This window comes from Orcinus orca, chromosome 13 (assembly GCF_937001465.1).
Source record: "Orcinus orca chromosome 13, mOrcOrc1.1, whole genome shotgun sequence".
Lineage (NCBI taxonomy): Eukaryota > Metazoa > Chordata > Mammalia > Artiodactyla > Delphinidae > Orcinus > Orcinus orca.
In genome coordinates, this window is record NC_064571.1 from 81,674,007 (window position 1) to 81,818,185 (window position 144,179).

Sequence of the window (144,179 nt, forward strand, 5' to 3'; positions counted from 1 at the left end):
AAAAAAATGCTAGAAAATATCTTAAAATTTTCCATTAAAATAAAGGTTAATGCTCTCAATGCCAGAAGGGTGTAAACAAGGTTGAAGCTGCTAAATTATAGAGACAAGGATAAAACACACACAGATTAAGGAGAACTATGTGGAAAGAACTTGCAAGATGGGATAGGACTTGTGTCCAAACTGAGCCATGACAAAAAAAAAAAAAATGAGGTGAATAAACATCATGTATAATAATCCATTCCTCTATGGTTTGTGTTCAGCTGCCTTTGTGTATGTTGCATTTAGCTGCTCTAAATTGGAGCATAATAATATTAATGGAAAAAATTGTGAATAAATCAGCTTGACTTCTAGATTTTATTGGCATCAATATTCTATATACTAATTGGATATGAGCCAATTTGCATTACGGACACATGCACTGGAGCAGAAACAGACTTCAAGCCCGTTAATAAATGCTTTCCTATTGCAAGTATCCAACTTTTTACAGTTTCAGATATTAGCCCATGTGTGTGCGCATGCATATACACACACGCACATGAAATGTTTTAATAAGTTGAAATCTACAAGATACAACTAGGTGTAAGAGTAGTCGAGGCTTATGGGATAGCACATGTGATCACACGAGACCTGGGGCATAGTTGACTCTACCGAGAGTGTAAATTACAATGAGGGATGTAACAGAATGTAAAATGGAAAGAATTAAGTCCAGAAGAAGTTGGTATAGGTGCATTCTATGGACAAAATCTTGGGAAATTTCTGCAAAATGAAGTATTGCGACGGTCCCAGTGATCTTGAAAGCCAATTCTGGTGGCAGAGTAGGTAAAAGAACAGTCAGGTGGCTACTGCCATTGTTCAGAGATGAAGTTATGGTGAGTGTGAACCAGACGAGTCTCAGTAGAGACTGAAACTTAATAACAGTCAGAAGAGATATTGTAGAAACTAGAAATTACATTTAGGTTGTAGTCCTTTGGGTTTTCCTGCTCTATTCATGATGACATACAAATTCTATGTTTACAAGCAGAAGCTGGCTGGAGAAAGGAAGGAAAAACAGGTCCACTGTGCTGATATGTTTAAACAGGAACAACAAACTCCTAGGAAATGCTCTACATTCAGAGCTCAGGTGCAGTTTCCTCCATTATTAACACCATAAACCTAGAATGTAAACTATTGATATGCAGAAAGTTCTTAAGTTTCTCCGGAATGTTCTGTGAAGTTAGCAGCCATTGATGATCATTGCCTAGATCCATTGTGGCCCACTGCAGGGTTGAAAACTGGTGATATGCTATCATCTATTCTTCACTATCAGCTATAATACTTCCATAAATAAGAAATTTTCTGTAATCAATTATTCAGTTACCCTGCTGGCAAAGGCATTACTTATGTTTTATACTTTTTAAAATAACAAGTTACTTGTCTAGCATGCTTCTAGCATGCTTATAAGGTGACCAACTTTTTTTTCTTTTTTACACTAAATATGGAATGATCTATATTAAAACACCATGTTTTCTATTTCATTTTGTTTGTTCCTCACTGCTTTCTTTTTTGGTTGGGGGTTGACAGGAAGTTTCTTTGAATTGGTCCTAAGTCCTTTTGAAATGACCTTCCTACTCTGATAGCTTCTGGGATGATGGGACGTTGTAGGTTTATCCTGTCACAAACAGGGGTCCTGGTCCCATTAAGAGGGAAATGATATTTTAGAGTCTGAAATCTAAGCAATAGTAGAACAACTCTATTTAAAATATAAGTAATTGAAAACTTCATTCAAGTTGATATTCTAGCTCTGTTGCTGAGTTTCCTGACTAAGACAAATTTATTTTAAGGATCTTTTTTTAAAAAATTTATTTATTTTATTTATTTATTTTTGGCTGCACTGGGTCTTCGTTGCTGCGCACAGGGTTTCTCTAGTTGTGCTGAGCGGCGGTTGCTCTTCGCCGTGGTGTGCAGGCTTCTCATTGCAGTGGCTTCTCTTGTTGCGGAGCATGGGTTCTAGGCACACGGGCCCAGTAGTTGTGGCATGAGGACTCAGTAGTTGTGGCTTGGGGGTTCTAGAGCACAGGCTCAGTAGTTGTGGTGCACGTGCCCAGGTGCTCTGTGGCATGTGGGATCCTACCAGACCAGGGCTCCAACCCGTGTCTCCAACCCCTGCCTGCATTGGCAGGCAGATTCCCAACCACTGCGCCACCAGGGAAGTCCCTATTTTCAGGATCTTTTATTTGATCAAGATGCAAGAGTAATTTATAAGACATTACTTCTTGGATGGAAAAGTGAATTGTGTTTTGGAAATATGCCTGAAACAGAGAAAGACAAATCCTGTATGTTATCACTTATATGTGGAATCTTAAAAACAAACAAACAAAAAACAAAGATAACAGAACAGAAACAGAGTTACAGACACAAATAACAAACAGTTGGCTGCCAGAGGGAAAGAGAGTAGGCGGAGGCAAGAAATAGGTGATGGAGATTAAGAGGTACAAACTCCCAGCTGCAAAATAAGTTTGGTGAGTTATAAGTGTGAAATGTACAGTGTGAGGCACATAATCAATAACTATGTAATATCTTTGTATGATGACATATTGTAACTAGATTTATTGTGGTGTTCTTTTTTAAACGTATAGAAACATCAAATCACTATGTTGTGTACCAGGAACTAACATAATATTGTAGGTCAACTACACTTCAAAAACAAACAAACAAACAAACAAACAAACATAGAAAAAGAGATCAGCAGCTCAGTGCTTTGTGACCACCTAGAGGGGTGGGATAGGGAGGGTGGGAGGGAGGTACAAGAGGGAGGGGATATGGGGGTATATGTATACGTATAGCTGATTCACTTTGTTATACAGCAGAAACTAACAAAACAATGTAAAGCAATTATACTTCAGTAAAGATATTAAAAAAAAAAGAAAAGAAAAGAAAAAGAGGTCAGATTTGTGGTAACCAGAGGTGGAGGGTTGGGGAACTGAATGAAAGCAGTCAAAAGGTACAAACTCCCAGGTATAAGATAAGTAAGTACAAAGGATGTAATGTACAACATTATAAATATAATTAAAACTGCTGTATGTTATATTTGAAAGTTGTTAAGAAAGTAAATCCTAAGATTTCTCATCATAAGGAAAAATTTTTTTCTTTAATTTTGTATCTATATGAGATGAGTGTTCACTGTACTTAGTGTGATAATAATTTCATAATGTATGTAAGTCAAGTTATTATGCTATACATCTTAAACTTATACAGTACTGTATGTCAATTTTATCTCAATAAAACTGGAAGAAAAATTCAATTTGGGTTTGGGGACTAATGTTGAATTTGGATTCTGGAAGATTTAGGTAATACTAAAATTGTCAGATTCTGCGAATAAAATACCTTAGATACAAAGAAAAAAAGTATTATTTAAAAGCTAAAAAACTTGTTGGTAGCACATTCAACTTGTAACTGGTAAATTATCTGGGTAAAAGAGTCTCTGGGGAAAAAGCATACACGTGCTGGGTCAAAATGTTGTAGAATGGGCTGTATGGAGTCATTCTTTTTGAATTTGCTGTTAATGGTAAAGCAGATGATAATAAAATACTGATATGCCTATAGTTCAAAATTCACTGAAGTAAGAAATCGTCAAGTTTCTTTTAAATTGTACAAATGCAATGCAGATAGATTTTTGTGAAATTACATGTGTGTTCTATTATGAAACCAAATTATAAATATGGACATGTGAATACATAATTATGCTCTCTTGTTATGGAGAAGAGTACTTTAACATGGAACTGGTTATTCCTCCAGGTATTTTCAGAGTAATTTCCAGGTGATGAAACAGTGTAATAATAAACAAAAGTGAAAATTAACCTCAAACAACGCCCTCCAGAAGAAGCAATTCAAGGTCTTTCCTAACTAAGGTGCACGGCCAGAGGTTATCATACACAAATAATGGACAGTAACTAATTAGATTTTTCCAAAGTAAGTATTTTTCTGAGCTGGCCTGGTAGATAGGCATGTTTTATGCTTGAGGCATGCATAGAATAGGCTTAAAATCAAGCTGATGGATTGTTACATTGAGACACTGCAGATGGCCGCAGGATATGAATGTGAAACTTTAAGATAAGGAAGAAAAATTGGGGAATGTTTAAAATTCAATTATCATGAACTCAGAATCTCACTGTTTACCCCTTTTCTAAAATGGCATAATACGACTTTTTAACATCACCAAATTTGCATGTAACTCAGCACTAAAAGGGAAAACCCACACAAGAGTGTCAGACCATCAATAATTCAAAGTGTGCTTTCTATTGGGTAGAAATTTTCATTTTATTGCAATCCCTAAACACATATTGAGAGAAGTGACTGTATTCTAGTTTTGCTCCCTGGAGCCTGACAGTGTTCTCAAAAAGAATTCAAGATTAAAATTGTCTAGTTACACTGGTCAAAAGACAAAAATTCTTTCCCCAACCTAACTCACTCTAACATTCCTTTAAAATAAAATTCATATGAATACGTTTCCCTTTCTCTTCCATTACCAGTTGTAAGGACTGTGCCATCAGAACAAAAGGCATTTTAGATGAGTGGGCAGAGAAGAGCTCAGATTCTGCTTTAACAGTGCACTGCCTTAACAGTCCTAGTGACTCACATCTTATTATGAGTAAACGGGCAGGAAGCAGGCATCCCTATGTAGAGTAATAGGTGCACAATGTGAAATCAGAACTGTAACATTTGATTTCCATCTTTGCTTCTTACTGGACAATACTTCCGAGAAACTTTCTTAACTTCTTTGGGCCGGTTTCCACATCTGTAAAAAATGTACATCAAGGGACTTCCCTGGTGGCGCAGTGGTTGGGAGTCTGCCTGCCAATGCAGGGGGCACAGGTTCGAGCCCTGGTCCGGGAGGATCCCACATGCCGCGGAGCGGCTGAGCCCGTGCGCCACGGCTGCTGAGCCTGCGCTCTAGAGCCCGCGAGCCACAAGTAGAAAAAGCCTGCACACAGCGACAAAGACCCAACACAGCCAAATATAAATAAAATAAATTTATAAAAAAAAATGTGCATCAAAATCACCACCACGTAGAATTTTGATGGGTTTTGATATTGAGCTGAACCTAATGGCTAGCAATGTAGTGTATAAAATTATTCCCTTAGCTCTTCTTTCTTCATCCTTCTAAGGATTCATAAGAAGCATTCATCTCCTTTAAAAAAATTTCCCTGACCATTAATAACAATACTAATAGTAGTTATTATTCTTTGAGCACTTATTCTGTGACTGTTCTGAGGGTTTTGCATGGATCACCTCACTCTATGTGGAAGGTTCTGTTATTACCTTCACTTTTTTTTAATAAATTTATTATTTTATTTATTTAATTTTGGCTGCGTTGGGTCTTCGTTGCTGTGCGCGGGCTTTCTCTAGTTGCGGTGAGCGGGGGCTGCTGTTCATTGCAGTGCGCGGGCTTCTCATTGCGGTGGCCTCTCTTGTTGCAGAGCACAGGCTCTAGGCATGTGGACTCAGTAGTTGTGGCTCGCAGGCTCTAGAGCTCGCGAGCCAGAGAAGTCTTTGGAAAGGATGTAGCAGTTGAGTTTGATCTTAAAGGATAGTTAAAGTTTGGACTGTAAAGAAAAAGTATCTTGGACACTGGAAGAAGACAGAGAACCATGAAATTAGATTAAGCATTTTGAGAATGGCAAGTTCTATGGATGATGAACCGAGGAATTTGAACTATTTTCTAATCTCCAGGGTACCACCGAGGTGATTTAAGCAAGTGACTGCTGTAGACTAATTATGGAAAGAATGTGCTGATAGCCAATTAGAAGATACATTTAAAGGGAGAACCACTGGAAGTGACTCCGTTGGTATAAAGCAGAGATCATGCATAGTCTAAGAAATACAGATATTGAAATATACTCAAGGTAAAGATAAGCATGGCAGGAGAACACCCACCAAACTTGAAAATTTTCTTGAGTTCTAGGTCCTTGATAAGCATTCGAATCAGAATCTATTTAAATGATGTATATTTCCCTGTAATTCTATATTATGTGATGCTCCCTGGTCCACCAATCAAAGAATGATTATTAAGTTCCTTTTCTTTGTCAGATGTTTGAAAATATGGCATACCCCAAGGGTTTGTTATCTAGATGGAAAGAAGGTGCATGAACAAAACATAATCAAAGCTAAGAAGCAATATTTGGATAAGGACTAAATCCTATTTTCTAGTGTTTTTTCAGAGACCCAAGAAAGCACTGTGAACTAGAGCTGTTGTGGTGGGCATCCTGAAGGAGATGAGATCAAACAGAACCTTGAAAACTAGGTAGAATCCAGCAGAACAGAATTTGTAATCTAGTGTTATACTCTATGAGATTTTGTTTCTCTTTTTATAAAGAAGATAATATTTACCATTCTTACGATACCTACCACATAGCATTCCTCCACAGCTAAAAATTAAATCTGCTAATTTATATACAAAGTGTTTTAAAAACATCTGCTTAAACAGGTGCTATTTCTTGGACATCTCTGATATGACAAGCAGATTTGAAAGGGGGCATTTGGGGGAACACAATAGATGGTGACTTAAGACAATTAAGCTGAAGTATCTCCTTCCTAAATGTCTTTCTTCCTCTTCCCCTTTTCTCCATTTTTTTCCTCCTATGCTCTCTCATCACTCTCCCTGTACATTCTTTCTTCTGTCCACATTCACTGTGTACTATTTCATGCCAGGCCCAGAATTAAATTGGTCCCCGCCTTTCAGGAGACCACAGAATATGCGCTAGAGAAGAAAACCAGGTGAACACATGCAAGCACTAGAGGAGAGTAGGTTGGAGGAGGATTTACTTTCCTAGGGAAACATGTTTGATATTTTCCATCTTCATCTTCAGTAACTCTACCCACGGCCAAGCCACTTCTGCAGGTAAGTTTTTTTTTAATTTTTTTAAAATTAATTAATTAATTTATGGCTGTGTTGGGTCTTCATTTCTGTGCGAGGGCTTTCTCTAGTTGTGGCAAGCGGGGTCCACTCTTCATCACCGTGCGCAGGCCTCTCACTATCGCTGCCTCTCTTGTTCTCTGTGGAGCACAGGCTCCAGACGCGCAGGCTCAGTAATTGTGGCTCACGGGCCCAGTTGCTCCGCGACATGTGGGATCTTCCCAGACCAGGGCTCGAACCCATGTCCCCTGCATTGGCAGGCAGATTCTCAACCACTGCGCCACTAGGGAAGCCCTGTTTTTTTTTTTTTTAAAGGATGAAAACACAGATTACACTTTATTTTTAAAATTGAAATCAATTTTAATACAGAAAATAAAGACAGCATTTTGCAAATTTATCGTTCAGAGGGGTATCTCTATTTAAGGAAATCAGCCAGTTACACTTCGAGAGATGAAATATTACAGCTTGTACACCAAAATCAAAAAATGAAATTAAACTAAAAAATGAAATGGTTACCAAGGTAATGCATGTCAGGGGATCAAAGGTGAAGGGTCACACATTATGAAAAAGAAATCCAAAGGGACTGCTACATCATAATCTCTCATTAGTGTTCCAACGGTGCCTCTCTTTGGGTAAACTTGAACATTTCGGCAGACACTCAAGCAGCTTTTTCGGTGAAAAGATTTTTACATGACTATTGCTATTCCCATGATCATCTATAGGTGGCACGGTGTTGAGAACGCAGCAGGTGCTAATTCCGCACAATACACTTTGAGAAACGCTCTTCCGGCTTGTTTTCGGCAGCCATTTCCCCTCCGCGCATCACAACCTCCTCCTTCTCGTGACAGGGACCTGGGCGAGCGCTTCGTCCCGCCGCCGCCGCACTGTAATTCTGTGGCTCTCTCAGTCAGCTTGGCATTTTGAAGATGGGCGAACAGGCAGAGGAGGGAGACAGTCCTGTTAGTGGAGGATGCCCTGATACTGATATGGATTTAGCACAGAGTTATAAGGCTGTGGATGCCATTTAGACTTTAAAATTGCATTATCCCCTCTTCCTACCTATTGTTCCTGAGGTCCAAATTCCCCAGGTATAACAACCCAGTTACAGTGCAAGGGCTTCATCCTCTGATCTGACCATAGAAGACATAGAAAAAATGGTAAATTTACTGTGATCTGGCCCACTTATGATAAGAGTCATGGGGTCACAGGTGATAAAAATCACATCTGTCACCCACTCCTCTCCTGGTCTACATCCCTTTTAGCCAAGCTGTCTAGTTAGCAAATGGCCTTACACAACCCTCTTCCTCATTTATACATTCATTTTCATACAAGCTTGCAATAAAGATTTTAAAATATATTTTCTGTTTATATCTCGTGTATAAACTGGGAACTCTGGATGTTAATTAAGTCTTACAGAGCATATTTTTAGTACAAATTATTTTTAAATGTGTTATTGGTACAAACTCATCACACTTCTATCAGTACCATCTGATTGAAACACTGGCAATCACTGCATCTTGAATGCAGGCAGGTTTTGTGTGGTAACACCTCTAAAATTAGCAGGAAGGAAAAAACAAGCAATATTCAGGAGGAATTTTCTCTTCACATGACACTGTACATTTTTAGAGGTACACGTTTCCTCCTTAACACAAACACGAGATTATGTTTCTTTATGATTCACACCACATTATGAATGATTTAACTTGTTCTTAAAAGATAAAAGAACGTTCATATTTTTTTTGGAGAAGAACACATTCATATTACCCTATTTTGGGTGCAGGAGAGGACAGGTCTAAGGATCCATTTCTAATGACAACAGTAAACCCACACACAGCTTTAACCTCTCAATGAGCAATTCACTCTCTCAATTTCTGACCTCCAGAGGCTTTTTTTTTTTTTTTTTTTTTTTTTTTTTGCGGTACGTGGGCCTCTCACTGTTGTGGTCTCTCCCGTTGCGGAGCAGAGGCTCCGGACGCGCAGGCTCAGCGGCCATGGTTCACGGACCCAGCCGCTCTGAGGCATGTGGGATCTTCCTGGACCGGGGCACGAACCCATGGCCCCTGCATCAGCAGGCAGACTCTCAACCACTGCGCCACCAGGGAAGCCCTCCAGAGGCTTTTTTAATTTCTAGTTTTTGAATATAAGAATAATAAAATTTCAATGATAGCCTTTGAGAAAGGGAAGTAATCTTTTGGAGTAGCATATTGAACCTCAGAAAACAAATAACAGCTTAAGGTCATACCATTGGTGCTTGAAATGAACATCACTCAATGCACAGACGTTCCTGTCCGATACCAGAAACAATTTTACAGTGTCTATCAAAAAAGCTTTAAATAGTAACTTGGAAATATCAAGCCCCTAAATGTTTCATCATCCACAAACCAGGATATTCCTGTAGAGGTGTAGAGGTCACTAGGTCCAGGCCTTCACAGGTCACTGAGGCTCAAAGAATGAGTGTGCAGTGACCTGCCTTATTTAAGTTCCTTATGCTGAATAATGATGCTTGAGGAGGGTCAGCATCAGCTGCCTGGAAGAGCAGCATTGGTGCTGTCTGTACCTTTTCATTCATTTGCTCTTTTTACAGGACTAGACCTAGGTTTGTCTTAAGCCAAATTTGATTCAGGCAGATCACCATCCCTGGTTTGTATGTTATTTTTCAACAGCAGATTTAAGACGTCTAAATGATGGGGCAGTTCTTTGGAGTAAAGATTACAGCCTCCAGTAGTAAATAAATAATGAGTTTGGGACCTGAAGCTTGCAAGGATTTTTCTCACCAAATCAAATTGTTTTCCATTCTGTGATTTTTATACTTTGCTGTACAGAAAACCCTAGATAACAATCCTCCAAGAAAAAGTAGTTAATGATAGAGCACAAATTTACCCAGGTTCAAGTTCAGTTGGGAACATATTACTTTAAATAAATGAGAAAAACATTCAAAACCTTACCTAAATGCTTCCCCATTTGTATTTGTAGCTGCAGTGTCAAGCTCACAGATTCATACTGCATAAGCATTCAATGAAGTTTTATAACATTTTCTGCTCTTGTTACTCATTTTTACATGTATCCATTCATTTATTTACCATATATTGAGTGTTTAGTGTGTATCAGAGCCCTTGCTAATCTGAGGAACTGAGGAACAAAGAAACCCTTGCCTTTCTAGCACTCAGATATTGTGGAAAGAAATACATACTTACAGAGACACATCCCAGTATAATTTGTCAAATACCATTACTAGATTATCCACAGAATATTTTTAAAGTACAAGCCTAGAAGATGCTATATCTTGGAGTCAAGGAAAACTTGAAAGAGGAGGTCATCTATATGAAGATCTTGAAGAATGAGAGAGTTTATTTTATTAGAGTGTGGAGAATTGATTGAGGATAGCTATTCAGGCCAAATGCTATTCAAAGAGTGATGATAAAATAAGTACAAGAGGATAAAAGGCAAAATAAGAAGCTGAAAAGTAGGGTAGGTATATACTCATGAGAGGATATCTATGCTAAGCTAAGGAGTATGATTTTGTGTGTGCATGCACACACGTGTGTTTTAAATTTGCAGCAGTGCGTGAAAAATCAAATTTTTGATTAGAAAGGCAAATATGGTTGGTTTTTTTTTTTTTTCGGTACGTGGGCCTCTCACTGTTGTGGCCTTTCCTGTGCGGAGCACAGGCTCCGGACGCGCAGGCTCAGCAGCCATGGCTCACGGGCCCAGCCTCTCCGTGGCATGTGGGATCTTCCCGGACCGGGGCATGAACCTGCATCCCTTGTATTGGCAGGCGGACTCTCAACCACTGCACCACCAGGGAAGCCCCAAATATGGTATTATTTTGGAGCATATCTAGGAAGTGACAATACTGGTGGCAGGGAAGCCATTTTGAAACTATCTTAAGATTCTAGGTGATATTGTGATAAGAGTGTGGGCCAGGCACCAGTGAATTTCAGTCTAACTAGTTCTTCTCATGTTTTTCCCTGTGTTCATGATCTTACGCTGTGAAGATGATGGGTGAGAGGACCAGAAGGAGCTAGAGAAAAGGATGTAGTGAAAAGCTGTGACCTTAAATAAGCAGTTTTAATTAAAAGATTAACAAAACTCATAAGATTACAGAAAACAGTCAATTAGATAATAGTGATGATATACAGCATTTTCTGTACACTTACTATGTGCCAGGTAACACAGATTCTCTCCTCAGTCAAACTCTAGCCAAGTTCCTCTGAGCCCTCTATTTGAGTAGACCTCAAACTTGGCCTATAAAAACTCCAGATGCTCAGCAAAAAAATGCTTTCACCTAGTCTCCCTTTTTTTACTCACACTAAAAGGCTTAAATGCTAACACGGCTTCTAACAGCTCAAGGCTGCATATCTAGGATGATAGCACTTCCCCTTAAAGTGCCTGCCCGAGGAAGCTCAAGGTTGCCACAAGAATTTACTGCTTGTTCTAGCCAACCCTTGACCAGAGGCTACTAACCTTACTTTCTTAAAACATTTGCTGAAAAGGGCTTAAAATTGTGACTCTGTCCTCTGTCTCTTTGAGAGGTATATGTACCTCCTATAACTCAAGAGTGACCTAAGAAGGCTTTCCTTTGAAATGTGATCATCAGGAAAGATAGGGCCTCTGTCTCACAGTGTCCATGGGAGAAAAGAATCCTAACTTCCATAATCTCCAGTGAACTGACACGTTTGTTCGAATAGCATTTACACTAACTCTCTGTAACTCTATTCCTTCATTCGTCTTTAAAAATGCCCAGTCACCTCATTGCACATCCCAATTCGATTCAATGCAATTCAATTCAATTCATACTGGACTCTTTTCCCTATTGCAACATTGTATTACTGATTAAAATCTGTCCTTAACACGTAACTAGCTTTGTTCATCTTCGACACAGGCGTGGTGACAGGCTGGTACAATCGTTTTCACCTTAGCGCCTCATAGCCACACCCTACAAAATAGTTGTTGGCTTCATTTTCTACTACTATTACCTGCTGTATGTGAGCCCAGTTCTCTAGGCAATTAAAGTACATGGAAAACATTTTAAGCAGCAAAGAGCTAAAATATTTCAAGTCTCAACCCAATTTATTCTAGCAACTGGAAGAATATGTTTCTGTGAATTCCTTGTTCAAGACAGCAGTTCCCAAGTGTGGAAAAAGCAAAACAATGTAGACACATGACTTCATTACTTATAATCACCCAGCTTCAGTGAGAGGAAGAGCTCCAGCTGTGTGCAGAGAAGCTCTTGGGAGCACAGCCTCAATTTAACTCTTTGGCACATGATTCAAATTATTTTATTTATAACCTGATCTTTTGTCTGTAACACAAATTGCTCCCAAATACCTTCTCAGATCTCACACCAGGAAAGAGATAATAAAAGTGCAATTCTTCCCCCAATTACTACTTATTAGCTCTTCTGATGTTTTCTTTCTCATTATAATATTACTAGAATAGGGTTGGCGATTTTTGCCAAGCAACTAGGAGTGAGTGAGTGAAGTTCAGGTTCTGGTGGACCCTCTGCTCCACTTGGTTAGATCTCAACTCTACTCTTGGCTCAACTCACCTTTTTGATCATGAACCCCAAATCTTAGTTTCACTCCATTATTTTATCTATTGCTCCATAATTTTTATGATCTATACAGTCTTCTCTAAATTTACTATTTGACTCAATTTAATTTCTACTTAACTTTGTTCTTTAACTTTCCTTCTCTAACATATGAGTTTTCCATACTAATAAATACATCCTTGTTATCCCTAAGCACTAGTATTAATTTATAGGTCAGAAAACCAAGGCTTGAAAATAAAAGAAGACAAGAGAAGGGAAAACAAAAGAAATGAGAGGGCTTCCCTGGTGGCACAGTGGTTGAGAGTCCGCCTACCGATGCAGGGGACATGGGTTCGTGCCCTGGTCCGGGAAGATCCCACATGCCACGGAGTGGCTGGGCCTGTGAGCCATGGCCGCTGAGCCTGCGCTTCCGGAGCCTGTGCTCCAAAACGGGAGAGGCCACAACAGTGAGAGGCCCGCGTACCGCAAAAAAAAAAAAAAAGAAAAAAGAAATGAGAAAAAAAATGAAGGAAAGAAAAGAGAAGAAAAAAAGAAAGAAAAAGAAAAAGAGAGAACATAGGCTTAGGTAGAGAGGCAACTTGTACTGAGGAACAAGCTGGTAAATACTGGAGTTGAATCCATGAATTTGACTCTAAATCCAGTCTTCTTTTTTTTTGCGGTACGCGGGCCTCTCACTGTTGTGGCCTCTCCCGTTGCGGAGCACAGGCTCCGGACGCGCAGGCTCAGCGGTCATGGCTCACGGTCCCAGCCGCTCCGCGGCATGTGGGATCTTCCCAGACCGGGGCACGAACCCGTGTCCCCTGCATCGGCAGGCGGACTCTCAACCACTGCACCACCAGGGAAGCCCTAAATCCTGTCTTCTTAATAACTCTACATTATATGCACTGTATTATATATATGTACAGGACAATAAAATATTATTTTAATGAATGGTACCACATTTACTATTATGAGGAAATTATCTTTGATTGCAAAAATACTACTTGTGAAAGAAGAGATCTGAGGGACGTTTGATTAGCAATATCATCCACTATTTTACATAAGCAAAATAATAATAATAATAGTAATAATAATAAAATCTTAATCAGAAAGGATAAGTCATTTGTAAAAGATTGCATAATTTGTAAGGGCAGGAACTGGTAGGCAAACTAATACCTCACAGGCTCCCACTTCACTTGAGTTTTACTCCATGCATTCTGTCCTAACTATAATGCGCATACACATTCTTACCCAAGCGGTCTTCATGTCCATGATTTCTCAAGAGTTCTAAACTGAAGGTGCTTCATCCTCCTGATGTCACAAGTCTTCTTTGTGCAATTTAAAATAACTGCATAACTAAGTTTTCACTGTTGTACATCTCAGCTGTTTGCCAGGGCACTTTTTTCTGAATAAGTGCATTTCTTTCCAGTATGATCGTAATTTTTGCTAAGCCTGCAGTCTTCTCTTCTTCCTAATCACATCTGTAGTTCACCTGAGATAATGACTTGGCTTTTCAGAAATTAAAAACCTTCAGGGGCTAGGAATTGGCCTGATTAGATACCCTGCCATGCCAACTCCTGCTACCAGGGCTGCCTAAGGCATACACTAAGTCAATGTCAGGTCCATTTTGTCCTTAGAAAGCCCTCTCAAGGTCAGCCATTCTCATTTGTTAACTGTGTCTTACCCCTTTCCTCTCAGTATTCTAGGAGAGGATCCAGGTGCTCCCATCAGGCATTAGGAGGAATCTGACAGAGACAACGGCCCTGAAGTCTGTGGGTGTGAGGAGAGGTCTCCTGATGGACCACCTGCAGCTGGGGCTGCCCTGCAGCAGCCTGGCTATGCGAGCTCAGCCGAGCAACATGCCCTTTTATGCCCTCTATTTCCACATCCATTAATGGTCATGATAAATCTGTGAAAGACCCAACTTAGCATTGCTTTCACTCAGTTTTTATCATCAATAAAATAAAAACAGTGTTTTCAGTGTTGTTGTGAAGTTCGGAGGTCCTACAATAAAAGTTTAAGCACAGCACATGGCATAGGATAGCCATCTTAATTAAAGGCTGATGAAGTTCAACACAAGTTGTCCCCAAATATGCCACTTTGACATATCGATGACTTTGAATTACAGTTACTTAAGAAACAGCCAGTGCAAAAGAACACTCTGACCCCCTTTTTCCCCCCTGAAACCAGGAAATAAATCTCCAATGTAAAAGATACCCTTTCTGTACCAGCAGGTAGAGAGACGCCCTTCATATCACAGACAGGGAATTGTATCTCCCTCCTCCAAATCCTTTGCCTTTGTGACTTCTCATCACTCCTCTCAGTTACACCATGCCCTCTTCCCCAGTTCTGGATATTTTTTCTGCCCTTAAATTCAGGACACTGAATATAAATTAAAGATACCAAAAAGAAAACCTTAAACTAGGTTATCAATTAAAATCTCTAGGGAGATTCTTTCAAAGAGGAATTTATCTAATGCCATGTGCTTATGCTCTCATGATTATGACTCTGACTTCCCAAGTGTCTCATCTTGGCACTGGTCCTCCTCCTGAAGTTATATTTTTGTCTTAATCTTAGGAACTGAAATGTGGATCCCCAAACGCTTTCACCTTTTCTCCCAGTAGAGTTATAGGCCAAGAGGAGATCTGATGGCCTGCCAGATCGTCCTCAACTCTCAGCGTGAAAATGTATATTAGTGTTCCCATGACATCGCTGTAACTTCCACTTGTGTAATCTCATTATCTTTTAATTTCCTGCCCTCTGCCCAGTACCTGGTGTCCCAGAATAGCCATCCTTCAGTAATACATGCCAACTTCCCAAACTTCTAACTATGTTTTTATAAGAACACATTTCCATATTGTACATTCAGAAAAAAAAATTAATTTGTATTAGTCCGTCAGAAAAACGAAGCATTGAATTTTTTCTGTTCATGCTCTACTAGAAAGGGTGCCCTGAGAATGACAACTGACTGTTCCAGACCACTTAACAATGTCTTGCATTACAAAAACCTTTGGTCTGGGTGAATTCAAGTGGGAGCATGTTTAAAAATCATTTTAAGAGAATAAATTTCTTATTTTGATACAGCACTCATGTTTTAAAATGTTGGTGGTTTCATCCATGAACAGTTTTAAAAAATTCTCCAACTTTCATGAGAGAGACTAGAAGAGGAAGTTGATGATGTTTAATTTTCTTAACATTATTGATTTTGCTTTCATGGGCATGATTTATGAGAGATTCCTCAAAATTGCAAGTAAAAGGATCTAGGAAACACAGATATATAGAATACAATATAAAATTCGAGAAAATTGTATGCATTCCAAACATATAGTATTGCAGGAAAAATAAAATGTTACTTCAAGGACACATTTATTTATTTTCAGAAAATAAGAAGAGTATGAGAACTTCAGTCATATTATGTTAAACTTATGAAGACTATTATGTAGGTGTAGGTGGCATTCTGCTGGGTTAGATCTTACTTAATTCATATTCTTTGTAATCTCATCACACAGTATTGTAGACAATAAATTCTGAAATATGAAATTTATAAGAGATTCATCAAAATCGAATTGTATAGTATGATTATACATTTGAGGAAGGTATTTTGGTTACTAAGTACCCTGTTGATTTTTATCTAAATGTACAATTAAATATTATAAATTAGAAAATATTCTTAAAACGAAGAAACTAAGTCTAGGACGTAGATGTACACTAGGGAGAAATATGATGACATTACTGCATCCAGAATACTTATAAAAGGATTGAAATTTGCAGTAAAAATGGCTTACATTTCAATATATTTAATATGAATGAAGCATACATATGCTATTTAACAGAAAATAAAGAAAACTATCCTTTTTTTAAAATAAGGCAGATATAGTAACCATGCAATGTCCCCTACTTGTATATATAAACAAGAGCCATGAATTAGATTACTTGAAATACAGAAAATACACATCCTCAAGGGCACTGGAGTAATTCAATACTGTATGGGGTTAGCTTTTTAAGAATGTATTGCAAAGGCCCTAAGGGTCTCACACCTCACTAAATTCAAACTTTTAATGCTCTCATTTCAATTTTGTCAGACATAATAATAGACCCTAAGGTGGGAATATGCTATTTGGAGCAAAATAGAAAAGCGTATCAATGGGCTGTAAATTATAGATGCATTGTATGGGCAGAAAATATTTTAACCTTTAATATAGAATATAATTTAAAAGCAGTAATCCAAAGAGGAAGAATAAGAAGTTACTTTATGGAAAGGAACAGAGTTGTTTCCTAAACAAAAGTCAAATATGACTTTATTCTTCTTTGGCTAGAAAATCAATATACATGTTACCCCTTTGCCTTTGAAAAGCAGTTCTATGTTTAGGTCAGTTTTAGGCATTTTCTTCTCATTTCCTCTTCTTAGTTGGCAGACTTTTCAAGAAAGAAATCAAAGCTTTGGATTGGATGTCCAACATTTTTTTTTAACCAACAAATCCCTTTACCATTATTTCCTTTCACTCTGCTTCCCCCAATATATACCACATTTGGTAAGGTTTGCTACCTAGTAACCATCTATGAAAAAATAATAATATGCTATTATGGAAGTAGTTTGGCTCTTGGAGTGTATTAGAACTGAATTTTTAAAAATCTATTGTTTTTTATTGAAGTAGAGTTGATTTACAATGTCATGTTAGTTTCAGGTATACAGCATGGTGATTCAGATATACATATGTGTGTGTGTATATATATCTGTATATATACGTTTTCAGATTCTTTTTTCCTTATAGGTTCTTACAAAATATTGAGTATAGTTCCCATACTATAGAGTAGGTCCTTGTTGGTTATATATTTTATACACATTAGTGTGTATATGTTAATCCTATACCCCTAATTTACCCTTCCCGCCCCCCGAACTTGAATTCTAACTTGGCCCTTTGATGCCTTAGTAACTTTTGGCAAGTTAATTAACCTGATGGATCTTCAGCTCCATCCACTGATGGAGGTTTACAACTGTGGCTGTGAGAAATAAATATAGTATGGATAACGGTGGTCCCAGAATTAGATACAAGTTTGTTATTGTTATTGTTACTGAACACCAAGAAGTTCAGAAAGTAGAAGTATAAATAAAACTCATCCCAAAACTGAGAGTGTATGTTAAATACTGCTTTCAGTTCCAAAAGAGACATTCACACTGCTTTAAAACATGCTTATTTCAGCCACAGGTATTGATGCAAAAGTTATAGCTGCAAAAATTATTAAAACTTATTGAATTCTGTATAAAATCCTACTAAATTATATTGTTATAATAATCAAAAATACAACACTGCCCACTGTAACTTAATATTCTTCCCTACATAATACCAAGGTATTCATAAGATTCTATACTACTACAGAGTATAACATCTAGGTAAATGCATGAGCTATTCCTTAGTTTAAATTATTAAATATCATATTTGAATTAGAAGCCAACATTTATTTCATGCATTCAAAAACACATACTTAAGTAAAAACTTAATGCTATATGTATATATATATATATATATATATATATATATATGTATATATATATATAAAATCCGTGTTCTGAAAACTACAAAACACTAATGGAAGAAATCAAAGAAGACTGAAGTAAATGAAGAGACATATGGTGCTCGTGGATTGGAAGGTTCAACATAGTAAAAGTGTAATTTCTCCCCAAATTGATCTATAGATATAATGCAAAAACAATCAATCAAGATATTTTTGTAGATATAGGTGAACTGATTATAAAATGCATAAGTGTCGTAGGCTGAAAAATGGTATCCCTAAAATATCCACATTCTAATTTCTGGAACCTAAGAATGATACCTTATATGGTGGGGAGAGATCCTTGCAAATGTGATTAAGAATCTTGAGATGGAGAGATTATCCTGGATTATCCAGGTGGTCGCAAATGTAATCACAAGTGTCCTTATAAGTGGAACAGATGGAGATTTGACACAGACACATAGAGGACAAGGCAATGTGAAGACAGATCAGAGATATTTGGCGATGCTGGCCTTGAAGATGGAAATGATGCAGCCACAAGCAAAAGGAGCCAGTAGAAGCAGGAAGAGGCAAGGAATGGATTCTCTAGAGCCTCTGCAGGGAGTACAGCTCTGTGAACACCTTGATTTTGGCCAGTGATACTGATTTCAGACTTCTGGCCTCCAGAACTGTACGGGAATAAATTTCTGTTGTTTTAAGCCACCACATTCATGGTATATTGTTATGGCAGCTCCAGGAAACTAATAGAATAAGGAAATGAAAGAGAACTAGAATAGACAACACAATTTGAAAAAGAAGAAACAAGTTGCATATAACTTCTCTTCTTCAAAAAACAGTGTTAAAAATAAGAAAAGCTATAGGAGCTCGAGGCTTTTCAGGGCATGAGCTACCTTTCTTCTTGCATGGCCTTGCAATAAACCTTTTTCTGCTCCAAACTCCGACGTTTCAGTTTGTTTGGCCTCACTGTGCATCGGGCACATGAACTTGCATTAACAAAACGAAGACTCCTAAGATTTCAAGTCCAGGGCCAGGTTGAAAATAACACCTGTGCTGTGATAACAAAGAAGGGTGGTTTTTTTCTGAAAAGTGTCTCATTTAGAGTTACTGGATTTGTCAAGATGTGATTTCTTCATCCACATACGATGACCTCTGAATTGATCACTGGGAAGCTTCCAGGAGAATGGTGTGTATGGATTATAACTTAGATCTCTGCATGATGAGAAAGGCTCTGAGCCCCAGGTTGAGGTGTGTCATTTATATACTCAGGACTTAACAACCACTGTATATGGTTCCAACTATCTGCTCCCAGGTCTGCCCTGGTTTTCGCCTCAGTCCAATCCAATACTGAGAATGGGCAGAATATCACTTCAGGAAATTCTTTAATAAAGAATATTTACAGAATGAAAAAAAAGAGAAAAGCTATAGACTGAAAAATACTTACAAAATATGTTGTATTTGACAAAGCAGTTGTATACAAAAATACATGAATAACTGTCAAAACTAAATAATAATAAGATAACCCCCTAAAAATGGAAATATAGACAGGCAGATGACCAAATAAAGATACAGATTTTATATAAGCACAGAAAAAGGTGTTTAAGAGCGTTAGTCGGGAAAAGGTAAAATTAATCATGGGTGATAGAAGACCACAGCTATAGAGTAGGTAGAATACTGACAATACTGTGGGCTGACAGGATGCAGAGCATCTGGAACTCTCATACATCAGTGCTCAGAATGCCAAGTAATACAACCATTTTGGAAACATGTTTGGATTTTCTTATAAAGTTAAATATATACCATGAAACGCAGTACTCCCACTCACTGATTTTTACCCAAGAGAAATAAAATTATATGTTCATACAAAGATGTGTACTCAAATACTCAGAGCAGCTTTAGTCATAAACACACATACACACATGGACACACACATGGACAACCCCTATATCTATCATAGTTTGAATGGATTAACACATTGTGTCCATACTACTCAGTGTGGACTACTGAGTAGTATGGGATGCTACTCAGTCATGAAAAGGGATTAAATACTGACCTATGCACAACATTGATTCTAAGAACCTATATGCTAAGTGAAATAATCCAGAAACAAAGGCAGATGAGCTACATGATTGAATGTTATGAAATTCTGGAAAAAGGCATAACTATTGGGACAAATCTGTTTAGTTATGTTCACAGGTGGGGGACTGATGGGACAGCTGACAAAAGTGACATAAGGAAAGTTTTGGGGGTAGTGGTGGAAATATTCTATTTCTTGTTTGTGGTGGTAGTTTCATAACAACATACATTTGTCCCCGTTTAGAGGACTACATACAAAGGAATGGCTTTTTATTTACAAAATCTTACAAACCTGACAAAAATAACTACTTGAAATTCAAACAAATATTTACAGAACAAGTGGCAAGTATTAGGTTTTAAAGGATGTGTATATGTGCTTGTGTATGCGCGTGTCTATTTGACTGACAGTAATTAATTTTATTTGCAAACACAAACAAGGTGGAGAAAAAGTGCCTTTTTTAGGCAATATGCTAAGTTGGTATTTATTTGGTAGGAGTAGTACATAAAGTTGGCTTGCTTTTCCTGTGCATTTCAGAGCATCAATATTCAGTACATTGGCTGTTTCTGAGAGCTACTTCATGCCTAAATTATTTCATCACACATCTGACAGTACCTTTGTGTGAATAATTCACCCTATAAGAATCCCAGCTTATCTATGGATTCCAAATCACTAGGATTCACTGAGGTTTTTCAGAGAGCTTCGATTGTTGCTACAAGGAACCAAACTAAATTCTCTGCCGTCGAGGCTGAAGCTTTTATCATCATGTCAGGACTTCCCCTCACCTGTATTTTATGGTTTGCTGATGGATTTCTAGAATAGATTGTCAGATTTAGGATGACTGACACTGAAAATTCTCAGGGTTGTGACACACGTAGTTTTAATTTATGTAAGTGCTGATTCCAATTTATGAGAATTTTCTCATTGGTTTGTTTTGTACTGTATAGTAATGCTTGTTCAATAAAGAATAATTGGAAGTTATAATTAAGCTCAAAGGAAGAAACCACCCATTTCCCACTATAAAAGATCATTTATTAATATCTTGGAATATATTATTTCATTCTCTTTCAAATGTATATGTGTATAATTTTTATTAAATGGAATCTTATTAAAATGTAGTTTTTTGTTTTTTGTTTTTGCGGTACACGGGCCTCTCACTGTTGTGGCCTCTCCCGTTGCAGAGCACAGGCTCTGGATGCGCAGGCTCAGCGGCCATGGCTCACGGGCCCAGCCACTCCGCGGCACGTGGGATCTTCCCAGACCGGGGCACGAACCCGCGTCCCCTGCATCGGCAGGTGGACTCTCAACCACTGAGCCACCAGGGAAGCCCCTAAAATGTAGTTTTAATTGAACATTTACCATGACCTACTTTCCATATCAATAAATGTAAGTCTTTGATGGTGGATACTAGCCAGCTATAGCGGTAGAATATTATTGAATGAATGTGAATAAGGAAATATATAATCCAAAAAACATTTTCAGTTGGTAGATAGTTTTTCCCCTGAGATCGGGAATAAGGCAATGAAAAATTGGTTTTTGAAATAATTTTTAAAATATCATTTATAGTAGAACCAAAAATAAAGAAATACTATGTATAGACTCTAGCTGTGAAAAAAATACTACAAAAACTGTCAAGGTTATCGAAAACAAGGAAATCTGGGCAACTGTTACCAACAAGAAGAGCCTAAGGAGGTGATGACTAAATATAATGTGGTATTTTGGATGGAATCCTATAAGAGAAGAAAAAAGGACATTAGGCAAAGACTAAGGAAATCAGAATAAAGTATGGATTTTAGTTAATAATAATGTGTCAACATTGGCTTCTTAATCGAGACAAATATACTAATGCAAAATGTTTGATAATAGGGGAAAATGCATGTGAGGGATACTGGAACTTTGTAAAATCTTCACAGTTTTTCTGTAAATCTAATACTATCCTAAAGTAAAAATAATTAATACAAAACAAGACAGGGCTCAAAGAGTACAGGAACGAAGTACACATGGTATAAACAAAACAAATATCAAGATGGTAGACTTAAAAACAAGTCAATCATGAATTGCATTAAATTTAAATTACATCTGACTTTATCCATACCACTCTCCTAAAATTGTTTCTGTCAAGATCAACTAAAACTCCATACTAAAACAGTCCAATAGGAAAGTCTCTGTCTTCATACTACTGAATTTGATACAACAAAATTTAAATAAGTTGACCATGTCTGTCTTCAAAAATATGTCTATTGGTTTTTGTGATACTGATTTTTAACTTAGTGACCGTTTTATTTCTTGTTACTCTTCCACCCACCTTGCAGTTATTGAATAGCCACAGAGCTCAGCATGAGCCTTCTCTTCTGAGATAACATCGATTCCTATAATTTTCAGTGCCATGTTATATGCACTTGAATTTATGCCACAAATCTGATTTTTACCCTGAGCTCCAGGACAGAGCTAAGTGCTTATCTGATGTCTCCACTCGAATATCTTAAAGCTATTTTAAACTTCACGTAAATAAAATTGACATGTTTATCTACTCCACTAACACTTAATCTTGTTTTCCCCCAGAATCTGCCATCTTGGTAAATGGGCCAGTATCTATTTAGCTATGTCAATCAGAAATCTAGGAGTTATACTTGATTCCTCTTTTCATTTACTTTTTCCATCCTATCTGTAGGCAAGACTCCTGAACTTTGCAACAAAAATCTCATATTCATTCACTTTTTCCTTGCTGCACTATTACCATGCTAAATCAAGTCACTATCATCTCTCATGCACCACTGCAGCAACCTTTTAACTGTTCTCCTTTTCTCCATTTTTGGCCACATTACCTTAATTACCTAAAAAGAATCCAAAGTTATCTCTTTAAACATAAATCAGATTATGTGAATATCCTGCTTAAATCCCTTCATTGACTTCCTATTCATTAAAATAATATCCAAATTTTGCAAGGCTAATTTTGTATTACCACATGTCCGCCTTTTTTTTTTTTCCCTCATGTATTCATTGATTTCTGCTCCCTCCTTCCCCCACAAATATTTTGCCAGGACTACTATAAGGTTCTTAGAATTCATTTGTAAACCAAACAGATGACAATCCCTTTCTTTATGGAGCTTACATTAGAGAAGGAGAGGGACAGCAGCAAGAAAAAAACAAGTACATAGACAATCTTTGCTGTTCATGGTAGTGTCAAAGCAAAAAATCAAAACAAAAACAAAAGGAAACATGCAAACTAAGACCTTCATAATCAAAGGAAAAATATGATTGTTCCATGACCTTTAAATATTTTGTCAAAACAATACAAACTGTCTTACTCTCAGTTTTAAATATATAAGGAAATTTTTAAAAATTAAAAAAACATTTATCTAGTGTATTATAATTTAAAATATTAGAAACATTGAGAGCTAAAGTGGGGTTTTTTTGACTTGTAAAAACCTTATCAAAGGTAGTCTGAACTATATTCTTGACTTCAAGTTGCATCATTTATGAAACAGAGTAAGCATGTTTTCTCTGACTTGGCACATTTTCCAAGTTTGTATCAGCTTCCAACACTTTATTCTTTGTGTTTTCTGTATCATGAAGTACAGATCTTCCTTGACTTACGATGGGGTTACGTCCAAATAAGGCCGTTGTAAGTTGAGAACATCATATGTCGAAAATGCATTTAATACACCTAACCCACCAAATATCCTAGCTTAGCCTAGCCTACCTAAAATGAGCTCTGAACACTTACATTAGCCCACAGTTGGGCAAAATCAATGAACACAAAGCCTATTTTATAAAAACAATTCTTGAATATCTCATGTAATTTATTGACTTCTGTACTGAATGTGAAAAACAGGTTGGTTGTATGGGTACAGAATGGTTTAAGTGCATCGATTGTTGACCCTTGTGATCTGTGGCTGATTGGGAGCTGCATCTCGCAGCCACTGCCCAGCATCACAAAAATCTACCACATATTGCATTATTTACATAACAATTCATGCACTGAAGAGACAGCAGTGAGGTCAGTACTTTATATAATTATTTCCAGTGACTATACTTTAGTAATTGTAATGTGAATGATGTAGTTGGGGGGGGTCTGGTGTTATCTAACTAAATGACAGTAATTAGAATTCATGCATATCAGAACCATGCAAAGCAAAGACTGTTAATGCTATGAGTCTGTGAGTACTAGGAAGAAAATAAAAGAGCAAAGTAGGGAGAAAGAGAGTGTCTTAGCTCAGGCAGCTATAACAAGCTACCATAGACTGGGGTGCTTAAACAACAAATATTTATTTCTTACAGTTCTGGAAGATGGAGGTCTTAGATTAGGATGCCAGCATTGTTGAGTTCTCACAGGAGCTCTCTTTCTGGTTTGTAGTATGACCATCTTCCTGCTATATCCTCACATGTCAAAGAGAGAAAGCTCTGGTCTCTTCATCCTTTTATAAGGACACTAATCCCATCATGGGGGCTCCACCCTTATGACCTCATCTAAACCTAATTACCTCCCAAAGGCCCCACCTCTAAATACTATCACATTGGAGATTAGGGCTTCAGCCTATGGATTCAGGGTGGGGGGACACAATTCAGTCCGTAGCAGGGAGTCCATAGCAGGGAGTGACAGAAGAGGTGCTAATCTGATAGAGGAGCAGGAAATTTCTTTTTTAGGAGGTGATATTTGTGTGAAGTGTAGCTATCCTGGAAAAGAACATTCAGTCAGATCTCACCTTCCTGTCTTCCATTTACTCCCTTGTCCTTTCCATCCTATTTCTGCTGATGAGGCTTTGAGCTTTTGTGTTTATTTTCTTTCACTGCAATTCGCTTTCTTTGGCTGACTCAGTCTCACCTGCAATTCTCAGCTGAAATATTACTTCTGCAGAAAGACTATTCTTGACTTGTATCTGATGTTGCCCCAGAGAATTACTATATAGTCTATCACCCTGTTTTTTCCTTCATGGGTTCTATCACAATTTGTAATTATGTTGTTTGTTTGTTTAGTTTTTTATGTCTATCTTTCTCATTAGAATGTAATTTGTATGAGGACAAAGTATTTGTCTGCCTTACTTGAGAAGGTATCTCCAGCTGCTTTTAAAGGGTGTGTTGTATAAGGTAGGGGATACTCAATAAATGTCTTTTGAGTAAAGGAAGAAAATTATTTCTTATGCTATTGTACTACAAGGAGGAAGTTATGCATATTTTTATCTCTAGTCCATAATAAAGAGCCATCCTGTGTTAGATATTCAGTGTTGGTTGACTGATTAATAATATCTATCTTCTCTAGATTCCCCTTCTTTTTAAATGAATGTCCACATTTAATTATTTAAAATGTTTATCAAATACTTGCAATTTGTTTGGCATTTAAAAAATAAAATATTCTTGGGACTTCCCTGGTAATCCAGTGGTTAAGACTCTGCACTTCCACTGCCAGGGGGCATGGGTTCGATCCCTGGTCAGGGAACTAAGACCGCACATGCTGCGTGGCATGGCCAAAAGTTAAAATAAAATAAAATATTCTATTTGTAATACTTTCTATACTGCCTAATATTACTCTCAATTCAAATAATTTGAGTTGTCCTGAAATTAGTGATATTTATATTTATTCTTTTAACATGACTTTTCAGTTATGTTACAACATACCCCCTTATAAACATCTTCTCTAAAAGAAACTTTTTCTTTACCCTCAAAATTCGAAAAACATCCTTTCTGGGGCTTCCGTGGTGGCACAGTGGTTGAGAGTCCGCCTGCCGATGCAGGGCACACGGGTTCGTGTCCTGGTCCGGGAAGATCCCACACGCCGCGGAGCGGCTGGGCCCGTGAGCCATGGCCGCTGAGCCTGCGCGTCCGGAGCCTGTGCTCTGCAACGGGAGAGGCCACAACAGTGAGAGGCCCGCGTACCGCAAAAAAAAAAAAAAAAAAAAAAAAAAAAAAAATCCTTTCCTTTGTCTTGAAAGAAACAATTCAAATGATTTTCTAAAGACATCATTTATCAGCAGACTTCCTTGTACTGGAATACAAAGTTCCATCCACACATATACTGCTTTTAAGAAATAAAGGGAAATCTTTATAAGTTGTGATGAGAAAATGAAATATCTATGTATGTGTGTTTGTGTATGTATGCGTGTGTTTACAAAATAATACATGTATATATGTATATCTATGGCTGCCTATATCTACCCTATGATATAAATAATAGTATTGGAGATAGAGTGTTGTATTTTATCTATTTGCTTATCTGTAGATTCTTTTTTTGCGGTACACGGGCCTCTCACTGTTGCGGCCTCTCCCATTGCAGAGCACAGGCTCCGGATGCGCAGGCTCAGCGGCCATGGCTCACGGGCCCAGCCGCTCTGCGGCATGTGGGATCTTCCCGGACCGGGGCACGAACCCATGTCCCCTGCATCGGCAGGCAGACTCTCAACCACTGCGCCACCAGGGAGGCCCTCTTTATGTTTCTTAATTACATTTTGTAGTTTTCAGTGTACATGTCTCGCATATCTTTTGTTAGATATATTATAAGGGTTTCTTGTTGTGCAATTTATGGTTATTGTAATTATGATCCCCAAATTCTTTGACATGCCTTTCATTGATGGGTGGGGTTTATGTTCTTCCCTTTAAATCTGCGTGGACTTGTGACTCACTCATAATCAACTGAGTGAGGTGGAAAAGACAGAGTGACTTTCTAGACTATGTCAGTAAGAGTTTCAGCTTCCACCTGTTTACTGGGAAATTTATTTTTAAAGTCTAGAGCTACACTGAGAACAACACAGAGGGAGGAAGCCTAGGCCACATGAAAATGTCATAGTAGGTAGCCCAGTCTCAAATCCCACCTGAGGTTCCAGTCACCAGCCAGTATCACTGCCAGTCCTGTAAGTCCAATGCCACATATTATTCCAGTATACAATCCTAAAGTAGCTGTGCCTAGTCCAAATTCTTTACCCACTGAACCCATGAGCATACTAAAATAGTTGTTTTAAGTTTGTAAATTTAGTGATAATTTGTTACACAGCATTAGTAACTGGAACACTGTTATAAAACACCACTTTAAAAATTATGTATTTTTTTTATCATTTTAGAGAAATGGAACAGATTTTTGTATATTAACCTTGTATCCAGACATCTGGCTAAATTAACTTCTTAATATCTCTTATAGTCTGTTTGGGCTGCTATAACAAAATACCGCAAACTGAGAAGCATATGAAAACAGAAAGCTGTTGTTCACAGTTCTGGAGGCTGAGAAGTCCAAAATCAAGGTGCCAACATGGTGACATTTTGGTGACAGCCCTTGTCCTGGTTCGTAGCCTTGGCTTCTTGCTCTGTCCTCACATGGTGGGAGAGGCTAGAGAGTAATGTGGGGTCTCTATTATAAGGCACTAATCCCATTCATGAAGATGCCACCTCATGACCTAATCACCTCCCCAAAAGCCCACCAACGAACACCATCACCCTTGGAGTTAGGATTTCAACATTTGAATTTGGGGGAGGGATACAAACATTCAGGTCATAGCACTATTCTTCATTTATTTATAAAATTTGGGAATTTTTCTACACACATATTTATGTTGTCTGTGAATAATGAGCATTTTATTTCCTCTTATCCAAACAGAGATGTTTTATTTATTTAATTTTTGCCTGCTTGATGATAGCCATCTAAGAGGTGTGATGGGATATCTAATGGTAGCTTTGATTTGCATCTCCCTGAGTATTAGTGATGCTGATCATCTACTCATGTACCTGTTAGTCATTTATATATTTTCTTTGGAAAGATGCCTGTTCAAATCCTCTGCCCATTTTTTAATTGAATTGTGTGTTTTTATATTGATTTGTATGAGTTCTTTATATATTTTGGATATTAATTCCTTTTCAGATATACAACTCACAAATATTTTCTCCCATTCTCTGGTTACCTTTTTACTTTGTTGATTGTTTCTTTTGCTGTGCAGAAGCATTTCAGTTTGATGTAGTACCACTTACTAATTTTTGCTTTTGTTCCTTGTGCTTTTGGTGCCGTATCCAGAAAAAATCATTATCAAGACCAATGTTAAGGAGCTTTTCCTCTGTGTTTTCTTCTAGGAATTTTAGGAACTTGGGTCTTATGTTTAAGCCTTTAATCAATTTAATTTTTGTAAGTGGTGTAAGATAGGGGTCTAATTCCATTCTTCTGCATATAGTTATCCCTTTTTCCCAAACCACTTATTGGCAAAATTATGGTTTCCTCATTGATTATTCTTGACTCCCTTGTCATATTTTGGTTGGCTGTGTATGTGAAGGTTTCTTTCTAGGCTCTCGATTCTGTTCCATTGGTCAGTGTGTCTATTTTTATGCCATAATTATACTATTTGATTATTAAATCTTTGCAGTATAGTTTGAAATCAGGAAGTGTGATGCCTGCAGCTTTGCTCTTCTGTCTCAGGATTGCTTTGACTATTCAGGGTCTTCTGTGGTTTCATACAAATTTTAAGATTTATTTTTAAAAATTCTGTGAGAAATGTCATTGGAATTCTGATAGGGATGACATTAAACCTATAGGTGGCTTTAGGTAGTATGGACATTTTAACGATATTAATTCCTCTGATCTCTGAACACTACAATTATTCAATGTATTCGTGTCTTCTTCAATTTCTTTCAACAAAGTCATAGTTTTCAGCCTCCAAATCTTTCACCTCCATGTTTAAATTTATGCCTAAGTACTTTTTATGTTTTTGAAGGTATTTGTGAATGGGATTGTTTTCTTTATTTTCTCTTAGATATTTTGTTGTTAGTGTATAAAAATGCAATGATATCTGTATGTTGATTTTGTATTCTGCAACTTTACAGAATTCATTGATTAGTTTTCAGTTTGTTTGGTGAAGTCTTTAGGATTTTCTCTATATATTATCATACCATCTGTAAACAAAGACTTTTTTTACTTCTTTTTTTCCAATTTGGATGCCTTTCATTTCTTTTTTTATGCTTGCTTAGGACTTCCAGTACAATGTTGAATAACAGTGATGAAAGTGGGCACCCTTTTCTTGTTCCTGATCTCAGGGGAAAAGCTTTCAATCTTCCACCATTGAGTACAATGTTAGCATGAGGCTTGTCATATATGGCCCTATTATGTTGAGGTATGTTTCTTTTATACTCAATTTCTTTAAAGTTTTTATCATGAAAAGATGTTGCAGTTTGTCAAATGCTTTTTCTGCACCTATTGAAATGATCATATGAATTTTATCTTTCATTCTATTCATGTGGTGTATCACGTTCATTGATTTAGGTATGTCAGATGTTCTTTGCATCCCAGGAATGAATTCCACTTGATCATAGTGTATGATTGTTAATATGCTGTTGAGTCAAGTTCACTAGTATTTTTTGAGAATTTTTGCATCTATATTCATCAGAGATATTGGTCTGCAGTTTTCTTTTCTTGTAGTGCCCTTATCTGGCTTTGTTATCAGCATAATGCTGGTTTCATAAGACAAGTTTGGGAGGGTTCCCTTCTCTTCAATTGTTTGAAAGAGTTTGAAAGGGATTAACATGGATTCTGCTTTAAATATTTAGTAGAATTAACCAGTAAAATCATGTACTCCTGGCCTTTTCTTTGTTGTGAGAAATCTACTTACTGATTCAATCTCCTTACTCACTGGTCTGTTCAGATTTTCTATATCTTCATAATTCAGTTGGTAAGTTTTATGTTTTCAGAAATTTATCCATTTCTTCTACATTATCCAATTTGTTAGTGTATAACTGTTCATAGACGAGAGATAACAAGTGCTAATGAGAATGTGGAGAAAAGGGAATCCTTTGTGCGCTGTTGATGGGAATGTAAGTTGGTACAGTCACTATAGAAAACAGTATAGAAATAGTACAATAAAAGTTCTGATTTGGATAACAAGTGTATTCCTCCAACTTTTTTCTGAGGAAGATATCTTTCAAATATTAACAGAGGGATATTTAAGCATGTAATAATTCAGGTAATAAAATCTTCTTGAAAAGAAAGTTGAAAACAAAATGTCATGGAAATAAGTAATAAAATAAAGTTCAGAGAGATAATTTAAAAAATAAAATTGGTTATGAGTATTAAATATAAAACCAATTAAATGTTTCCTTCAGTGAGAATCAGTAGTCTCCATTCTACCTTAAGATGGGTTTATTGGAGGATGGGTATCTTATCCCCTAGGGTTATTACCCATTTTCACTAAATTAACACTGGTAAACTCTTGTAGGGATAATGTACTCTAAAATTAGACATGTAACTCCAGAATATGTAAATGGAGCCTAGGAGTTTACTAAGTTGTCTCAAGATACTTTGCATATGTTCAGAGGTAAAGGAAAATCCAAGGAAATCTATCTACCATTTTTAGTTCATGTAAATATAACTCTTGGATCTAGGTGCTTTGTGTCTATCTATCAAGTTTGTGAGACAGGCTATATGGCGGTTACATTTCTAATCATTATGTTTATTTTTGACCATCAAAAAGTCACTAGGGTTGAGATTTCATATTAAATGATTAGCATTGCTGTGCATTTAATTAAATTTCCTGCATTATCATGCAAGTTGCTTAAACAAAAAAGGGTGTCTCTGCTGATCCTCAAGTCCCACTTCCTTACATAATATATGTTTCCTCTTTGGACCTCAAAACATTGAATACAAAACAAATCCATGATACATTTAAAGTGTAGGTGAAATAGAGACAGGTGGGGGAGAAATGAAGGGATTAGGAGAAATATGAATTGTACAAGTGACTATTATTTGTAGGTGCTTTGCATAAATCATAAAATTTCTCCAAGTTAGATATGATCGCTCTCATTTCCAAAGATACACATCAATGTACAGAAAAGGTATGCAATGTATTCAAGATCACATATCTATTAAGTGAATGAACTAGCATTTTAATACATATCTGTTCAATGTAAATCCTACCTTCTTGTCAGGTATAGTTTCTTAATGTCTTTGACAAGATACATAAAAATAAATACTTATTTGGGGTTAAGCATAAATATAAGAATGATCAGAATAGATATGGAAGATAGAACTGATGTAAAAAGGAGATTGATTTTTGTTATTGCTTTTTTTTTATTTTTCAACACTGCAATCTTGTTTAGGTTATACATGGTTATCCCTACATTATTTTTTTTTCAAGTGAAAATCAATTTTCCTTTTTCTAAAGTGTGTCTTCTCTGGTGGAGAAAGCACTGGTCTATTTCACAGAAATCCAATATTCTAATATTGTATAAATTTAAGTTGGATATTTTATCTCCTTCATGAGCAATTACCTTTTCTTTTTTTTAATGGGGTAGATACTGTTTGGTCTACCTCACTGGTTTGTTATGGGGGACTCATGAGCTAATGCATATGAAAGCACTGTAAAAAATCTAAAGTGTCGAATGCATGCAAGAGATATTTAATACTATTTAATGAATCATTAGACCACAGTCCCTTCAAAGGAAAGGATATAGTATTTTAGTTTATTTATTTATTTTGAGGATTCTTCAGCAGACAAAAATTGACTAGTACAGTGAAGTTATTTCAGAGGAATTTACTGAGTGAAACCTGAGGTAACCTTTATACATACTGTATCAATTTAGGAAGAATGTTAGATACAGAATCTTATTAATCTATAATGCCCACAACCACCTTGTAAGGTGGTTAATATTCACTCATTAAAATATAAATGGAGAGAGTGGATGAAAGCATCCGGCAACATTATCATTATTTAAACATCAACCCAAAATACAAGAATATAGCAATTTGCTCCCCAAAGGGAAGAACCAACACTTCTGTATACAATAAAACATCACAGAAAAGAATATCGATTCTCTATCTAACTAGCATGAGACCCACCAGGATGTCTTCTTGCATCTGGTTCTCCGGCTGCAGCAGGAGAACTCAGGTGTGGAGCAATCCCTGGCAAAATCAGAGATTAAATTCTGGGAGTTGCAAGAGCCGATATGATATGACAGGATTCTAAGCCAAGTTTAGGAAATGTCACTTTAGATGGTATCTAAATGATATTAAAACTTAGGGAGAAGTCACTTAAACCATTGAAGTGAAGGGATTTAGAGGGAAGTTTCCTCGGGTGATTTTCATTTCAAATACTTTTGCTTAGCATTTAATATAGTATGGTATATTTACTGAATCCTTTATAGTGTTGTACCGCAGTGGAAATAAAGATGAGTGAGGCATACTCGGAATCATTTATCTGTTTACATTCTAATTGGTTTATAGCACAACTCAAAAATAGTACAGTGTGCTTAGGCAAATCTGGAGCTCCGGAGAGACACCTACACTAAAGTTGAAATTTGGAGGTCAACAGCCAATTGCTATTATTTACAGGTATAAAACCGGGTGAGATTATACAGATAGAGGGTGTATCATTCAACTCAAGGACATTTTCTCATTTGGGGATGAATAGTCAAATCATTTTAGTTTGTAACTTGTAGTTTTGAGGAGGTTGTAATGCAAAATAAACGCCATTGATTCAGAGAAATAAATGTCATGATAAAGATTACGATTTTAAACCACTAACACTTTCAATATCCTGTAAGTGTATGCTTTAATCATTGTTTAGGAAGTTCCCTAAATACCTGGTAATTGTGATCTCAAAGTTAAATAGATATGTCTTCAGAAGGAAAAGTAAAATGTTGGAAAAAATCACAGAAATCAAGGAAAGACATTCTCTGCTCCAAATTCCTCCTTTAAAAATAACTGCTCACACTTATCAGTGGCTTTTCTTCAGCAATACTTGAGCAAGTATGCAAATATTTATGCTCAAAGCTATTATTCATTGTGATTATAATTGGAAGAGCCTAACTTACTGTATTTTCCTAATAAATATTGTTAAATCATAGGTGTGATGACATGTGTGATTGGTAAACCACATTAACAATAATAACATATAGTTAGTCTTACATGATAAACACTTTGCATTCATTTCCACTAATATTCAAAACAGCTTTGTTGACAGCTGCAAAAAATGGCCACAATCTCTTTGAAGCTGTCCCTGTGAAAAAGGGGAGTTTATTTCTCATCATATTTGGATTTGGCCATGTGTCTTAATTGGCCAACAGGATATTAGCACCCCTGACTAAAGCATATTGTTAAAAATACTTGCACATTAGGGCTGACCTTGTCTTGCTTCTGGGGACTTTTCCTTCATACATATATAAACCTAAGTTAACCTCCTGGAAGGTGAAAGGACATAGAAAAGAGGCTCCACCTTCACCGACAGCCCAGTTGAGGGCAGACGTGTGAGATCATTCTAGATCACTCAAGCCCAGAAGAGCCAACTCACACCAGAGGAACCACCCAATTAAGAGCTAATTAAGGACTTCCCTGGTGGCACAGTGGTTAAGAATCTGCCTGCCAATGCAGGGGACACAGGTTCGAGCCCTGGTCCAGGAATATCCCACGTGCCGCAGAGCAACTAAGCCCTGTGAGCCACAACTACTGGGCCTGTGCTCTAGAGCCCGTGAGCCACAACTACTGAGTCCACGTGCCACAACTACTGAAGCCCACACACCTAGAGCCCGTGCTTCGCAACAGTAGAATCCACCGCAACGAGAAGCCTGTGCACCGCAACAAAGAGTAGCCCCCGCTCGCCGCAACTAGAGAAAGCCCGCGTGCAGCAACGAAGACCCAACGGAGCCAAAAAAAAAGAGCTCATTAAATAATGTTTTAAGCCATTAGCTTATGGGGTGATGTGCTTTGCAGCAATATTCATTGATAAAAGCCCTATATTTAAATTAAGAACTATCCTAAGTTATCAGATGAAATAGCTGAGTTGCATGCTGCCGAAGTGACATGCTCAGTGTGGAAACAGGAGGTTTAAAACCATATCTGTTTTAACCCATACATTTTGATTTGTCCTTTACACATCATTGACTGCAATCTGGCCCATAGAGTGGTCCGAACCCCAAAGAGAATTCAGCCTTTGTGACATTTTCCCTCAGTCACATCTGGAGCTCTCCCATTCTACTTGAAGGCCCATAGAACAATGAAAAGAGCAGTGTTGAGAGGGAAAATTACTGCAATTAATGATGCACAATAATACAAGTACTATGACTGAAATCATACACAATATGCTATTGCTAAAATCTAGTGAATTTCAACAAGTACTTCTAAAGCTCACTAGAATTTGTATTTAGTCTAAAATGCTTTTCTAAAACACTCAAAATTGGTCCTGGAATGATGCATTGTGCAAAATGGAAACTAAAATTGACTTCTAGAGATTTTTAAAAGCAGAATAAAAATAAAGTGCTTTATCATTCTTAAATATTGATGTAAACAGTCAGTGGCTAAATTTCCCTTCTGTCCTGCTGGGCAGTTAAGTGAAGCTCAAACTTAGAACTGACAGACATTTGTTATCCTTATTGACTGTAGTCTAATGCTACATTTATTAATTCACAAGTTCATATCACAGCAGAGATCCAAACTTTGAGTCATTCTGCTAACAACATATGGCTATGGGTAAGCATACTGCCAGCCTTCTGAACAGTTTCATCACTAACTCATACTGTTTGTGTGCTTTTGGACTGTCATTTAGCTTTTCTGAATCTCAGATTTATTATTTGTGTTTAATACACATATCATGGGTCTTTAAAAACTGTAAGTACTAAGACATTTGTACTTTGTTTTATTAAAAATATAAGCCTTATGTCAAGTCTACCAGTAACATAATAACCCAGAATTAGTTGCCTCCAAATGTTCCTTAAATGTGTCAGATTTTTCAAGCTAATGGATTACGTAGCCACTTTGTTTTGCACCTCCTCCAACACCAGTGTCCTTTTGTGTCCACAGTTCTATCCTACAGATGCTTTTTATTAGATGGCTACTGCTAACACGTCCACATCAAACTCAGAGATGGGAAACTGCTTTCTCTAGTAGTCAGCAGCATGTCTGAAAATATGATATAGACATGCAAATCAAAGAATTGATTCCTAGAAACAATCACTCTTGGGAGCTAAGCTGGATTTCAGGATCACAAAATTTCTTGCTCTTTCTTTATCTTTTGAGCCAAGTTAATGTGAACAATTTGAAAAGCCACACATCCATAAATAGTCCTAGCATCTCCACATTGCTAAGAAGGAGTCTAAGCCCTATAGATATACAGGTTGCAGGAAGAGAAGTCCTACTTCGGTATTGACCTCTTTATAGACTGATTGACAGTTGAAATCCTGTTGCTCAGAAAAATCTCATCATGTTTCAAGGGCACATGCCAGAATCCCAGATGGAAAGGCAGTTTCAACATGTGACAGTACATCTCTCCCAGCTGAGTCTTCTTCACTACTACATGTGCAACAGCAAACCCCAGTACATATAATGCTGTGCCAGCCACAGTGCATTTCCTTTTGACAGTCTATCCTCTGGTACATGCAAAGAAAGTCCCTCCCACCAAATCTAATCTCCTGAGAACAACTGTTTGGCCAAGAACACACACACACACACAAACAGCTCCCATAGAAATGTGACACACGCACAGTCTCCCAATGTAAGCAATCATCTTTAGTGTTAGGAACATCTTCATCATTTTTAGTTAAAAACAGTGCATCTGCCTCTCTATGGTATTACTCTTTTTATATGTCCTTTTTATATAAAGGTAGTAAGAAAAATTAAGGCCACACTGCCTGGGCCTTGACTCTAAACTTGACTCTATATAATATTAGTTGTATGAACTTGAATGTGCACTTAAATTTTCTATGCCCTCAGCATGTAACCCACAGGTTTGTTGTGGGGACTAAATGAAAAATAATGCACACAAAACACTAAGTATAAATGCCTTGCATACAGCAATCATTAAATTTTGTATAAATTAAGTAAAATAATGACTAATTCACATTTTAAAAATTAATTATAATCCATATGAAAACAGTATTAATTAATTAGTAATTCATTTATGGATATTTCTTCAACACTTAACTATATAAACAGAATTGCTTTTATTATTTTTGATGAAAATTACGATTTGACTGTGAAAATGCCCAATGGTTTCCTCTCATTTTTGTATTTCCTCAAGATGAATTATAGAAACAAAACAAAAGTACTATTTTAAAATTTTACTGCTCTGTAAAATAACTGAGCAGTTTTCCTCCTGGTTTGTCTTGCACTTTAATCCTATCTGATTACTTTCCTTACAAATGTGTTCTTACTATTGCTGGCTGCAGATTCTAGGACAGATGTGGCCAAGTTCCTTGTCAACACAGTTTTAAGGTAGGTTTATATTTCAAATGTTTAATTGCTTATGAAGTTAGAAGGTGCCAAGAGAATACTATTATTTCCAGATTGCAGATTGGAGGTGGTAAATTTGGTGTCTGAAAAAAAAATTGACTCTAAATTATGTAAATGTCATAGGGAAACTGTACGATACAATATGGTTTTTAAAAATACCATTATACTCTTCACGGTATTTTCAGAACAAATTTAAAATAAAGCTTTATAAATGAGTTGTGGTAACATGGCCAGATCTCTATTAAATTCAAGGCTTGAGTGCTCACTGTGTGGCCTACATTCTTATGTAATAAATCAATTTGACAATCACACAACAGATATTAGACAGAGTGTTATGGCAATAGGAGTCTCAATGACTCCAGGGGTCATTGCTCCTGAATAATCACTTAAGCTGACTATTTTTACAAGTGTGAATTTTAAAAATAATTTAATCATCAATTACATCTAAAATATTTCATGTGCAATTCGTAATTCATAGTGTGATAAGATAAATCTATTAGGTCTTAGAGAAAAAGGACTTCCTGAAATATATAAACACTTTCTTAGTTTGCATATTATATAATACAATTCATAACTTGTAATTACTTGCTGGCCCCTTAATATAAATGTACAGAATGAAATCTTTGAGAAAAAATAAACCAGCATTTAATGAACAACTTATTCTTTATGCATCACCTTGTTTAATCTTTACAACTCTATATGGTTTATATTATTATCTTCATATCATAGATTGAGAAACTGTGGCTCAAAATGTAAATTTTCCAAGATTTCACACGTGCACATGTGTGCGCACACACAGACAATTTCTTTTTCTGGCAAAGTGATTGACAAAATAACTTGAAAACTCTCCTGCTAAAAATACCTAAGGATGCTAGATAAAATATAACAAACAACTTTTTACAAACATAATCTTTCAACAGGCTATGGGGACACGTCAGGAGTCAATAGAGAAAGAACAAGAATTTTGTAATCCTCTGAAGAGATGCTACAACTTTTCTAAGAGGTGGGATTGACCACAGAGCGTCTCTTAGTCTCAGTAATCTAGGATGTAGAAAAACCATGTGACCTTTGGTTTAACAGTTAGTTCCCAGATATACCACCAAAAGGATGATCCATGAAAGAAAAAATTGATAAATTGGATTTATCAGAATGAAAAACTAATGCTCTAGGAAAGTCACTCTTGAGAGTATGAAAATACAGGCCACAGACTGGGGGAAAATATTAGCAAATCACATTATCTGATAGAGACCTCACATCCAGAATATATTTAAAAGTCTTAAAATTCAACAATAAAAAAACACCTCAATAAAAACATGGCAAAAGTTCTGAACAGATATTTCAAAAAATATAATATACAGATGAAAAATAGCACATGGAAAGATGTCATCATTTGTCTTCAGGAAAATGCAAATTACAATAATTGGTTACCATTACACACCTATTATAATGGCATTTTAAAAAAATAACAGTACCAAACACTGAGAAGAATACAGTGTAACAAAAACTCTCATTCATTGCTGGTGAAAATACAAAAAAATACAGCTAGTTGAAGACGTTTGGAAGTTTCTGATACAGTTAAACATAGACTTATCATACGACCTGAAGTTTACACTTCTATGTATTCCATCCCCCCAAGTAAACTTAAAATCTATGTTTATACAAAAACATATATGTAAATTTTTATAGCAGCTTTATACATAGTAACCAAAAATTGGAACAATCTAGATTTCCTTCAACAGGTAAGTAAGCAAATTATGGTGCATCCATGAAATTTAGCAATAAAAGGAAATGATCTATTGATTTACACACATGGATGCCTGGAATATATTTTCCTAAGTGTAAGAAGATACAATGTAGCTAGACCCTATGTAGACACAAGACTACATATTGAATAATTCAATTTATTGTAATTCTGAAAAAGGTAAAATTATAGGGATGGGCAACTAATCAGGAGTCATAGGTGGAATGATTAACTATAAAGAGAACCCACAAAGGAATTTTTAGCATGATGGAACTTCTGTACAGTAGTGCTGTGGGAAACATGTCTCTATGAGTTTGGAAAATCCATAGAGTTCTATATCACAAGGAGTTAATACTAATATATGCAAATACGAAAACATCAACCAATGTTTTGGGAGATTCTGGGATGAAATGCAGACTTCGACAAATCAATCTAATTGTATTACGAATGTATGAAGGGAACTGACCTAAGTAACTTTGGAAACTAGCGCCCTGAGTAGAAGCTATAAAGTGAAAGACAGAAAGAACTGAAGTAAACACTGTACTCTAGTTGATAAGCTTGTTTCTCACCATGTGTCAAAAACTCTGAAAATGGTTTACCGCTATGCTTGGACTGAACACAAGTAAATAGATGATAATAGATGATGGGGTCCAAATTTCTCACTGACAGAGAAAAAAGTTACAAATAAGCAAGTAGGGGAAGACTAAAGTGAATCCTGTGGTACTAGATTTGAGTCAGAGATATCAGCATAAATTTATGATGTATAATACTGATAGACACGAAAATAATTACAGTTATAGTGTGCAAATGTAGGTTACTACATTTTCTAGCTTTCTGTGAAGACAGTCTATAAAGAGTGACACCCCAATAACAATAAGCAGCCCAGCATTGTCATTTTGGTTTCTAAATATACTTGTCCAATAAGAGGCAATTTTTCAGTTTTCTAGGGATCGTTGGAAAAATGATTGATTCTATGGCTTAGGCAGGGAGACTAAATAGGAGCATCTTTTAGTGCCAGCGACAAGGAAGTAATCAAAAGACAATAGGATCAAAGGGACAGAGCAGCAAACCTGAGAGACTTCCCAATTTCCAAAGCAGGAGTAATTTAAAAAACAAAATTAAAAAAAAAATTCAAGTTAGATTTTAATCCAAATTATACATTAAATACACATGGGTCCATAGTGATGAAAGAGACAAAGGAAAGAAAGAAAGAGAGAAAGGAGGCAGGAAAGAAAGAAAGAAAGGGAGAAAGACCAATCTTACGTATGAATTCCAAATAATGTTTGTAGGCATTCCCTTCCAGAAACCGAGGTTAATCTTCTCTCCTTGAGTGTGGGTTAAATTCAGTAACACACTACCAAAGAATAGAATGTGAAAAAGGAAAAATAGTGACTTTACAGTGCAAAACCCTGGCAAAAACTACCTTGATCAATTGGTCAAGCTTAACATCATCAGTGATAGCTCATGTTGATATCCTGTGTCAGATGATAAAATGTGATTTGAAGGGTAGTTCATCTCTGTGATTGTCTTCCCCAAACCTATAACCCCAGTCCAATCGTGAGAGAAGTGTCAGACAAAATTGAATAACATGCCAGAAGATACCTGACCAATATTGCTTAAAACTGGTAAGGTCATGAAAAACAAGGTAAAAACTGAGACATCTTCACAGACCACAGAAGATGGAGGAAGCATGATGAATAAATGCAACTGCTATCCTGCATGGAATCCCAAAACATAAAAACGACAGTGTATAAAGACTGGTGATACCTGAATAAAGTCTGAAGCTTTGTTAAAAGTATTGAACAAATGTTAGTTTCTTGGTTTTGTGAAATATACCGTGGTTATAAAAGATGTTAGCATTAGGGGAAGCTGGGCAAAGGGTAATGGGAAAAATCTGTGTTATCTTTGCAACTTTTTTTGTAAGTTTAGAATTATTCCAAAGTATGAGTTGTTTTTTTTTTTTCCTTTTTCTTTTTAAATCCAGACAGAAGGTGATGACCTCTGCTTAGAGCTGTACAGGTCCTGCTTGCTCCCACGAATCAGTCTACCACAATTCTCCTAATGGTACAACCTGAAGTGAACATATTAACAGCTGACGGCAGTGATGACCTGACACTTTCATTGGTTCTTGATAAAGTTTACGTGAGTATGTTACAAAATTTTTTAAAAATTAGGAAAATTTTGTGTTGATGTGAGTTTTTCAGTTGTGGATTATTGCCCTTCATTTCGTGATTATATTTGTTCTTTTTGGTGCTACAATGTCTTTATCAACATTACAGTGATAGTTTATGGTGGACATTTTTGTTTGGCATTTTTTAGCAACAATAAAAAGTGACCACCCTATGTAATAAATTTCCTGATTTATTTTATTGGCAAAACTGATTACAGAATAAATTTTACATTATAATAATTGTTAGTTTAATTATTTAATATTGTGCTATGTGTTATTACAGCAATTTATATGTACTAAAAAGCCACTGTATGAAAACAAAATAAAACATAAATCAGAATAAAATATATAGACTAACAATATTGACCAAATAATAACAAGGTATATTGAGTATATGCCTTTAGTACTCTCTTTCCTAAAGCCCTACAAAATGGAATGGGAATTTTAATGAGTAAACTGATGGGGATGGGGTGGGGCTGGAAGTAGCTGGATGACAGGTGAGTAGGAACTGGCTTAGAAGGCTGGGGGAAGCTGAATCCCAAGCTAGAAGTAAGAATGTGGAGGAGCAATCCTATGTACATCACAGGAACTCCCAAAGGTTCAAGAGTGTTGGCATCAGCTACCTCTGGAAGTAGAAGCGTGAGGATGCACTAGAAATTCAGGAACTGAAAGCCTGCTAAGATGGAGTAAGACTCACAGATTCCTTCCCCCCACATCATGTAAATGAGCAACTACATTTCCATGGTGACAGAAGACAGAATGTTGATCCTTTGGAGAAATTTTTTTAAAGGTGTAACAATGAGGGAGGTGGTACCATTCAAAAAACCCGGTGATTAAGTGAAAGTTTATATGCTCTGTAAAGAATTTGTGTTCTCCCAGAAGCAGACCCCAAGATAAGGCACTGGCATCAGTTTCTGTGAGGAAACCTTTAAGGAGATCATGTGTTAGTAAAGACCACAGAAGAAAGCCCCTGCTACAGACACCGAACTTCTAATTAGCTTTTAGACGTTCCGTCTTAAATATGAGGTGATAGCCACAGATCATCAGGCTCTAATAGGAATGACAGGAAACAAACAAAAAACAAAAATCTACTTGGTAGAAAGAGGGACCATTTGGCAGAGAATTTTTTTTAAAATGCAGTTTCCATGAAATGAGGGCAGATTGCTTTAAGGAAAGATACTCAGATAACAAGAAAGAATAACTGGAAATTAAGAATATATAACCACCATAGAAAACTCAAGAACCACCAGTCCTTTCTGAAGCCAGTGAGAAGGTTCCAGTCAGAAGATAAAATTTATAGGACATATTATGGGTTTGAATGTATGGATTTACACAACAGGAGGAGACTTTAGAGTAATGATGTCATAAGCGCTAAAGCTAAGTCAATAACAAAAATATCAAAAAGTTATTACAACTGAGAATCATCATAAAATAACGGTTAAATGCACAACTGGATGTGGGTGCTAGAGTCCTTGAATTCCGTTTCTAGCTGTGTGACCTTAGCCAATTTATTGGGCCTTAGTTTCTTCATCTGTAAAGTGGGCATAGTAATACTAGCTCATAGTACCCTTGTGACTATTAAATTAGTATACATACAGTTATTAAAAGCTCTAAGGGGACAACTAACAACTAATACTAATAACATTTTGAGGAAACACAGTAACCAAAATATAGTAAAATAGACTGTTAACACCATCTTGTTTTAACAAAAATTATAACTATGTTAGAAACATTGAGTGTGTGTGCAAGTGTGTGTGTGTGTGTGTGTGTGTGTGTGTGTGTGTGAGACAGAGAGCGAGAGAAAATTATGAGGATGAGTGTGTCGAGGTGGTAAAGGAATGTTAAATTCTCATTTAGGAATTCAATAGATAAAGGCTAATACTGAAAAATCAGTATATAAGCATATTATATAAGCATATTATAAGCATATTATTTATCAGTATGGAGGTAAACACTAATTCTGATTAGCTAAAAGAGTTATTTATTTATTTTTAATAGATCTTTATTGGAGTATAATTGCATCACAATACCATATTAGTTTCTGTTGTACACCAAAGTGAATCAGCCATATGCATACACATGCCCCCATATTGCCTCCCTCTTGAGCCTCCCTCCCACCCTCCCTATCCCACCCCTCTAGGTCATCACAAAGCACTGAGCCAATATCCCTGTGCTATGCGGCTGCTTCCCACCAGCCAATTATTTTACATTTGGTAGTGTGTATATGTCGATGCTCCTCTCACTTCATCCCAGCTTCGCCCTCTATGGTACTGATGAACCTAGTTGCAGGGCAGGAATAAAGAGGTAGACATAGAGAATGGACTAAAAGAGTTTTAAGTATTTGCCTCTGTAGAGAGTTAAATGGTTAGGACCTGCAGATGTTTTCATAATCAGCCTTATCGAATTCATTGACTCTAAACTTCCTGCCTGCATTACTTTGATGGAAAGTTTAACTTTAAACTTTTTTTTAAAAAAATCAATATTGGTATAAATAAATGCCTAAATTCACATGCTCTCTGATATCTCTTACGCCTTTGCACACTGTGTTATTTTCACCTGTTATGTCCAATTTCTTGAACTTTTTATTTTCTGGCTTTTTTTCAGCAGTAAACCGGAGTCAGCTCCCATCCTGGTCTAGGAAATCATTACTGAACTACCCATGCAGATCTGATGGCTCTTTTATTTGCTTCTGACCACACTTTGAGCTCCCCTCCCTAGTGCACTGCATTGAAATGTCAATTATGTGCCTGCCTCCATTTCTAGGCTGGATGCTCATGGAAAGAGCCGTTTCTTAATTATCTCTATATTTTAGACCTCAGTATAGAGTAGAGCAAGTACCTAATAATTGTTTTTTAAGTCAACTCAAGTAAGTAAACCCTATGGATTGAAGTTCTCAGAGATGTATAGTGCCCAATAAAAGATATGTCCTTAGTATTTTCTGGTTGGTTTCTTATGAGAAAAGAGGCCAAAACTGAGTTAAGAGCCTATATGTCATGAGTTAGTTATAGGGATTGTTTGTACTCAGCATCCCAGTATCAGGACTACTAATCACAGAATCTCTGAAAACTGGTCCACATTAAACTTTCTCCTCACCCCCACCTGCCTCTACAAGTGCGCACACACACACACACATACACACACACACACACACAATCTACATGGTTACTGTGAATGTTAACATAATGTGCCAAGTTGAATGGTTCATAGATGGGAATGTAACTAATTCTGGGGCAATTGGTATTCATCCTTTGGAATTTTGGAACTGGAACTGAAGAAAGGAATTAGTCTCTAGGAGTCTCTGAAGCTACATCACATAAAATTCAGAAGTTTCCATCAGCCATGTTTTTCACTGCCTGAGCTAAAGAACTGGAGAAAATCAACCTTCAGATAGAAAGTAAAGAACAAAGCAAATGCATAAAGCAGAAAAATCCAGAGACCTGAAGGTACTGAGTTTCTGTTTCTATTTATTCTTAAGGCTTTGCTCTTCTTACCATATTTCTTCAGACACCTTGGCGTGATTCCTTTTTGGATGTGAGTTATTTTGAATTTGGTTTCTGTGATTTAAAAATACTATTTACCAACACAAAATTAATTTTGAAAAAAGAATTACACATGGCAGTTGGGGAAAACAACACAATATGAATTGGGCTAGCAGTTTAGAGAATTGGAAGCTGGCTTATTAAAATAATTAATTATATGTTGAGTCCAGACAGTATTTGTATGCTATTTTCTGGTCTTTCTCTTCCATTTTCTAAAATTTCAGTAGAATATTTTTAACATATATAACTTCGTCCAGGTTGTAATAGAAGCAGTGATGGATGGACCAGCTCTAAAATTTGAATTGAGTTGCAAAATGTGGATTGGACCTTCTTTCCCCAAGTCCATAGGGACACTGACAGTGGTGGCAACTAGTAGGAGAAAGTATGATTCATTGTGGAAAAATATCACAAATAGTTCGGCAGCATTGGAGGCATACTGTGGTGGCCTGATGAGGAAGATGGAACAATAGGTACTTAAGGACCTGAGAACTCTGAGGGCTGTTCAAAAATGTCTTAGGGAAAATGTGAGATGAGCAAGTTTTTGACAGTCTAGTAAGTATAGGGATTATAGTTATTAAAATGTGGTTATTTTCATCTTAGGATAGTGAGAACTAGTTTGCCTCAATCCAATAATTATTAGAAAAAAAATATTTGAAAAGTATGTAAGGCAGAGAAGATATTCAGGAAACAGTAGTTAGAAGTAATGAAGTGAGATCAGTAGTAGATCACAGCAAAAATACTGATGAAAGATAATCAGAATATTTAAGACAAAAAACTAAGAAAAGCCAGCAGACTTGTTTAGCTTTCTGTTGCCATGTAACAAATGACCACAAAGTTATCGGCATAAAACAACACTAATTTACGATTTCACAGTCTCGGTGGATCAGGAGTCTGGGTGCGGTTTAGCTGGGTCCTTGGCACACGTCTCATAAAGGTGGAAACAAAATGCCAGCCAGGCTATGGTTCTCACTGGGAGCTTGAGGTCTTCTTCCAACCTCACTCAGATTGTTGGCAGAATTCAATTCCTTGTGACAGTAGGACTGAGTTTGTTGTTGTGTTTGTTGATATAATGCTGCTAGCTTTCTGCTCCTAGCAGCCCCGTAGTCAGTTCACAACATGGTAGTTTTTTTCTTTTTGGAGACAGAGAGAGAGAGAGAGAGAGAGAGAGAGAGACTATTCCATTCACCTATCATAAAATTCACTCCCTTCTACTGGAGAAAAGTAAGCAAGGGGTGGAATGATTGTTCAGAAACATTATACGGCAGAGGAATACATGTAGAAACTTGAAGACTAAAGAAAAATGTGTTTGTGGTCGGGGTGAAGTAATAAAAAAAGAGTCCTGTTTTTGTTACGTTAAGATTGAGATGGGCATTACATAGCCACAAAGAAATGTCCGATAGATGAGTTATGACGGTGAGCAGATCACACATACAGATAGGAATGCAGATTTCAATGGTGTAGTTATCGTGCTTCAAAATTTGCAGATCATCCAGGGAGAGAGTTTAGAACGAAAAGAAAGAAAGCAGCCAAAGACAGAATCTTGGGGACCTACAGTATTCAGAGGTTTCATAAAAGACAAGTCTAGAACAAAAGAGACCCAGGAGAAGCAGATGTAGAACTAAAACCAATACATTATGGTATTATGGAATCCCAGAGAAGACGTTGCCAAAGAAAAGAGCTGTAAATGTACAGAACAGGATGTACCTGAGAGCTGACTACTGCATTTGATAACATGCAGACCCTGATATCTTTGAAGAAGCAATTTCAGCAGAGCAATAGGGATGGAACATGCTTGGAGGTGATTAAAGATAAAATTAGAGATGAAGATGTAGAGACAGTCTCTTTGTCTCTGTCTCTGTCTCTCTCTGAAGGATTGCAGGACAACTGAGCTTTAGCTACAGAGGGATATGGGTAATGAAGATTTGTTTTATTATTAGTTTTAATTTTCTGCAGAAGGATTGAACGTAGTTATGATATTCTGCAACATCATTTATTAATTGGGTAAACACAGACAAGTTTTTCTAATGCTTTGCGACCAGTTTTTTCAAACATCTTGGGTTGTTGTGAGAAGTAAAAGTATTAACACAGATAACACACTTAGAAAGGTGTCTGAGACATAGGGAGAACCTATTTGTTGTTAACTATTGTTATTTTTGTTGATTACTATATCTTTGCATCTGCATCTCAGTATCTTCATATAAAATATGTCAGATATAAATTTTTATGAATTCATAAGTAAATGATTGAATAATTTTTTTGCCTTAGTTCACAAAAGATTTGAGGAACCAGCCTAATCTGTATTCAAGGCTGTAGTAACTGTTGTACTGAAAATTTACTGAAAAATCATTGAATTTTACATATAAAAGTACATATAAAACATACCTCAATAAAACTGTTAAAATCAACTTAAATGAACAAGTTACATCCTTGCAGATGCAACTTTAATTGTATACTTATTAAAGCAGGGTGAAGAGGAATCCTCTTGCCCAAAGTCCAGGAAAATAATTCTGATGAAAATGAGTTATATTCTCAATGCATTGATTTGCCTTGCATATAATTGAGTATTCATTTAAAATTTCAAAGGGACCTCATTTTAATATATATTTATGTAGACTCTTTAATGATCAGTAATTCTTACAGATTACTAATTTTTGCATTTTAACAAGTGTTTTCATGAATTTATGTAACATAAAATATTATTTTAAGATATGGTAGGATCATCTTCCCAAGATAAACCCATCCATTATTTTAAAAGAAAATCTAATGGAAAATGCTTAAAATTATATGTAGAAATTGTAATTGTAATTGGGATATTTTAAACTCAGATCTATTACCTACTATGCAACTCTGGAAAAGTTGTATAACTTAATCAGAATCCAGTTTCCTTGCATGGAAAATCAATAAAATTATGGTAAGCTAATGGCATTGATGTAAGGATAAAATAGGAAAATATAAATGATTGCCAAGCCCAGTATTATATACATAAGGCAACTTAATAAAAGTTAATTTGCCAATATACACATAGGAATAAGTATATACTAAGAGATATTTGTCTTAGTGTTTCATGAGTTTGGGTATGGGTGGAAATAACCAGAACAGGCTCCAGTTATTGAGTAAATAGTGTAGGCTAATAATTCTAATAGATTATTTATCTATCTGCATTAATTCAATTAAGCTTCACAATGGCCTTATTGAAGTAAATATTATTACTCCCATTTTATTACTTCTTCAGATTATGAATTTATATTAAATGTCAGTACCAGGAAAAGAACCCAAAGCTGTCTGACTCAAGACCAAATCTGATAATGTCTTCCCTCAAAAGTGAGGTTCTGACATGTGTATCCTGAATGTCAATACAGAAAAGGGAAGAAGCAGCAGTACTGTGTAAAACACCCTGGAAATTGCAAACGCCGAAAAACCATGGCCTCATGTTACTAATGTCACTCTGTTTCTGAAATCACTGGCTATAAATGACATCTAAAAAGAAATAAATCAAAACAAACAATAAAAAAAAACCCCACAAAACTCTCCTTTTCTGACATTATGGAAAAGACTTAAAATTGACATTATTCATGGATATCTTTTTGAATTTTATGAAATGTCTTTTTTTCCCCCTCTCCACTATTTCCCATTTTTCATTATCAGCATTTTTTCAAAGATATTTATTATATGTGCCTTTTATGTTTAGTCTTGCCCCCATTCTTCATTCCACCATGTAATCATCATTAATACCATACAGAAGCCATTAAAAGGATGAAGGAAAAAAAGAATTTAAAAACGAATTCCAGGATATTCTCAGTGGTGCCATGCTAGACAGACAAAACCAAAGGAATGAACAGATTTCACAGAAACATACATAAGCATAGGAAAGATAAGAAACATCTGTTTCTAGATCAAAATGTTTAAAGATAACAGCTGTCTCAGTATCAGCAGTGTGGGACTGTTTAAAAGACACTGAGTTTGGTGCTCTATTTATGTTATGTACTAGGTGTGTTATTTTGTATCAGTTACCTAGTCGTTTTGAGCGTTAGCTTCCTCACCCATAAAACAAACAGAGCAAAATGAAAAAAAAAATTAATAACTTCTTACACAATTATGGTGACTATGTATAACATACACATATGTAAAACCTTGGACGTGTATAGTCAGTTTTTTTTCAATTGCAAATTAATTACTTTTTTTTTTTTTTTTTTTTTTTTTTTGCGGTATGCGGGCCTCTCACTGTTGTGGCCTCTCCCGTTGCGGAGCGCAGGCTCCGGACGCGCAGGCTCAATGGCCATGGCTCACGGGGCCAGCCGCTCCGCGACATGTGGGATCTTCCCAGACCGGGGAACGAACCCGTGTCCCCTGCATCGGCAGGCGGACTCTCAACCACTGCGCCACCAGGGAAGCCCAAATTAATTACTTTTTTAATACAAAGTAAAATAATTCCTGTAAGTGCTGATTTAAACAAATAACATGTGATTGTTTCCATGAAGTGATTAAAATACACTGAGATGGTGACAAAATTTAAATTGTACCATAGGTTCACAGGCTGTATCACAATAAGGTATCAATAAGCAATTGAAAAATGATAATTTGTTTCAATTGATCTATACAAAATTTGCCTATTGTGTTAAATTCACTTGGTTTGGGTTTAGAGTCTGTTTCTAGATCAGTATTAACAAACTGTCAATCAATAAAGCTAATCTATCCCTCATCTTGGAAATAAATTGTCCAAGACCATGCACCCAGTTCAGTTAGGCTACATTTATCCAGGTACAAAAGGTTGGGATCCTTCACTGGCTCTCCGAAGGCCAGTACCCTAATGCCTTATAACGTTAAAAGCCGTCTGCAGCCTGGCTTCTGCCTGCCTATCCAGAGTGATACGCCGAGGCTCCCCCTCTAACCACCGTCCTCAGATGCCCAGTGTCCTAGTCACACTAAAATGATCCTTTCCCTTTTCCTTCCTCTCCTTGAGGATCCCAGCTCCTGGCCCAAATCCTATCTGTGGTCTCTCAAGACCAAACATAGGCAATTGCAAGGCATTGCCCAGCAGGACTCAGGGGGAAAGCTGTCCTCCCTGCACCAGACTTGCTGCAGAGCCAGCTGACAGCAGGTTCTGGAGGGAGAATCAGTCAAGGACTCACCCCCACCCCAGGCTGGCACATACACACACACACACACATGCATAGCTATATTCCTAGCCCACCTGCTCCACTGGGAGCCATCTGAGGAGGAGAGGGGGCTCAGCTGAAGCACTTTTTAGGAACCTCTGCTAAAATCTTATTAGGAGGACTTGACTAAAGTACTCTTTTCAGCTCTGACTCAGTACTTTGCCACTCTGAGTCCTTCCACCTCCCCCACCTCCACCCCAGCAGGTCCATAGAAAGGCTGGAACTTTTGTTCAGCCTCCTCAGCAGGTCACTCCCACCTGTGCCGCATATCCTGTGATGGACCCTCACCCAGAGGCTTTCTTTGGGGAAAATGGAGCACTAGGGAATCAGAACCACTTTTTCCTCTTGTAAAAGCAGTCACAGAAGAATAAAGGCTTGATTGTAACTTCCAGCTCAGTTCCTTGTCCTAATTGACTACCTAGATGCCCTGCAGCTCTGACTAGTTCCATAGATGCCTGGAAAAGTCCTTTATATGCTGTGAGGCACAATAAAATGTTCTCTTAGAGTCTTCTCTCCTCTGACTCATAGGAAATTGACCTACTCCCTACATTATAAATGTGTTTTTGTCCCACATATACCTCTACATGTATGATATCATTTCTCATATGGCTTTAAAATTGTATACTCGTTTGGCTTTTTTGCCTAAGAGACCATAAGGCTTTTTTTTCTTTTTTTGCGGTACGTGGGCCTCTCACTGTTGTGGCCTCTCCCGTTGCGGAGCACAGGCTCCGGACTCGCAGGCTCAGCGGCTATGGTTCACAGGCCCAGCCGCTCCGCGGCATGTGGGATCTTCCCAGACAGGGGCACGAACCCGTGTCCCCTGCATCGGCAGGTGGGCTCTCAACCACTGCGCCACCAGTGAAGCCCCGTAAGGCTTTTGAAGAAACAGACTGTCATAAGTCATTTTCCCATATAAACTATGACATGTGACATATGTAAGTGAATAATACAAATGTTCAATGAGCCAATTTATCAAAATCTAGTAAATGTTTTAATATGTGCTTCTTATAAAGATGTATCTGTTTTGCATTGCTTTATATAGTTTTAAAATGTTTAGAATATGAAAACAATATAGTGTAACACCTAGTATTATATATTATCAGAAAATGCGATTTTAAAAAAAGAATTTCCTAAATAACTAAGGTTTGCATCATTAAATGCCATTCGCGTTTATTAGTTTTAAGTATTTGTTCAGTGGATGCCATTCTAAGTTTATTGCTTAATACCTCTTTTTTTAATAACTCATTGATATGTATTTAGGTCATTATCAAGTTATATTCACATTTACCTTCTTATATAAATATGGCAAAAAATGTTCTGTGTGTTTAAATATCTCCAGTTCTACACTGTTCATAAATACTCCAATTGCTGCTGTTTCTATACTGGACTGATTATCCAAATTCAAATACAATATTTAGGCTATGTAGACACAAAATGAAATGGAAAAAATTTACTCATAAAAGTCATATATAAATACTACTCACAAAACATTCTCCCAAGTATTAAAGTATCATTACACTTAAATTTTGCAAAAATACATAGTCACTTAAATAACAGCATTATCTTAAACTGATAAAGGTATTTAGTAAAATATATATTAAGAGATACAAAACATGGCTCAAAATCCTTGGTATGATAGGATATTCGGTGAAATTCTCACTTAACTATTAAGAGACTCTTCTACTTTTAAGATGCGGCAATGTGGGTAATAATCCAGCTTCAGAAGAATAATAGTAAGAAAACCCGTTAGTAAATAGGAAATTCTCATTGCTATTGGAAAAAGTGGACAGGCCAGAAACTCCCTGATGAAATTTCTGAGGAACTTGTGTCCAATCAGCTTCCTGAAAAGAGTTCCTCTGCTCACAAACAGTCCCTCTGGCTCCCTTGTTAATGAAGACCTCAGATTGGAGGAAAAAAAGGAGAAATAAATCCTTTAGCACTGTTTAAAATAAAATAAGAAAAGCCCCTTTTTTAGATACAGGGTCACACATTGGCAAGGGAATATAAATGGAAAAAACGAGGCCAACTATTTTACTTGAAACACCATCTTGTAATTTGATAGATTTACTTATTCTCCTAAGACTGTATCAGATATTGTTACCCATCAGGTCATCCTATTCTGGGCATTTAGGTCCTTCTGTAGTTCATTTTCAATTGCCTTGTATTTTTAAAATAGAGCTTACAGATTATGGTTTTTTTGTTTTTCTTTCTTTTGGGAGATTTAAAATGAGTATAATGATATTAACAATATTCTAGTATAGTATAAAAATGCCTGGACTCAGGCAGTTGCTTCCAAGTAGGATATAATAGATACCTGGAAACTATTGCATTCAATAACTACAAACAGACAAGCAACAAGTTAAAAAAAAAAGGAAATAATGAATTACATGATACAATTGGTTAAAATATTGAACAGCTATGGATGCCAAGAAAACTTGAGGAACTAAAATTCTAGACAGGGAAGAGTATTTTCTAGCTGAGCTGAGGTGGTTGGCCATTGTCTTCCCTGGGAACTTGGTCTTCAAGTCTGATATAGGCAGAGGATCTGGTTCCCTGACAATGGCAGAACTATTTCACTAGAGAAAATGGAAAATGATGGAACTTGCTTCATAGCTCTAGAGGCTTGTAACCTGGAGAACACAAAACTCACAGTTTGCTTTCCTCACTGTGTTTTGCCAAATGGTAGGGCCGTGTATGAATGTGGGAGCCTGGAAAGGCAGAACTAAATCTATTTTTTTGTTACTTGAGATAAAACTTTACCAAGAACAAGTTGCCCCCATGCAGCACCTGCCAGATTTTTAACCTGAATAGGAAAGCAGGCTAATAGAGCTAAATTCAAAACATCTAAAGGGACAAACTTTCAAGCCAGATTAGAGAGAAACATGGCATGTCAGGAGGCAGACATGTGAAAAAACAAAACAAAACAAAATAAAAAGTCAAAAGCAGAACAGAGAGAAAAATCCCAGAGTCTCATAGAGCAAGAAACTGTATCTTTTGGCTCCCTATGTTTCCATTAACTTTGAAAATTTTTCAGTCATTATTTATTCAAATATTCCATCAACCTCCTTTGTAGGATTCCAATTAGAGATGGTAGACAGATTTTTTTTTCCACATGTCACTATGTCTGTTTTATTTTGTCTTTGATTTTTCTGTGTTCAAGTTTGCATCATTTATACCATTAGGAAATCAAGCTCACTATTTGTTGTTGTTTTCTGTAGTGTCAACTCAGTCCTTAAGCCTATCCAGGGAATTTTTAATTTCAGTTACTGTATTTTTCAACTTCAAGTGTTCCATTTGGTTCCTATTTTCTGTTGCTTTGCCTATATATACTTATATGAGTATATTTATCATGTTAATGTTATTTAATATATTTATCATTGTTGCACTTAAATCCTTATCTGCTAATTCCATCATCTCTTTTACTTATGAACCTACTTCTTTTGTCTGATTTTTCCCACCTGCTTTTGAGTCATAAATTCTTGCTTCTCCATGTTTCTAGCATTTTAAAAAAAAATTTTTATTGGAGTATAGTTGATTTACAGTGTTGTGTTAGTTTCAGGTGTACAGCAGCAAAGTGAATGATACAAATGAACTTACCAAACAGAAACAGACTCACAGATCTCAAAATCAAATGTGTGATTACCAAAGGGGAAACACAGGGGGAAGTGATAAATTAGGAGACTGGGATTAACATATACACACTACTATGTATAAAATCCATGTTTCTAACTTTTGATTGAATGCTTGACTTTGTGAACTTTGAGTTGTTCAGTGGTAGATTTTGTTTTCTTTCTTTAAATATTGCCATACTTTGTTTTGGTCAGTAGTTAATTATTTGTAGGTAGCTTAATTATTGCTGTTTTAAATCTTTTTTAGGGCTCTTATTCTAGGGCCACTTTAGCCCTACTACTAAGACATGGTCCTTATGGGGAATCTCCTGAATGACCAGGATGTTTAACAAGATCTCTTTATCCTTGTTACTCGGAACTCAAATATTTTTCAGCAGTGCAAGGTCTGAGAATTGTTCAGCTTAGAGCTCACTACTAGTTCCTTGCCTGGCCTTGTGGAGTTTCACCTTTTGCATAGCAGTTTAGTATTCAACAGTAGCATCAAGGGACTTGCATGGCGTATCTGGGGCTCTTTTCTGTAGAGTTCCACGGTCTCTTTTGTTCTACTCCACGAAGTTGTCACCTCATTCTCCTTAAACTCCAGCCTCTTTCTCCTGAACTCAGGGAGATGGCTATCTTCAGCTTGTGTTCCTCATCCCATGCTTCATTCCAGAAGTGCACATTATGGGGCTCACTGCCTTTATTTCCCTGCTCTTTGGATCTGTACTCTTTACTGCCTGTTGATAAAGTCTGAAAATTATTGTCTCATATACTATGTCCATCTTACATCTGTTTATAGTGTAAGTGCAAACTCAGTGGACAGTAATGCCAGAAGAAAAATTCTGATTTAAAAAAAAGATGTTCATCATCAACTTTCTTACAAAATAGCTGTGGTTCATTTATTCTTTGTAAATAAAAAAATTTTTTTTTCTGGTTTTGATGCCTAGAATTTGTATTTAAATTGCTGAAATGTGTTAGCTTTTTGTACTCTAAGTCCATTTGTGCTCCATAAGTTTCTTAATTTAACAGGAGTAATTTTTTTTATGCTGATACTGTGTGCTACCAAAATTCATTCCCATTATATCAATACAAAAGTAAATATGTATGCTTTTTAACTGACTTCAAAGTAACATTTACAATAAAGTCAACTATCTGCTTTGGAAGACTACAATTCTAAAAGTGTTAATTTGATTCCTTGAACCATTCGAAAAGAAAATAAAGCCATTATCAGAATTAACGTAATTATTTAATTTGCAGTATCCAATGACACTATATCAGTTAACGCCATATAAAGTCTCTCTTCTGCTAATGTAGCCAAAAAATGACATTTTAAAAAAAATCATATGTGGGACAACTTGGAATCCAAAATGAATAAAATTGTTTAGAAATGTATTCATTTGATTTAATCATGTTTCATAGAATAAAACGTAAACACACTTCTGAAACTCTACCTGTTAAATTGTCATTTTCTATGACATCTTGTTAAGTATCTACTAATTTTGAAGTACATGCTGACGTTGTTTCAGCAGGGTTGGCTGATGATGGTTTTCACGTCATTGGTAATATCGCTATAACTCCATGGTCGAAAGTAAATTCAATGAACATTTTGTGCAAGCTATAGATTCATTATCTGCTTTCTTGAAGAACAAAAATTTAATTCTTATGTTTTTATTAAACATTTACTTTTTGATCATTGCTGCTGGAAGACTTTGCAAAAATACACAGGCAATTAATGTGTAAAAATACACTGACAAACAAGGTAAATCAATAAATACATATTTTCACTGTACATTACATGAGCTACAGACTGCTCTGTAGGTCTCTGACTGTACTTCTCAGCCTCTGTTTGCTGCATGTTTCTTATATTCTTAATCTCTAATTTTCCACATTTTTCACTGACAACACTGACATTTTGAAAGCCTAGTTTTGCTTGAAGCCTAAGGCATCAGCTATGGCAAAGTTGGCTGGTACATTTAATATGTGGCAGGCAGTAGTACTGAATACTTTTGCTGTTAATATCCAAGACTAGAAAGAGTTTGCTGTCCATAACCATTAGTCTCTGAATATGCTTGTACTATTTTTTTTTTTTACATGAAAGCCCATTTGCTGTCTAGAACGGAAGGTATAGGTTAGGTTGCATATGAAAGTTTCATGGAAACAGAGTTGAATTACTATTTTTCATATTAATCTGTGTTACTAAGAGTAAGCCCTACTTAATGAAAATGGGTCTCATGAATGAATTGATGGCAGAAGCCACAAGTACAAATCGAAGTTCTCCAAATCCACCTGAATTTACTTTAATGAAACTTTTAATTATAATATTTTATATTAAAATTAAAATATGGAATAACTTATAACAGACAGAATGCTGGTCCAAGAGGACTATACCAGACCTTTCCTAGGCGAAGAAGACATATAGCCTCCCTGCCTTAGAAGAGTCCCCCATCCCCACTGTGTCTTAGTCAATTGTTTGAATTATTTTACTGATTTCTGCTATTTAAGTTTTGTATACATTCTCCACTAGACAATGAAAGCAGAGACTCTGTCCATTATTTTTGATGTGTCACCAACAAATGACGGTATATGCTTAGATCACCGTAAATTTATTGAATGAGGGGAAAATACAACAAAACTTAGTCTCAAACTTTAAGAGAACTATATAAGTTCTGGAAAATATTTTGATTAGCAGTATTGACTGTAGCGTTCAATTTGCATTTCATATAAATATTGAAAAAACGTAAATGCGAATTAAATGCTTTTAGAAGAGTTTTTTGTGTACATAGAATTGTTTCAGGTGAAATGGAGGAAAATAACGACAGAATGTACACAGTCCTTGATACTGTGATTGTATGTGTGAAATGGAATTTGACAAATATCACGTACATATGTTAGTGCCATGTAGGAAAAGAAAAGATTCACTGTGGATTAAAGACACTAGAGAGATGTTCACTGAAGGAGGCTTGAGCTGGAATTTAAGAGAGAAGACTCTTAATAGGAAGATATTCTCTGTACCAGAGGAAGATCATGTGCAAAGTGTTGAGATGGGGCTGTGCCTGGCATGTGTCGGAGATGTTGATAGAACAGTTAAGCTGAGGAAAAGCTTTTGTATAAAAGAGCAGTTGGTGGAAAGTAACTAGAGTCAGGTTGTAAAAGTTCTTGAAGGGCAAGTTTACAAGTCTAGACTCCAACTTGTTGAAAGCCATGGAAATCATGTGAAGAAAGAATAAAAATTCTAAAAGCAGTTTCAGAATAAATTTGAGGGAACGGTTATTAAATTTGAGCTGGATTGCACTTGCAATTCTTTCAACTGCAAGTGTCGGAAAACCAGGCTCAAACTGGCTTAAAGAGTAAGTGGATTTATTAGGTTATTGCAAATGGAAAATCTAAAGATGGCTATCTTCGGGCATGGTTCAATGAAGGAATTAACTCCAATTCTCTAATATTCTACTTCCTATTTTGTTGGCTTGACTTCTTAATTGTATGGCTCCATTCAGGTTACAACACAGCTACCATTAACAACTGGAGCTATAAGGTTTCTTGTCCTTTCTAAGCCATGTTATGTCCTAAAAGTAAACCTGAGTACCTTGGGAAGGAACTAGAAATAGTGAATATATCCATCCAACCATTCTATAAGTAGTGGGAAGCAGGATAAATTATGATTATTTTTCTATATGGTCTTATTGTGCTAGTGATTACAGGCTAGCAGTTATATATTTATGTAAGTTATTAAAATTCATCAGAATAAACATATGCATGGCAAACTTTCAGTTTTGGAACTATATAATTTTATTATAAAGATAAGTAAAGATAAAATTAATCTTAATAGTTTCTGTGCCTTTATGCATATGAAAAAATTAGCAATTTTCTGATCCATGACACAAATTATAATTAAATTGCAGTAAAACAAAACAAATGAAATATTTGGCATATTCACTAAAACACTAAAGTATGACTTTCCCATATGACCAAGAATACACTAGCAGGGAATTTCTTTTAATTCCCTGAGCTAGTCTTTTAAAACTTCTTTCCTCATCTGCTTCATGTTTAAATATAAACTCGGTTAAAAGATGGAATGGGAAGAAAATGGGTGAATTAGTATACAGTATGTGACAGACATGCTTACGTATGACCTCATTTAAGTCAACTAACAGCCTTATGAGTTACTGTGAAAAAGGTAACGATGGCAAAGAGAGAGGATACCTAATTTGCCACAGTTCACGCAAATTATCAAGTGGTAGAGCGAGGGTATTAAACCAAATAGGCTATCTGAGAAGGCAATTCCTGCCCTTGTTTTTTGCTTTAATTTACTAACTTCTTAGTATTTTCAGTGGATGCATTTGAAGTCAGTCTAGTTAATTTCCTAATGTGGGATGCCTTGGCGGTCGCCTTTTGGATCTACTTCTTGGTACTTTGTACCAACTGGTATGTCTTCCAGTAAGTACAGCTGACACTTATCTCTTGCCTCCTCTTCACAGAAGCATGGCCAAATCTCTGTTATCGGTAAAGAAGTCAGTCGAGATCTGTATTTTACGTGGACAGGTTTGATCTTGCATGTGGTTAACAAAACAGTGTTAGAATTGTTGTTTCTAGGTATTGGTATTTCTATGCCTTTCACCACCACTCTTTTAATGGGTCCCAGAATTCAACTGACTTCCTTGTTCCACAATCAGAAAGATTTAAATGCTAACATTTGCTAAGATTAATAAGAGCCTGGTTTACATTCACAACAAAAATTAAATGACTGATACATAGTTTCCTGAAAGCACATTTAGACAGGCTACATAGGTCAGAACGTGATAGTAAATCGAGGAGAACAAGGGGAAGGCTAAAGTTTACTAATAGGTTGGAAATCCTCAGAGGAGAAACACTGGGAATAGTAAAATATTCCCTTTTGCCTCTGAATATCTCTTATGTGGGAACACAAGTGGGAAGGAATGCCAATTATCTATCTGTCTCTAACTATCAAAGCCATACTATAGGAATTATTTTCTAAATCGGGTTTTGTCTTCCTTTCTGTTATGCCTATATTGCTTACAACTACAAAATCTGTCTTTTACATCTCTAAAAAAAAAAACTTGCATACAGTGTGACATCACAATAATTATGTCTTGAAATTACTGGCTGTGGCATGTTTAAAGAAATTATAAAAGGTTTAACAAATTTTTTTTCACTTAAACACTTCTGAGGAATGTGGAGGTATGTATGTGTCCCCCCTCTATTTCACTTTGTGTTTCTCTAGAGAGAATGTACAACGCATCGTTGTTTTGCTTCCAGTTGCTAAGAAGAAACACAAAAAGTTTCTCTGACTAACAAGATCACCTAATCATCCCTAGCAATCAAGGGATTTGTAAGTGTCACTGTACTTGTTCACATATTTCCAGCTGCTAAGACAAGTATGATGAGTTGTCCTGAGTGCTAAATTTTTCTTTTCTCTGACCTCTAAACCCTAAGTGTTTGAAGACCATCAGGGAACTGAAACCTGGAATTTCCCACAGGAAAGTTGCTTAATCAAACCCATTCAATATGTTTATATCTATGTTAGTTGAACCACTTGCTATGTTACCTTTAAATCCCATCTCTGTTAAAGTGCTTTCTTTGCCTTTTTAGTTGGTTAAATTCTTGGGTAGGAAACTGCAGCCTCTATTTTCTAATTAAACGACACAATTCCATTTTCTTCAGCAAATACATACTAAATTCAACAATATCTATATATACGTTGGCCTAAGATATGTACTCGTGCAGGTATATTGAGGCATCCTTTTCTGGGTTAATCAGGTTTCTATTGTCACAAGAACATAATGAGCCTCTTGGAAGATACCATATTGACTACTCCAGTCTGAGAGCCTGTGTCCAAGCTGACAGTCAGGTAGCTTGCATACAATAGACAAGTATTCTAAACTCTAGGGGAGAATACAGAAAGCAAGCAGAAGCTGGAAGGAAATAAATATTTGTAAGAATAGAAAAGCGCTGGGTGATTTTATAGATTTAAAGGCCTTTAGCCTGAGAACAAGCCAAATTCAGCACCACATGAAATGGCTAGAATTTGAAAGAAAACATAATGTTTCTGGCATGAAGAAACAGTACAGAGTTTAAGGCAACCACAGCTGGAGGAAAGTAAGAGGGCATTTCATAAAGGAGAGATCCAGTGAAGAGAGCCTGGATTCTGTGTATATACACTGCCCACATCTCTGGCTGGCTCCTGCATGGTGCAGATTCCAAGAACTGCAGTGAAAGTTGAACGTCTCTCCAAGAAACAGAATTGACAGCTTGAGTTCATCCAAGTTAACTGACTACTAAAACAAACAAAGCTAATACTCTTTAGAGGAATATGACATAATTTGGATCTTCAAAACAAAACATTCACAGTCCAGAAGGTAGAATTCAAAATTATCCAACATATTAAAAAACACAGAAACAAAAGGAAAACATGAACTATTCTTGAGTGAAAATAAATGGAGGGTTGGTGACTGTGACTGTTTGAGGCTTAAAATGATATTTAAAGTCTCAATATTCTACAGGGATGAGAAGGCCAAGAAAGTTGCTCTGACATCAAGACAGACATATTCTCCAATAGCCATTACTTATGTGACCAAGGAGAATAATGAGAAGGAAAAACCTCACAAAGATACAGCATTTTGTGCTCGACACAGGGACAGCCTAGGAAAATGGAGTGCTCACCATTGTGGGGCATCAGGGAGGCTGTTTTTATTCAGAAAGAAAAATTAGTTAAATATGTAGCAACCCAAAAGGTAGAAAGTGAGTTGCCAAATATTTCCAGCTCTGAGTTCTGGAGGCACGAATAGAATTTCACCTCCTGGAATTTATTGCGTTTGCATGGGACCAAACGTTTAATTATTAAATGATTAGTAGGCAAATTAATAACAAATTACTTATGGGACATGTTCATTATCTGTGCCAATAATAGGTCAGAGTATTTTAGTGCAATGTAAGATCATTCATCCATATTTTTACTTTTTTCTCTAGCAAAGGAAGTGTTAACATTCAAAATGGTGGTTGCTGCTCTATTAGATTTCTAAGTAATTCCAAGGAGCATTATGGGTAAGAATTTATAGTGAGAAATGAGTCTTTGTTATTTAAAATGTAAAGTATTTATCAAATATCAAGTATTAAGCTTCTGACATTGCTGGTTTACTTTAGTGAAGCATAGCATAGGCTGACCGTTAAGTAGACTTAGCCAGCTGTTTCTGTTTTCCCTGTTGGCTATGATGAGTCACCCATGAGGTCTCTGCTGCTTGTGATGTCTTTGATCTCCCAGACGTTTTGCTGAAACTTTGAACACCTAGCTGTTCTGCTTCATCTGTTGTTGGTAACCCTATCTCTTTCATGGCCAGCTATTAGAAATGTCTTTACAGTGAGTCTTATTATAAATAGAAAGATTCTACTGTTTCAAAGGTTTTCTCTTAATCTCCCTCTGATGAAATTTCTTTATCTGTAAATCAGGATAATAAAAGTTTACTCTCTAGAGAGTGTTTAGAGGGATTAAAAAGTAGATACTAAGGATTTAGATATGCCTGGAGATGTTACCATAATAATCATTTATCACATGACTTCCAGCATTATCCTTATCTCTGCAGTCTGATGGCAGGTGTGGAAAAGCTTAAGACGATTTTCTGTACTATGTTCGGAACTACTGGATCACCTAGGCATTATCTCCTACGCATTTCAATCAGATATTGTGATTATTCCACCCTATTTAACCAAATTTGCATTCTCTCTAGGTCTTACATTATAAACAAGACACAAACCTTATCTGTTGAAGGATATTTCCAAATTCATCTGTGAATTTTCATGCATGTTTGGCCATCTCTCTTTGGATTTAACTAACTGAATCAAAGCAGGAAATAGTAATTCTTAGAGAGACTCACTGTCTAAATTCTTGTCAAAATCGCTTTGACTCTCACTCTGCCAGCAAACCTGGAAGTTAAACGCCTATTTTCCTTTTAGTGAGAAAATTATATTTCATCTTATAAGGGATTCTTCACAACTTTATGGTTTGAGAATCATACAGTCTGAGACTTTCTGACTTTTATCTCAATATGCACGCTCTGCTTTTTGAATTAAAAATAAATGCACTGGTTTAATGTGTGAGAGATAATGGAAAAGGAAGGAAAAATATGAAAAAGTAAAACTTTGAAATTTTCAGATTATATCTGACAATAGTAAGAAGGGTATTTTTTGACTAGGGACAATATTTAATGATCTATATCAACAAACTAAATTTGGCATTGCTAATTGGGAAAACTGCATGCTGACACAAGTATCTGTCTACTACTCTTTGTTTCCAATGCACGGTGGGTCTATAACTTCAGCTCCATACATGCAAGCTACAGGCTAAAGCTTTTTTTTTTTTTTTTGCGGTACGCGGGCCTCTCACTGTTGTGGCCTCTCCTGTTGCGGAGCACAGGCTCCGGACGCGCAGGCTCAGCGGCCATGGCTCACGGGCCCAGCCGCTCCGCGGCATGTGGGATCCTCCCGGAACAGGGCACGAACCCGTGTCCCCTGCATCGGCAGGAGGACTCCCAACCACTGCGCCACCAGGAAAGCCCAGGCTAAAGCATTTTTGACCACTCATGGGGTTCCCTTCCCGTGCTCCACCTCCTTCCCTGAAAGAGAAAGGAAATCTAGTCCTAAAGCTTCAGTGGTTCTTGCTTTAATTTTCCTTATTTGTCAAATGACTGATTATACCCTATTTGACCACGGCCAACAAAATACCTCACCTCTGTATTGTCTTCCTACACAGATGGATGATTATTCCTTTTCTAGTTATTACCTCTACTCTGCATATTGTTAAAGTTATGTATCTTAAATCTTGTAACTCAGTAAATAGGTATTTATGGAGCTCTTGGATTTTGCTTCCTTGAACGCTGAGACAATGCTGTGTATGTTGGCAGCCCAAAAAGTACCCAAATCCCTACACTGACATTAAAGATGCTCAAAAATATTTGTCATCAGAATATTCCAAGCAAGTCTAGTGAAAGCATTTAAGATACATTATATACTCATAGAAAGCTATCACTGAGAAGACTTTCTCCTTTTATTTATTTATTTTTTTGCTGAGCAGTATAATATGGATATATATTCAAAAATGAACCCAAAATATTCATACTTTTGTGATTATCCTTTTGATAACTTACAATCCTCAAATTATGGGTTTTCAAATGTCTGGATTCTTTTCTATATAAATGGAAGATTTCCATAGATAACTCCTGTTGCAGCTAATGACAGCCATACAAATTAATCCAAAAACTGCTTCTGTTGGCACATCTATTATAAGCCTGCATTTCTGATGATAATTCACCTAAATTTTTGTCCCATAATTGGAAATATGATGATGAAATGGCTTTGACAATATAACTACAAATTTCTCCCTCCAATAGCTCTGTATGGTTTTAAGATAATAAGCAAGAAGCAAGGGAACAAGCTAGGATGCCCATGTTTCGGTGGCTTTTTCTTTCATAAAAATGAATTGGGTGTGCTTCAATGTACGTTAAAATAATGGCCAAGCTGTAATTTGCATAATTCAAAAATGGTGACAGAACTTTTAAAAATGTGAAATTACCTGAGAGTTAAAAACAATCCTGTGAATGATGATAACTGGAAAAAAGGTTTGGGGCAGCATATCTATGGTTTGCAGCATCCATTCAACCATTCAACCAAGATGGGAAATTCAGAACTGCTATGGAACAAGTACAAGTTGATGAAAGAAGCGTGTGGTTTTTCTGCTAATAAAGTAAGTGTTGCTCATAGGAAGGAATGATCCAGTTCTTTCTTTTGATGTAGATATTCTGGAAGAGAGGGGTCATTCCCTTTGATTGGCCTAGTAACAAGAACTCTTGCCCAACAGGCCATGCGTGTGGTTCAGAATCCCTGACTCCGGTAACATATTTTTGTGTTTCTCCATCTGAATAGAGAAGGTGTCTTTATACAGAATATAGTTTATTTAAAGATCACTATGAACCCTGCATTGCCACAAACACTGAATTAATTCTCCCTAATATCTGCTTCTTTGCATCACTGTTTCACAATTCCAGATTGGGACAATTGAGTCTGAGCGGACTATCTGGCCCTGTGCTTATTCCCCACTGAAGGGGTTACCAGAAAACCAAGAGCAAGGTGCTTCATCTTCTATGCGAGGGAGGAAGGAGTCACTGCTACCAAAGTTCATAATACAGAAAATCCTCCATACATTGGAAGGAGTTCAGATGCTCGGCAGCCACCTTCCTACCTGTGACAAATGGCAAGTATCAAGGTTGCGAAAATAAGCTCTGAAATTAATCAAACTTGGGTTCAAATCCCAGCTCTGGTGCCACCTAAGTGTGTTTTTTGAGGAAAATGATGTGTCCTCTCTGAACTTCAGTTCTTCAGTTAGTAAAATAGGGAACACATCTTCCCTAACTTAGGAAAGTATTGTTTAAATTAAAAGAATGTAAGTAAAGACAATAACACAGTATCTGACATACAGTAGATAGTCAGTAAATATTAGTGGTAATTGCTACAATGACACATGGGTTCTACTTTATTCTTAAGAGTTGGGTGGGGGGTGATATTGGTGATTGTGATAAAAGTAACAGAGTTCCTGATGGCCAACATGCTGAAAGTTCTACTAATCATTTGGGGAAATTTCTCCTTAAACTAGTTCACCTCTGCAAGAATCATATTCAAATGAAACAAAAAGGCTACTCTGCAAAAGCAGGGTAGAAAATGCCTTAAAATTAAGAATCATTTTATCACTTAACCAAAGTACAAGTAGCAGCGTTTGAACTGAGAGTAAAACCAAAGACCTGGTCTTTGGCATGTTTGCTTTATACTTTAGACAACATATTAATTGACTGATTTCTAAAAGAATTAGAAGGGAAAGGAAATATGAAAATGTTATTAAGTCACACTGTGAGTGTAGAGGTACATTTTCTAAATCCAAAATGGGTTTGGTTTTTAATTGATGATTTATTTTCTAACTTTATACTAATTTGCAAATTATTAGAAATTATTAAAATTTAAGTCATCCACAATTTGATATTTATGAAATGCATTTTATTACAAAGAGATATTTTCTTAAATTGTCACTGTTTTAAAGAACTGGCTCTGATGTGTACATTTATCATAGCTAACTAAACTAATAGAACTGTGATGAATAACACTCAACGTGTAGCTGCTAAGATGTTCTCAATAGGGACTGCCATCTAACTTGCATTTGAAGTCCAAGAAACCTGTCTACATGTTGCTCCTTCTCAAATATGTTGGATATGAACATTTTAGGGGGACAAAATGCAGTATCAGTTATCTCACTGACATTAGTCTACATAGATCATTGTGATTATTATATTTACAAAACTATGTACTCTTAAGATGTATTGATAAAATAGATGCATTTTATTTGTTTAAGATTTTAGTAATTTAAAAACATTTATATATTTTAAAAAATATATGCCAATTTATATTGGATTTGATTCAGAAAAGTTTGCTTTGAACCGGCAAAAACAAATTTTGACAGCATCTTCAAATACTCCATAAACTTTGTGATTTCTAAGTAGCTGTCACTCTGATTATTATAACCCATTCTTTTTCAGTAGGGAATTAAGACTATCACTCAATTCACTAATAATTAGATTCAAAAAATTTTGCTTTGCTTCATTGTTCTCAGGGTCTTTATTTGCACTTTCCACATTTGTTTTTTGTTTCTCTTCTCTACCTATGTACAATACAAATGTATCTGTAACCACATCTGTGCAGGCATGCCATACATATGTATATACCTAAACCTACACAACACTAAGTACTTACAAATTTTGTATATAAAATGATACAAGCACACACAAATACACATCTTCATCAAATGGGGCTTGCAAATTGTTCAATATGTAAGATTTTGATACCTTAAATGAAACATACTCTCTTAAACATATTTTCTGCTATTTTTAGTCTCTGTGCTACATACAATGCACTTCAGCATTGTGTTATTTAGACATTTCTTAGCCTCTCATGGACTTAGTTTGATCACCTGCAAAGAAATGAAGTAAGATTTATGCCTCCTATGCTTGTACAAATTAAGGTAATTATCCTACACGAACCATTTATTCCCTCTCTAGCCTCTTGCTTGGAAAAATAGAATGTGCTCAATAAAAGGTATTGGTCATTTCTAAATTCTAAAATTTTATGAATTTGATGATAACAGATCCTTCATTCACTCTCTGATGTCTGCACTGATTCTTTTCTTTTCTTTATTGAAGTATATTTGACCTATAATATTATATTAATTTCTGGTATACAACATAGTGATTTGATATTTTTATAGATTACACACCATGCAAAGTTATTATAAAATATTGACTATAGTCTCTGTGCTGTACATTACATCCCCATGACTTATTTATTTTATAACTGGTAGTTTGTACCTCTTAATCCCCTTCACCTATTTTGCCCCTCCCCAGATCCCCTCCCCTCTAGCGACTACTAGTTTTTGTTTGTCTCATTTTTTAGATTTCACATATAAGTGAAAACATGCAGTATTGGTCTTTTTACGTCCGACTTATTTCACTCAACATAGTACCCTCCAGGTGCATCCATGTTGTCACAAATGGCAAGATAAGATTTCATTCGTTTTTTTATGGCTGAGTAATATTATATTAAATGACTATATATCCATATGATCTTCTTATCCATTAATCCTCCATTGGTTACTTAGGTTGCTTCCATATCTTGACTATTGTAAATAATTCTATGAACACTGGGAGGCATATATCTTTTCAATTTAGTGTTGTTGTTTTCTTTGGATAAATACCCAGAAGTGGAATTGCTGGACTGTATGGAAGTACTATTTTTAATTTTTTGAGGACGCTCCACACTGTTTTCCACAGTGGCTGCACCAATTTACATTCCCACCGACAGTGTACTAGGGTTCCCTTTTCTCCACATCTTGGCCAACAATTGTAATTTCTTGTCTTTTTGATGATAACTATTCTGACAGGTGTGAGGTGGCATCTCATTGTTTTGATTTGCATTTCCCTGATAATTAGTGATGGTGAGCATCTTTTCATGTGCCTGTTGGCCATCTGTATGTCTTCTCTGCAAAAATGATTATTCAGGTCTTCAGTCGATTTTTTAAAAAATCAAATTGTTTGTTTTTTGATATTGAGTTGTATGAGTCTTTATATTTTAGCTATTAACCCCTTACTGGACATAGCATTTGTAAATATCTTCTTCCATTCAGTAGATTGTCTTCTCATTTTGTTGATGGTTTCCTTCACTGTGCAAAAACTTCTTAGTTTGATTTGGTCCCATTTATTTATTTTTACCTTTTCTTCCTTGCCTGAGGAGACAGATCCAAAAACTATTGCTAAGATGGATGTCAAAGAGTGTACTGCTTACGTTTTCTTCTAGAAGTCTACGGTTTCAGGTCTTACATTTAAGTCTTTAATCCATTTTGAGTTCTTAATTATATTATCCACATGGGTATAAAAACAGTCTCCTGCCACTGTATCCACTCAGGCAGTGGTTATCATAATTTTGGATTTTATGAGTTATAACTTTAAAAATGAGAACTGTTGTAGATTTTCCATATTTGTAATTTTTCCAACTAATGTATTTTCCACATGTACATATTCTAACTCCCACTTTAATCTTTGATGTTCAAAACAGAATCAAGGAATAAATGACAATTTAATTTCTGTCAATGTAAGCAGCACAGGCAGTAGGCATACATAAAATTTTTCTTGAGTACTAGTCTCTGGAATTAAACTATTACATGTATAAATACAATGATGGGTCCAGTGCAAAACAAATAATGAACATTCTATCATGGACTACTGTGTGCTCAAATTGAATTGGAAAGAATAATAAATTAGTGGTGGACAGTATACTGCTGGAGATGGTCTTCCAGAGTCAAGATCCGTCAAATGTCATCTAAAAAACCGATATTGTAACCCAGATGATAGGAGTCGTGTGAGGCTATAGAAGGGGTGGTACAGGGGAAGTACACAAATACAGTATATTTGCTTTTAAGTTTTTGTAACAAAATTAAATTTAAATCTCTAATTAGTAAACCCCATAATGGGTTTTTTTTTTCCTTTGATTTTGTTCAAAATGATTTTAGGCCTTCTTTCTCTCTGCAGGGCAGTGAGCTGGACATTATTGCTTTATTATTTCAGCTGCTTAGGGAGGAGGTAAGTTAAATGTCTGACAGGCTTAGCTGCTTTCTCTACAAGAAGCCTGCTTACTCATTCTTGGTGGGGAGTCTGTTTCCTGGGTCAATAATGGATTCTGTTCCCCTAGGTTTAGTCAATTGCCACAGGTCTGAGGCGAATGGGCCTTGATGCTAGTAGTTCAATTTAGTGCTTTCATGGTCTGATTCCAGGTGGTGAGTTTGCCTACTTTTTACTGTGTAACCTGAGATTGTGGAGTCAGGGAATATATACACATCTAGGAGGGTTTTAAACATACTTAAACTCACTGGTGTGCAGTTGGTAATACATGACAGACATTTCTCCAGCTCCTACAACTGTGAGAGCAGTCGGAAGCTTCAGGGGTCCTTGCAGACCCTCCTAACTATTCCCGAAAACATGTTGCCCACTTGGCTTGCAAGTCTACATCTTCTGCTAAAACCTTTAGGTAGCCAACGTTTCCTGGGATCCTGAGGCAGCATGTATCTGTTCCCAAGGACTCTGAGAGTCCACAAGCAATTCTATTAGTCCACTCCTAGGCAAGTTATTATCTTTCATCTTTCTACTTCCATCTCAAGGAAACATGCACATGGCTGTCCTTCATGTAGAGCTTTATTGAAGGACACTGGAATCACTCACTCATTGGTAGAAAATCATTTGAAAATATTCTGGGTCAAAATATGAAGAATAGTATAGTGTGCAGTTTGTTGCCTCTAAGTTAATTAAGCCTTCATTGTTAATTGAGACCAAATTGGCTTAAATTTGAGAGGGAGTATGGACACAGGATATGAATAGACTGTGGAGCAGATTGCTTCCCTAGAATTCTTATACTTCCATGTAATAGCTATTTGACAAATACTGGATGTCTCCATGTCTCTGTCACTTGATTTCCGCATTTATTTAGAGAAAATCATATGAGTAGCTATAACATAGTGTTGGTTTTTTTGCAGATACAATGATTTACTGCACATAAAGTACATAAAACATTGACTGGCACCTAGTAGAGGTTCAATAAATGTTAGATATAATTTAGCAAAAAAAATTGATACTACAGAATTCAGTTACAATAAGAATACAGCCCAATTCATTGATATTGGTCATTTAAATATGATTCATTGTAAAATATTTTTAGATGTTTTCAAATTGATATAATGAGAAAGGGAAATAGATAAGGGAAGGTGCAGTTAAGATGATGCAATGTGTTATTTTGTGTATCTGAGTATCACAAACAATTGCTAGTAGTAGTATTGCTGTGATTTTTATCTACAGCACGTCTCTATCACTTGCCTAATAGAGTCCTTTTTAATTTGAAAATGTGCACCACACAGGTATGTATAATTATATGAATGGCATCTAAGCAATTCCTGTGGCCCTTTTTCCTTCAGATATAACTCTGGATCTCTGCTATGTGAGGAAATGTTCTGCAGGGCTTAGACATGAGGAATATCCCCATCTAAACTTTGATACTATCTATGCTTCTATAACTTTTTTTAAAATTCATGTTTGAGTCAACAATGCCAAAGAAGCTGCACCTACTACCGACAGACTTGTCATTACACATTTTATTTCATAATGATCCTCTGATTCATATTCATTTTTATGTGATGATATATTGCTCAGTAACAAAGTTTAATACATGAACTTATGTGTGACTTCGAACTGTTGATAACAATGACATTTATTAAAATTTAGGCAATTTTATTAAGCCAAGGTATACAGTGGATATCCTTCCCCTTAACGTCTTAGATTGTAAGTCTTAAATTTTCCATACTATTTTAACAATTTTAAACATTAAGAAGAAGAAACACTTTTACCTGCATGAAAGAATAATGGAAAAAATGTATGTTGTGTATATGTGGATACATACAAATATTTATCTAAAACATTTATGTACGGATATTTGTGTTTATGTGTGTCTCTATGTATGAAACATGCTTCTTGTATATGTATCTTTAAGTGTGTGTATATATATATGAAACATATCACAGAAACTTGCACAAATAATAGGCATGTAGCTTGATAAATTTTCACAAAGTGAATATAGCTTGCAAAAATCACCCAGATCAAGAAACAGAACCCTACCAGCAATGCACAAGCCCCCTTAAAACTCCTTAATGGGGCTTCCCTGGTGGCGCAGTGGTTGGGACTCCGCCTGCCAATGCAGGGGACACGGGTTCGTGCCCCGGTCCGGGAAGATCCCACATGCCATGGAGCGGCTGGGCCCGTGAGCCGTGGCTGCTGAGCCTGCGTGCCCGGAGCCTGTGCTCCACAACGGGAGAGGCCACAGCAGTGAGAGGCCCGCATACCGCAAAAAAAAAAAAAAAAAAAAAAAAAAAACTCCTTAACATCCAAGGGTAACTGCAATCCTAGCTTCTAACATATTGATAGATTAGTTTTACTTTTTCTCAGTAGTTTTCTTTTTTCTTTCCAGTCCGTGAAGCTTCAGAGTTTATATATAACCATGTTGGGGTAGGGGACTGAATGCTCAAGACCCCTCCACTCTCCAGTCCTTTATGATCACAATAGCTCTGCTGGTTTCTTGATCCCCAGCAGTTCTTCTTGGATGTGTAGTTTCCAGCCCTGTACCCAGAATCAGCAAATGCCTTCTGAGAAATGCTGCTGCAGAAAGCTGTGTGACCTTCCCACCCTTCTCCCCTCCATGCATCATTCCCCCTCTCTTCTAACTGTTTCTTCAGCAGGTCTCTTATGCCATCAACAGGTGAGGAATTGGGTTTTATCTAGCTTTTTTAGTTGTCCTTGATGGGATCATTGTTCCCTTACAAGATATTCTATCTTACTTAGAAACAGAAAACAAGAATATAATATATGAAATATAATTTTGAGACCTACATTCTATATCATGGTATGAACATTTATTTATGGTTGTGGTCAGAACCGGCAATAATAGTCAAGATAAAACTAATTTAAAGAGTGAGTGAGACTTCCTTGGTGGCGCAGTGGTTAAGACTCCACCCTCCCAATGCAGGGGGCCTGGGTTTGACCCGGTCAGGGAACTAGATCCCACATGCATGCCACAACTAAGGAGCTCTCGAGCCACAACTAAGGAGCCCTCCTGCCACAACTGAGACCCAGCACAACCAAATATATAAATAAATAAATATTTTTTTAAAAAAAGAGTGATTAACTCAGACTTGTCTGAAATAATTAACTGAAATATTAAGATAGGCAAAAAAAGGCTGTTAAATAAAATGTTAATTGTGTTTGATTCTTGATCAGAGACAAAATAAAATTCTCTTTATTCCATAAATAGTAAAAATATAACTCTATTGTATTAATAAATGTTAATAAATGTTTCAGGTGTTTCTCTCTGGGGTTATGGCAGCACTCCCTGAAATTATGGCAGCCAGCAGCCATATTTTAGTCCACACGCTTATATCAGAGCCTTGGCAGAATCATATTTAGTTTTAGCATTCAAAACTTTAAAAATGAGATCTACTTCACACCTGTTAGAATGGCTATTTTCAAAAATATAAGAAATAACTAGTGTTAGTAAGGATATGGAGAAAAGGAAATCCTTGTGCACTGCTGATGTGAATGTAAATTGGTGCAGTCACTATGGAAAACAGTATGGAGGTTCCTCAGAAAAGTCAAAAAGAAGACTATCATATATATAACCCAGCAATTCTACTTCTGGGTATTTATCTGAAGAAAATGAAAACAGTAACTCAAAAACATATGTGCACCCTCATGTTCACTGCAACAATATTTATAACAGTCAAGATAAGGAAACAGTTTAAATGTCCATCAATGGATGAATGGATAAATAAATTCATACAAAGAGAATGAAATCTTGCCATTTGTTACAGCATAGGTGGACATTGAGGGCATTATGCTAAGTGAAATAAGTCAGACACGACTTCCCTGGTGGCGCAGTGGTTGAGAGTCTGCCTGCCGATGCAGGGGACACGGGTTCGTGCCCCGGTCCGGGAGGATCCCACATGCCGCGGAGCGGCTGGGCCCGTGAGCCATGGCCGCTGAGCCTGCGCGTCTGGAGCCTCTGCTCCGCAACGGGAGAGGCCACAACAGTGAGAGGCCCGCGTACCGCAAAAAAATAAATAAATAAAAAAATAAGTCAGACAGAAGAAAGATAAGTGCCATATGATCTTGATTATATATGGAATCAAAGAAAAATAAGCTCACAGATACAGAGAACCAACTGATGGTTGCCAGAGGGAGGGTGAGTGGTGGGTGAAATGGGTGAAGGGGGTAAAAAAGATTCAAGCTTCTGGTTATAAAATTAATAAGTCATGAGATATAGTGCACAGCATGACATTATAATTAATAATACTGCATTTGAAAGTTGCTAAGAGAATAGAGCTTGAAAGTTCCCATATCACAAGAAGAAAAAAAGTTTTGTAACTATGAAGGATGTTAACTAGACTTATTGTGGTGGTCATTTTGCAATACATACAAATATCAAATTATTTTGCTGTAAACCAGAAACTAATATAATGGTGTATGTCAATTATACCTCAATAAAATTTTTAAAAATTAAAAAATTAAAATGCGATAACTAAAGCCAAGAAAGAAAAAAATTCTTGAATAAACTCACATTCTAGGATGCTATACCAGAACCTGTTACTTTTTAGATAGAGTTATAAAGTTCTAGACTAGAAAAGAACATTTATGATATGCTGGTTATGCGTTTAATGCTTCTCAGTTTCATTTACATCCCTTCTACCTGTGATGTAACAATTGCTCAGGGCCCTTTAAATATTTTTTCTTTGCAAGTTGGCTGGATCTTGAGCTCTGTCAATAGACAGCACTGGAGAGACATCGCAGGAGGGAAGGGTTTAGCTTACTGTTCTGGTGTGAACGTTACGTGGGCTCCTCAAGTGTGCATGCTCCAGTGACTGGCTCCTGCAATGTGAGCAGCTTCTCCAGCATTCCACTCCTGTAGCACATGGCTTCTACAGTGCCCAGCGCCTGCGTGGGCAGCTCCTCCAGTGCCAGGCTCTGGGAATGCATGCTGTTTCTCCAGTGGTCAGCCCCTGCAATGCCTAGTGACCAACGGCACCTTGTGGTGTGGTCAGAAGATTTTCCCAGAAACCCAGTGACCAACCATACTGATTTACTGAGGACTGAGGGGATCCCTGGAATATGGGACTTTCTGGTTTATAATTGGGGCAATCTCAAATAAACCATAACAAGACTGGTTGCCTTAATGGGCAACTGCTCTGTCCTGGGTGGTTTAGCAGCCTCTGGGGAGTCACCTCCCCGTGAAACTTTCTCTGGAACCATAGAAGGCATGCTCAAGTTCACCCAGCATGGCAGTTTAGTGACTTCTCTGCCCCCAGGGGACAACAGCTGTGACCTCCAGCAAGGTTTGGATCTCAGACTTGGGCGTTAGGGGTACACTCAGCCCAAGGCCTAGTGGTTGCTTCTTATCCACTATTCCCATATTGTTTAGAGTTCTCTTTACTTACTTTGAGCCAATACCTTGTTACTCAATTTCCTGTTATAGTTAATAATTTTTTATGTGAAATCTTCCCCATTCAAATTTCTGTGCTGATTCTGTTTCCTCTTTGTACCCTGACTGATATGTACAATATATTTATTTTTTAACTAGCACTTAGAACATCTTCTGTCACACAGGAGGTGCCAAATACATGTATGTTAATATATTAACATATATAGTATATATATATATTATATTGATATATATGTTGGTATGAAAACTTTATCAATACCCCTCTCACAGAATTGAGCAATTGAAATCTATTAAAAAAGCTTTTTGTGGAAAGATAGAACTTTTTCTTATCCCATGATATTAAACTGGACAGAATAATATAAAAGCTGAAGAATTATACATTTTTTCTTATCTTGTTTCATTCCAGAAGTACCATGGCAATAAAATTTTAGTCCAAGTCCGGAATAATAAAATGGCCTGCCTGGATATATTGGGGAATAAAGGCTTTTAAAATTTACAGTTAATAACATTTGGGGGGAGAAAATGAATAATAATTCCCCCTATTATTAGAATTTATGGACTTCTTAGAGTAGCCCAGGATCACAGGGCCTGAAAAGGGACTGCAATTTTCAAAGCGGAAGGGTTAGGAGTTGGCTCATCATCAGAGTGATGGCTAATTACAACATCACAGCATGGGAAGCATCACCCTAATAGACAAAGTCTCAGGATTAGAACATTATAACAAAAACAGGTCATACCTATCAAGGAAATTTAATGTTTCCTTTGAATTACTTGCCACATAGAGGCTTCAGCAATTCTTTTAACACTCATAATTGAGCTTGCGTTTCTTAACAAGGACAGCTACATTGATTTTTCCCCAGCATTAATGATAGGTGATTCCCTATTGTTTGAGATTTTGCAAAGTTCTGTTGCTTATTTGGGGAAACAGTCTTGACTTATTATTACCACAATCATGTTCCCTCTTCCTGTTTTTGAGACTACGACTCTTTTTACAACGTGTATTTCCCATTTCACAGAGATTACTGTCCTTTATTGCCCAATGTCTTGAAAACCATTGTTCCGGAAGTTTGGTAGTTTTTCCTTGTATCAGATGAGAAGATAAATCTGGTCCCTCTCCTTTGATCTTATTAGGAGGCTACTCACTCAAGATTGTTTTTACTATTATTATATTATTAGGGGAACTGAATTAGGGCTGTAATTTTAAATACTTTTTAATTGATAGAAACCTGACGCCCTTAGCTTAAGGCACCCTCCCACAGAAATGGAACAAGGCAACCTAAAGCACATGAATAATGATCCAGAGTACAAGGTTTAGTTAGTGAAACTTTTTCAAGCAAATTTAAAGTAACTGTGCTTGAAGCTGATGCTAGACATACGTATAGGCAAATCTGCACCAAAGCCTCTAGAGTCCACTTCAAGAGGGTCCCACATTCCCTACCGGGGAGCTGAAAAAGTGAGTTCAGGATCCAGCCTCACCTGAGCCTTGAGACTTGTGAAGCTAAGAATCGTGTATTTTCAGAAGTTCCTTGTTTGGTGTGATTCAGACATTCTTGTCCTATTTTAGAAATCAAAGAAAAGCGGGGGAAAAAGAAACCCTCTGCTTTTCTTCCTGTGTTTTTTATTGGTCAAGATTAGTTTGGACAGTGCTATGTTGATATCAGTTGTTGTGACAGACAGTTTTGAGATAAGACTGAAGAGGTAGAAAACAGCAAGATCTTCAGTGAGTTAAAAGACTTAACAAAAAAGTTTTGCTTTATAACTTAGGTATTAAGGACTTTTCTTCTGAGAAAGGAATAACTTGATCCTAAGTCTGAGCAAACCAAAACTCGAAAAGACAGCTATTTGATAAATACTTCTGCTAATGGGTTTAGCATTTCTTTTTTCATGTTAAAGATATGCATTTTTAGAAATGCCACACATGGTGTAGGCTACATATTAAAAACGAATTTTCTCTTTGGGGCACTGAACATTTCTCAAGTTCAGAGCTGTAGTAAAGTATTGGATTTGCAAGGTTCTCAGATGCACTGATACCTTATGGCAAAGTTTCAAGTGGCAGAAAGTATAAGAGAAGCATAAAGAATAACGATATATTTTTGAGAATTCAATGTGTTTTTCTAGTTTCACCGTCAAAAACTGAGTGGGTAGAAGGTTATTGTTTGTAAATAAGTACTGAGAAATGCATGATAAACATTGGGCTAATTCAATTCAAAATATAATTCTAAGACACGACATATTTAAGAAACTATTCCTCCTTATATAAGCTGTTGGACACATCACAAATCATTTGGCTTTACTTTCAGCTGATGAACTGTAACTGAACGTTTAGTCTACTTGGTATTTACTTGGTACTTAGATGTGTTTACTATGCCTTTATGTTTGGGGAGTATTTAGTATTTATTTCATCGTGTACTACTACATGTAGGATTCTACCTTTGAAGACTGCTCCATGCCAATGGATAATGTGACAACTGTTCCCAGAGTGAAGGAAGAAAGTGGAAAAATTAGATCAAAATATGAATTTCAGATTAATATTGTTTATAATTAACCTGGAGGTTAATTATACTTCATTTACTTAATTTAATTAACTTAATTAAATTTTTAAAATTATTAATTAATTTAACTATTAAATAATAAAATAATTTAAACTTAATTAATTTTACTTTTTCCTCTACTTTTTGGATCCCTTTCAGGAGAGATGAAAGTGCACTTACCAGGCTCAGCTTCACATGCTTTAGAAAGTCTTTTCATCCCATTTCAAAAGACTATTAGCCTACAAGTGAAAATCATAATCCTTATCCATAGCTATTTTGTGGAGCAAATCAGACAGTAGTGTAACAATCGCTTAGCACTGTGTCTGTCTTATAATACATTTTAAAATATATTAGCCGGATAAGGTTCAATTGGAATCCTACGTATGACTAGGTCCAAAAATTTAGTTTTACAAATAGATCTTTACAAACTGATATTCTTGTTATGTGATATTCTTTGTCTTGTGATGACAAAGTATCGGGATTCCTGGTCTATGGTGACAACAGGAAAGAATAATGAAAACTTGAGGGAAGCCATGCATGTCATATATAGTATATACCACATTACTCTAGATATGCTGAAAGGTCCACATGTATGATTGCTAAAATAAAGAATATAAGAATAACTACAATAATATAATAATGATGTTGACAATATAAGAATTTAAGGATAATAAATTTAGTCCTAATGAATGCTGACATTTTCAATGCTACCTTTCCTAAGTAAAAATATGGGTTGAGTCATTGGCAAATAATGACAAGAAGGCTGTTCATTTTTATAACTTCCTGTATCTCAAGAGCTACATGCACTATGCTGTAGAAAGATCAAGGGATGACATTTGAGGTGAGATTTTTGAAGGAAGAGTGATTTTTCAATTAGAAAAGAGAAGAGCTATCAAAGGTCAGGAAACACAATAAGCAAAGATAGACAAAACTGTGAAAACTAATGTCATTTTGGGAAAATGTTAGTCAGTTTTATAGCACTATATTAGTCCAACAAATACTCATTGAATTTCTTCTATAAGCTAGGCAATCTAGTTGGTAGCATCAGATGATTTTATAGCTGACATATGTTTAAGAAAGGAAGAATAAAATTGGTTAACCCTCCAAACAAATTGAAGTGTCTATCTATATATAGCTACATATTTTAACAATAGTTTTAATTTTTTATTTCTTTCTTCGGTCATTGCATCTCATGTAAAAATTGCTATTTTGTTAATGGACGTTATCAAAGATTTTTTTTCTTATTAATGAGATAGTTTTTTTGAGCCAGTTCTCAAAATAGAAGTAAGATGAAATGTATATTCCACTAGTTTCCATTTCATATTTTCATTACCATTCGGTTCAAAATCATTTCTAACTTACATTTTTATTTCTTCTTTGACCAATGGATTATTCAGAATTTTATTGCTTTGTTTATAATGAGTTGGATATTTTGTAGTTATCTTTTTATTGTTGACTTCTAGCTTATTTTCACTGAAGTCAGAAAATATATATTGGATAATTTCTATCCCTTAAGATAAATTAAGCCTTTTTTTTTTTTAAATAGCTTGGCATATGGTCAATTTTGGTAAATGTTCCATGAACTCCTTAAAATAATGTGCATTCTACATCTGTGGGTACAGTGTTTAATGTGCCAGTTAGGATAAGTACGGCGATTTTTTTATTGTCTGGATATTCTATAACTTAAAAAAAATTAACATGTCCAGAAGTTCTTTTACACACCATCTTTTATTTGTTCCTGTTACCTTGGAAGAAACTTGTTAACCAATTACCTATATTCAAACTCGTTTTTTTTAAATTGAAGTATAGTTGATTTACAGTGCTGTGTTAATTTCTGTTGCACAGCAAAGTGATTCAGTTATACAATGTATATGTTCTTTTTTCTATTCTTTTCCACTATGGTTCATCACAGGATATTGATTATAGTTCCCTATGCTATAGAGTAGGACCTTGTTGTTTCAAATTCTTTTTTATAAATACCTAGCATTATTTCAGTTTTCACTCTAGCCCCTGTTATGTATGATGATAAACTAATCACAGAGGAACATTTCTGTCTGTATTCAGAATCAGAGGTAAACTGAATGGATGTGGTCAGGGCAGAGACAGCTTCATGCTTCATGCTGTTTTTATAATTTTAAGTATATTTTTTCTTAAATATAAATAAATTGAAATTTCAAATACAGTAAACATAAATTACAATAGGTACACTTAACAAAATCACCTTGTTAAAGTGAAAAAAAAAAGGCAAGAAAGAACAGGTTTCTCATAATGTGAATTATGACTACGTTTTATCATAATTTCTAATAAAATGGCTAATTTTGCCTTTAATGAATAAAGTAACATGGGAGAATTGATAGAATATTGATAGAAATATTTACGTCTAATGGCATTACATATAATAATTACACAGATTACTGACATTGCATAAGTGTAATAATCCTGATAAATTTGTAGTTGACTATTACACTGTCAGCTGGTAATGTGCAGTTTTCATGTGATTGTTCACAAACTAGCTATTTCCCTTGTGAATGGCCTGAGCATATACATTAATGTAAAATCAAAAATCATCATTTTCTTTTCAAATTATTTAATATATTATGAGGGATAAAATTATAAGATGTCTCTATTTTAAAACATTTCAGCAAACTAAAAATAGATAAAGCAAATAGAAAAAATGTTAACAGTAAATACAGTTGACCTCCCTATCTGAGGGCTCTATATCCACAGTTTCAACGAACCGCCAATCAAAAACATTCAGAAAAAGATTCTAGCAAGTTCCAAAAGGCAAAACTTGAATTTGCCACACTCCAGAAGGCAACTGTATTATTTATACAGCATTTGCATTGTATTTACAACTACTTACAGAGCATTGACATTGTATTAGGTATTAGAAGTAACCTAGAGGTGATTTAAGGCATATGGGGCAGGATGTACGTAGGTTATATGCAGATACTGTGGCATTTTATACTATAAGGGACTTGAGCATCTGGGGATTTTGGAATCTGAGAGTCCTGGAACCGACCCCCACAGATACTGACAGACAACTGCGTCAGTAACAAGCACTTGGGTGTTTGTAATACTAGACTATTTTTAATACTAGTCTATTTTTTCTATATGTTAAAACATTTTTAGTAACATAAAGTAAAAAACAAAAGATTTAACGAGTTGTGTTTTTTTTTTTTTTTTTTTTTTTTTGCACTACGTGGGCCTCTCACTGTTGTGGCCTCTCCCATTGCAGAGCATAGGCTCAGCGAGCCGGCTCCGCAGCATGTGGGATCTTCCCGGACCAGGGCACGAACCCATGTCCCCTGCATCGGCAGGCAGACTCTCAACCACTGCGCCACCAGGGAAGCCCACGAGTTGTGTTTTTAAACACACCTACCACAAGTATCACAGAGGTTTTCGTACAGTTTCACATTAGTTAAAAAAAAAAAAGTTGAAAATGATTCAGGTAACAGATTCTTCAAAGTGGTGTAGAAAGCTATTATCATTTCTCTTGAGAAGTTGAAAACAAAGACGTTATAAACTAAAAATTTTATTCAGATTTAAAAAATCCATACTTTTTCTTGTACTTGCTTATTTATTTATTATTGCAAATATTTTCTCCTTATTATTCAGTTTCTCATCAGAAATGAGAAGGCAACTTATCCAAGAAGAGTTTACTACTTACATGGAATATGGCAAATAATCATATGAGCTAACATTTATTTGTGATTTTTCTGTGACAAGCACTTCTCTTCGGTACGCTACAAGGTAGCAAAATGTTTAAGAAAATGTTACCGACCTTCTCAAGTCAATCCCCAACAGGAATCCCTCTGTTCCGTGTCTTTGGAGCCAATAGGAGGCCTAATTCAGTTCAGAAGCAAAGAAAAGCTTCATTCTTTGATCAAAGCAAGGAGAGGTGCGAGCTCCAGAGCACAGGTGCTTCCAGACAGGCGGTGGGAGGGGCTGCTTTCGAGGATTCTCTCCGGCGGGGAGCGGGGCGGGGCGGAGTTCTCGCGAGTCCTGCGCAGCTGCGGAGTTCTCGCGAGTCTGGCGCAGCTGCTTCAGATCGCAGTGCCGGGTGCAGCCTCTCGGCCCGCAGCTTTCCGTCGCCATCTTGAACTGCAGTGTTGTTTCGGAGCTCCTGTGCGGGGTACACGAAGCTGAAGTGCGGCGCGCGGCCCTTTCACAAGAGGAACGCTGGTCTGAAGGGCTGATGTGTGGCCTCAGCACGCGACCCCTGCTATGAGTAAGTGAAACGAGACCAAACAAAAGGGAAAAAAAGGTTAGACTTTATTACCCAGATTCTATGATTACGTCCCAGGAATTGTTGGCAGGCTTTGCCAGTGACAGAAAAGTGTCGTTATCTCTATCTTAGATGACAAAAATGAGGGTTAGTAAATTTAGGTAATTTTTTGGACATCACATGCACTGTCTGGGCAGAGCAACTTACCTGCTTCATTGCCACTGGCAGTTAATGAAGTATTACTCCAGTGGGCAAATCCTTGCTGATTGTGTGAAGTGAGAAAGTTCCAATTTCTAACTTAAAAATCTTCGTCTAATTTTAATTGTACTTTGATATAATTTTTGTATTCAAGGAGTAAAATATTTACAAAAATGACTCTCTATTTTTGCTCCCAAAATGCCAGTAAAATTTGTAATTGAAGGATTTTGCAAATAAAGCTTTCATTGAAACCCAGTTTCCAATGCATCGTTAAATGTTAGAGCAGGGAAACTGTACTAACCAAAATTGAAATATTTTCCTTAACCATATGTGAATTTACAAAGTACTTCATTTTGAAGAATAGCTAATTCCACTAGAATTTTACTTTAATTATAGCTGTACTGGTAGATGCCATCACTATAAAATTTGTTTCAATTAACCATTTGGTGAAAAGTATACAGTTAATTTGTATTTAGCTTCAGTTCTCCCCAGCTGATATTTTATTACCTTAAAAGCCTTATTAAAGAAACTCATAAATCAGAGATTGCAGACTTGTAGGCTGAGGGCAGAATCTGGCCAGTAAATATGGTTGGCCTGTACAGTTTTAAATTCTTGTTTGTTTTTCATTAATGTTAATGTGTTTCACTAACTGTTTCATAATATTTAATTTGTAAGGAATAAAGGAAGTCAGATCCCACTTAAGAAATGGGTAATTTAAGTTAAGGATGTTTAAGCTTCTTGAACTTCAAAGCAGAAGATTTATTGTATTGATTTAAGTTAGGAATTATTATTTACATTTTGTTTTTAAATTTAGGTATTGTGTAAATATGAACATATGTCAGAATTTCTGCAGTAACCACTAAAATATTAGATATCAATTTATAATTTTCTAACTGGTAAAGGAAAAAAATATGATAAAACCCTAAAAGGTTGAAGGTAAAAGGATGCAAAAGATAGAAAGCCAAGAGTTAACCAAAAATTAATCATCAAATTTTTCTTTAGTTGAACATGCCTAATTTTGGGGAAGGGTAGTAATATTGACTTCATTAAATCCATTTGCTGAGTTTATCGAGTTTTAGAAATTACTGAAGATAGTCCCAGTAGTGCAGAAAGTTATTTGTCTTCGAAATTTCATGCTTTAGTTAAAATTTTCTCTTTAGCTTGGTGATTATGCATGCACACAATTATTGCTCCAAGTCTGCCCAGGGCAATCTGTCTCTTTTTGTATACCCTAAGCATTTATTACATAGCAGAAAATAGATATTCTCTCAGATTTCCTTTTCCATAAAATCTTGACTGAAATATACATGTATTTCATGGGGTCATTCAGTTTTGATATTCAACTCAGTTGTCTTCTCTTTTATATCTCTCCTTTTATTTTGGGGAACAGACACCTTGATATTGCTTACTTTCAATTTGTATGAACACAAAGTCAGATAAAATGCACAAGACAGCATTTAGTGCCTTCATAGTTATATCTAACAGGAATCCGTCACTTAAAGCCTGAGAGAGTGATAGAATTTATTATCACTCTTTCTCAAACTCCAGCTTTATTGATTTTGTGAGCAGTCTCAAGAAAATAGCACAGTTAATGGGTAGTTCAGTGAAGAATCACTTTTCAGTTATATAGGAAACAATCTGTTAGCATCAGAATGTGGAAGTAGTGGAAATGCAGCCTGTTTTAAACAATAATTTTTAAAAATTAGATGACAAGGGGAATTATTGTGGGTGTTGGGGTAAAGTGTTTCACTTCCCACATTCACAGTGAAGCTGCCCTGCTTTGAGGAGCCAGGGTTTCTAGGTGCATGTCCCACAGTATAGTCATCAGGAAACATGGTGCACCAGGCACTACACCCATCACATGAATATAGGTACGTGGTATACATTACTTTCATTTTGAAGAGCAGATATTCACAATTACACCCACATTTATACACACAGAAACTGGGAACCGAAATCCACTGATTTTCATAGTCTTGAAAAACCCAAGAGTGATGGAGCCAGATCTGAGAAAAGTTTTGTGTCACTCGTACTGTATACCAACCGTAATAAATCAGTCTGGGTCTGTATCTCTGACGAAGTCTCAATTTAACTGAGAAGAGGAGATGAGAAATAGCATTATCTAGCATAGCAACTATAAACAAATTCAGGAAACATTTTTTTTTAAGTTATATGCACTAGTGCACAGATGAACTCAGATGAATGTGGTATATTAGTTTTCTATAGCTTCCATAACAAATCTCCATAAATTTAGTGGTTTAAACAACACAAACTTCTTATTTCACAGTTCTGTAGGTTCAATTGCATATAGGGCTCACCAGACTAAAAGTAAGGTGTTGGCAGAGCTGCTTTCTTCTCCGAGGCTCTGGGGAATAATCTGCTTCCAGGGTCATTCAGACTGTTGGCGCTGGTAGGGTTCTGCTATAGTATGTTCTAGGGAGAGACAGAGTCCCCACCTTCTCCCTCTCTCCCCATCTCCCTCCAAGAGTGAAGGAGCCTGTGGCTTACAGGGGGAAGTTATAGGTTCTCACTGTTGAATCTCTTCTTTTTTTCCATTTCTCCAAGATCTGAACTTTCTGTGCCTGCCTCCCAAGTTGCCAACTCTCGAATCCAGTGCTGCATTACCTTCTACTTGTTCACTTCCTGGCGATCTTTATGTTTTCAAAAATTGTACCGCCTCTTGCAAAATGGAATATCAAACAATTTCACAGTATAGGGAAAGGTCTCTATATTTTCTAATATTTTTCCTTTATAGAAAAGTGAGTATCTCCCAGCCCTAACAAAACAAGATTCTCTTATTTTCTTCAATGAGATTACTTGTCCTTCAAATGAGAAGAGTTTTACTTTGAATTTTTCATTTGGAACTTTACTTTCTACCACTTATATTTTAAATATATTTTCCATATGCCAAGTAGAAATGTATATTCTAATATTTAATATGATTTTCCAAAATGACTCACCAAGTCCTCTTCTGTACCTACTTCTTATTGATAATGATAAGTATATGGGAGTTATAGATGACAGACTAGGGTCAGAGATTTGATTCTTTTTTCTTTATTTACTAGATTATTGTGCTTGGTTAGGTTATTTAACATCAGTGAGCTTCAAATTTCTCATCTGTGAAATGAGAATAATGCACCCAGTCAACTGTATAGCCACGTGGATTAAATAAAATCATGTATGTCTGTAAAAGAATCCAGAACAGAGCACTTTCTTATAGTGCTGATTCTCTCTCCCAATGCTTCCATTTTAATTGTTTGTGTTTTTTAGGAAGCTCTGTTGTTCAGTTAAAAAGATAAAATGAAAGATAACAAGATTCTGATTCACAGAGAATATGTTAATAACCATTCATTAATGAAGCTTTGAAGACAGTAGTGTAAAGAAAATATTAAATTTCAGTATCTTCTTGCAATTTCCCATGTTGTCTATATAATTAGATAAGTTCTCAGAATGCAGTTGTACATTTTGTAAATGACTTGTGAAAGTCAGCTAATCTTGTTTTAATTAGAGCAAATAAAACTGATGTGAGGGAAAGTTTCAAACTTTAATGTTGAAATCCTTTCAAGTGTAAAGTGCAGTGAAAAATTAGTTTTTTTAAGTGAGAAAGGAGACAACTAATATAATGAATTATTGATCTCATGAGAGGAGAGGCATTTATTTTTTGAAGCACAAGAAAAATATTTTTAAACAGTTAACAACCTCCCTTTGAGAAAGTGTACAAAGGCAAATTCCAAATGGAAAAACATAGAGCACGGATAATGATGAGCGTATTAATCATGAGAGCTCAAATGCATTGAGGATGTCCTGTGATCTACATGTTTACCAAGATGGTCCTGCTGTTACCCTCAGCTTGACTAAACTTTGGACAAGGTTCTAGGCCCTGACCTCCCTTTCCTTAGAGCGTTTACTTTAGACAACTTGGAACTTCATATTTTGTTTCTACCCCTTAGAAATGTAAATCTTTTAAAAACCTTCTTGCCATATTCATAACCCAAGACTATCTTTCTCAAGGGCCTGGGAGCCATGCCCTTGAAATATGATCATCAAGGAAGACAGTGCCCCAATTTCCTAGCTTCTGTGGGAAGTTAGGAGATGAACTTCAGTTGGCACTTTGCTTCAAGTTCTAAAACAACTTCCTATCAGGAAGATATTAGAAAGTTCACTTTTCCTTTGAGTAATACCAATTAGCAAACAAAGATGGCCTGTAATTCCAGCTCTTAAAATTCCCCAGTTTGCGCTCAGGCTGAGTTCTGTCATCTCTCTATTGCAACAGCCTTGAATAAATCTACCTTACTTCTTTAACTTTGTCCTATGCAATTTTTACTTCGAAAATATCTATACATGATAATTTCCTTATGGCTCATACAACACCTCTACCCTTCAAAAATTTAATATGACAACAACTGCTACTACTACTACTAATAAAATATATACCTGGTTTAGTCAGCATTATATTTCGGAAGCAGTTTAGACACTGATCACCAGAATCCTGGCTTGTATAATTAGGTGGTACCATGTGATCCATCACGTTAGTCTTAACATTGTAAGAGCCCCCTACACTCAGTATTTTCTGATGATGAAAAATGTGTTACTAAGGGCTGAAACTTTATCTTGAAAAAAATATAATTAGATGTACACATGAATATAAAATAAACTTTAAGAATTTGTAGTGGCTAACAATGAAACTTCACAGTCCTTCCTAGAATTAGCTACTCTCTTGAAGTGTCTGGTCACATGTTTTAGTCCAGTCCAAAGATTTTCTGTGAGTGCCCATCTGTTCATCTTGTTCAAGCGCTATCACTAACAGATGAGACCCTTAGCCCTGGATTATGTGACTTCCCAAAGAACAGTCCTGAAGTACAAAGTTCTACCTATGTTTCTAGGGTACGTTTGTCAATGTCCGAATCACTGGTCTTCAGTGTGCAGACCAGGCTGTGAAGAGCAGCCTCTCTGCATCTCCTACCTGGACATCTTACTTGTGTATCTGCACGCTCATGGTGTGTGCACTTACTCTGTGAGGACCCTTCGCTCTTGAGATAATGTGAGGAATATTTTAAAATTCCTTTGGTAGGAAGGCTCATTTCCTGCATAGTGCAGACTTGGGAAACAACTCACTTCCCTGCACAGAGTTGTCATGACTATCTGGGCACTAACAAGAAACACTCCCTCTAGACTCAAGAGCAATTCAAGTGTATCCCTGATTATTTCATTTCAAGCCTTAGCTATGTCTGCAGCACCAGACTGTATTCGAATAACAATACAGTGAGGCAAATGCAATTATCTCCATGTATAGATGAGGAAGCTGATAGACAGGTGAACAACATTTTTCAGAAATGCATGACCAACAAGTTAACAAGCCTGAATTCAAACCTTATGTCTCTGTGTCTAAATCATGCTTTTCTTCCACTTAAATTTCCTCTCTTTCATAGAAGTAGGTGACATCAAGTCACCTGAAAGTACACAAATCACAGGTGAGAAAACTGAGGGTCAAAGAGGTTGAGTGATATTGCCCAAGATCTTCCAGCTCCTGAGTGGCAGAGCTTATGTCAGACCCCAGATCTTCTGATTCTACGTCAGTTTTCAAATAATAATTAATAGAGGAATTGAAATATATGAAAATATGTCTTCCTAGTGAGGATGGAATTTTGGGACATTTGGGAGTTAATAGTTTCTTTTGTAGAAGTAATTACTAATGAAAACCTTTCCCCTATAATAACCATCAGAGCTTTTATTAGTATAAATTCTAAAGCTTATTCAGTTGTACACATTATTCTTTATTTACAGACAAAAGAAAACCAGTGTAGGAAGAGGAAGATTCTATCAATTTTTTTTTAACAAATCCATTCAGCATTGTATCAGTCCAGGTTCTTCAGAGAAAGAGAATCAATAGGATGTGGGACGAGAGAGAGAGAGAGAGAGAGAGAGAGTGTAGAGTGAGAGGAAGAGAGGGAGGAGAGAGGAAGATTGATTGATTGATTGATTGATTGATTTTAAGAAATTGGCTCAAGCAATCGTGGAGGTTGGGAAGTTCTAAATCTGCAGGGGAGGTTAACAAGACTGGAGACACAGGGAAGGGTTGATGTTGCAGTTCAAGTCCTTAGGTCATCTGCTGGCAGAATTCATTCTTTTTTTGGAGGAGTCAGTCTTTTTTTCTATTAAGGCCTTCAACTGATTTGATGAGGCCCACCTATATTATGGAGGGTAATATACTTTATTTAAAGTATATTGATTTAAATGTTAGCCTCAACTAAAAAAATACCTTGACAGAAACATCTAGAATAATGTTTAAATATCTGGATACTATGGGCTAACCAAGTTGACACATAAAATTAATCGTCATAAACATATACCATGAGTCCCTCATTGTGTTGATGTTAAAATTCACAGATGAAAAGAAGCACAATGAAATAGGGTTGTATGGTCTAGTGGGGAAAAAAACAAGCAAGCAAATGATTTCAACACCATGAAATACTTTTGCTAGTGGAGGTGTCTACAAGCTAGTGGAGGTGTCTACAAGCTAGAAAGCATCAAAGAAATTTACTTGATTGTTGTTAAGGGGATAAACAGAGAAGGTGTCATAGTAGGGATAGAGTTTAGCTTGGAACTTGAATAATGAGTGGATGTTTTCCAGGCCAACAAACAAAAAAGATGAGCTTCCAGTTAGAGAAAACTTTTTTGAGGTGCAGAGACTTGAGAGAGTATTGCATGTTGGAGAAGCTACAGATAATCTATATATCTGAACTATAAAGCATAAGGGGCAAGAGAGAGGAGATGAAGTTCAAGGACAGGTAGGAGCTAGATTGTGGATGACTTCCTGAGCCATGCAAGGGCTTCTGCAGCTTACTTATCCTGTAGGCCCTGGGGAAAACACAAGAATTTGTTGAGAGTTTTCTTGTGGACAGATTTTTGATACACAGAACCATTAAAGTTAGAGAGTAGGATGGGATTATGACAAACATACTATGTGAATTCTCCAGCATTTGCTGGTCCCACAGCTATCTTCTAATATTAAAGATACATAGGCATATCCCAGGCAGACTCCAAAACCTTTTTTCTATTCTTTTAAGCTAATTGTGTTCAGCCTACAGTTCTCTCCTTTGGAACTGCCTGTTTGCCCTAGAGTTTTTATGAACTGAAATCAAATGACCAAAATTAACAGTGCAAGTTATTGTGTTTAAATGACCACATGGGAATGGGTGGGGTAAGAGACATCTCTGCTCAGTGTGGTATACTGGAAGCCATTTAGAAATCATCTTGCACTGTATAAGTTTGAGTATTCAAGCTTCAGCACTTCAGAGCCTTGAGCAAGTCACTTCTCTGGGCTTTGGTTTCCTCACCTTTAAAATGAAGACAGAAATCTCTACCTGGCAGGTTACTATGGAGAATTAATAATTTACAAGAAGTCCTTAGCCCAGGATTTGTTGCATGATTCTCATCCTAAAATATCATCCTTCTTGGTCAGATCTTTGAAAGACTGTCTATGACACAGAGTTTGCTCTCTGATTTTGAACCTTTTACAGTTGAGTCCACCCTGACAGCCTATCCTTCGATGCTAATTCTTCTGTCTGGAATATCTGTTATCTATAGTCTGGTTGGTTGACTCTCCTTATAATTAAACTTTTAGATGAAGCCTTCCCTGTTACCAGCCCTCCAACCTTCCTAGAGCTGCCTCCTCACTTTATGATCACTGTTACCCCAGCGCCACTGGAGGAAGTGAGCTTTAGAGCTATGTATTTACTTCTGTTTCCCTAGCAATTTATGAAGAATATGACATGGTGGATGATAAATGTTTACAGTGAAGGAAATGAAACAGAGCTAAAAGAGCAAAACGTGCAGGCAATACACAAAGGAACTATTTCCCACAAAAATGTTTTTCACGTTGATTTAAATATACTGTCTTCTTGCAAACTTTTTCACTGAATTTGGGGATATTTCTCCTTGGTATGCATTGCCTTGTCTGTAACAAAAGATTGAACTGGATTACTGTAGTTCTGAATCTATATTTCTTTGAAACAGTTCAGTAGTTCAAAGGTAAATATTTTCTTGAGAAAAAAACATGTGTGGCATTTTAAAAGTCAGAAAATAATTGCCCACTTACTGCAATCTAAGTCCTTGTAGGTCATGCCCATGTGTGGTTCTGCCTCTGGCTGACAGGTTTCCAGAGCATCTCTTCCTGCTGTGTCCATCTCCCATGTATTGATGCTTGTGTGAGTCAGTCCACATGCCCCATCCACACACTCTCACAGGGTGGCAGCGATTTATTTTCTCTTCATTCTCTTCCTAGTCTGAAGTGCTTTATATTCTCAGAGGTCAGCAAAGCACTTTACTTTCTCAGAGCAAAAGAGCTATTAAAATCCAGCCTGCTTTTTTCTTTCAAAGTCAAATAAATCTCTGACTTTAAAGTGTACATTTAGATTCCACATAAATGCTTTTTATAATGTGTTTTATATTAGCTGTTAAAAACAGCAAATATAATAATTCCTCATAACAATATCACCTCATAGCCCCACTAACCAGAAGTGATTGTTTTTGCATGAACCATTCAAGTCCGATGTGTTCCATATACACTTTATACCCATGTTGACATCGATTCCTTTGATTGTGATCATAGTCAACATATCTTTGCATATTTTGTTTTTTAAACTTAAAAAATTCCTTTTTCTCATAGTTTTTCCAAATAGTTTATATTTTAACCTATTGTATTAACATTTTCTTTTTTTTAAACTTTGTTTCTTAAACACTTTTGTGATTTTTGTGTAAAAAGCAGAATGTTTGAAATCAGACAAATCTGAATTAGAAGTCAAGCTCTGACAACAGTGTGTTGTGTTTACTCGAACACATGATTAACAATGTTAATGGTTTTCTTAGTTATAAATAGAGAAAAAAATAATAAAACATAGAATGTTCATGAAAAAATGTACTAATATATGTGACAAAATCTAGCGTGTTGCCTAACATATAGTAAACTCATATAGAAAACAATTGAGATACAAATTGTTTTCTTCCTTCTTCTAGAAAGTTGAGATTATTTTTTCTTCTGGCTAATATAGATAATGTTGCAGGTAATGCCTTAAATATAAGTTTATACTCTATTTACTCTCATACAGATATATGCATGGAAATTATGAATATGAATTTTCTAATTACATGTGTTTCTAGATAAATTGATACATATATTTAGGGCAAGAGTTGTCTGATTAATCTCTATACACTTTAAGTTAATGGTTCTCCACCATGAGCAAGTTTGCCCTCAGGGGACATGTGGCAATATCTGTAGACATTTTTGGTTATAACAACTAGAGGAGGAGGTGAAATTGGCATCTAGTGGGTAGAGAGCATGGATGGTGCTAAACAGCCTATGATGTTATGAGTACAACCACTCATGATGGAATTGCCTCACTCACAGTTCCAGTGTGCTGCGGTTGAGAAACCCTGCCCTAGATCTACCACAGTACTTGGTATGTCATACACAGCCAATAACTACTTGCTGACTCTATGGGAGTCTCACCTCCGCACTGAGAGTAAAAAGTTGGTTCATGAATTCACGATGCTCATTTTCTCTAGTATGTTCATTTTCCCATTAAAAGACAAGAGTCAGAAATGCCAAAAGTAATTATTATATCAAGGGGATTTATTCTGAAAACATATTTATTCTTTAAACATTTATTTAAAATAAATAAACATGTTTATTTATTTTAAAATAAAGTATAGTTTGTCCCACTGGCACTTTGTCCTCATGAAGGCATTTTTTTTTCAGGTACAAAATAGATTAACATCCACTCTTGCCCACTTTATCAAAAGCCATAATACAGTTAAAATTAATAGAAGAGTGACCTCCATTATAAATGTTGCCAGTTATCTTTCAGAGCAATGAGTATTTAGATGGCCTGAACAAAATAACATTCTTAGATCAAAAGCCCAGTAAAGGCTGAAGTATACTTGAGATTAAGCTAATTGCAACCCAGGAGGGATGACGTTAACCAGTATTGTTCCATGTGATAATTGTAATAAAGAAAGCCAGGTAAAATCAAGAGCCTTTGGTGAGCTCTATCAGGTTTAACCAGCTCATGAGCCCAACCTACCTGATAAAGTAGAACGTATTTGCAAAGAGCAGCTTCAGTTTTCAAGGAATAAAATGAGGAAGCATCCATCTTGGTGGAAAGGATGAGATTAACAGCTGAATTTGAATACTGGATTTCACCTTGAAAAAACTATTAATTTCTTTATCATCATTATATTATTATTATTTCTTTAAAAATTGAAATGAGAGGAATAAAAGAACAGTGAAGATAAGGTAAAGGTGTCTTATTCTAAAGAAAAAGAAAAATGAGAAAGAAAAGTTATAGGTAAGACTTCCATATGTCAAGTATAGATTGTGTCAAAACTCTATATGCGTCACCCCATCCAATTCTTAGAACATATGATGAAGCGTTTATTTTCAGTGGTATTTTAAAGATAAAGAGACCAAGGCATATGTAATTTAAATGGATAGGCTGAGATCATGCAGGTAGTAAGTGACAGAGGTGGGATGCAACAGTCTAAACCCTACATTATACTGCCCATCCAAGCTAGTAGGTTTAATGCCAAGTCTCCTGATGCCAAACTCTGTTCTTTATTCCTCTGTTAGTGGAAGACTGACAGTTAAACAATGATATCAAATTCAAAATCTTCCTAAAAAACTTCATTGAAAATCTTTTGTCATCACCTGTGTTTTTAAGCCAAATTTCTTCAAAATGTGAGATATTTAATCGTATAAAAATAGTTCACATGTATATATACATAACAAGAATATAGTCAGCCCTCCATATCTGCAGTTCCATATCTGTAGATTCAATCAACCATGCATGTGTAGTACTGTAATATGTACCTAGTGAAAAAAAATCCACGTATAAGTGGATTGAACAACACAAACCCGTGTTGTTCAAGGGTCAACTGTAGTTAGAATTTTGGTGCTCATGGAAAGAGAGTGAGGATGTAGAGTATCATTAAGGACAATGCTTTTGGATATAAAACTTTTCTTTATTGACTCTGAGAAGCTCTGCAGGCTTCTCGCGTGGTCATTGGGGGTCAAATGGAAAAATAAATCTGAATTGATGTATCATTAAGATAATGTCTTAACTGTTAGCTGAAATAGTCATAAAGAGGGAATAATATACATCCTCTACATTTATTCAACAAATAGTTACTTGTCTATTACTATGTTCTAAGGCACTATATGCTAGCTGGGGAAGATAAAAATTAAACAATTCAAATAAGATCTTTAATTTCATTAAGCTTCCATTCAAAGCAGAGAGACACAATATAGACTAGCAATAAGCATTATACATTATGACAGTGTCAAGTGCAGCTTGAAGAATACAATATGGTAATAAAAGAATGAAACTGAAAGAAGCTACTTTCATTCGGGTCAACCAGAGGCCTCTCTGTGGAGGTATGGATTAAATTAAATTAGGTATATCTCCTATGATATACCTGGCACAGAATAGGCCTTAATACAGCAAATAAATTATTAACATTTGCTTTAACACATAATACTTCAGGAGACTTAGCTTCAAATTTGAAAGATGAGACTAATCATCTGAAATGATTAAGACCACAGAATTCAGAGGTGGTAGTGACCTGTACAACCTCTCAACTCTACTCTCTGTTCTAATTAGAATGGAGAAGAGTTCATTTGAGAACTGAGTAGTTCCGAATTTGAATCTAGCAGGTTACTTACTGGCTCTAAGGGCATGGGTGATTTACACATATTCTGAGTTTCTGCTTCCCTCTGCTTTGCTAAAGTTGGGAGTGAGGAATCTTTTTTTCCCCTCTGGCAGGTGCTATCTTCCAACTTCCCTCCTGTCTCCCTCCCTCCATCTCTCCCTCTGCTGTGCTCCAGAGCACCAGTAAATCCCAGGAGAGAGCTTTTACATGCATCCAATCAGCCTGAATCTAAGTGCTGACTGAGGTCCTCCACTTTGGGACACTGACAGGCTTTGGCACACCCTCAGCTACTAGGAGCTATTTAAAATAAAATAGGCTGCTTGGACAATCACAAAGGTTTGAGAGACAACCAAAGCTAGGACAGCGTTGAAAAACAAGGTTTATCTTTTGCAGGAGGCCACTCCTTCAAGACTGGGAGAGGTGGCTGTTCCATCTAATGCATAGAAACCAACACAGAGAATCAAGCAAAATGAAGAAACAGAGGAATGCATTTCAAACAAAAGAACAAGATAAAACCTTAGGGAAAAAAACCTTAATGAGAAGGAAAGAAACTTGTCCATGAGGATATAGCTACTTATTGGGTAAGTCCAAACAAATATTTATTCCCCATTTCATACTCTTTCTTTCACTCTCCTCTGTCACTCCTATAATGTGATGAATTTAATTGGTAATGTGCAAAAAACATCATAGGAGGAAGGTTTTAAGGGGGCCAGGAGTGATCAAAAGATTCTTTGTGGGAAGAGTGGTTTTGAGCCTCAGTGCGGCCTTTACTAGTTCTCAAAGTATGTTCCCAGGAGCAGCAGCATGGTTACTTCTTGGGACCTAGTTAGAAATGCAAATTCTCAGATCTCACCTGAGATTTACAGAATCTGAAACTGGCACTGGCCTCAGCAGTCTGTGCTTTAACAAGCTCCCCAGAGGATCGTGAGACACATCGAAGTTTGCAAACCACTATTTCAGACAAATAGTTAGGAATAGAAAAGGTATCCACTAAAAAAGAAACATGATGTTCATTTGCAGCATAATATTGCAAAGTGAAATTCTCACCCTAGTGATGTTTTGTGAATGGAAAATGAATATGGATAGATGATTGATACACAGATGATAGATAGATAGATATTCATCCTACCTATATCACAAATCATGTTTGCATTCTACCTATATCTGAACTCATTTTATTCTCATTATTTTCCTTGCTTCTTACTGCTCTAAAAAGCGGTCTGGCAATATTCTGTCTGGTAAAGAATTAGTAATAGTAATCGTTTTTATTCATTTTCACTTTCTCGAGGAGGTAAAAACATATTTTTCTGTAGAATAATTTTATGAATGTTGGTATAACGCCCTCAGATTTTGCTCAGAGTTATTATATGATGCTGAGTGAAATAATCCAAGGTCTGAAGCTTCCTCTGTGGGTGGTGCCTTATCAGCTATTATCAATTGCTGCTCTTACTGATTCTTTGTAAACTGCAAAGCACTATTCAAATATTAATTATTGATCTGCCTACAAGAGAATCTGACATGCACTCAAATAATTTCAGAGGGATTCTTGCATTACAGTGATTTTATACTTCACTTGCTCATAAAATATGAGCTATTTTGGATAGATTTGATAGAGTGGTACCCTGGAGATTCTGCATCACAAGTCAGTGAGAAAAAGAATAAAATTAGCCTCAAGTGGTGGGCATATCAATATTAAAATCTACCATTTACTGAGTTGTATATGTAGATATTGCTGCTGTGGATTTACAGATACTATATGGACTCCTCACAGCCCTACTTTCTGTCTAGTATCATTGTGCCATTTTAGGTTGAAAAAGTTGAAGCTTGATCTTAGATTAAGTTGAAATCTTCCAAACTCAGAAAATTGTGATTGAAATCAATTCTGGTTGACTGAAAACTCATGCTTTTCTACTCTCTGGAATCACATTCGTAGTACCATGAAAAAGGTTTGATATCCATTTATCAAACTCTTAGTGCACACTCACTGCTATTGAATGCTCTGTAGAGGATGTGGCCTTATGTTCCATATTTCTACTCTACTTCCTCAGCCAGTTTCAGCTCCAGTATCACCTTAGGGGAGCCTTAGCTTAACCATTCCATGATTCACTTTTCTCATCTGTAAAATAAAGTGAATAATACTATATAGCATATAGAGTTGGGGTAAAGATGAAAATGTATTTAAAGGTAGAATTAATAGAATAATAGGTCATTGTTTAAAGGTTGTGCTGTTTCCCAATGTTCTGTAAAAGAATGAATATTACTTAAATATTGGTAAGTACATTTATTTTCTAAAAAAAAATTCTCCTCCAGTGTTTTAGAAAATGTATTCAATGTCTGCTCTTTAAAAAAAATATTTTCCTCTCCCCTCAAGTTGTGTATTGCTGCTCTATATCAGATTATATAGAGGTAAGAATGAAACAGCAGAGGACAAGTAAGGGGACCATTTCTGAAGTCTTAAAATAATAAATTATTAAAGAGAGAAAAAAAAGGCATGTAGGAAAAAATTTCCTTCCCTACCAACTTTGGAATCTGAGTCTTTGGGCAGGTTCCCTTGGCAAGTTTTTACAGAACTCTGATTTGGGATATCATATATAGCTGCATTGTCAATCCCTGTAGAAATATGCTCAAACCACCAACATCTGTTCATCTGCAAATCCCACCTTTCCTTTAAATTCCAGCATAAATGCCATTAAACCTGCCCTAGTTTTTTTTTTTTTTTCAAACCAGAAACTCTACGTACCTTCTCTGTACTCACTGGGTTCTTTACCTGTGTGTCTCCTAGTAGGTATGCCTAAGGAAATGTTGGCAAGGAGGAAAAGGTTATTATTAGACTGTTAAAAAAGAATTGCAAAGAATAAAGAAAAAAAATCTATATACACTTTTAAAGACATTAAGTATTAGTATTTTGGTTTTATTATGCTCTATATATTTTTTGAATATTTATTTGGTATGGGTTTTTTTACATAATTAAAAGCAACTTATAAAATCAACTTGAAAAACAATCAAGTTTTACATATTAAATGTGGCATTACAGGAGTATAACTTGTCTGGTCACTGCATTCTTCAGGATACATCACTTTCTAACATGTAGCCTAAGTTTTCATCGATTGTTACCTATTACGCTAGACCACAGATTGGATGAAACCATAAATTGTGTCTGTATTTCCCCCCAGGGTCTCCCCATAGTAAATTTCAACAAATATTTGTGTAGTGAATGGCTTTCACTTTTATGCATTTTGCAAACCGTGAAATACATTGTGTCGTTTAACAATGACAACCCCTTAGGAAAGAGTAGACCTTTTTACTTATTTCATGGGTAATTTAACTTCTGGGAGTGAGAGGTCTAAAAGACGTGACCATCCATCCCAAGTCTTTTGTCTCAGGGCTGGTGTTCTTTCTAACATAGCCAGCTGCCTAAAACTGAAAGAATGAATGGATTCCAAGGGGATCTTTTCTTTCTTAAATTGTAAAAAATTAATTAATTAGTTTATTTTTATCTTTGGCTTTGTTGCATCTTCATTGCAGTGCGTGGGCTTCTCATTGCAGTGGCTTCTCGTTGCAGAGCATGGGCTCTAGGCACGCCGGCTTCAGTAGTTGTGGCTTGCGGACTCAGTTGTTGTGTCTCGCAGGCCCTAGAGTGCAGGCTCAGTAGTTGTGGCACATAGGCTTAGTGGCACATAGGCTTAGTTGCTCCATGGCATGTGGGATCTTCCCAGACCAGGGCTCGAACCCGTGTCCCCTGCATTGGCAGACGGATTCTTAACCACTGTGCCACCAGAGAAGTCGCCAAGGGGATCTTTTAACTTGGATTTATACTCTCTATAAGATGGCCAAATGACCCTTCCCAGTGATGTGCAGGATATGAATACTCTGAGAGATCTGAGGTATTTCTAATGAATTGGTCTTCAAATCTTCATGCACAGGTGGTGCCAAAAGCATTAATTTGATGCGTAGGTCCTAAACTTTTAAAAAATGAATCTGTGATGGAAAATATCAAAACCTTTAAACAAAATCAAATTAAAGAGTTCAGTTTAAATCTTGGCAAAGTTTCAGGCACATTAAAAGAAAATTAAATCAGTTTTAGGAAGCAGAGCATTCATATTATACATTTGTTATTAAACAATTCTTAAAACCTCTACCTTTTTGTTTCTCCACACTGGGGGAATAAAGGTCCCTGTAGTAACAACCTCCTGTCTGACCCCAGATATATAAATTTAAAAAAATGGAGGAACAAGAAGTTTTTATTTTAAAAGCTTACTCAATAGTGAAGGAAATGTATTCCCAATAGTAAGCAATTAGAACAGTTCACAGCTGTATTTTTAACATTTTTATTTTTATAAATATATAGAATCTTACCCCAAGAGGAAGTTAAAGAGTAGTAATATCTAATATTTTTAAGCACCTACTATGTGACAGGCATAATTGTAGGCTTTTTAAAATACTTTAAGTCACTACAGTCTTCCAGGACAGCTATTAGTATCTCTATTATATTGACACATATAAGATGATAAAAAAAATCTTGCCATAGTTCTATGTCTATTACATTATAAATTGAGGTATTTGACTTCAAAATCTCTGTTCTTTGTGTACTACCCAGCTTTATTAAAATCCATAAGTCATTGTGCTTAAAAATGTAAATTTTCTACTATAGTATATCATGTGTCTAAATTAATACATGGTTAATATTTTATATTGCCTACCATCAGGAAAAGTTGGTACTTTAGAAAGAAATGCCATATTTTTTCCTTGAACTTTCTATATATCGAACAAAGAATTGTTTATCCTAGGAGTTCATGCTACAAGTTTGAGAAGAATAAATGAGCTACTATGTATTATGTGCTTATTGTGAGGAAGGATTATGCTAAGAACTTTACACACATGATTTCATTTAATCCTCAGAAAAATCATTGAGCCACAACCTTTTGAGATCTGTTTATGTAAAATAGCCTATGTCTTTTCATTGAATAGCATTTATCAATTTTCCTTAAACTGAGTTGATTTATAAGTCACACCAAGTTTGAACTGCACAGAGTTACAGAGTCTATGTTACTCATTTTTTGTTTCCCCAAAGTATAGAAGTAGTGACAGAGTGGGTAAAAAGGGATGAGTGGTTACAGGCAGATTATGGGATTCCAGAACTTTCTGAGAAAGAACATGTCTGTAGATGAACCTGTAAATACTATATTTCTCAGGTTATATGCTGTTTTATGGAATTGAAAGCTTCCTTTTATGTTAAGAAGAGATAATTTTTGTGAAGTTAACTATCACTTAATAGATAAGTAAAAATAGCAGGCTGAATTTGTATATGGGAGTATCTAAGAAATTTCTGCAGAACAGAAAATTCATGGGAATACAATGTATCTGACTATATTAGATTAGAAAAAATATTGTTTTACTATTTAGCCACATTTTTTTTACTGTTTACACATTAAGATTTCTTTGATACCAAATCTATTTGATTTATACAAAACTGAATACTTGGAATGAGACTGCCTTTTTAACTACTGATGGATACTCACACCAATCCTGAGAGAAAAAGATGTCAGCTCTTACCATCTCTATATTATCAGTATGAGCACTGTGGCCTTGAGGCCTTAAAGTTTATTTTAAGGTAAAAAATTATTAGTGACAGAGATTATGCTTAAATAATTTGAATTTAAAGGATTTCAGTTCTTAAATTAGAATTCTTAGTTTCGAAAGCACATCAGATGTGATAATTTTGCAGTGAGCATAGATCAAGGCAATCAGGTACACATCTTTAGTTGTAGCTGAGAAAAGGACAGAGGTGTGGTCAGTGACACTAGACTCAGATGGCTATTATTCTGAGGTCAAAGGCAATGGGCACTTGGTGAGCTACTAATTTTTCTACATCTATACTCACCTCAGGAAGACTTGATTGTAAATAGAGAGCAGTTTCAAGGGATGGCAGTCATTGTTTATTGAAAAACACTCAGCATAACATTGCCTTCTGCAGCTAGCTTCCCACTAACTTTTCCAAATCTATTTTTAAATGGCTTAACTTATTTCCATATATTCCTCAACTGAGTAAGGCCTACTTCCCAGGCCCTATGCTAAATGCCGGCTCTACAGGGTGACAAGACAGAGTCTCTTTACTCATTAAACAAATACATCAAGGGAGAAAGACATTCAATTGATAGAAAAATAAACGTTCAATTACAAAATAAGTCACTTTATCAAAACAGAGTTAACATAGAATTCTAGGCCTTTCTGAAGAGGTGACATTTAAGGTAACATCTGCATGAGTCCAACAGTGGAGAATAGAGCCTGTGGGATAGGAATGTGAAGCCTAGACAAATGCCCCAAGGTGAGAAATAGTTTTAAAGAAAGTCACTATAGCTGAAACAGAGGAAGAAGAGGAAAGTAACACAAGATGAGTTCTGAAAAGGAAGGTGGAAACTGTAAATTATGAAGAATCTTAAGCCACTGCATGAGATTCCTAGGGCTGCTGAACAAACTATCACAAACTGGGTGACTTAAAATAACAAAAATTTATTATTTCACAGTTTTGGAGGCTGGAAGTCTGAAATCCAGGGTTTTTGTAGGATTGATTTCTTCTGAGGGTATGAAGGGAGAATCTATTACATGACTCTCTCCTAGCTTCTGGTGGTGACTGGCAATACTTGGTGTTCTTTGGCTTGTAGATGAATCTTTCCGATCTCTGCCTCTGTCTGTACATGGTGTTCTTCCTCTGTGACTCTGTCTCATCACATGGCCGACTTCTCATAAGGAAACCAGTCATATTGCATTAGGGGCCTACCCTACTCCAGTATGATCTCAACTTAACTAATTATATTTGCAATGACCTATTTTCAAATATGGATACATTCTGAGCTACTAAGGATTAGGACTTAATATATATATATTTTTTGTCGGGGGGGACACAGTTCACTCCATAATGGCTATATTAAGGGATTCTTATTTATTTTAAGGTCAAAGGGAATCACTAAAAAAGTGTATGTATCTCTCTGACAATTTTTCATAGAACGCAAAAAGGCAAGGGAAGAAGAAGAAGCAAATTAGTAGACTTTTGCAAATACATTAGGATGGTAAGAGCTAATAGTGGCTTAAACTAAGATGGCAATACTAAAGATAGAGAGAAATAAATACATATGGCATGAGCGACATAAGAGGAGAAATAGATTTGAAGATAGCAGCAAATCAGTAAATCATTCTGAACTTGTTAAGCATGGCATGCTACTGAGACACCAAGGAGAAATGAAAGTAAGAAGGCCACACGGGAGCATCATTCAAAGGGAGGCCGAGTATAACTGTAGGACTCATATATGCACAGATGGCCCTCAAGGAGATGAGTGTGAATATCTTCTAAGGAGAATATAGGACAGAGTACAGAATAGGGTCCTGGACTGAGTTTAATCCAGCTAGAAGAAGAGTCAGAAAAGAAGACTGAGCAGTAAGTGGCCTGAAAAGTACAGAGAAAAACAGACAGACAATAACAATAACAAAATGAAAGAATGAGTTTGCATAAATTAAGAGAAGAAATTGTTTCAGAAAGGAGAGTTGAAAAATGCTTAATGCTGCTGAGGATAAGGTAGATGAGGACTGACTTGTCAGATTGGGATAATAGGATGCTGTTTTTTTTTTAATTTCATAAGAGAATGCCACATTTATCAGTGTAATTTCTTATTTAAGGGGTAGTATACCACTGTATGTATAAGAAAAGTTTTATAATGTAGACAGACAAACCTAGATGGATTTTGTTCTTGGGACAAACAAATGTCAGAATCATAAATTGATAGGGTTAAATTAATAAGGTCGTGAATAAGTCCCAATCTCTTTTTAAAAGACTTCTTTGAATGTTCTCTAATCAATGTGAGTCCTTCAAATCTCCAAACATATTTTGCAGGAATAATTGAAGGCAGTTATTTGGTAGAGTTTTGTATAGAAACTGCTGATACATTTCTCAATTTTCAGAAATCTTCAAGTAATCTATGAATAGTTTCAGCTTTAATTTTTGAAAAGCAATATCTATTTATACGTTATAGTATTTAGATGGCATCCCGGGGATTTTTGTTACCTTTTTCCCCTTATAATTGCCTCTCCTCTACTTCTTATAGTGACAGGTTTTCAAAGTAGTAAAGTATTAGGTGAAAAAAGTAGTCAGTGGTATGAACTATAGCCAACACCAAAGAATATGCCATGTCTGAAATAATTCATATACATTTTCTAAAACAGTTTGGAGTCCCCCCAAACAAACAAAAAACCATACATGAAACCCTGCTCTAGTATCTTGAAGTTTTATGCAATATCACTATAAGCTAGAAGTAAATTTCCATAACATTAGGAACATAAAAGTGTTAAGAAGACAAGAAACTTGAATGAGCTTTTGAGCATACCCACAGAGTCCTAATTCTTTCCACACTTCAATTTATTGGATTCACCCGACAGTACAATTTTTCTCTCCTTCCAAAGACTTGTCTACCTGCTGTTAAGAACTGGACAAGATTTACTGATCCGGCTGCCGACTGGTGTCGTGTCTTTAAGTGATGAATATAAATCTTTAATCACACTGCTTAGAATGACTTCACTTTCTCTAGTATTTCATCCATGAATAAAAAGAAAGGGCAATTGAGAAGATATCATTGATGTTTGCAGTATCAGTTTTTTTCTGTTTAAATTTATTTTCAACAATTTTGGAGAACACAACATTTTTTTCCTATTATACTGTAACCAGGACTTTCTAGAAAAACACACTTAGAAGGAAAAAAAAAAAGTCTACTCTGCAAATAGAGGCAGATATGCTGAAAGGGATCTTACAATACAACTAGGGATGAAAAGTTTGAGACTGGGCATATGACCGATCCATCTTCTCTTTCAATCTCTGATGAATGGATGTAACTGAAATCAGTGTTGTTTGTTTGTTTGCCTAACTTCAACGTTCATGTTCATTATTACATCAGAGGAGTCATTAAGAGTTTGCTTTTGCTAAGTTTTCTGTGGCATGACTAAAATAGTTGTGCGTCCTAAACACTAGGTTTTGGAAATACACCTAATTTTTCCCACTCTAAACGTATCACTGCCCCTTTTCTCTCTCTTCACTCTTTCCTTCACAACCACATTAACTATTTCTATTATTGCCATTTTTTTGCGGGGGGGGAGGACACAGATAATTTACTGTAGTAACTTAATTTGTAATTAAATATGCATAACTTTTTACCCCATCATGAAGTACGTATTGCTGAGTTTTCGTGTTAATTTTTCAAGATTTTACAAAGAAAAAACAACTATCAATATCCTTTTTAATAGTGGTGTAATACTAGGTCCTAGAAGTGTAGTAGAGAATCAGAAATACTGAGGTACATGAACTTTGGAATAACAGTTTGCAAATCAAGTCCTGCTTGTGCCGTTTGCTTGCTTTATGTTTATAAAGTCAATGATCAATTTTCCCAGATTGTCACCTATGAAAACACATGCTGAGATCTTTAAAAACTCTGTCAAGAATAGTTGTTAAGAACTGAAAGAAATAAGGTGAGTGAAAGGACTTAAATATTAGTTTCTAGTTAATTGTTACTTCTTCCCCTTCTTTCTGAAAGCAAATATTCAGTACAGTCAAATGTTAATCATTTTTATGAACTAAAAAGTCATCTGGAGGAAAAATAGAGGCTGCTATGAATAAATAATGTAATAATTACGTTGTTGCTGATTTTTAAATATTATTATTACATCCTTAGTATAAACTTGTGCCCAATGCTAGGATAACTTTATTATCCTTGAGGCATTTGGAAACTTTCTTTCCAGAAGAACTGTTTTAATTTAAAATATCATCAGTAAGTAGATTACCAAATATGTTTTTACTAAATTGCTTGCTATTACGTATTCTTTGTTATTTTACTATTTTAAATGTAAGAGTTATAGCTCCAAGATTAAGAAAGAAAGACACATGGGAGTTAGACCAAACACTGTGTTCAATTACTCCATTTTTCTTGCATACTTATTCAAAAGGTTATTTTCCCCCAAGAGCCTTGTGTGAAATCCAAGGGAAGCTACCGTGCTTTTTTGGCTATGTTCAGGTAACAAATATCCTTGGTAACTCCTAGCTACAAAACAGTCTTGTTACATAACTTGAGTAGTGCAGTGAATTAGTTGCTTCATTCTATCTTGGGTCTGTAATCAGTTTATTAACTACACTGTGAATAGCGGTATGGTTGACTTCTCCATCTTGCTTCATCTAGCATGTGTTCTACCCCATCTTAACTGTGGTTTCTGAAATCTCCTGGGTTACAAGCAGGTATGAGAAATGAGGTGAGGCACACAGTTCTTAATGCAGCTACTTCTCTTTGCTCTAACATCAGAGAATCCTGATTGCCATGAACTTCTGTTCTTTAGCTCTTTGAATCATGAAATAGGCATCATTGCTTATTGTCTTCAAGTTCCAAGGGTGATAGATCAAGCCCACTAGGTGGTCCTTCAGAGCTACTTTCCCTAGGTTTCATCTACCTTGTTCATACAAGTCAACGGTGGGACTCACATCTCAATAATGAATTTTTCAAAAATATTTCCCTAATCTTTCAGTCTTTTTACAACCTCTCCCTTCATTAGGTTGAAAGTAAATGATGAGGTATTTAAAAAAAGTCTATCTACCTATCTATCCATAATTGAATTTTCAGAGCACTTTTAGGTTCACAGCAAAATTGAATGGAAAGTACAGAGAATTCTCATATAAAACCTGCCCCCACACATGGACAGCCTTCCCTATTATCAATATTTGAATGAGAGTGGTATGTTTGTTATAATAGATGAACCATATCATTATCACCCAAAGTCCATAGTTCACATTAGGGTTCACTTTATTATACATGCTATGGGTTTCAAAAATACATGTAATGACGTGTACTCACCATTATAGTGTCATACAGAATAGTTTCTCTGCCCTAAAAATACTCTGTGATCCACCTATAACTCTTTCTTTTTTTTTTTTTTTTGTGGTACGTGGGCCTCTCACTGCTGTGGCCTCTCCCGTTGCGGAGCACAGGCTCTGGATGCGCAGGCTCAGCGGCCATGGCTCACGGGCCCCGCCGCTCCGCAGCATGTGGGATCCTCCCAGACCAGGGCATGAACCCGTGTCCCCTGCATCGTCAGGTGGACTCTCAACCACTGCACCACCAGGGAAGCCCTATTCCTCTTTCTTTTTCATCCTTAGCAACCACTGATCTTTTTACTATCTCTATAGTTTTTCCTTTTCCAGAATATCATGTAGTTGGAATCATACAGCACCGAGCCTTTTCATATTGTCTTTTTTTCACTTAGTAACATGCATTTAATGTTCTTCCATGTCTTTTCATGTTTGATAGTTAATTGCTTGTTAGCACTAAATAGTAGTCCATTTTCTGGATGGAGCATGGATTATTTATCCACCCACCTACTTAGGGATATTTGGTTGCTTACAAGTTTTGGCATTTATAAGTAAAACCACTATAAATGTCCAAGTACATATTTTGTGTGTACACAAGTAATCAACTTATTTGGGTAAATACCAAGGAGCATGATTACTGGATTTTTTTGGAAGAGTATTTTTAGTATTGTAGAAAGTGCCACACTGGTTTCAACACACAAACCTGTACCATTTTGCATTCTCACCAGCAATAAATGAGAGTTCCTGTCACTCCACATCCCTTGTTAGCATTTGTTGCTGTCAGTATTTTAAAAATTTTGACCATTCTAATAGGTATGTAGCAGTATTTCATTGTTTTTTAAATTTGCATTTCTTTAATGAAATATGACATGGAGCATTCTTTCATATATTTATTTGTCATCTCTCTATATCAATAATTACTTTAAATGTAAATGAATTAAGTACTTATTAAAATACAGAGATTAGCAGAGTAGATAAAGACAAAAAACACAAACAAACCCATTTATATGTTGTCTACAAGAATAACATAGTTATGCAAAGGTAAAAAGGATGAAAAATACATATATATAATGTAAACATTAATAAAAATGCAAAGTGGCCATATTAATGTCTGATAAAATATATTTCAGAGCAAAGAACATTACTAGGGACAAACAGAGACACTATAATGATAAAAGTATCAAACCATTAAAAAGACATAACAATCCTAAATGTGCACAAAACAACAGAGTTTCAGAATATATGAAGCAAAAACTGGTAAAACTGAGAGGCAGAATAGAAAAATCTACAATTAAAGTTGGGGACTTCAACATCCTATCCTCAGCATTTGATAGGATAATTAAAGCTAAAATTATCAAAGATATGGGAGAACTGATTGACCCATCAACTAATAGGATATGATTGACATCTATAGGACATGTCACACAATAAGAGCAGAACGCTCATTTAATTTTCCCCAAAAGAGACCACAATCTGGGCCCAAACCTCAATAAATTAAAAATAATTGAAAACATACAGAGAATCTTCTCTGACTATAATAGAATAAAATTAAAAATAAGTGACAGTCAAAAGCAAACCTCTAAACACTTGAAAATTAAACAACACACATCTAAAAGATACATGGTTTAAAGAGGAAGTCCCTAAGAAAATAATTAAAATACCCAGAAGAGAATGAAATGCAATATATCAAAAATTGTGGAAGCAGCTAAAGAAGGGCTGAGAGGGAAAATTATAGCACTAAATGTTGACATTAAAATAGATGAATGGTCTAAATCAACAGTCTAAGTTTCTGATTTAAGAAACTAGAAACAGAACAAAATAAGCCTAAAGAAACAAAAGGAAGGAAATAGTTATGATAAGAGCAGATATCAGTGATATTGAAAAACAACAACCAGTAAGATTAATAAATCACAAGATTGACAGTGTAAAAGAAAGAAGGTGCAACCACCAATATCAGAAATAAAACGGGATATTACTTCAGATCCTCAGCAGATAAAAGGATAAGGCTATACCATGAACAACTCTATACTTATAAATTGAACAACTTAAAAGAAATTGACTAAGTATTCAAAGACTATGAAGTAACAAAACTCAATAAAAATAGAATAATCTGAATAGTCCTAAAACCATTAAAGAAACTGTATTTGTAACTAAAATTCTTCCACAAAAGAAATCCTCAATTCAAAATACTTTCAATGGAGCATTTTACCAGATTTTTCAAGAATAAATTACAAAAATTTTACCCAGTCTCTTTCAGAAAATAGATTATAAGGGAACACTTTTATTTTATGAACCGGTATTACATAGATCACCAAATCAGACAAACAGTGCAAAAAAAGAAAACTACTGACCTATATCTCTTATGACCCTAAAGGCAAACATTTCAACAAAATGTTAACAAACTGAATGCAAGCACATATAAAAAGTTTAGACCGCAATCAAGTGAGGTTTATTCCATATTTACAAAGCTTGGTTTAACATTCAAAAAGTAGGCTAAAAAAGAAAAACCAAATTCACACAGAGGAAACAAAAACAAAAACGCAGCACCCATTCATAATAAAAACTCTCAGTAAACTAAGACTAGAAGGAAACTTCATCAAATTGATAAAGAACTTCTATAAAAAACCTACACCTAAGATCATACTTTCATGGTCAAAATATGAATGCTTTTCCCTTAGCATCAGGAGCAAGTCTATAATATAACTGTCACCATTCTTATACAACACAATGCTGGAAGATATAGCCATTGCACTGATGCAAGAAAAAGAAATAAGTCATACAGATTGAAAAGGATGAAATAAAACTCTCCCTATTTGAAGATGACATTATTACAGAGAGAAAATCCTTAAAAATCTATTTTAAAAAACCTACTAGAAATAAATTCAGCAAGGTCACAGGATATAAGGTCAATATTCAAAAATCAGTCACATTTCTATATACTAGCAACAAACATGTATAAACCAAAATTAATAATTACTCCCAAGAAAACAAAACAGGTAGAAAACAAAACACTTCACAAAATAGGTACAGGATATGTATGATGAAAAATAGAAAATTCTGATGAAAGAACTCAAAGATGATCTAAGCATTTGAAGACATGTACCATGCTCATGAATTGGAAAACTCAACATAGTAAAGATGTCAGTACTTCCCAGATTGCTTAATGCAGTTCCTATAAAAATATTAGCAAGGAATTTTATAAACACTGACTCGTATATTCTAAAATATGACTGAAAAGAAAATCATGACATCTGCAAGCAAGAACCTCAAAGAACTAAAAAAATTTTGACAAAAGAAGAATCATTTTTCCTAAAGCTAGGGTTTACTAAATATCTCTAATAATAAAGACAGTGAGAGCTGGGTGAGGAATAGGCATGGATAAATGGAACACAATAAATTTTAAAAATCAGAAATAGATCCTCACAAATATGTCCAATTTACTTTTTATAATAGTGCAAAAACAATTTAATGAAGGAAAGTCTTTTCAATAGACAAAAAAAGCCCTACACTAAAAAAAGAAAATGGTCCTAATCTAAACCTCAAAACTTACACAAAATGTAACTTAAAATGGATTACAAGCTTAGATGTATAACATAAATTATAAAAATTTTAGGAAAAAAACAACATAAGAGAAAATTTGGAGAACTTAGGACTAGGTGAAGAGTTCTTAGACTTGATACCAAAAGCATAGATCATAAAGAAAGACAATTGTTAAAGTGGACTTACCAGAATTAAATGTGTTCGTCAGGTGAAAGATTCTCTCAAGAGGATGAAAAGATAAACTACAGACTTGAAGAAAATATTCCCAAATCACATACCTGACTAAGAACTTGTATCTAGAATATGTAAAGAACTCTTAAAACTCAAAAAACCCCAAAAGAATTCAATTAGTAAATGGGTAAAACACGTGAACAGATGGTCACTATAGAGAATATCCAGATGGCAAATAAGTACGTGAAAAGTTGTGGGTTTTTTTTAAACATCATTAATGATCAGAGAAGTGTAAATGAAAACCACAGTGAGATATCACTACGCACCTATCAGACTGGCTAAAATAAAAAAAAATTGATAATACTAAAAGCTGTCTAAGATATGGAAAAACTGGATTACTCATACATTGCTAGTTGGAATTTAAAATGAGAGAGCCAGTCTGGAAAATAGTTTGTCATTTCTTTTTAAAACTATTTATGTGCTTACCATATGATCCAGCAATTACACTCTTGGGCATTTATTCCAGTGAAATAAAAACTTATATTCACATAGAAACCTACAAATAAATGTTCACAGCAGCCCTATTAGTAACAGGCAAAACCTGGAAACAATACAAATGTCCTTCAGCAAGTGAATGGTTAAGCAAACTCTGGTATATCTATATCATGGAATATGGCTCAACAATAAAAATAATCTAACCGTTGGTACACACAAAAACTTGGACAGATATCAAAGGAGTTGTGTTAAGTGAAGGAAGCTAATCTCAAAAGTTTACATACTGTATAATTCTATTCACATAGCATTCTTGACATAAAATAAGAAAGATAGAGAACATATTAGTAGTTGTCAGTGTTTAGGGATTAGTGGTTAGGGATGTACACAGAAACCTATAGATAAGTAGCAATAGATACAAAGATAGATGATAGATAAATAGATAGGGATAGAGACATATAGATAGATAGCAAGAGAGTCTTGTATTGATGGAACAGTTCTGTCTCAATTGCACTTGTGATTACATGAAGCTATGCATTTGATAGAATTGTTTAGAATTATATAATCGCATAATTGAGTGCTTTTGAAAATGGTGAGATCTGAATAAGTTCTGTGAATTGTACCCATGTCAATTTACCAGTTTTAATATTGTGCAATAGTTATATAATATGCTACCACTGGAGGAGGTTTACTGAATCGTGCATGGGATCTACATGTTTATTTTTTGCAGCTTCCTCCAAATTTTTATTTCAAAACAGTAAGTTTAAGAATATAATTAATGTCACATGTTTACAGTAACAAAAATAATTTGATATCACATGTAAAAACAATTCTTATCTGTTCTCCTAACACATTAATCCAAGTTACATGTTTTATTTTATTTTAAAATATTATGTGGCATCATAAGACTTGTTATTACCCCAAGGGTCTAATGACTTCCTCCAATTCAAAGATAATTAGTGGACCCTGAGTAGGAAGTACTTAAGGTGATGCAATTATTATAGGTAGAAGTTTCATGATAAACATTGAAATATAAATTATTAATATTTATTGAACCTCGGTTTTCTGACGTCTGTTCAAATGATCCCTTATGTCTTGATGGTGGCCTTGATCTCAAGTCTCAGACAAAAAGAATTATGGTTTCTCTTGTAATTTAACCTACATATTTAATCATGAGAAACTTTCACACAAGGGATTTTCTTTTTTCCACTATTGCTTAACATGACTTTACTGAAGGAGGATTTCTCCCCTCAATTTGCCCTTTTAAATCCTCTCAAATGTTCCTTTAGGGTCATCTCGTATTATTTTATGCATTATTTGGCAAAATTTCTCTTTATTTGATTCAGAAAAAAATCTGTCTTCAACATAATATTTTTTAAACATAATTTTTAAATAAACTCATCTCTCTAGTCCAAGTACTGTAATATACATGAAAAAAAGTTTCCATCTTGGGCTTCCCTGGTGGCGCATTGGTTGAGAGTCTGCCTGCCGATGCAGGGGACATGGATTCGTGCCCTGGTCCAGGAAGATCCGACATGCCTCGGAGCGGCTGGGCCCGTGAGCCATGGCCGCTGAGCCTGCGCGTCCGGAGCCTGTGCTCTGCAATGGGAGAGGCCACAACAGTGACAGGCCCGCATACAGCAAAAAAAAAAAAAAAAAAAATTTCCATCTTCAAAGAGTAGTGTAGTAGTAGTGCTGAAAATAACTATACTGTAATATAATGCATTCACTCTGCTTTACTGAACTTGAAAATATCGTACTGTTAAATGACAAAAATGATGAAGGAGCATGTAGGGAGTCCATGAAGAAAATCATCTTTCCTCATCAAATAAACGTGAAACAGATCTAACATTCTAGGTAAATACCTATCCATGGCTGAGTGAGCCTGGCCCCAGAAGTGGGCATCAGGTTAATTTCAGTGACTAGGTGGACAAATGTGGGCCTGTGCTGAAGGAGAGTCATTCCGTGTAGATCTGTGATTGTTTCCCAGGCAGAACCTACAGAGGATTTTTTAGTTTTTTCCTTCTTCTCCCCCCAGGAACAAAGCTTTTTAAATCAAGTCTCACAGAGCACTCTATAGCTAAACAAAAATGTATTTAATGAAAAAAATGAGAATAAGTTGTCAAAAATTTTACAGTTTAAGATATGGAAGTCAATCAACTTGAACTTCTGTGTTTTAAAAATTATCTAAAAAGAGTGATTACAGCATGGATAATTGAAAAAAAAGTGCAGGTCAGTATACCTCATGGTATCTCCTCATGGTTTACGTAGAGGGGTATATTTAAAATTTCACCTCTTTCTTTTGTATAGTTTTTACTTTTTAGGATTCTGGCTTTTTTTAATTGGGTGGTGTCCAAATAAATAACTTTATTATGATTTCCAACTTACACAATTTCATCTGTTTTGTCATTATGTCTTAATCTGAGGTAGATGGTACATGAGATCATTAATGTTATCACCATTTCATAGAAGGTATAATTAAGACTCAGGAAAAGAGATGTGTCCTATATCACACAGCTAATACAGGAAAGAGTTGAACTTCTGACTTCTGTCTTTCTGAAACCAGAGCCTATGTTGTTTCTCTTATATTCTACTGTATTAATGAACACTGTACTGCCTGGAATTGAATTATCTTTGAGCACACAGGGGAAAATGTGTTCTCTTTCTACACTCCTAAAAAACCATTGGACAACAGTCTTCTCTCTTTCCAGTTAATCCAGGTGATCTAGGAAGAAGGTCAAGTATAAAAAGAAGAAATGGAATTTAAACAAACTTTCAAAATCTAGGCATGCATTTTTGTTGTTGTTGTTCTCCTCTGTCACTGGTACTTAACAGTGTTGTTATGCCAGCAGTAAAAATATCAGAAGGCTTATTAAAGAGGAGTCTGGGGGTTTCTGTCATGGATTTTACATGGCAGAATTTTTCATAGCATTTGAAGGAGAATGGCAGTTCAAGATTCATCTCGTTTAACTTACTTCTCAGTAAATAATTTGCTTTAACAATAATATTGACTTCCTAGGAAGTTCATGGTATAGAGATTTTATTATTTTTATTCTTTATTCTTCAAAAAAATTTTTTCTTAAAGGCATTATTGTCCATACTTTAAGACAAGGACCCTAAAACTCAGAGAGGTTAAGCAACTTAACCAGTGGCATTGGTTAGTAGTTGGTGATGCTAAGACTTTTGTGTTTGGGTCTCTAGTTTGTAAAAAAAAAAAAAAAAAAAAAATGCTAAGATACACAGTTTTCTTCTCGGGCAGCTGTTCAGCATTTTAACTCAAGAAGACCCAGTGGGCAAAAGCCTCATGGATGGGCCTGTCTCCTCCTTGGTTCCAGAGGCGGGGGTGGATCTACCTTTTGGTTCTAGAAGGTAAGGCCCAAGGCCAAGGGATCAAGGTCCCCTGAGCTAAGGGACTAGGCCGGCTACACTGGTCTTCCTGGAAGGCAGGGCTACTATCCTGGGGAGTACAGTGGACAGAGCATTCAGTCAAAGTGTATTGTTGTAGAGCTTTAAAATACAATAGAATTTATCCTGCTAGGTTTTGGACTTGCTTGGGAACCATAACCTCAAAATGCTACAATATTTGAAGATAGAGTCTTTGCAGATGTAATTAAATTTAAAATGAGATCATATGAATGGGCTCTAATCCAATAATATTGGTGTCCTTATAAGAAGAGGAAATTTGGGCACAGATAAAAAAGGAAGACAGTGTGGCTACACAGGGAGAAGATAGCCAACTACAATCCCAGGAGAGAGACCTAGAACAGACCTTTCCTTCACAGCCCTCAGAAGGAAACAACTGTTCCAACACCTGATCTCGGACTTATAGGCTCCACACTGTGAGAAGAAAAAATTTTGTTGTTTAAGCCTCTCAGTCTGTGGTACTTTGTTATGGCAGCTGTAGCATACTAATATACCACCCAAAATGATGACTTCTTTCTGCACCTAATTTCAAACAAGGCTCGTGAGGTTAAAAGTAGTTCTAGGATATGTGAATGAATATCTGTCCATTTCTGAGAACATGCAGTTATATAGCTATTCCTTATTTGAAGCCAATAAAATGTCAGAGTGACTTTAGTTGTATATTTTCTCCCTCCCTCCCTCCCTCCTTTATTTTCTTTCTTCCTCCCTCCCTCCCTCCCTCCCTCCCTCCCTTCCTTCCTTCCTTCCTTCCTTCCTTCCTTTCTTTCTCTGAAACTTTAGCAGAAGCAATTATAAATGCATGCATGATATGGATGATGAAAAAAAAGTCACATCTGCCATTCAATCTGGAATCAGAATAATAAGATTTTAAAGCTACTAAAACTTGAGAATGTATTCCAACCTGATGTTACATAATGTTTGTGGCTCAAGCCTTTACTTTGGTAGCAAGTGGATTCTTTTTTAATTTTTGCTGTTATAAAAGTGAAATATTTATAATTTTGTATTAAAAATATTTAAAGACCCTCCTACTAAATTTCTTTTGACAGGGGATATTTATTATCAATCATATAGAAATAAATCTCAAGGAAAAAAAACCTATTCACTTAAACATGACTGAATCATGAAATAGCTCTTTTGAGTGGTGGAGTAGCCACAAAAGAACTCCTTCTGAATGTACCAAAATAGTTTTTAAGGACTGAGACACTTTACAGAAAAAAAACTCTTGAAAAATTTTATTATTTGGTTGTCTTAAACATTACTCATGGTAAACTCAATTGATATGTAATGGGCTTAAGTAAAAAAAAAAATACAATTTTTCTTCACTAAGGAACTGATAACATCTTCAGGATAGCCAAGTTAAGAGAATAATTTGTGAATGGAACTATTTTAAAAGTTTGAAAAACTCTATTTTTGTTTGAAAGACAAAAAGGCTTTACCTTTGTGCAGCCTGTCCTCTGAGCTCACTCCTTGAGAGTGGAACTTTGCAGGATTCCAAAGCATACTCACTAACAGCTAGGGTGTCTGGTGGAGTAAACAGCCTGCCAGTTGGGGATAGTGGTCCTGTTTCTGTATTGTTTAATTCTGAATTCCTCTTCATTCTGAGATTTTCAAGATCTTTTGCCCCCAGATTATACATCTCATGTTCTTTTTTATACTGTCTGCTTTTAAATTTAGAGTATTATAGATCTGCTCCCTTTAAAGTTTTACTATAGTTCTCTCCCTTGGTCTCCATACTTGCATATTATGCAACCCACTGGATATTTCTATTTGAATATTTATATATAAGTTACACACATACAGTTATGTCCAAAAGCAAATTTTAGCAATCTCCCGTACCTCCTATTCCCCTACTCCACCCGTACCTCCTATTCCCCTACTCCAAAAAAAAAATCTGCTCTTCCTCAAAGGATTTGTATATCACTGAGTCGTGAAGCTTTGCACAATATAAACATGCATATAACCTATCTTCTCCCCCTTTAATCCCCACATTTAAATCATTTTAAATTCTGTTCCCAAAATGTTAAAGGAAATATACTTTTGTTTGCTTGTTTGTTTACATTTCAAATCTCACCTCATAGTTTAGGCCATTATCTTTGTCTCAGTCACTCATGAGCTATATTATTTTGGATAGTAACTTTGAAAACTTATTTCAAATACTCAGCTCACACACACACACAGACGTTCTTGATGTTTGTCATTGTATATGCCTTGAATTACATATTCACCCCACTCATTGTATAGGTAAAACTTTGTCATCGAGGAATTGAATATGCTCCTCAATCCAAATGTAAAAATTACATTCTTTTATAAACTCAATTCTCAGATGTTATGCTCATTTGGCATCAGCCTAACTCCAACTCTTTTTGAAGTCTGAATCGTAGTAATACCTGACTCCATTATCCTCCTCTTCCTTGATAGTAACTAGAGGAACAATTTTTGCACAGGTTTAGACAAGCCAGTAATCAAATGACAATCTTCCTGTTCCAAAGGAACAATAAAATCGACTCAAACAAAGACACCATTGGGGTTGCTGTCATGGACTCTGGCTCTGGTTTTTGCCTCACTGTCAGAACACACAGAAGCTGCAGGAAGGGCCTCTGATGCCTGTGCAGCAGTTCAAGTGGAAGAGGAGTTGGTATAATCCACCAATCCATCATGGCCTGTAGATGGTGAGAACCTGTTACCCCATACATATGGGTTATGACCTTCCTGTTTTCACAGTTGTCAGTTTAATTAAAAATAGCACAATTTATTTTATGGAATTCAAAGACAGTTTGCATTTTCACATTGCTTTTACCAAACCATTAATGTATAAGTAGTGTGAATCCTCAAACATATACATACTGGATAATCTCTTAATAAACCTGAAAATAATTTTTCTTTTATTTAAAAAATTAATTAATTTATTTTTGGCTGCGTTGGGTCTTCTCTGCTGCATGCAGGCTTGCTCTAGTGGCGGTGAGCGGGGGCTACTCTTCATTGCGGTGCGCGGGCTTCTCGTTGCGGTGGCTTTTCTTGTTGTGGAGCACGGGCTCTAGGCTCACAGGCTTCAGTAGCTGTGACAAGTGGGCTTAGTAGTTGTGGCTCTTGGGCTCTAGAGTGTAGGCTCAACAGTTGTGGCATACGGTCTTAGTTGCTCCACGGCATGTAGGATCTTCCTGGACAAGGGCTCAAACCCGTGTCCCCTGCATTGGCAGGAGGATTCTTAACCACTGTACCACCAGGGAAGTCCTGAAAATATTTTTTCATATTTAAAAGAGAACAAAGATATGTACTAAGTTTTGAGAATCAGCTGTAACATTTAAAGTGTTGAGCATAATCATTAGAGAATCATTAGAGAAATGCAAATTAGAGAAATGCAAATCAAAACTACGAGGTATCACCTCACACTGGTCAGAATGGCCATCATAAAAAATCTACAAACAATAAATGCTGGAGAAGGTGTGGAGAAAAGGGAACCCTCTTGCACTGGTGGTAGTAATGTAGATTGATACAGCCACTATGGAGAACAGTATGGAGTTCCTTAAACTAAAAATAGAACTACCATGTGACCCAGCAATCCCACTACTGGGCATATACCCTGATAAAACCATAATTCAAAAAGAGTCATGTATCACCATGTTCATTGCAGCTCTGTTTACAATAGCCAGGACATGGAAGCAACCTAAGTGCCCATCGACAGATGAATGGATAAGGAAGATGTGGCACATATATACAATGGGATATTACTTAGCCATAAAAAGAAATGAAATTGAGTTATTTGTAGTGAGGTGGATGGACCTAGAGACTGTCATACAGAGTGAAGTAAGTCAGAAAGAGAAAAACAAATACCGTATGCTAACACATATATATGGAATCAAAAAAATAAAAAAAATGGTTCTGAAGAACCTAGGGGCAGGACAGGAATAAAGATGCAGACGTAGAGAATGGACTTGAGGACATGGGGAGGGGGAAGGGTAAGCTGGGACGAAGTGAGACAGTGGCATGGACATGTATACACTACCAAATGTAAAATAGATAGTGGGAAGCAGCCGCATAGCACAGGGAGATCAGCTCAGTGCTTTGTGACCACCTAGAGGGGTGGGATAGGGAGGGAGGGAGGGAGATGCAAGAGGGAGGAGATATGGGATGTACGTATACGTATAGCTGATTCACTTTGTTATAAAGCAGAAACTAACACACCATTGTAAAGCAGTTATACTCCAATAAAGATGTTAAATAAATAAATAAAAATAAAGTGTTGAGCATAATGTCCAGCTAATGGTAGGCTGGTTTCCTATGACTATTGGATATAATTTTTGTTTAAAAATGTTTTTAAGTATAAAAAAGAGCGAATTAATAAAATATTACTTCCTCTCATCCATCATGCTAAGCCCACTTTAAATGACATTTTCCCTTCAGAATCTCTCTGTATTCCCTGAAAATTCTGACTCCCTTTCCAGATATTCTCTTAGTAGTTGTTTCATACGTATGAGGACGAGAATGTGTTTGAATTAATAATTGCATTTAAAGAATTGTAAATAAACTGCGTGGGCAATGTATATGGTTTGTGAATATTTGACATGTTTTGGAAAGGGCATGCAGTTGAATATAGCAAGAGAACATACTGCACAAAACTAGGAGAAAAGGTGGAGTTTGCAATTGAAATTTAGGGGCAAAGGGTGATTAGGCCAAAATGTGGAAGCATTTTGATGAGTTTGGTCCTAATCAGCAAGTTTAAATTATCTTTAGATTTCCATGGCAGATCTCTGACCTCATTTCAGTAGAGACCATATCTAACCAACGGTACAGTATATTCTGACACTGAAGAAGAGTAAGTGAAGGTAAGAACTTACAATTGCCACTGTGGTCTGACAGGATAAATGGACAGAAGAATGGCTTGATAAAATATGGGACATGTAACGTATCATGTAGAGGACACACTGAAGACTTTTCAGAGCTCAGGGAGGGAACAAGAAAGATGATTGGATTCTAGTCATTAATCTCCTAGATTATTTGTCACAGTGCCAGGAACATTATGGTTCCTGGGATAACACCTGATTTCATCAACCAAATATGCATCTTTTACAGAGCACTCCGGCCCCCAGGGATGTGTAAAAAATAAGGCATTTAAAAAATATCAGTTGGAAAGGGAATTATATGAAGCCAGTATTGCCATGCATGGATGATTTGAGGCACATTTCCCCCTTTCATGCAAATTTCTTTAAAATTTTCCCAGTTGATGAGTAAATATTAACTCCAGGAGTTAACAATAGTAGTAAGAAAGCCCATTTAAAAAGTGTCAGGACACTGTAGCTTCAAAGCACACACAAATGTTGTGATATTATGGTCTATTATGCACTGGAAAATTGAAAGCTTTTAAAATCATTCAAGCACTTTTAGTAGCCAGAGAAAAACATTATACTTCTCCCACACCAGGGAATAAAGGTACATATATATAGTAAGGACTTTAAAATTTGAATTGAAATAATGACCCTCTATTTTCACCCTGCAGTTTTGGTTCTAAATCATTCCGCAGGAATCCTATTTATTTATTTGTCATTTTTATTTGTCTTTTTTTCATAAAAGAAAGCCACTGCTGAAATTTGGATACTTGAATTAGATTTATTTACCTAAACAAAAGTTAATGCCTTTGAGAGGCTACTTTCAGCATGAATATATAAGGATGTTTGCAAATCCTCTCCCCCCCAAACTAAAACTGTACAACACTATCAAAAACAGTCATTTCAATGTTCTGAAAATTAACCATAACCAATTACTGAACTTTGTGTAAGAGACTGGGAAACTGTGTTCTTGCCTGTTGTGACACCATCCCTCCCACTCTGGTTCTGGAGATTTAAGCTGTGAAAATCAGCATCTTCACTGCTGGAAGGGGCCAGATTCATTTGGAGCAGAGGGGAGGAGAAAAGTTTCTTAAATCCAGTGTGTATTTTATACTTATAGCCATAGCAATTCAAAAGGACCATATTTTAAGTGAACAATAGCCACATATGCTTGGTGGCTTCCTTAGCTCTATGTTAATTGGCCACCAATTCCTTTTAAATAGACTAATTAAATGTTGATATACTGACACTTCCTCTCTATGCTTTTTTCATGGTTCTATTCAGACCCACAACACTGCATGTAGGGATGACAACCACAGAGAGACAAGGTCCTTCCATACCTGCGACTCTGCAGTGGTACGTTAGAGTGGCGTGTAATTCTTCCCCATCCAATACATTTTTACAAACTTTTGACCCCAACAGTTATGACCACCACATTGATTGAAATTCAGACTTTACTCCAATCACCCAATTAAAATAAGTGTTTTCTTATTTCCATATAATCATGTTAAGTTTGCCATTGATATCCTCATTGAACTTCAGGTCTCAGCTTAAAAGAAACTCTTTTATGGAGTTTAGTGAAAGTTAATTATCCAGGCTGAAAAAACTAATTTCTTTCCCTAAATATTTCTAGAAATACATACATGCATATATAAAAAAGTTATAATCTATATTTTATTTTAACATAAAGTTCTTCACATTTTTTGTGTGCATGCATGATGTTTGTGTGCGATATTTTTTAGCCTATCTGACACTCACACTGAGCTATAATTTCCTTCAAGGAAAGATACAGTCATAAGTCTGCACTTACGTTAGTATCTTCAGAATATAGCATAGAGGTGAGTGTATTAGCTCAATACATTTTGCTTAATTTAAAATTGTAAGACTGTAAATAAATTTTTCAGCTAAATGCTTAAAAAATGAACATAAAATTGTTTTAACAAGAATAGAGAGTTGGGGACTTCCCTGGTGGCACAGTGTTAAGAATCTGCCTGCCAATGCAGGGGACGCAGGTTTGAGCCCTGGTCCGGGAAGATCCCACATGCCACAGAGCAACTAAGCCCATGTGCCACAACTACTGAGGCTGCGCTCTACAGCCCGCAAGCCACAACTACTGAAGCCCGTGCACTTAGAGCCTGTGCCCCACAATGAGAGAAGCCACTGCAATGAGAAGCCCGCGCACGGCAACGAAGAATAGCCCCCTCTCGCCACAACTGGACAAAGCCCGTATGCAGCAATGAAGACCCAATGCAAAAAAAAGGACCCAATGCAGCCATAAATAAATAAATTTATAAAAAATATATTTAATTCTGTCAGTGTTTGCTACATATATTTTGGGACTTTGGCGTTTATAATTGTTAGATCTTCTTTATGAATTGACCCCTTTGTCAATATATTGTAAAATGCCTTATCTTTCTCTTAAAATAACTTCTGACTTAAAATATATTTGGTTCAGTATTGGTATAAACTCTTCAGCTCTTTATGGTTACTGTTTGTATAGAATATCTCTTCTCATGCTTTCCCTTTCAACCTATTAGTGTCTTAGGGACTAAAATGAGTCTTTTATGGGTGGCATATAGCTGGATATTGTGGTTTTCATCAATTGTGCCAGTTTCTGTCATTTATTTGGTGAACTTATCCATTTACATTTAAAATGAATGCTGGTGTTGAAGAACTTTTCACACTGTTGATTTGTTTTCTGTATATCATAAATATTGTCTTCCTCATTTACTCCAGTACTGTCTTATTTTGTGTTTTATTGAATTTTTATAGCGTACCATTTTGATTCCCTCTTCATTTCCTTCACTGTATATTTTTTCAGTTATCTTCTTTGTGGTTACCATGAGGATTATAGTTAATGTCTTAAATTTATATCAGTCTAGTATAAATTGATACCAACTTAGTTTCAGTAGTATACTTGAACTCTCTCCTACCCTTTACATTGTTATTGTCACAAATAACATATTTATACATTGTGTGCTTATCAACATAGATATGTAATTACCATTTTATGCATTTATCTTAAATCATATAGAGAACTAAATGACAAAACTAAAAACCTAGAGGTAATTTTATAGACCAATAATATTAGTGTTTATATTTACCTGTATAGTTAACTTTACTATTGATCTCTATTTCTTTGTATGACTGTGAGTCACTATACACTGTCCTTTTGTTTGTTTGTTTGTTTTTTGCGGTACGCGGGCCTCTCACCGCTGTGGCCTCTCCCGTTGCGGAGCACAGGCTTCAGACGTGCAGATTCAGTGGCCATGGCTCACGGGCCCAGCCGCTCCGCGGCCTGTGGGATCCTCCCGCACCGGGCCACGAACCCGCGTCCCCTGCATCGGCAGGTGGACTCTCAACCACTGCGCCACCAGGGAAGCACTACACTGTCCTTTTTTTACCCCCAGTCTGAAAGACTCCCTTCAATATTTCTTGTAGGACAGGTCTACTAGAGACACACACCCTTAGCATTTGTTTATCTGAGAATATTTTAATATCTCCTTCCTTAAAAGATAATTGTTCTAAATACAGAATTCTTGGTTAACGGTTTGTTTTGGGGTTTTTTTCAGCACTTTAAAAATATTGTCTCACTGCCTTTTGGTCTTCATGGTTTCAGATGAGAAATTGGCTGTTTAGCTTAGTGAAGATCACTTGACGAGTCACTTTTCTCTTGCTGCTTTCAATAGTCTGTCTTTGGCTTTTGAAAATTTGATTATAATGTGTCTCAGTGTGGATATTTTTTAGTTTATCCTGCTTGGGATTTATTGAGCTTCTTGGATATGTAAATTCACATTTTGCATTAAGTAATGTTTTGGCCATAATTTATTCAAATAGTTTTTTCTGACCCTTTCTTCTCCTTCTGGGACTCTAATATTAGTACTAATGTGAGTAAGTTTAATGTTTGATAGGTCCCTAGGCTATCGGTTTTTTCATTTTTGGTTTTGCTTCACTGACTGGCTAATTTTAATTGTCCTAATTTCAAGTTTACTGATTTTTTTTTTTTTGTCTGCTGAAATCTTCTGTTGAATCTGTCTGTAGAATTTTCTAATTCAGCTTCTGTACTTTCAACTCTGAATTTCTGTTTGGTTCATTTTTATGCTTTCTATCTCTTTATTGATATTCCTTACTGGCTCATATACTGTTTCCCTGATTTGTTTTAGTTTTTTTAATCCATGATTTATTTCATCTATCTGGGCATTTTTAAGACAGATAATTTAAAATATTTGCCTAATAGGTCCAATGACTGGGCTTCCTTAAGAATCGTTTCTATCATTTTTGCTTTCCTGTAAGAGCCAAAATTTCCTATTTTTTGTGTGCTCTGTAGTTTTTCATTGAGAAATGGACATTTTGGATATTGTAATGTGGTAATTGGAAATCAGATTTTCTCATTTTCCCAGGGATTGCTGTTGTGCCCTGATGAAGGTGGTTGTTTTTTAGTTTAGTGACTTTTCCAAGCTAATTTTTGCAAAGACTGTGTTCCTCGTCATGTGTTGTTAGGAAGTTTCTGTTCTGTTTTCTCCACAGGCAGCCAATGACATGAAAGAGATTTACTTAAATGCCTGAATTAAATAATAAATGAATGAATGAATGAATGAGGGGGAATTCTGTCTCTCAATCCCTTGATCAACACTGCAAGGGAAGCTATTTAAGCTACTGAGAATTGAAGTAATGGTGAGCCTCTATGCCATCCCCTTAGGGAACCATCAAGTACATCAAAACCCACAGTACCACTTTTTGTAGGACAGGGTCCCTGTAGTCCAATTTGGCACAAGAAAAATCTTACCAGGAATATGGGCCACCATCCCTATAGCTGCCTACTGCAGGGAAAATTGTACCCACTACTCAAAATGTCAAACGTCACCAAAATTTACAACCCTCTTTCTGCATCAAGCAGTCTCTAAAATTCTGCAAATATTCAAGTAGCCAGAGTTTCTCTAGTTTAAATAGTTGATTCAGATAATTCTTGAGCTAAATAGTGTTTTTGGTAGAGGGATGGATTTCAGGATCTTCCTCTCCTGCATCTTCTGTGAGATCAAAGATGTGAATTTTTTATGCTGTTTTCATTCATTGTCTGCTTTATTTTTCCTTTATTTGTTTATTTAACCTTAATAGTATTTTTTTAGAGTAGTTTTAGAATTATAGAAAAAGTGAGTGGAAAATACAGAGTTCCCATATACCCTTTCCCCTATACATGTACAATCTCCTCCAGTATCAACATACCTCACCACAGTGGTACATATGTTATGATCAATGAACCTACATTAACACATGGTTATCACTTAAAGTCCATATGTTACTTTGTTCACTCAGTGTTGTACATTGTACAGATTATACAAATGTACAGTCCCATGTATCCACAATTGTAGTATCATACAGAATGATTTCTTTGACTCCAAAATCCTCTTTGCTATGCTTGTTCATCCTTATATCATCCCTAAATCCTGTCAACCACAGACCTTTTTACTGGTTCCATAGAATTGTCTTTTCCAGAACGTCATATAGTTGGAATCATACTATTTAGCTTTTTTGACTGGTTTCTTTCACTTAGAAAAATGCATTACAGGGTCCTCCATGTCTTTTCATGGCTTGATAGCTTCTTTCTTTTTGGTGCTGAATAATATTCCATTGTCTGGATGGACCATGGTTCATGTATCCATTCACCTACTGAAGGAAATCTTGGTTGCTTCCCTGTTTTGAAATGACAAAACAAGAATAAAGCTGCTATAAACATATGAATATGTTTATATAAAAATGAATAAGAGTAAAGCTGCTATAAACATCCATGTGTATGCTTTTATATGCACATAGACTTGTAATTCATTTGATAAAATACCAAGGAGTGTGATTGCTGCATTGTATGGTAAGAATCTGTGTAGTTTTGCAAGAAACCAGCAAACTGTCTTGCAGAGTGGTTGTACAATTTAGCTTTCCCACCAGCAATGAAAGAGAGTCCCTGGTGCTCCACATTCTTGCCACCATTTTGTCTTGCCATGTTTTAGATTTTAGTCATCTCTTGGGTTTATAGTGGTATCTTTTTTAAATTTACCTTTTCCTAATGACATGAAATTGAACATCTTTTCATGGTTATTTTCCATATGATCTAGTGTCTGTGAGGTTTCTGTTTACTTTTAAATTAGGTTTTTCATTTTCTTGTCATTGAGTTCTAAGTGTTCTTTGTGTATTTTGGACAATGGTTCTTTATCATATGTGTCTTTGCAAATATTTTTTTTCCAGTTGGTGGCTTGTCTTATTCTCTTATCAGTGTTTTTCACAGAGCAGAAGTTCTATGTTTTAATGAAGTTCAGCTTATCAAATTTTCCTTCATGGCTCATGTCTTTGGTGTTGTATCTAAAAAGTTATCCCCATACCCAGTATCATCTAGATACTTTCCTATGTTATCATCTAAGACTTTATAGTTTTACATTTTACATTAAGATCCATGCTCTATTTTGAATTAATTTTTGTAAGGGGTATAAGGTCTGTGTCTGGATTTGCTTATTTGTCTTTTGGCATGTGGATGTCCAGTTGTTCAGCAACATTTGCTGAAATGACTTTCTTTACTCCATTGTGTTGCCTTTGCTCCTTTGTCAAGGATCAGTAGACTATATTTTTGTAGATCTGTTTCTGAGCCCTCTATTCTGTTCCATGAATCTGTTTGTCTGTTATTTCATCTGTACTGCACTCATTTGATTACTGTAGCTTTACAGTATGTCTTGAAGTCAAGTATTGTCAGTTCTCCATCTTTGTCCTTCTCCTTCAATATTGTATTGACAACTCTGGGTCTTTTGCCTCTCCATATAAATTGTGGAATCAGTTTGTTGATAATCATAAAATAACTTGCTAGGATTCTGATTGGTAATGCATTGACTCTATAGATCAAGTTGAGAAGAGCTGACATCTTGAGAAAACTGACAATATTATTCATTCCTCTTCATGAACATGATATATGTCTCCATTTATTTAGTTCTTTTTGATTGATTTTTAATGCCATATTCCCCTTTTTGCATTTAAAAATTATTCTCCTGTGTACATTCTTTTACTACTTGAATCTCCCTCTGTGCACCCTGAAAATTTTCCTACAAGCTTCCCATTCATAGTACTTAAGGATTACATTTAATTTGTTTAAAAATAGATACGTGTTTCATGAAAGAATGCTCAACATCATTAATTATTAGAGAAATGCAAATCAAAACTACAATGAGATATCATCTCACACCGGTCAGAATGGCCATCATCAACAAATCTACAAACATTAAATGCTGGAGAGGGTGTGGAGAAAAGGGAACCCTCTTGCCCTGTTAGTGGGAATGTAGATTGATACAGCCACTATGGAGAACAGTATGGAGGTTCCTTAAAAAACTAAAAATAGAACTACCATACGACCCAGCAATCCCACTGCTGGGCATATACCCTGATAAAACTATAATTCAAAAAGAGTCATGTATCACAATGTTCATTGAAGCTCTATTTACAATAGTCAGGACAAGGAAGCAACCTAAGTGCCCATCAACAGATAAATGGATAAAGAAGATGTGGCACATATATACAATGGAATATTACTCAGCCATGAAAAGAAACGAAATTGAGTTATTTGTAGTGAGGTGGATGGACCTAGAGTCTGTCACACAGAGTGAAGTAAGTCAGAAAGAGAAAAACAAATACCATATGCTAACACATATATATGGAATCGAAAGAAAAAAAAAGGTTTTGATGAACCTAGGGGCAGGACAGGAATAAAGACGCAGACATAGAGAATGGACTTGAGGACATGGAGATGGGGAAGGGTAAGCTGGGACAAAGTGAGAGAGTGGCATGGACATATATACACTACCAAACGTAAAATAGATAGCTAGTGGGAAGCAGCCGCATAGCACAGGGAGATCAGCTCGGTTCTCTGTGACCACCTAGAGGGGTGGGATAGGGAGGGTGGGAGGGAGGGAGATGCAAGAGGGAAGAGATATGGGGATATATGTATATGTGTAACTGATTCACTTTGTTATAAAGCAGAAACTAACATACCATTTGTAAAGCAATTATACACCAATAAAGATGTTAAAAATAAGTAAATAAAAATTAAAAAAATAAAAATAGATACGTGTTTGAATTAATCTCACTCATATACAAAATCCTATATTTTACAGATTATCACAGTATTGTTCCCTGCCTTATACTTTATCATTCTAACTATCCAATTCTTATATGAAATGACAGATATTCACTTTCTTAACTTATAATGACATTGTTTAGATTATCAAAATAATATAATTTTATATCATAATGTGAGAGAATTATAAAAAATAGAGAATTTAAAAAATATATATTTTTTTCTTATGAATTTACTAAAGTTGTTTTCTTTGCACACATACTTTATCTTATCATACATATATAAACATTTACGTTTGGTTCCTATAGAATAGAAATCTTTGCTTCCTGCATTTTGTCTCATTACACCATGACCAGTTAATTATCCCTTTACAAATCATTTCAGAATATATTTATCCCTGAATGATCTCATTCACAATAATGTCTTCAAGAATAGCCCGTATTCAGACAATCCAGAAACGAACCTTCATCTCAGATAACTCCTTCAGCCTCCACATCTGTATATCAAACTGCCTATTTAAAATACTCTTGCATTCTCAAAGGTTTACCAAACTCAATAAGTAAAAAATCCTAATTTGTAATCTTCTAAAATTCTAACGTACAATCTTTTATTCAAAATTTAGTCATATTCAAGCTTTCTGTGGTTTCTGTGGTTAATGTAATTGTTCACTTGGTTACATGAGCCATCGACTTTGAAATAATTTTTATAAACTTTCCCTTCTACAAAAATTTATAACATTCTTGAACTTATGGTTACCAGGGCAGGGGAAGAGTGGAGGGAAGGGATAGTTAGGGAGCTGGGATTGACATGTACACACTGCTATATTTAAAAGGATAACAACAAGGACCTACTGTATATAGCACAGAGAACTCGGCTCAGTGGCAGTCTGGTTGGGAGGGGAGTCTGGGGGAGAACGGATACATGTTGTATGTGTGGCTGAGTCACTTTGTTATGCACCTGAAACTATCACAACATCGTTAACTGGCTATACCCCAATATAAAAAAAAAGTTTAAAAAAATTAAAAAAATAAAATTTATAACATTCTAAATACTCTATTTGGACTTATAACAATAACAGCAAACATGTTGTTGGAATAGGTAAATTCAATGCTTTGGTATTTTTATTAGCATATACTTTTATATGAAAGTAGACAAAATACCAAAATTTATCCAAAACATCCTGACAGTAAATGATTACATCTTCCTAGGTTTATTTGAACTTGTGATACTTTCAAGTGTTTGATTTATATTTGGAACTTGCACACTATTATTCTACTAATTGATGTGACCTTTGCTTTATTGTCCGAAACAAATTTTTAAATAGCCACAATTTTTTTTTTTTTGGCCATACCACATGGCTTGCGAGATCTCCGTTCCCCAACCAACCAGTGATTGAACCTGGGCCACGGCAGTGAAATCCCAGAATCCTAACCACTAAACCACCAGGGAACTCCCAGTAGCCACCATTTTTGAGAATATATTTCACCCTTTGAAAACACAGGTTAAGTCCATGCCATACTGTTACAGAAATCCTAATGGGCTTTCATGAATAACCAATATGAAATATAGACATTTCTGCACAAATACTATTAATAATTGTGAAAAAGTTGAAACTATATAGAATGCAATAATAGGAAAATTAGAATTACCTTGTAGTTTAGATGGTTTATTTTTATTAATCAATTGCATGGACAGAAGAGAATGAGGAACTGAATTCAAATGATATAAATTAAAATGGAAAATAAAGGTATAAGAGATTATTACAGTGGAAATCTGTAAGTCTCAGTAATATGTTGAATGTGTAGATATTTGAGTGGGGCAAAAGTAATGTTTGAAGTAGTCAAGATGACCCTCAAATTTCTAAACTGGGCAACTGTTTCAAGTGTAGTGTCAATATGTATGTATGTACACACACACATGCACAAGTTAATAAATATTTAACTTAAGGTTAAATTGATAAACTAAGCCTAAGAAATTTTTAATATGACAGATTTGTCAGATATCCAGGAAGAAGGATACAGTAGGTCATTGTCACTATGTTTCATTCTCAAATGAGAGACCATAGTATATATGAAATTATGCTTATAGAGGTGCTTATAAGCATAATTGCTTATAAAAGGGTTAATATCTCAAACCTAAAGATATAAATGAATACTATTAAGACAGTGGCAATTTTAATAGGAAGATAATATAATGCCTAAAGTCTTTTGTTTCCCTGATTTGTTTTCTAGACTTTCCTTAGTATTTTAGAGCCTGGAATATATAAACCTATTTATATATGTAGAAAAAAGCCTCCATGATTGTGCTTCTATGGGTTAATATTAGGAGTAGTAGAGATCTGGTACCTTAGTTTTCTCAATTGTGCTCCTTAGAATCCCAAGATCCACAACTGTGCAAGCAAGAGCCTGTATGTCTGGGATTGAAGTCTCTTTCCTTCAGTCCATCAGAGCAATCATGTCCCTATTTATTTTGCCTATTGGGATCTTGCATACATTATTTTCTTCTATATGAAAAAAAAATTGAACCACTCACCACTTCCTGCTCTACCGCTATAGCATGATGGATTTTGACCAGCCTATATTCCAGAAAGAATGTGAGTATAAGAATTACTTATTCAAAGAAAGTACAGAGAATATCAACAAATCATTTTGTTGAGGAATTATATTGCTCAGTTGATTTAGAACTTACTACATGCACGTACAGGGTGAACTTACTTTCCAATTCAATGAATATTGCAATTTATGCAATAAAATAAGAAAAAGAGCAACAGTATAAGCAACAGGGTATCCATTCAATAAGCTAAAATAATTTGGAGGTGGAGCTACTATTACTCAAGGAACTACTATAAACAAAATGTTAGTAATAGTAGTCATTGCTTTAAAACATGTGGTGTATGCTAGGTACATTTGGAGAAGATTAAAATACTAAAAAGTGCCTGCAGCATTTTAATTACATAATGCCCCATACAGATAAGTACCTTCATACTTCTGTTTGCCAGCCCCTATTGACCCCATTAGAAATATTTTTTAGTAGAAGATTTAGAACCAGGTTTAAATGATGAATTAAAATAGTCCAGGGAATAAAAATAGATTGTGCAGCCAAACATAAAGATAAATTTTCTCATTATGTGCTGCCCAATGTACATGTGCATGCATTCGTTAAAGTGTCTGAATGGCTTATAATTTAACATCTGTGAACATTTATAAATGCTGGGAGACTGTAATGACATATTTCACTCTGAATTATATAGCCAATTTATGTATCTGAAATTAAAGAAGCTCATTTAAAAAGAAATAATCTCTTGAGTGTTGTAGAGTACATAACAGATTTTCTGAAGAAATAAAATAAAGGAGCCACATTCACTACAGAAAAGGGAATCAAGATTCTTGCATGACATCCAGAATAAACATTCTAAGTCTATTGAAAATTGGAAGGCCTAGAATATAACCTTTTACACCACTGCATAAATTAACCAGTTTGTTTTCAAAAAAGTCACTGGCTGTAATCTTTCTGTTAAACATTTAATGGTGCTGTTTGTTTTTGTTTGTTTTTGACTTTTGTCTCGGGAAAGATAGCCCTCAGACCGGCAGATGGTATTCCATTAACATAGATTATTTCTTAGCACTTATTGAATTAATTTCAGTAAATGTCATTGAGCACATTTCTGAATACTCACCAAACCCAGGAGATTCAAAGATGACTTTAAATGTACTTTTCCCTTGGAGATAAACAGGTCTAATGAGGAAGACAAGGATGTAATGAGAAAATTTCAGTACATTAAGTCAAGTGCCATGGAAAAGTAAACACACAAGGAGTAAAGCACAGGGAGGGGTTGCTTCACCAAATGAGGTGCTTCATGGAAGAAGTCCTGAAGAAGATACTCAGTTAAATCTTGAGAGATAACTATGCTTTCTCCAAAAAGAGATTGGGAAAGTAGAGCATCTCAGACGAAGAGAACTGAAAGAATGATGGTATCAAAGCATGAACTCCTGGGGACTTCCCTGGGTTCAATGGTTAAGACTCCTCGCTTCCAATGCAGGTGGCGCGGGTTTGATCCCTGGTCAGGGAACTAAGATCCAACATGCTGCACGGTGTGACCAAAAAAAAAATAATAATAATGGCAAAGCATGAACTCCCATAGCATCCAGAGGAACTGCTAAAAGTTTTGATTTCCTGGAGCATAAAGTTTAAGACGCAGGATTTTGAAGAATGAAACTGGATGGAAAGGAAGAAGCCAGGCCATGGGAGCCTAACACACCATGTTAGAGCTTGGGCTTTATCTCAGAGACAATGGGATGACATGGAAACAACTAAATCCAAGGTGCATTAGGAAGATCACCCCTGCCACAAGGTAGATCTGGGAAGAGGAAGCAGCTTGAGGACAAACATTAACAGTTAGGAAAATGAGTCTCTGTCAGGCATTATGGTTACAAAAAATATGTTCTATAAACCTATGCACGCCAAAATTAAAAATTCTTAAAAACCACTAAAGTGGCCATATGGTCTCCCTTGATTTGTTATACAATGAAAAATTTCCCCTCTGTGGTTTCCATTCATAGAGAATGGCATTTTGACTCTACCAAACCTACTTATTCATCAATAACAGCCAAGATTTAGCATGGATATACCCTGTACAAAGAGGTCTGTCACTGTAATCTACATATCATTCAGGCCAGAATGAGAGGGCCTTATGCTAAAATTTATGGCTGGCTCATATATTTTAAGGAGCCTAGTGTGTCTCGCTCAGCCTCATGACATTTGGACTGTTGTCTGAGCATCACGGATCCTGGGAAGCAATATAATTTTCTGAAAATTTCAAGTTGTTCCTGAGCTAGCTATCTCCTGTTGCATAGAAGGAAATCATCAGGAATGTTTCCCCAAATGGCGAAGCACCACAGGTGTTTGAGTGTTTTTGTTGTTCTTAAAATCTAGAGGCTGAAATTAATCATATTAATTGAGTCATTGTTTCTTACATTTAGTCGTTCATTCATTCACCCATTCATTCATCTGGCAAACAAGTTATAGAAATGCCTCTGAATTAGACACTTTTCAGACACCTAGAAGGCGGAGTAGAAAACTCTAAACTGGCTCCAAATATCCAATAATCAATCAATAAAATACTGATGTTTCTTTGTCATTGTAGATACTTAAGGAAGGAAACACCCTTGAAAATTTTCCAAACATACACTAGACTTGGCTCTAACTAAACAAATCATTAAATCTATAATATCTCTTACTTATTTTCAGTGGTCCTCCCTTTTTTCTATTTTCTTGACTTTATCTTCCAATCTCCCCTGCCTAGCACAAAGAAGTCACGTCCTAGTTTAGATTTTTCACTACAGGCTAGTTAAAAACATGCTAGTTTAGAACAAAATCTCATCCTTGATTCATTCTGTTGAGTTAAGGAGATTGAAAAAAAATCTGTTAAGCAGAAGGTAGAAAAATACCTGCTATTTGCTTAGAATATTACAAATAATTTTTTCCTACAATAGCATACTTCATAGTCACAGCAATCATAAGAGTTATGGAGTATCATCCAACTTCATAGATGAAGAAAATGAAAATTGTTTTAAGATTTGTCTAAGACCACTTGTATTGAAAATGTCAGAGCTAGGAGTTGAATATGTGTCTTTGTACTCTGAAAATTTGCCTCTGATATCACTGACCCTAACTTGTTCGGTCAAGTTTTTTCTACTTTCTGACTTTGCCTTAGACACAAATTCCTGAATCCTGCCTTCTCATTGTTAAAATTAATCCATAAGTACTGATAATGGATGCCAACCTGAAGTTTTTCTAATCATGTTCAGCAGTTACCGGAGCCACAAAAGCATAAATGATCTGGGCTTGTTAGACACTCTTGTCTAAACAGTCATATTACAGTCAGAAAACATGATTTTTTTAGGTAGCAAGTGGCAGTTAAAATTCAGACTTACTTTTTCATTAAATAGACATATATATAAAAGGTTATTATGCAATAAAAACTATATATATCTAGGAATAAAAACATATAATTTGCATTCTTTTGAAGGTGCCAGACAAGTATATTAATGATTATATGTGATAAGTGTTACCAGCACTTTCCACTTCAGTGCTCTTTCTAGGAGGTCACTGCACTACACAGATAGTTGTGAGAAACAAACATAAACAGTGTATAAGAATACTGTATTAAAATTAAACTGAAGGACAGAAAGTTATTGTAATACATTGATAAATTTAAACATGACATATTGGCCTGGTCCTGCATCAGTCTTCCTCTTGGAAATCTGATTTTGAATAAATTCTGAAATGCAACAGAAAATCTAGAGATTGCTGTTGCTTATTTTTTCTTATTTATTTTTTAATTAACTGTATTTCTTTTTTATACTTTCTGTAAATTTTGAGATAGTTATTTATTTAAATGAAGTAGCAAGAAATAATACAGAGTGATCCCTTTTACCCTTTACACAGTTTTCCCAAAGGTCATACCTTGCAAAACAAGAATACAATAACACAACTAGACTGACACTGATACAGTTAAGGTACTTAACATCCCATCAGCAAAAGGATCCTTCCTGTTATCCTTTTATATCACTCCCATTTCCCTTCTAATTTCAACCCCTCCTTCACCCCTGGCAACCACTAATCTATTCTCCATTTCTATAATTTTGTCATTTCAACAATGTTATGTAAAAAAACAAACAAAAAACAATGTTATTGAAATAGAATTATATTGTATGTAACCATTTGATTTATTTTTTTTCACACATTGTAATTGCCTGGAGACTCATCCATACTGTTGTGTGTATGGATAGTTTCTTCCTATTTGTTTAGACTAATATTCCATGACATGCATGTGTTATGTTTTGTTTAACCATTTACCCATTGGAGGACATCTGTATTGTTTCCAGGTTGGGACTATTACGAATAAAGCTGTTATAAACAATAATGTACAGATTTGTGTGAACGTAAGTTTTTATTTTTCTGGAATATATGCTCAGTAGTGCAATCGCTGGGTCGAATTATAATTGCATTATTTATTTAAGAAAGTCCCAAAATGTTTTCCAGAAAGGCTGTACAATTTTACATTCTCATCAGCAATGCATATATGGATGACAATTTCTCTGAATCCTTGTGAGGATTTGGTGGTGGTACTTATTTTTTATTTAAACCTTTCTTATGTGCGTGATGATATCTCATTCTGGTATTTTTACTTGAATTTCCTTAATGGCTAATGAAATTGAGCAAATTTTTATGTGCTTATTTGTCATCTGTATGTCCTTTTCAGTGAAATGTCTCTTCATGTATTTTGCCTAATTCCTAATTGGCTTTTTACTTTTTACGTATTTTGCCCCTTTTGTAGTTTCCTGATGTGTGAAATTAGATTACTGATTTTGAGAATTTTTCTATTTTTTAATGTATGCATTAATATTATAAATTCCTCTTTGAACACTGCTTGATCTCTCTCCCACAAATTTTTTATATGTTACATTTACCGTCATTCAATTCAATGCATTTTTTATTTCCCTTGATACTGTTTCTTGGACCCATGTATCATTTACAAGTGTGTTGTTTACTTTCCAAGTGTTTGGAGATTTTTCTGGTATTGATTTCTACTTTGATTTCATTTTGTTCAGAAAATGCACTCGGTATGATTTCAATTATTTTAATATTTTGAGTTTTTTCTTTTTTTTTTTTTTAGTGTGCCAACATATTTTCTAAGTTAGTATGTGTTTGTTCTGGGGCACTTGAAATTAATGTGCATTCAACTGCTGTTGGGTAGAGTATACTACAAAAGTCTATTAGATGTTACTGTTTGATGGTGTTGCTGAATTCTTCTATACCAATGCTGATTTTCATTCTAGTTTTTCTATCAGGTATTTGTAAAATTGTTTATTTCTTTGTTCGATCAGTTTCTGCTTCACTATTTTGTGGCTATGTCGTCTTGTGCCTACACATTTAGGATTGTTAGGTCTTCTAGCTGGATTAGCCTTTTTACCCTATATAATGTCCCTCTCTATCTTGGGGGATTGTCTTTGCTCTAAAGTCTTTTAACTGATTTTAATATAGCCACTCCTGCTTTCCTTTGATTAAATTTTGCATAATATTACTTTTTGTATCCTTTTACATTCACATTGCCTATATGATTATTTTCAAAATGAGTTTCTTGTAGACAATCTATAGATGGGTCAGACTCTTTAATCCACTTTGCCAATCTCTGTTCATTGGTGTCATTAAAACAAATTATATTTAATGTCATTATTGATATACTACTGCTTAAGTTCACCATTTTATTTTGTTGTTTTTTGCTGTACGCGGGCCTCTCACTGTTGTGGCCTCTCCCATTGTGGAACACAGGCTCCGGACGCGCAGGCCCAGTGGCCATGGCTCACGGGCCCAGCCGCTCCGCGGCATGTGGGATCTTCCCGGACTGGGGCAGGAACCAGTGTCCCCTGCATCGGCAGGCGGACTCTCAACCACTGCGCCACCAGGGAAGCCCTGTTGTTTTCTTTTTGTTCTCTTTTTTCTGTTTTCTTTTCCCTGCCTTCCTGTAGGTTATTTGAACAATTTTTAGAGTTCTACTTTGATTTACGTACAGAGTTTTTGAGTACATCTCCTTTTTATAGGTTTGTTAGTGGTTGTTCTATATATGACATCCTATGTACGTAATGTGTCAGAGTCTTACCCGTGCCATTAGTTTACTGGTCTGAGTGGTATAGAAAACTTGTTTCCCTTCACACTCTTTTGTCCTCCCCCATTTATACTATAAATGTCTTAAATATTTCCCTGCACATATTTAGAACCACATCTGACAGTATTATAATTTTTCTTTAATTATAAAACATAATTTGAAAAAGTCAAGAGGAGAAGAAAATTTATCCATTTTTGTTTCCTGTGATCTTCCTTCCTCATGACCTTCAGAGGAACCTTCTTTTACCCTCTTCTTTATTCTTAGGTAACTTGATTTAGTCATTCATTTAAGGTAGGTCTGCTGGTGACAAATTCTCTTAGCTTTCCTTTATCAGAGTCTATGTCGATTTCCTTTTCACTTCTGAAGGATATATTTTGTGGATATAAGATTCTAGGTTGATGATGCTTGTCTTTCATCACTTGAAAAATGTGCCACTTTCTTTTGACCTCCCTGGTTTTTTATGACAGATCTACTGTCATTCTAATCATTTTTCCCCTAAGGGTGAGGTGTGGTTTCTCTCTCACTACATTCAAAAATTTTTCCTTGCCTTTGGTATCTGGAAGTTTGATTATTCTGTGTCTTGGTCTGGTTCTCTTGGAGATTATATTGTTAGGGGTTTTCTGAGCTTCTTAAAATGGTAGGTTTCTGTATTTTTTTCAAATTTAGGAAGTACCCATATATTATTTTTCTAATACTTTTTAGTCCTTCTCTCTTCTTCATCTTTTTCAGGACTCTGATGTCACAAAGTTTACATTTTTTCATATTTTTTTCCAAGTTTTGCTCTGTTTTTCAGTTTGGGTTATTTCTATCATTCTACCTTGCACTTGACTGATTCTTTTATCCTCTTTATTATTCTACTAAACCTATTTATTGACAGTTATTATTGTATTTTTCAGTTCTAAAATTTCTTTGTCTCTTTCTTATTTCTTTTCTATATTCTTGCTATTTTTTAATTTCTTTGAAGCCTGTTTATAATTATTTATTGAGGAACTTACTGATGTCTGCTTTAGAATCTTTGTCAACCAACCTATCTGTCATTTTTGGCATTAGCATTTATTGGTTATCTTTTTTCATTCATTCTTTTTCATTCTTCCTGGTTCTTGGTTTGAAAGGTTTTCTACTGAACACTGGATATTTTGGATATCATATTATGAGACTCTGGATCTCTTCTAAACCTACTGTTTTAGCTTTCTTTTCCTGAGTTCACTCTGGCATGGGAAAGGGGGATGTCTCTTTATTACTGTCAGGTGAAGGTGGATGTTCAGATTTCCCTTTTGGCCTCCATTGATACCAATGTCAGTGGGTGATCCGTATGACTACTGGGTAGGTGTGGGACTTCTGGCTCCCCCCTTGATCTCCACTGATAATACCTTGGCTGGGAGGAGTTGGAGTACCTTGTTACTGCTCTCCATCTAGCCTCCACTGACATCAAGAGTGGGGTGACCTCGTCTTTTTTGGAGAATGGAAAAGTTTTGATTTTCCACTAGGTTTCCTCCAACACAACCCCAGCAGGGAGAAGAAGTGGTGGTTCATTGTTGCTAGGTGACACTGAGAATCTTTCTTCACTGATACTGTGAGGGGAAGGTGGAGGACTTGTTATCACTTGGCAGGAATTAAAATCCCCACTTTCCATGTGGCCTCCACTGATGCGACCTTAGCTGGAGTGTTGAGGTACTGAGGTGCCTTGTTTCACAGCCTGGTGATGGTGGAAGTCGTGGTTCCCCACTCAACCTTTGATGATGTTGGGGGGCGGTCACAGTTTTTTCTGTCTTGTTTGTATGCAATGGAATATTACTCAACCATAAAAAGAATGAAATATTGCAATTTGCAGCAACATGGATGAACCTGGAGAATATTATGCTTCATGAAGTAAGTCGGACAGAGAAGTTAGTAGGACAGAGAAAGACAAATACTATATGATACCACTTATATGTGGAATCTAAAAAATAATACAAGTGAATCTATATACAAAACAGAAACAGACTCACAGACTTGAAAAACAAACATGGTTACCAAAGGGGCAGGGAGAGACAGATTAGGAATATAGGATTAACAGATACAAACTACTATGCATGAAAAAGATAAGCAACAAAGATTTACTGTATAGTACAGGGAATTGTACCCAATATCTTGTAATAACCTATAATGGAATATAATCTACAAAAACAAAGGTGAATCACTATGCTGTACACTTGAAACTAACACAATATTGTAAATTGGCTATACTTCAAGAAAAAATATTAAACAGTGGAAATATTTCAAAAAAATTTAATGCTAAGGACATACAAAGTCAATATTCTGTGGTGGAAAGTCATCAGAATGGGCCTACATAAGAGTAATGCGTTCAATAGATTGTTCAACTGAAAAACTACTGATCACCTCCTCTGTATCTCAAAGAGGAAAGGCTGAAGATTCAGAAGTAAAAGGATGCATACTTACCCTTGTAAAGAGCAGATAGAGACAATTACAATACAGTGTATCTAGTGATATCATAGGGTTGATCACAGGTGTTATTTGAGTGTATAGGATTGTACTTAACCAAATGTGGAAGTGGCAAGCATTGAGGAAGAGAAGAGAATGAATCTTTCAAATAAGACATCTAAGCTCAATTTTAAATGTGAATTATTGAGGCATAAAGGATGGTAGGAGAGTATAGAAACAACAAAGTAACATAAACTTAGATATGAAATATTAATCTAGATATTGAAGTTGTTCAGTGGGAATGAAATCTCAATTTCAAGTGGTGAATAGAACATAGACCCTATCACATACAGTGTTAAAAAACTTAAATCTATAACTGAAGACAGTGGGTAGATTTTTTAGGTTATTGTGATAAAATAGTTTTCAGCACCTCTACCCATCTTTTTGTGAAGTGTTTCATACTGCAGCTTATAATTATCAGTATATCATCAAATTAATTTAGTGGATCAATATCAGCATGTATGGGAAAACTGGAAATCCACATGCAAAAGAATGAAGCTGGACCTGTGCCTTACACCATATTTAAAAATTAACTCAAAATGGATCAAAGAATATAAGACCTAAAACCATAAAACTCTTAGAAGAAAATGTAGGGTAAAAGTTTATGGCATTGAATTTGATGATGATTTCTTGGATATGACAGCAAAAGTACAGACAACAAAATAAAAAGTAGGTAAAATAGACTACATCAAATTTTAAAACTTCTGTGCATCAGAAGTCACAATTACAGAATAAAAAGGCAAGGTACGAAAATGGGAGAAAATATATGCAAATCATACATGTGATATGAGGCTCTTGTCTGGAATATATAAAGAACTCCTTCTATTCAACAACAACAGAAAACAACTCAGTTAAAAATGGAAAAATGACTTCAATAGATTTTTCCCAAGAAGATATACAAATAGCCAATGTGACCATAAAAAGATGTTATACATTACTAATTATTATGGAAAAAAATCGAAATCATAATGAAATACTACCTCATACCCATTAGGATGGCTACTGTAGAAAATATAATAATAACAAGCATTGACAAGGCTGTGGAGAAATTGGAATCCTTGTGCACTGTTGGTGGGAATGTAAAAATGCATAGCCATTATGGAAAAAAAAAACTATGACAATTCTTCAGGAAACTAAAAAAACAGAATTGCTGTATGATCCAGCAAATTCACTTCTGGGTATATACTCAAAATAATTGAAACCAGGGTCCCAAAGAGACAGTTCTATTCCCATGTTCATAGTAGAATTATTTGTAAGAACCAAAAAGTAGAAGCAACCCAAATGTACATTGACAGATGAATGGACAAACAAAATATGGTAGATACATACAATGAAATACTTTTCAGACTTAAAAAGGAAGGAAATTCATCTATATACATACGAATATTTATCTTATCACTAATCCTCCTTTTATTTTATTTTATTTTGTTTCAACTTTGGTCTTACTGCCTTGAGTCTCATTCTTTTTTTTTTTTTTAATTTTTATTGGAGTATGATTGCTTTCTTCCTCTCCTTTTAGAACAATACTTTGGTTTCAAATTGTGGAAAATGCCTACCCTATTGTGATCTTTTTGGGACTAGGAAATGTCGTTCCCCAGCTTGTAACTATGAGTTCAGGGTCAGTGTGTCAGGGGTCTTCATAACTGCTCTCATGCTGGATGATTTTCTAGAAAGACTCAGAGAACTCAGTAAAGTTGTTATACTCACAGTTATGTTTTTTTTTCAGTGAAAAGATATAGATTAAAATCAGCAAAGGTAACAGATACTTAGAGTGGAATCTAGGAAAGTTCAGGCACAAGCTTCCAACTGACCTCTTGCAGTTTAGTTCCATAGACAGCACTTAATTCTCCTAGCAATGATGTCTGACACGATGTATAGAATATTGCCAATCAGGGAAGCTTACCTGAGCCTTGTGGCCAGGATTTTTTATCAGGAGTCAATCACATAGGCATGGAGCACCCGGTGTAAGTAACCTTAGCCACTTAGTCTCCAGCCATCTCCCAAAGGTCAAACTGATACAGCATGGCCCAGGGTTTCAGGTGAACAAAAATAAATATTCACCACAAATCATACTGTTAGTAGCACCTATCTGGTGTGGCCCTAGGTCTCAAGTATACAAAAAACACTTTTATCAAGTAGTATAATCCAAGGGCTCAGAGTTTATCCCCTAGAAACTAGTCAAGGCTAAGTCCTTTCTTTGGAATGCATAGGGTTTTAAAACTCCAAGTTTGCGGAGTTAAAATTTTACTGCGCAGCTGGCTACATATTTTTCAGGACCCGGTGCAAAAGGAAAATGTAGCACTCTTGATCAAAAAGCAGGAAGATAGTGACATTAGTGGAACTAAATATAAAGCTTTTTCTTTTCTTCTGTTATCTCTCAGAATGCCATAGTGCTTCATATTTGCTATGTAATAGCATTCTAAAGAAGAATTACAATTTTAAACTAACAGTGATTTTACTGTATATCTTTATGTTGTGTAATGCCAGTTTTAAATGCAAATAGGTGCATTTAACTCATATGTTGAATAACCAAAATTGTACAATTTGTATTTTATAGTTCATGAGTGCATATGCATTTTATTCTTACCAGAACAGTGGAAACAATGCAGAAATCTAACTCAACTATTTATATTTCACTTTTGATATGCACGCCTTCTATCATCACTTTGGCTCATAGATGAGTAGAAAAGGACTGAAAGAAAAAAAGAACTATTTTTGTCTGTCTTTGATGTCCTATATTTTCCTTTCTTTTTATGTTGTTATTTTCAATGTAAGTAGTTGGCTAATATAATCAAGTAACACAAGTAAAAATGAATATGTCAGGCTTACTTGGCTCTGACTTTCTCAGAATGCCATAGCCTTTTGGGGGAAGTGTAGCGTTTCAGTGTTGTCAGTACAGCTCCTTACATGCTTCCCTTGTAGTTGCTTTGAGTGTCACTGAAATTTCATGCATCATGGGTCCACAGGAACTCTATACTCATGGGGTATTATAAACACTGTGCAAATGAGCTAGCAAGGAACCATGGCAGACATGCCTATTGTGCATATTTTCTCTGCTCATTCACAGGGAGCAGAGATCCATTGACTTCACACATAAAATAAAAGTTCAAAGATAAAGTTATTAAGAATTTCAAGAAAGTAGCAGCAGAGCATTAAACCAAGTCTGAAGTTCTTCTGATTATGAGGCCCAGTTCAATTTTTAATACCATAGAATCAGATTGAACTATATACTAGTGTATAAAATAGTCTGTTAACTAGAAATAGGATGGTAAATATGTCATATTGTTTCAGTGAGCTTGAAATTAATATGAGGGTCCAAGAAATTAAGCTAGCATTAGAATAAAGCATGAAAAATACCAGTAATGGAATTTTTCAGGGTTCTCAGAGAATCCCTTACAGACAACTAATTTAATTCAGATTTCCGGAAAGTCTTTTTGGAAGAAGTAATATTTAATGGCAACTAAGCATTGAGTAGGAGTTAGCTTAAAGGACATGGGTGTGGGAAAGGTAATATTTTAAGGAGAAGGAATAGTATTGATCATCTCTCCCTATGACCTTCTCTCGTATACAGTCATTGGATGCTTTTCTAAAAAAACGAACAAACAGGAAAAAAAGGGAGGCATTATTCAAGGCTGTTGAAGATTTTGTATGCTTGTTCATTTAGTCAGAAGGGTCTCATAAGCCCAAGGGAAAGGCAGACAGAGTTTGAATGGAATTCCAGGGTAAGGACTGATATACCAAAATGTGACCTGCAATTTCAAAAGAAAACACAATTTTGAGTGTCCCTGTTTCAAACTTCTCAGCTTCATCCAGAAATCATCCTCTTCATATATCAGACACTAAATTGAAGCCAATTTTGTTTTCTCCTGTATAAAGTATTCAAAGGAAATGGACCATAAAATTACCCAATTTATGTATTATACGTCTAATACGTACAAGTGGCGCTAATTTTGGGTCTTAGGAAAGTGTTTATTCATTTCTTTAGCTCTCTTTCTCATTTTAAAAAATTATTAATATGGATTCAAGAGATAAAATGTTTTTAAAGAAATAACACATAAACAGGGTTTCAAATTTATTTTTGCACATATATGCCTTAGATCCTAAGAAGAAGAAGTAGACAATGAGGTGGCACAGCTTTATTAAATAAGCCCTTAATTCACAAATAAAATATTTTCCCTGCCTCTTGTTTTCAGCATAATTGTAGCTAAAACTAGGATGTAAAAAATTCCAGACATTGGGGTAGAACTAATTAAGTTGAAAGCCTGATGTTTCAGTACTGTCATCTTGGTCCTTTCTACACCCAGAAAGATGTACTTCATGCAAATCACAATCTTACTACAGTTTATTTGAGATAATAAGATAATCCATTATGGATCCTGAGCGGGTTCAAAGCTTGAGAAGGGGGCTTAATAGGTGTTATAACAAGTACACCCCAGTGTTTGAAATGCAAACTTGTACAAAGTAATGGGCAGTGATTAAACGATAAGACAAACAGAATCCACGTGCCTGGGCCTAGGGTGATTTATTAAATGCCATCACTAGAGGAAACTTGGCGGCAGCAGTGTTGTTTGCATAGGCAGGAAATTCTGGAAAGCTGAGGTATAGTGAAGAGAAAGATTATGAGGCAATGTATACTTTTAGGTCAGGGGGATATACAGGTACATAAACACAAAGCATTATGATTGGGGGGGTGGGTCCAAAATTAGAATCATTAATTGTCAAAATTCAAAAGAGACACAGGGAAATGTGACCAGAGAGTGTGTTAAATAATTTTTACAATGTATTTACTAGCTGACTTAGAAATAGAATCCAAGTTCCCTTACTCTTATCGTCTGTGATCCCCTTTCATTACTCTTTCTGCGTTGTATTCTCCCTTTGAACACCTTCCTCTGGATGTTCAGAGACCATAAATTTGGCAATTTTAGAACAATATGGAATTTATCTTACCTGTGTGTCATCTTCCCCTGGCCCTGACCTCTGGAGCTATCTTTATAAACTTAAATAGAGATAATTTAATTTTGACATTCATCCCTTCAATCAATCATTCATTTCCAAAATACATATCAATACTAAACATTTTCTATCTCTAAGACCTATTAAAGTAATAGAAGACATGAAGAGATGAAACAGATTTGAATCCTTATTTTAATGATTTAATGTACATATACATAAACAAGTGTCTGCAATCCAAAGTAAAAGTAATAAATGCCCTAACCAAGGAATAAAAATATTATAATGGATTGTGCAAAGATTTTTCAGAAAAGGTAATATTTAAATTGGTTCCTGAGAATGTGTATAATTAGTTTAATGTATAGAGATGTGGGTGGTTTTCTCAGGCTGTTGGAAAATGTGAGCAGACAGAATGCTAAGAAAGTATGGGTGTTTGGAGAAATAAAGATTAATTTGCATGGAGGAAATGTGACATATTAGATATTTTTATGCAGAAGTTACTTCTTTTTGAAAAGATTTGGTTCTTTTTTTAACATCTTTATTGGAGTATAATTGCTTTACAATGGTGTGTTAGTTTCTGCTTTATAACAAAGTGAATCAGTTATACATATACATGTATCCCCATATCTCTTCCCTCTTGCGTGTCCCTCCCACCCTCCCTATCCCACCCCTCTAGGTGGTCACAAAGCACCGACCTGATCTCCCTGTGCTAAGTGGCTGCTTCCCACTAGCTATTTTACATTTGGTAGTATATGTATGTCCATGCCTATTTCTAAACTGTTATATCATAAACATTGCCCAATCCCAATCAGGCCCCCACATTGAAAGTCTTGCCTTAACCCAGGGCCCCAAAAGTTTGTAAATATCCCATCTTGAACCTTCTTCTTACAAAATAGTACTTGGACTCTGTCAAGGTAGTGGTCTCTATCTTTGCAGTAAACAAGAAACTTGGTTTGTTGACCAACAGGTTATTTTGCTTTCCTTTCTTAGGGTCTGCAGTCAACATTTCTTTTTTTTTTTTTCCCCCACCAGCAGATAATATGGTCTTTTTTCTTTTTTTAATACATGTATTTATTTATTTTTGACTGAGTTGGGTCTTTGTTGCTGTGTGGGCTTTCTCAAGTTGTGGTGAGTGGGGGCTACTCTTTGTTGTGGTGTGCGGCCTTCTCATTGTGGTGGCTTCTGTTGTTGCAGAGCATGGGCTCTGGGGCTCATGGGCTTCAGTAGTTGTGGCACACAGGCTCAGCAGTTGTGGCTTGTGGACTCTAGAGCACAGGCTCAGTAGTTGTGGCGCACGGGCTTAGTTGCTCTGCGGCATGTGGGATCTTCCCGGACCAGAGGTTGAACCCATGTCCCCTGCATTGGCAGGCAGATTCTTAACCACTGCACCACCAGGGAAGCCCAGTCAGCATTTCATTTTGCTCCTAACCACCCTGTGAGGAAGACAGAACAGGTCTATTTTATAAGATAAGAAAACTAAGACCAGTAAGGTGACATGACTTTTGGCCTTTTGATTTTAATCCAGGGAAGTTTCCACTATGTGAATCTACTTCCTAAACAATAACATTTCATGTTCAGTATGAAGAATTCTAGTCTCTGGAAGACCTGAAATTAATAACTACATATCCTAATGCACCAAGTATATGCCTTACAAATTAATCTTCTTTTATCTTCTTTAGTTTTTATAAAATTAGTTGCACAGTGTTACATTCATGCTCAGAACTTTATGGTCCTGAGTTCACTACAGAATAAATTGCATATTCTTATGTTAGCATTAAAGATTCTTCCTAATCTTACTCTCAACTATCCTTTGCTTATCCTCCATTTTTCTTGGACCTTTCTTAATCTCATCAGTTTTACTCATTCCCACCCCTCCGTGCCAGGTACGTTTTGGTTTCTATGCATTTGTTCTCTACTGACATCACTATGAAGATAATTTTTGTTTATGTCTTATATCCAGCATAAGTCTATATCACCTATATGAAAGTAAAAAATATCTGGTAATTCAGAATTATTCACTTAATGAATAATCAACTGCATGTTACTTCAGACAAACAAATTGCCCACCCTAATCCCAGTTGAGGGGGGTTCACAGAGGGTCAGGAGAGGCATAAAGCCATAACTATTTGCCTTAATATATTGTTTCCAGGGATTTCACAAAGCTTAATTTTTCACATTCGTCTTGTGCTGAACACAGTGGTAAAATCAGACTTCTGAAATAATGCAGCGATAAATTCTGAGGAAGTGAATCACCACAGGAAATTCTAAACAATGGTGTTAGAAGACCAAATGGTTTGTGCAGAAGGGAAACCAACTCTACTATTACTTTAATTATTCACCCTATTAACTGTGACACAGTGTGGCTTTAAAATCTCTTCTTTACTCAGTGTAATTAAGTGGTACAGCAAACAACAGGATGTCAGAAATCACATTCAGAGAAGACATGCTGTGAGTGATGGTGGTTATACTATATATAGACGAAACATTTTAAACAGAATAATTGCTCTCACATCACTTCCCAGGATGCCTCACCTGTCTTGTTTATGTTGTTTTAATTTTTTCAAGTGGAATGTATGCAAATGTGCTGCATTGATTTAGCACTTTCTGGTTTGCAACTCCATAAACATAGACTTTGCCAGTTGAGTAGCTAAGAGTGAAGGGGAAGTTCAGGATTGTTTGTGCATAATTGTTGATGGATAAAAACTGAAAGCAAACAAAACCCATGGAAAGAGAAGGCAAAGTAGGAGAGGAGACCATATTCTACAGAAGTAAGCCTAGCACATTTCTAACGAGTTGATCATGGCTTTGAATTTTTTATTATAAAAAAAGAAGGACTGGGATTGGGAAAACAAAAGAAGTAAAAGATGAGCAGACTGGGAAAAGGAAGATTTTTTAATTTAATTTTGTTTTGTTTTAGTTTTATAATATGATCTTGTGAACTGTATTACTTTCTGCTTGGGAGAAGGGCCTGCTGAGATGGAGTAAAGGAGATTTTTAAATAAGTAAGATTATTTTTCTTGTTTATTGAGAGTGATATTGTGACGTTAAACAATAGCCGAATACACATTTTTCAGCACCTTCAGATATATACCAGGACAGATGCCACCCTAAGGCATAAAATCTCAACAAATTTGAAAGGATTGAATTGTACAAAGGGTATTCCAGATCTGAGCACAATGAAATCCATCCAGAAATCAATAAATAAAAGATAACAGGAAAAGTCTTCAAATACTTGGAACTAAACAACCTGCTTCTAAATAATCTATGGGTCCCAGAAGAAGACTCAGAAAAATGCATTGAACTTAATGAAAATTAAAATACAACATATCAAAAGTTGTGGGACACAGCCAAAGTAGTGCTGGCAGGGACATATATGGAGGTACATCTAGTAGAATGTATGGGTGTTACATCCTTTGTGTCCTTTGTGTCAATGGAATATTTCTGTATCTTGATTTTGGCAGTGATATCATTTATCTACACGCATAATTAAAATAGATATAACTATACACAAACACACATATTGTTCTAATGTTAAATTCCTGGTTTTGATAGTATACCATAATTATGTAAGATGTAACCATTGGGAGAAGCTGGGTAAAGGATACATGGAAACGTATATTCTTCTACTTAAGAATTATCTTAGCAATTCTTGTAACTTTTTCTTCTGTGTTGTATAGGTACATGAAATACTCTGTGTTTTTCCCCCTTAGAATATATTGCATGTTTATGATATATAATTTGCATATTTGCATGTCATATGTAATTGATATATGTATGATATGCTAACGTTTAACTGAGCAGATCAAAATAAAATATTTAAAGATAATTCTGATTTATTTAGGTCTCATGAATATTTCTGTTTTAGCCTTCATTTACTTGTCTTATATTTTATTCTTACAAAATATCCTAGTTAAAGGAATTGATTCAAAAGGGTGTTCTACAAAGAACATCCAATGAAACTGCAAGTGTATCTTAAATTTGTCTACTTGGCTAGATCTCTGATGTTATCACCCTTGTCTAATCCATGCATGCTTCCACAACTGCCTCCCTCAAATTTCCACATAACAGCTCAAGTATTTTTACTATACAAAATCTGTTCATAGCCCTGTTTTCCTATCTCCTCATTCAACCCTAAACCCTTCAGAAGCTTCCCTGACACAGAATAGCATTTGAAATCCTTATACTGGACTTATTATGATTAAGATTTTAGCTTGAATGTCATCTTTCCGGATAAGCCTCCTCTAGTAACTCAACCAAAAGTATGTAACTATTCTCTCCCGTCCACATGGCTCGGTTTTAATTCTTAGCCTAGTATTTATTACTATAGGGGCTTTTCTACTGTATTTGTTTACTTATTTACTCTTTCTTCTCCACAGTATGTAAGATCCCTGAAAACAGGTGTTTTTCTTTTTTGTCACTACTGAGTCATCATTAGTAATAACAGAATGCACTTGATATTTCTGTCCTTGATATTTTTCAGTCACTGTTCTAAGTGATGAATGTTTATATATAATATATATATACACAGATTTATATGCATATGTACATTTATATATTTATGATATATAAATAGCATCACTCCAAATATATATTTGAATTACAAATATATATTTGAAGTGATGCTATTTATATAAACACTAACATGCATTGAATAATTTAATTCTCATAACAATAATATGAGTACATATTATTCTTGCCATCACTATTTTAAGGTTGAGAAACTGAACAGAGAAACTAAGTGCATTTCTCAAGATCATAAAAGCCAGTAAGTTGCTAAGAAAGAATTTGAACCCAGTCAGTCTGGCTTCAGAGTCTTTACTCTTAACCCCTAAGTTAGAGCACCTAGAATCATGTCTAGACCAGAATAGGTTTTTAATTAATATTTCTTTATTCAGTGCAGGTGTTGAATTGGCTCCCTGGAAGAGGTAGTTTTGTTTTGACTGAGCATATTATAGAGTTTGCTTACTAGATTAAATATTTTATAGATAGAAATCATTTTACTTATGAACTATTTTGAGGGCAATCATCTACCAATTAGGACTTTATTATTTACTAATGAACGCTAATTTATTAATTTAAATCATTTTATTGGAAATGTATGAAATTATATCCTGAGCATATGGAAAATAAATTTTTCTCACCAGAGAACAAATTAACAATCACATCAGTGAGCTTTAACAAAGCACATCAGTATTCATTTTTTTAAAAAAAAATCACAACACCAATATACATGTGATTTGCAAATACATACCAAATATTTTTAAAGTAGCTGAAAAATGTCAATGGCAATCCACAGCTTTATTATTTAGCGTCGTCTAAATAATTTTTTATCATGTTTAATGTTGTGCCCGGCTCTTGGGAAGTCCAAAGACCTGGCTCTGGGGAGCCTAGAGACTGACCTTGGTTTATAGGGCCTCCTATGACAAGGAGCTTAACAGTGTATTAACAACAGCTAGTCTTAAGTGAAAGTGATGTTAGCAAATTAAGAACACTAGAGTTGCTCTTGTTTTATTCAGCTGAGTCCTCTGTGTATTTGGATCTGTAAAGTAGGCCTGGTGCTTCAATTAGGAATACAAGCTTGAGAAAAATACGTTATTCTGCATTGTTATTAGGGAAATTTTGCTATCCCAAGAGTAGAAATGCAAGGAATCAAGATGAATGAGGGAAGTGGAAGAGAATGGAGAACAGACAAAAGTCCAGAGGACAGAGCATTGAAAGTCGAATGGTGAGGTGATACAGTGAAAAGTTCCTATAACAAGTGTTTTATTATCCTATATGCCCTTATGTCAATATTGCCAATGTTGATATATACATATAAAAAAAACATATTGAGGAGGATATTTTGTTAGTTAGCTAGCTATCTAGTTAGTTAGTTTTATTTGTATTGTTACCTATAAATCATGAAAGGAGCTGCTTTCATAACTATTGACAGTAGTGGAGAAT

General features: G+C 35.8%; 1 protein-coding gene across 1 annotated transcript; it reads right to left on the reverse strand.

Moving 5' to 3' along the window:
- Positions 1 to 7,227: 7,227 nt before the first annotated feature.
- Positions 7,228 to 71,564, reverse strand: LOC101280496 (calmodulin-binding transcription activator 1-like). The gene is made up of 2 exons (XM_033437534.2): positions 71,419 to 71,564; positions 7,228 to 7,715 (listed from the first exon to the last, which is right to left on the reverse strand). The coding sequence occupies exons 1-2, from the start codon at positions 71,562 to 71,564 to the stop codon at positions 7,484 to 7,486; spliced, it is 378 nt and encodes a 125-aa protein (XP_033293425.2). The 3' UTR covers positions 7,228 to 7,483.
- Positions 71,565 to 144,179: the final 72,615 nt, after the last annotated feature.

Bases quoted from the DNA above. Each gene is read 5' to 3' on its own strand.
- LOC101280496 (XM_033437534.2), bottom strand. From the start codon at position 71,564: ATGCATTCCCAGAGCCTGGCACTGGAGGAGCTGCCCACGCAGGCGCTG. The intron at 7,716-71,418 runs GTAACGTTCACA...GAGGAGGTTGTG, and splicing joins TGCACACTTGAGGAGCCCAC to ATGCGCGGAGGGGAAATGGC.